This window comes from Muntiacus reevesi, chromosome 1 (assembly GCF_963930625.1).
Source record: "Muntiacus reevesi chromosome 1, mMunRee1.1, whole genome shotgun sequence".
In the NCBI taxonomy this organism is placed as follows: Eukaryota; Metazoa; Chordata; class Mammalia; order Artiodactyla; family Cervidae; genus Muntiacus; species Muntiacus reevesi.
The window spans coordinates 43,331,706-43,475,884 of record NC_089249.1 but is presented as its reverse complement, the minus strand read 5'-3'; the positions used below and the strand labels follow the sequence as shown (position 1 = coordinate 43,475,884).

The window sequence follows — 144,179 nt, the reverse complement described above, 5'->3', positions numbered from 1 at the left end:
AAAGACCCAGTGCAGTCAAAAATTAGTTAGTTAATTTTTAAAAAATAAAATTAAAAAATGGTGATAAAGACCCAATCATTGCCGTATAATGCCTATACACAATTGCCTAACAATAGCATTTATCATCTTTAAAAACAAAAACCTCTTAAACAGCAAATAAACCTTGATTCTACATCTATCACTAATAAAACAAGATGATCCTGCCATGCTTTCTGCACTGTAATTAATTCATGGGCCCCCAGGAAGAAATAATACCCTGTTGCATTGAAATCCCGGACTCAACATAAGAAGTCATCAAGCTTTTATGATAATCACTTCTTCTCCATGAAGAGGCTTCTAAGTAGTGTTTGTGCATGCCAGATTCAAGAAGAAATATTCTGATTCAGAGTAAAGCAAAAATATTCTAGGAGCAGTTACAATTTGTGATTGACTACTACCCTGAGGGAAAAAAAATGGGTTTCATTTCCAAGTAAGTGTTCAAACACAGTTTAAACACTTGGCAGGTAAGTTATAGAGAGACATTTACAAATTTAGTGGATTTTTTAATGTATAAGATCATGTTCAAACCTGTGATGTATGATTCTGTAAATATAGATGCTTACCACCCTCATTTTTCCTGTCAGCAGTTCTGGATTGTATTTTCTTCGTTTGGCCAAGAGATTTCACGTCAGTATAAACATGCTTCTCTGTCATGTCTGAAGGGTAGAGAAACATGGAGATGAGATGTGGTTGAAAGAGAACTTTCTCATACGTTCAAGGAAAAAATTATAGCAATTCACACTTCTCATATAGCATATGAGAAATCATTCTTTATAAAAATTATGTTTGAGGGGATCTTCCTCCTCTTTTATGAGAATTCCTTTGAATGCCTAAAATAAGTAAAGTGTGTGTTGGAATTTCACACCATTGGTGGTCTTTTGTAGGCTTGAGGGAGGCTGATGTGCCCATGGTGAATGGAGAATTGGGGTGGGGGGACAAAAGCATAAGGTGGTCAGACCAAAGTATATATAGACATCATTTTGAGGAGACTTTCCTACTGTGTTCAGAAACAGATTAAAGCAATAGGTCATAATACATAAAAGCAGAGCTGCCAAAAGAAAGGCTGAGAAGTTGCAGCTTTGGCTGCCTGAGATCCTTTTATTTTCAAACCACAAATCACAAGGGTTTCCTGTTTTGTTTTGTCTTGGTTTGTTTTCATCTTAAACTATCTTATTCTGTAGCACAGCACATCTTCTGTATACTGCAATGCTAGATTATAAGAACACATTTTATAGATATAGTGATAATAAATCCAGAACTATTCTGATTTCTCCATCTGGTTTTTCCTAAGTCCATCCTCACTTGTCAAACAACCTGCTTATATTTTTAATTCAGTGTGAGTTCCTTCTTCTGAGTAATGAGGAACCCATTGAAACTGACAACAACCGCGAGTAGGTGGCTCTTAGACATGTATCTGGACATATACAATAAAATATCCAGAAATCAAGACAGGTCAACAACATTATCAATGCCACTGACTCTCTAAAGCTTTTGAAGCTGCTCTTGGGCATGTTGACAACCTCATGGCTACAATAGAGTTGTCACAGCTCTAGGTAACTTATTCAGTATTACTTATTCAGTAACTTATTCAGGTAAATTATTCAGACAAAAAAGAGTAGAGGTAATGCAAGCTATTCCAGAAAGCTAGACAACTTTGTCTTAAGTTTTAGTAGCCAAAGGTGGGCTACATAGCCATTCTAGCAACAAGGGGAGCTGGGAAAGTAACTTGTGTGAAGAAAAAGAGAAAAGGTGATTCAGAAGAGCTCATGGACTGGTCAACAGTCTTTGGCCCTCTAGGCTAGTACTAACACAAGATTTAACGGACATCAATACATTTTTGAGGTCTAACTATTTATACCCTCAAATTAATGTAAAGGTAATGTCCAGGTGGTTCAGTGGTAAAGAATCCACCTGCATGCAAGAGTCACAAGTTTGATCACTGGGTCAAGAAGATTCCTGGAGAAGGAAATGGTAAACCACTCCAGTGTTCTCGCCTGGGAAATCCCATGGACAGAGGAGCCTGGCTGGCGAAAGTCCATGGGGTTGCAAAAGAGTCAAAAATGACTTAGAGACTACACAACAACAACAATGAAACCAAAAAGGCATTTTAATTTTCAGAAAAAGAGCTAAGAGCTATACACATCACAGTATAGAATGAATTTAGAAGATATTTTACTACATTACTTGTCTCTGCTAGTTTACCTACTGCAATTATCAGTATAAAAAATTAACTTGAGGGACTTCCCTGGAAACCCAGTGGTTAAGATTTTACCTTCTAAAGCAGAGGGTGCAAGTTTGACCCCTGGTCAGGAAGCTAAGATCCCATATGCCTTTCAGCCAGAAAACCAAAACAAAAAACAGAAACAATATTGTAACAAATTCAATAAAAAAGACTTCTTTAAAATATAAACTTGAAAGCAGAAAACTCTGAAAAATTTTTGCCTTTAGGAAAAACAAAAGTTTGAATTAGAGAGATTTCACCTGAAGGATATGTCTGTATTAATGATACTAAGGGATTCCATAGATTGTAACAACCTTATTTTGAAAAGAAAAGAGGGGTGAGTCCTAGAAGGGACTTGTAATGAAAAAAAGAAGAGAAAAACAGTTTGGGACTGAACAGAAATCCTAGGGTATTTTTTGATCTCTGTATAATATTCATTCTCTTATTGATTCTTTAAAAACTGCTCTTAGGGACTTCCCTGGTGGTCTAGTGGTTACAAATTTGCCTGCCAATGCAGGGGACACAGGTTCAATCCCTGTTCCGGGAAGGTTACATGTGCTGCGGGACAGCTAAGCCCTGAGCCTCAGCTATGAAGCCCATGTGCTCCAGAGCCTGTGCTCTGCAACAAGAAGCCACCGTACTGAGAAGCCTGTGCATGGTAGCTAGAGAAATACCCGCTGACAGCAGCGAAGACCCAGCACAGTTAAAAAAATAAAAGACAATCTACTCTTCGTTTGCCAGCTCTGGCTAAATCTGATGCTGATAACCCCTATTCACGGCTTCTCCAGCAATGCCCAGCATCCTATCTTCCAGCAGCACGAGGAGTCTGTGGAAATAATGTATCTGGGCTATAATCACTTCGAATGCATTGTCATGCTCCTTCTCCTCCAACTGGCAAAATACAGTCTTCCTCCAAACTTGACTGAATGCCTTTCTTTGAAAAGTCCTCCCTGTGCCTGAGCAGAGTTAACTCCATCCTTCCTGTGAGTTCTCAGATATCCTTAATTATGATCCAGTTACTTCTGTTTTCACATTGCATTTTAATTATTTATAGCTATTTCTGTCTGCTGAAGTTTGAGTTTCAAGGCGAAGGGTCTGTGACTTAAATACATTTAAATTTTCAGCATCAAGTATCATGTGTGCCTTGCACACAGTAAGTGTTAAGTAAGCATTGGTGAACAGATGGATAAAGGAACAAATGAATACTCTGAGGCAGGAGGCAATTATAAACTAGGAAAACTGAAAAGAAAGAGCAATTAATTCTTTGTAAAGGTGTTTATGACACAATAATTTGATCTCCTGGAATGACTTTATTTCTAAACTTAAATACAAAGTGTTCATCTTCAAAAATTTTTCAACTTATAAGGAAAAAATATTTCACATAATCATTTATTTGTATACTACCAGAAAACAAAATATTCCCTATCTAGATTATTAGAGTTTATAGCTAAGAGTAAAAGCTAACTAAAATGATGATACAAAACGTTCACAAAAAATTATTCTTAAAAAAAATGAAAGGTAAACATACCTTTTCTAAACCTTTTCTTAGTCTTTACAATTCACTTTATTTAGTTTCTTAACAAGGAAATTTGGAGGGTTCAGCATTATTTCATTACCAGAATAAAACTTCTTTCATTCAATGACCTCCTTTTAATTCAATATAGCTCTACTTTAAATGCTATATTCAGGGGGTTGGCTCTCCTTTCCTAAAATCTCATTACTCTGAGTTTGCTCTGTGAAAGTTGCTCAGTCGTGTTCAACTCTGCAACCCCATGGAGTGTAGCCCTCCAGGCTCCTCTGTCTATGGAATTCTCCAGGCCAGAATACTGGAGTGGGTATCCATTCCCTTCTCCAGGGGATCTTCCTGACCCAGGGATCAAACCCATGTCTCCTGCATTGCAGGTGGATTCTTAACCATCTCAGACTTTCACATATCAAGTCCCATCAGATAGACTTATGGATGCTAAAAAACTCCCCAGAAACAGTAGCTGATGACACACAGTAGCTTTGCTCTTACCTGTAAGTTCCACAGTTTGTTCAGAAACAGAGTTAGGAGGGGTTCACTTTCCCTTCTAAAGGCTGAACGGGAGGAAAAGTTCTGGTGTCCAGAACAACTGAAAATATTCTCAGCAGTAGAATAGCAAATCTTGACATTTGAGACATTCTGAAAGTTTCTGTTCTTGTCAGAATTCTTACATATGTCTACATTTTTTAAAGGACCCTTACCTCTCCGTGGTGTGATCACTCACCTAGAGCCAGACATCCTGGAATGTGTCAAGTGGGCCTTAGGAAGCATCATTATTAACAAAAATAGTGGAGGTGATAGAATTCCAGTTGAACTGTTTCAAATCCTTAAAGATGATGCTGTGAAAGTGCTGCACTCAATATGCCAGCAAATCTGGAAAGTTCAGCAGTGGCCACAGGACTAGAAAAGGTCAGTTTTCATTCCAATCCCAGAAAAAAACAATGCCAAAGAATGCTCAAACTACCGCACAATGGCACTAATCTCACATGCTAGCAAAGTAATGCTCAAAATTCTCCAAGCCAGGCTTCAACAGTATGTGAACCAAGAACTTGCAGATGTTCAAGCTGGGTTTAGAAAAGGCAGAGGAACCAGAGATCAAATTGCCAGCATCCATTGGATCATTGAAAAAGCAAGAGAGCTCCAGAAAAACATCTACTTCTGCTTTATTGACTACACCAAAGCCTTTGACTGTGTGGATCACAACAAACTGCAGAAAATTCTTCAAGAGATGGGAATACCAAACCACCTGATCTGCCTCCTGAGCGATCTGAATGTAGGTCAAGAAGCAACAGTTGGAACTGGACATGGAACAACCGACTGGTTCCAAATCAGGAAAGGAGTACAACAAGGCTGTGTATTGTCACCCTGCTTACTTAATTTAAATGCAGAGGACATCATGCAAAATGCCAGGCTGGATGAAGCACAAGCTGGAATCAAGATTGCTGGGAGAAATATCAGTTACCTCAGATATGCAGAAAACACCATCCTTATGGCAGAAAGCAAAGACGAACTAAAGAGCCTCTTGATGAAAGTGAAAGAGGAGCGTGAAAAAATTGTCTTAAAACTCAACATTCAGAAAACTAAGGTTGTAGCATCTGGTCCCATCACTTCATGGCAAATAGATGGGGAAACAGTGAGAGACTTTATTTTGGGGGGCTCCAAAATCACTGTAGATGGTGACTGCAGCCATGAAATTAAAAGATGTTCCTTGGAAGAAAAGCTATGACTAACTTAGACAGCATATTAAAAAGTAGAGACATTACTTTGCCAACAAAGGTCTGTCTAGTCAAGGCTATGGTTTTTCCAGTAGTCATGTATGGATATGAGATTTGGACTATAAAGAAAGCTGAGCACTGAAGAATTGATGCTTTTGAACTGTGGTGCTGGAGAAGACTCTTGAGAGTCCCTTGGACTGCAAGGAGATCCAAGTCCATCCTAAAGGAAATCAATCCTGAATATTCATTGAAAAGAATGATGCTAAAGCTGAAGCTCCAATACTTTGGCCAGTGTGTAAAGAACACACTCATTGGAAGATCGAAGGTGGGAGGAGAATGGGATGACAGATGGTTGGATGGCATCACCGACTCAATGGACATGAGTTTGAGTAATCTCCAGGAGTTGGTGATGGACAGGGAAGCCTGGTGTGCTACAACCCATGGGTTTACAAAAAGTTGGACACGACTGAGTGACTGAACTGAACTGAACTGGCCTCCCTCATCACCTAGACCAAGCAAGCCAAAAAATAGTACCTGTGAAGTAACGAATTTTGATTGAAAAATGTAGGGGGGGAAATCATACCATATATGAGTAGATAGTGAAATAAAGGAAGGAAGAGAAGAAAGGAGAGGGGAAAATCTTCACCATCCTAAATGCCATTAAGAATATTTGTGAAAAAAAAAAAAAAGAATATTTGTGATTCACAAGAAGAGTTCGAAGTATCAACATACGTGGGTATTTGGAAAAAGTGATCTCAGCCCTCATGAATGACTTTGAGAGGTTCAAGATTTTAGTGGAGGAAGTAATGCGGATGTGGTGGAAATAGCAAGAGAAGAGCAGGCTGACAATATGGTTGAATCGCTGCAATCTCTCATGATAAAACTTTAAAGGATGAAAAATTGCTTCTTAAAGATGAGCAAAGAAAGTGGTTTCCTGAAATGGAATCTAATCCTGGTGAAGATTCAGTGAAAATTATTGACATGACAATAGAGGCTTTATAATATTACATAAACTTAGTTGGTAAAACAGCAGCAGTATTTGAGAGGATTGACTCCAATTTTGAAAAAAGTTCTACTGTGGGTAAAATGCTTTCTGAAAATATGGTATGCTACAGAGAAATTGTTCCTGAAAGGAAGAGTCAATTGATGTGGCAAACTTCACTTCTGCTTCCCTGATGACTCAGCGGTAAAGAATCTGTCTGCCATGCAGGACATGCAGGAGATGTGAATTTGATCCCTGATTTAAGAAGATCCCCTGGAGGAGGAAATGGCAACCCACTCCAATATTCTTGCCTGAAAAATTCCATGAACAGAGGAGCCTGGCAGCTACAGTCCATGACATCCCAAAAAGTTGGACATGATTGAGTACACACATGTAACACAAGTCTTATTTTAAGAAATTGCCACAGTCACCCCCAAACTTCAGCAACCAACACCCTGATCAGAAAGTCATAATCAAATATCAAGGCAAGACCCTCCAGCAGCAAAAAGATTACAGCTCATTGAAGGCTCATATGATGGCTAGCATATTTTAGCAATGAAGCATTTTCTAAATAAGATATACACATTGATTTTATTTTTTAAACTTTTTTAATTATTTTTTTTCTGATATGCACATTGTGTGTTTTTTTTTTTAAGACATAATACTATTGCTCACTTGATAGACTACAGGATAAAGTAAATATAACTTTTATATGCACTGGGAAACAAACAAAAAAACAAATACTGTGTGACTCACTTTATGGCAACATTCACTTTATTGCAATACTGATTTGATTATAGTGGTTGGAGCAAACCTGCAACATCTCCAAGGTGTTATTATCTCACAGGATGGTTATAATAAGAAAGTAAGAAAATATATTGTACCAATTAAAGCCCGGCAAGGAAAACAAATCTCTTTGTTTCAAAATAGAGGAAATTTTTTTCAAGGTACTGGGCTTCCCTTGTAGCTCAGCTGATAAAGAATCCACCTGCAATGTGGGAGATCTGGGTTCGATCGCTGGATTGGGAAGATCCCCGGAGGAGGGAAAGGCTACCCACTCCAGTATTCTGGCCTGGAAAATTCCATGGACTGTGTAGTCCATAGTCCATGGGATCACAAAGAGTCGGACAGAACTGAGCAACTTTCACTTACTTACTTACTGATCAAAAAGGTGACAAAGATGCTAAGAAACTACCTAGAACTCAATAAGGACACTCAAGAGTTTAGCCATATCCAGAAGCTTCTACTCCGCCCTAAACTAGGGTTACACTTTCAGTGTTTATTTAGAGCCGAGTTCCCCAAGGTCGCATGACCTTGTTTGGTCCATTTGTGAAGCAGTGGCCAGCTCCATTATGTATCACTTTGTATTTATTTCCCATCCTCCTTCACCTCACTTCCTCTTTCCCTCAGTTTCATTGTGCTATAAAGCATTTTTTTTTTTTTTTGAAGGGGGTATACTTGCTTTATAGTGTTGTGTTAGTTTCTGCTGTACAGCAAAGTGAATTAGCTATATGTACACTTATGTCCCCTCCCGCTGGAGCCTCCCTCCCACGGCCCCACCCCACCCGTCTAGGTCGTCACAGGGCCCAGAGCTGAGCCCTATGCGGTACGGCAGCATTGATTGTTGTTTTTCAGTTGCTAACTCCTGTCAGACTCTTTGTGACCCCATAGACTGCAGCACACCAGACTTTCCTGTCCTTCACTATCTCCTGGAGTTTGCTCAAACTCATGTCCGTTGAGTCAGTGATGCCATCCAACCATCCCCTCTGGTCGCTCCCTTCTCCTCCTGCCCCCCATCTTTCCCAGCACTGGGGGATCTTTTCCAATGAGTCAGCTCTTTGCACTAGGTAGCCAAAGTATTGGACCTTCAGCATCAGCACTGATAGCATTTAAGTTTTGTTTCAGGGTTTGTCTGGTTAAAGACACTGGGAGATACAGCTTGGAGGTGTTCTTTCCTCACAATAAGAAGCTGAGGAGGGAAGAGCAAAGGATAGGTCTGAACACAAATAGGCCCAAAGGTGTGTATTCTAACTTTGTTGTTCATTGCCATCCTTATATTCATATTTAAATTTTATGTAACAATGTCATGCTTCCGTCTAATAAGAGGTTCCTCATTTCTGTAATAGGTCAGGAAGCACAAGATGGAGAAATTATGCAGAGCCTGAACACTTGTAATAAGGGGATGTCCTTCAGGGCAGTCGAGTCCTAGCTCCCTTCTATGCCTAGTTTGGCAGGATTCCTTCATGGGTAGTTGCTTCTGTTGTTCAGTTGCCCAGTCGTGTCCGACTCTTTGTGACCCCGTGGACTGCAGCACGTCAGGCCTCCCAGTCCCTCACCATCTCCTGGAGCTTGCCCAAGTTCATGTTCATTGCATTGCTGTCGCCGTCCAGCCATCTCATCCTCTGATGCCCTCTTCTCCGTCTGCCCTCAATCTTTCACAGCATCACGGGCTTTTCGAATGGGTTGGCTGAAGAGCATCAGGTGACCAAAATTCTGGAGCTTCAGCTTCAGCATCAGTCCTTCCAATGACTATTCAGGGTTGATCTCCCTTAAGATTGATTTGTTTGATCTTCTTGCTGTCATGGGTAGTTATATAAATACAATAGCCCAGAGATCCTGAGGTAACAGAAGACATAATAAACATAGTCTAATTAAATAAAGCCTATCTCTACAGAAGGACAGAAACAGTTGGAAGGGATCATTACACTAGATAAGGAATCCCAGCTGATAGGGACAGAATAAAGGGACAAAGTAAGTGATCAAATTGTTAATACCACTAGGGGACTATAAGTAGAAAAAATATGTGAGACCTCTGTAAGTTAATGATTACTCAAGAAAGCAGGGTTTTGTTTTATTTTAGTCACTAAGTTGTATCCAATTCTTTTGTGATCCCATGAACTGTTAGCCCTCAAGGCTCCTCTGTCCTTGGGATTTCCCAGGATATAATACTAGAGTGGGTTGCCATTTTCTTCTCCAGGGCATCTTCCTGACCCAGGGATTGAATTATTTCTCCTGCATTGGCAGGTGGATTCTTACTGCTGAGTAACCGGACTGGGAAAATCATGTTTCAGTTCAGTTCAGTTCAGTCAATCAGTTATGTCCAACTCCATGCAACCCCATGGACTGCAGCACGCCAGGCTTCCCTGTCCATCACCAACTCCTGGAGTTTACTCAAACGCATGTCCATTGAGTCGGTGATGCCATCAACCTCTGTTGTCCCCTTCTCCTCCTGCCTTCAATCTTTCCCAGCATCAGAGTCTTTTCAAATGAGTCAACTCTTCGCATCAGGTGGTCAAAGTATTGGCATTTCAGCTTCAGCATCAGTCCTTCCAGTGAATATTCAGGACTGATCTCCTTTAGGATGGACTGGTTGGAGCTCCTTGTAGTCCAAGGAACTCTCAGGAGTCTTCTCCAACACCACAGTTCAAAAGCATCAATTCTTCGGTGCTCAACTTTCTTTATAGTCCAACTCTCACATCGACACATGACCACTGGAAAAACCATAGTCTTGACTAGACGGACCTTTGTTGGCAAAAAAAAAATCTCTGCTTTTTAATAAGTTGTCTAGGTTGGTCATAACTTTTCTTCCAAGGAGCAAGCGTCTTTAATTTTCATGGCTGCAGACACCATCTGCAGTGATTTTGGAGCCCCCCAAAATAGTCTCTCATTGTTTCCACTGTTTCCCCATCTATTTGCCATGAAGTGATGGGACCAGATGTCACAATGTTAGTTTTCTGAATGTTGAGTTGTAAGCCAATTTTTTCACTCTCCTCTTTTACTTTCATCAAGAGGCTCTTTAGTTCTTCGTTTTCTGCCTTAAAGGTGGTGTCATCTGCATATCTGAGGTTATTGATATTTCTCCTGGCAATCTTGATTCCAGCTTGTGCTTCATCCATCCTGGCAGTTCGCATGATGCACTCCACATTTAAGTTAAATAAACAGGGTGACAATATACAGCCTTGTATATACAGTATACAATATACTCCTTTCCTGATTTGGAACCAGTCCACGTCCAGTTCCAACTGTTGCCTCTTGACCTGCATACAGATTGCTCAGGAGGCAGGTCAGGTGGTCTGGTATTCCCATCTCTTGAAGAATTTTCCACAGTTTGTTGTGATCCACACAGTCAAAGGCTTTGGTGTAGTCAATAAAGCAGAAGTAGATGTTTTTCTGGAGCTCTCTTGCTTTTTCAATGATCCAATGGATGTTGGCAATGTGATCTCTGGTTCCTCTGCCTTTTCTAAACCCAGCTTGAACATCTGCAAGTTCTTGGTTCACATACTGTTGAAGCCTGGCTTGGAGAATTTTGAGCATTACTTTGCTAGCATGTGAGATTAGTGCCATTGTGCGGTAGTTTGAGCATTCTTTGGCATTGCTTTTCTCTGGTATTAGAAAGAAAACTGACCTTTTCTGGTCCTGTGGCCACTGCTGGGTTTTCCAAATGTGCTAGCATATTGAGTGCAGCACTTTCACAGTGCTTTCACAAATCTTTTAGGATTTGAAATAGCTCAACTGGAATTCCATCACCTCCACTAGCTTTGTTCGTAGTGATGTTTCCTAAAGTCCACTTGACTTTGCATTCCAGGATATCTGGCTCTAGGTGATTGATCACACCATCATGGTTATCTGGATCATGAAGACCTTTTTTTGTAAGCAAAATCATATTTGTTTAACCACAAAATCAAGCAAGTTTGATTAGCAACAAAGCCATGCAAGAAAAGCATAAGACATGCCCCCAAACAATAAAACAATGGTGGTATGAGACCCACATCCTGCCCTGTGAGCTCAGAAAGTTAATGATCCCTAGGACATGTTCTGTGCACACATGAACAATAATTTGTGAACCTAGCTTGACCATGTAGGGACAAGAAAACTCCCTTGCCCAACCTGATGGAGGAGCTGATGATGGAAGCAGGAGGACTACTCAAGAAAGACAAGGACGTTGCTCTCCCCATGCCCACTTTCCTTTTATTATTAAACTGTACCCCACTAAGTTCTCTGGGACGGCATTTCTCGCCCACCCGCTTGTAAACATGACAAGAGTCCTATTCTAATAAATCAATTCTTATCTACCACTTTGCCTCTCACTGAATTCCTCTCTGTGGTGAGACATAAAAGACTGTGGTACTGAGACAGTAACAGGTGGGAAGGCCAGGGGTCTCCAAATGGAGAAAATAGGCTGCAAGTGTCAGATATTTTTTATCTCTCCCTTAAATGGCCGGAGGAAACAAATTAGTGTTACATTGTTTTCCCCTTCTCTATACACATTTAAAAAGAGGTTTCTCTTTAAAATTCTGTTTTCATAATGACACCTGGTTCCACCTGAACTTAACTTTTCTCAGAGCTTGAGCTAACCAATGGATTTTTCTTATGGAAATGTTTGTCTTAAGCTATGTTAATGTGTTATGTATTTACCCCAGACTCTGTCTTCAAGATATAAAGAAAGCTGAGAGCTGAAGAATTGATGCTTTTGAACTGTGGTGCTGGAGAAGACCCTTGAGAGTCCCTTGGACTTTAAGGAGTTCCAACCAGTCCATCCTAAAGGAGATCAGTCCTGGGTGTTCATTGGAAGGACTAATGTTGAAGCTGAAACTCCATTACTTTGACCACCTGAGGTGAAGAGCTGACTCATTGGAAAAGACCCTGATGCTGAGAAAGATTGAGGGCAGGAGGAGAACGGGACAACAGAGGATGAGATGGTTGGATGGCATCACTGACTCAATGGACATGGCTTTGAGTGGACTCCGGGAGTTGGTGATGGACAGGGAGGCCTGACGTGCTGCAGTTCATGGGATCGCAAAGAGTCAGACATGACTGAGCGACTGAACTGAACTGTCTTCAAGTCGGTTCCACCTAAAGGATCAGAACCGACTTGACAAACCAGTATGCTATATTCGTACTGTTGTAGCCAGGCATTCAGGGAAACAAACTCACTTTGAAGGACACTGAAGATAGTGGAGTGCAATTTATCACACTGGCAGGCCCAAGGCAGAGTCTCCTCTTAGCCAAGGACCCCGACCAGTTTTTGTGAAAACCTTATATACCCTAAGTATACATGCCCAAACCCACTTCCCCAAATTCCCTGAAACTAGTCTGAACAAAGGAAAAGAAAGATACACTCAAAGTTAACCTGTGACTCATATGCCTTAAGCCTAGGTAGTTAACAGTGGACAATTATCAACAGGCCTGTGGTCATACCCCAATAAGCATAATAGAATGTATGATTCTATTCAGTTGCACAGATAATTAGGGTATTCTTTTAGGTGATGGAGAGCGCTGGGGCTCTTCTTTCCAGGGGCCTGGTTTTCCTGTTGGTATATTGTTTCCATAAATACTGGGCATATAGCTCAAAGTCCACAGTGAGGCCCAAGATGGAGTCTTGTTTTCAAGATGGAGCCTGTACCATTTCCTCCTTCAATGCATTGTTCTCATAATCTATGTTAATGAAACTATATATTTGTATCAAAATCTGCCTTTCTTCAAGATTCATGTCAATTGTTTTATGGCCCAGGATGACTCACCTGGTGCCAATGTTATCTCAATAATCCATGTTGTGGGTGAGGGGCCTGGTGCCATTCTCTGAGTTTTGAGACATTTCCTTTCTTTAATTAGCAGACTGCTGGTAGCTATATAACATCAAGCTAAAGACTAGCAGGGGAGCACTCTTTCTGCCCCCTTCTGATGTCTACGTCAGAAGATTTCTCTATCTCTTTTATACTTTAATAAAACTTTATTACACAAAAGCTCTGAGTGATCAAGCCTCATCTCTGGACCCAGATTGAATTCTTCTCCCCAGGAGGCCAAGAATCCCAGCATCTTTCATGGTTCAGCAACAACCTTTCAGCACCAGAGCTCTTCTGAGCCGCCATCACAGCACCAATCAGCTGCACAATTAGTTGAGGCATCAGCTTCATGAGAAAAATGAGTGGTAGGAATAGAAAATGATAAATTTAACTACAGCTTCATAAACAGTTACAGAGACAATGGGATCGATAGCTATTTTTTACAGCTCTTTTTATAGCTATATTTTTTATAGTTATATGATAAGAAATTATGTCTTTTTTCTTCTTCCTTTTCCACTACCACTTTGTATAAGAAGTGATGGTGGAATTCATCATTGTAACACTGTGTTTCAAATTATGAAGGGCCACATCTAGAGCTGATGGGGAGGACTGTGTATCAATTGGAAGTCTGCTATTGGTTGTTCAGTTGCTCAGTCATGTCCAACTCTTTGCTACCCCATGGACTACAGTGCACCAGGCTTCCCTCATAGTACTGTACCAGTGCTAAATTTCCTGATTTTGACAATTGTTCTATGATTATAGAGGACAAAATCCTTGTTCTTGTGAAATATTTAGACAAAGGGGCATAATGTCCTAAATTTATTATCAAATGAATCAGTAAGGAAACAGGCAGAGAGAAAGAAACTATAAAATGCATATACAGTAAAATTTAAACAAATGGTAACCATGGGTAAAGGTTACATGATAGTTCCTTATACTACTGTTTCAACTATTCAGTAAGTTTGAAATTATAGCAAAACTATTCTTAATGAGAGTTAAGTATCTAGATGGGGTGGGAGGAAGGATAACCACTTTTTAGTTATTAATTATGATCTCTCAAAGCCAGAATCTATTGAAATGATTTATCCTATTGATAAGGAAAAAACTCAAGCTATTTATCAAAGTTGTCTAATTGATTCTGTGGGTGTTTCAGGAAAACAGAAAGCAATTCCTCAAGGCCATTAAAAGAGAGGGGTAACTGCTCTCCAAAGACAAAATGATTCTCTCTTCCCCAAGAAAACACAGGGCATCTGATGTCTTCGATCACAGTCCAAAAGAGCGTTTTCTCTTCCTCTTCCATCTCATCTCTGTTTCTACAGTAAACTAAGTCCTGCAGTCAAAAACATTAATTTATAATTAACCACAAATTACTATAGAAAACCAACAACAAAAAAATTTATAAAATTCCATTTCACCTTTTCTTTTTAGCATTTATTGAAGCAATCAATTCTCTTCTTGCAGATACAATTATAGGTTTTATAGCAATCAATAATGTCTATTCTTGTTGAGGTTAAAAATGCACATCCTCTTTTCACAAAACGATAATCCATTATTGTCAAATTACTGTAGGACAGAAAACATACACAGTCAACTGTTTAATTCTGCAGCTTACAACAACATAAATCATATTTTTAAGTCTATTTTCTAAATATCTGGACTATGGAAATATTAATGATAAGTTCATCACTAAAAGATTTTCGGGACTTCCATAATGGTCCAGTGACTAAGACTCCATACTCCCAATGCAAGGGGCCTGGGTTTGATCCTTGTTCAGGAAACTAGATTCCACACATCAACAAGCCACAACTAAGAGTTCACATGCAGCAGTGAAAGATCCTGTATATTGAAACTAAGAGTCGACTCAGCCAAATAATTAAATAAACTAAAAGATTTTCTATTGCTCTTAGCCCATTAAATAGAATAACATCTTCTTGATCACATCTGTAACCTCACATTTTGTTTCACACTAAGAATTTTTGATCAGAGAGCAATATTGCTAGTTGGGATCCTGACATAATAACTTGCTTTCTTGTGTTAATTATTTCAATTAAAGTGAGATATTTAAAAGGAGAGGAACTGAATTTCTATGATACAGGTAACAAGGTTGCAAGTGAATATAATTTAAGAAGAAAAAGTAGAATTGGAATATAGGCAGAGATGAAGTTGTTGAATGGATGTTTTATATCTTTTCTTTCCCTCTCTCCCAGTTAGCTATGGGGCTGTTATCCCCAGAGCTAATAGTTACTAACTAAAACAATTAAAATTTCACTGAAAAAATATCTAAAACAAGATCTGTATTTCAGCAAAGTGGGAGATTAGGGGAGAACTATCTTTCTGTTGAAAATAGTTTAAAATGCTGGAAAAAAAATTTTTAAACTGCTTGAGTAAGTTCAAGGACGGGCAAGAGGCAGATTTGTGCTCAGGCTGTGAGGGTTAAGCAAGATGGAAACCCAGAAGGGTAAGTGGAGCACTGAAACAAGTTTTTCCCTTAAAAGTAGCAGGCTAAAGAATGAATTCTGCCCAAGATGAAAATTCTATTGGGTTGGTCAAAAAAGTTCATACCATCTTACAGGAAAACCCAAACCAACTTTTTGGCCAACTCAACACATAGAAAACAAGCTACCAAAAGGGTTGAGGCAAAAGTGATATATTTCCAATATAAACCACCTTAGAACTGTCTTGAACCTTGAATTTAAGCAGAAAAGAAAAGGAATAATCCCACCGAACAATCCAAAATCACAAACCACACTTCATGCATTTTGCACTTGCTGTATTACCCAGGAATACTTGAATATGCTATAGGTAAAAAGAGAAACAATTAAGGAAGATAAATGAAACTAAATAGCATGTGAAGCACAAGCAGAAAGTACCAGATGTGTTAAGTAAGTTACTAACCTATGTGCATTGCTAGATATAGTAAGCAGAGGGCTTCGCTTGGCAGTAAAGAATCCACCCGCCAATGGAGATGTAGGTTCAATCCCTGGGTTGGGAAGATTCCCTGGAGAAGGAAATGGCAACCCACTCCAGTATTCTGACCTGGAAAATTCCATGGACAGAGGAACCTGGTGGGCTACAGTCCAAGGGTTGGACACGACTGAGCAACTGAGCACAAAGACAAAGAGTAAGTAGAACCCATGTGTGCTGAACATAGGAAAGGAAGAATCAAGCAGACAAAATATCATACATAAGATATACATGATGAACACAGACACTCTACATTCAGTCTTAAGATTGTCACCCATGGGGGACACTCATTCTGGCCCCCTGCCTGAAGAACTCCAGTAGAATCCATAGCTGTCCCTCAGGTTAATCGCAAAGCTGCAGCTCTAACCAGTATCCAGTAGAGAAAATGTATGTGCTGGCCACAAGAACTTTCTGTCTGTTGGCCCCCTTGCTCAAAATCTCAAGTCTGGCCCTTCCACCATTATCAGGGAAGTGTGATACCACATAGCCAGGTCAGATGAAGAGTGCGTAACTTAGGATCCAGGGCATTTTTTCACACACTTGCCCCTTCTCCTAACTGTGACAAGCTATCCCATCCCATCCAAATGTGACAGGCTATCCCATTTCTTTCCCCTTGCATAGTTCTATGTGTTTAACATGGATTTGATTAATTATACAATGTGAGCATCTTATTTTGGCCCTGAAAGTGTTCACCTGAAACTGTACTCACAGACTATGATTACATTAATGTTGCTTCCTGAATGACATCTCTTGTAAGTTTGCAGCCCAGAATCACACTACTTGCAGAGCCCAAATTTAGAATTAAAAACTGCTCAGATTCACAATGCCCCAAGACAGCCAATAAAGGCAAGTTTTTTCCTTGAGGAAGCCACCTTCATCTCAATCCTCAAATAATTTCCAGAGACTAAAAAAAAAAAATCACTAACCACTACAAAGAAAATGACAGAGTGAACAAAAGACGTGACAGGTTGGACACACAAAACTTCAAATATTAAAATGATCAGATACCAAATATAAATTGAGGATGATAAATATCTTTCAAGAAATCAATAAACTCAAGACAGTTTGAATACATGAGTAACTAGCAAGCAGATTTGAAGATGTAAGAGAACTCTTAGAAATAAAAAATGTAACAGTTCAGATTTTTTTAAAAAAATCTTTGAATAGCAGATTATAACTAAACGTAAACGCAAGAGTTCACAAAGTACTGCACTTAATAGAAGGACTATAGAGAGGATCTGGGTGTGTGTATGTGTATATGCATGCATGTGTGTATGTTTATATTTACATTTATGTTTATTTATAATTAACATAAACTACTAACACAAAGGCTTCCCAATGGCTCAATGGTAAACAATCTGCATGCAAAGCAGGAGATGCAGGAGACAAGGGTTCAATCCCTGGGTTGGGAAGATCCCCTGGAGAAAGGAATGGCAACCCACTCCAGTATTCTTGCTTGGGAAGTCCCATGGACAGAGGAGCTAGGTGGGCTACAGTCCATGGGGCCGCAAAAGTCAGACACGACTTAGTGACTAAACCATCGCTGCCACCACCACGAATACACAGGAGTTTCAAGTGAATTTTGAGGATACTCAAAATACTTATTTGTGGTTGTGGAAGGGATCACTATGACTAACTCAGAATGGTCCAATCATATCACAACGCCTTACTTTATGATTCTGTTTTAGTCTGCGGGCCTCATAACACATACTTCTGAACATCTGTTTAGTGTCATAATTTTATAGTAACTGTGTATGATGCTTCTCTTCCTTTTTAACTATACTTCCTGAAACACTTTTTGAATCATTCTCCTTCTTACTAATGACTTCTACCTGAAAATGAGTTGAGCTACATGAAGATTCTTTTTAGAAACAATCATTCCAACCCAACACCAATATTAGAATTTGAATGCATCCCGAAAACTTACAGTCTAGAAGGTATGCAATTGTCAATCCATTTCCACCTATTTTCCATTTGGCTAAATGATAATCCAATCCAGTAGGAATTTTGACAAGTCTGGGGTTGAAGGAGGTTCTATAAAGGAAACAAAACATATCATGGGACTAAATACCCATCTGTTAAATGAATGAAAATAAGGTCAGGTAAAAGATCCAGCTGTTTCTACTATCAGTGGTCTGCTAATTTCTACGTGATCCTTCATCCCTCTTTCCTAAAAGACCCTCTCTTCCTTCAACCCTTGTACATTTTCCAAAGTAATTTTCATCTAATAGTTTATTTCTGTTACAAATGGCTGCCAGTCTAATAGGTTATTTAAAATGTGGAAAAGTTTAAATCTAAATATCTAACAATAGAAGAGTTGTTAAATAATACATGACATTTTATGAAACCATTCAAAGTCATGCTCCAGAGAAAACTTAAGGGTTAAGAAAAATAATCATTACATATTCCAAGTGAAAGAAGAAATCTTCTAAACAAATTATTAAAATAAAAAATGTTTATGGGGATGTGTGCATTAGAGCCTTCAACTTCATTTAAAAAAAAAAGACGATGTAGTTCAGTAGTTGGAAGGGATGGAGGGAAACAGGGCCTTATTTGGAAATATTTACTACGCCCCCAAATGTAATATATCAAAATGACATAATACATAATGTCTGATTAAATGAGTGAATATATTTCTAAATATAATTTTAATTATTTTAGTGCAACAAGCATAAAAAATTATTTTATGACTTGACATCATAATTCTTTCATGTTATGATTTAAAATATCTGCTACATTTTTTCAGACTGATAGTTGCAACTGTTTCTCTGTAAAAACACATTTTGTGTGTGTGGATAGTTTTTATTTGCAATAAATTTAAAAGATAAATGCAATATTATGTCACTGTATTTTCTCTTTTTACAATTCTTTTTGAGAGATATACATATTGATATAATATATACAAATATTGATCAAGTAAATGCTACCTACATGCGTGCATGCTCAGTCACTCAGCTGTGTCCGACTTTTGAGTCCCCAGACTGTAGCCTGCCAGACTCCCCTGTCCATGGGGTCCTGGCAAGAATACTGGAGTGTGTTGCCATTACCTCCTCCAGAATGTTGCCTACAGATGCAGTGAAAATTACCATAAAGTTAATTTGTAAAACTACCACCACTTTTATGTTTCTCATTATTATCTACATTTTTTCAGGTGGGAAAACCAAGGCCCAGAGCGGTTAAGTAACTTGCCTAGGGTCACCCAGCTAGTAAGCAGCAGAACTGAATTCAGTACCAGGCAGTCTGGCTCCTGGATTCCTAACAGTAACTACTAAACTACACTACCTTTGGGTTTTCAGTTACCACCTTATAGAAAAAAAAAATAACTCTGGCTCCAGGCTGCCATTTACTGAAGGGTTAAGTACTTCATCCGGAGAAGGCAGTGGCACTCCAGGACTCTTGCCTGGAAAATCCCACGGACAGAGGAACCTGGTGGGCTGCCGTCTATGGGGTTTCGAAGAGTTGGACACGACTGAAGTGACTTAGCAGCAGCAGCAGCAGTAAGTACTTCATCAAAGGAAAGGCATGCTTTTTTTTCAGAGTCCTAAGCAAAGACCCAAATTGCATCTTCAAGGGGGTTTCCATTTTGGAAATAATTGTGCTCATCCTAATAGATAATATGTATTGAGTGCTTATAGCTTAAATAGCAAGATCATAATTCCTATTAGCAGGCAAGTTCTTCTGCTGATTAATTTTTTATCTTTTTTATGGAAAACAAGAAGGTATTTGAGAATAGCATTCACCAAGAGGGGAATATTTACTAGGGATTGTGATGAATGCCACACTTAGCCCATCAATTTCGATCTCCAAGAAGCAACTGCCACTCCTACCCTGAAGGAGGCTTTCTGTGTTACAGTCTTCATGTTTTTCAGTTCTTACTTTTAAGTAATTAGTTTAACAGAAGGAAAGACCAAAGATATTTCACTAGGAAAACCTGTTTGTTTGATTTTTTTTTTTTTTTGAGACTCTTAACTATAAAATGTCTGTTCACTTGACAGCCATGACACAAGGAATAACTGAAGGTTACTCTTTCTAACTCCCCCATTTTCTTAGTATCTTGGGCCCAAAGGTGAGAGACAGAGGCCTAGAGGATAAAAGTACATATAACAATCCGTGATACCTTTTCTTCTGCATCGTCTATCTTCAAAAGAGATGAATTGTGACTTTGGCAAATCTGGTTACATCCCATCCAGGTTTTAGTTTCAGGAGTAAAGTGGTAACAGTTTACTCCCCAACACCACCAGGAGACTTCCTTGAGTTTGCCTATAATACATAAGGTGAAGCATTAAACATCTTTTCATCTGGTATTTTGTTAAGCAGAGGAAGATATTTATCAGCCCTCCATAACTCAGAAAATCTTAACAGCTATCAATAATGATAATGTGAATTTCATCAGAAGTCAGGAATGCAGAGGGAACTCTTCATTCCCATAGTCTTTGCAGCACTATTCACAATAGTCGAGAAATGGAAACAATCCAAATGCCCATTGATGGATGAAGAAAACATGATCTATTCCAAAGGGAATATTAATTTTCCAGCACTGGACTTCTGAGGTTATGAAAACAGAGATAGAGAACAATTGAGAAGCACATTCTTGATTAACCAAAGGTAGCTATTTTTACAGAATCAACATTGTTTTTATTGCCCTGTATCAAGAAACACAACAATTAACAATGTCACATTTACTTTTTAGTCTATTGCCAAAACTAAATATAGAGTTCATAAATATAAAAAAATAAAGGGAATATTACTCAGCCTTAAGAATGAAATCTTGCCATTGGTAACTGCATGGATGAAACTTGAGGATAATTATGCTAAGTGAAATAAGCTAATGACAAAGGGCAAATATTGCATGATTCCACTTGTATGAGATGTAAAATATAGTCAAACAGAAAGTAGAAAAGGGGTAACTGGGGGAAGGGAAAGGGCTGCTGTTTCATGGGTACACAGTTTCAGTTACTCAAGGTGAATAAATTCCAGAGATCTGAAGTACAACATGGTGCCTGTAGCTAATAATGAATCGAACACTTAAAAACTTGTTAAAAGGGCAGACCTCATGCTAAGTGTTCTTACCACAGAGAAGAAAGGGACATAGGAAAACTTTTGAAGGTGATAGATATGCCTATTACTCTAATTGTGGATGGTTTCACCCATATATACATATGTCCCAGCTCAGCAAGTTGCATACATTAATTATATGCAGTTTTTTGCATATTAATAATACCTCAGAAAAGCTGTTTTTATAATAATAAAATTAACTTTATATGTTTAGAGATTCTGAAATGCCTTCTAAATAAAATTAAAATTATTCTTTGGAAATTTTTCTTGTCCTCATCTTTTAAAATATACCAAATCAAAATATTTTTAATCCCTCAAAGTAAGTTTATGATTATTTATAGAAGACAAAAATTGAAAGCAGTCTAACAGTCTAATAAAGAAAACATTTAAATTGTCACAAATACAATGCAATAACATACAACATTAACAGACATGGTTGTGAGGAGTATTTAAAACTATAGAGGAGGCTTTTTGGTGGCTCGGTGGTAAAGATTTTGCCTGACAATGCAGGAGACCCAGGTTCAATCCCTAATCTGGGAAGATCCCACATTCCATGAAGCAACTAAGCCCATGTGCCGTGACCGTCAAGCCTGCGCTCTAGAACCTGGGAGCCGCAACTACTGAGCCTCTGGGGACGAAGCCAGTGTGCCCTAAAGCACGTGTTCCACAAGAGAAGGCGCCGCAATGAGAAGTCTATGTACTGCAACTAGAGAGTAGCCCCGACTCGTCACAACTAGTGAAAAGCCCGTGCAGCAACAAAACCACAGCACAGCCAAAAGTAATTAATTAAAAAAAAAAAAAAAGACTATGGAAAAATGGCCACAGAAGAGAAAAAAACAAGATGTGAACCTTTCTACAGCATGAAATCTAAATTTTTATAGGTAGTAAAAAAAGAAACAAAAAAATAAAATATTATTAATTCTTCAGTACTAGATAAACAGTACATTTCTACTAACTACCATACCTAAATGATATCAACTATGCAAAATCTCTTTGTATGATTAACACTAAACAAAATATTTAGAAGTTGATTAATCAGGCCAATTCATTCCATCATTATGCATAACAAAGTTTATTATTGTATGAGATTTAATATTCTTATTTCCTAGATGTTTTGAATAGTATCATCACACAATGTCGCACAAACATCAACATCCTGGCACATCTTGTAAATGTATTAGAAGGAATATGCGTGTGCGTGCTCAGTCACTTCAGTCTTGTCTGACTCTTTTCGATCCTATGAACTGCAGACTGCCTGGATCCTCAGTCCATGGGATTCTCTAGGCAAGAATACTGGAGTGGGTTGTCTTGCCCTCCTCCAGGGGATTTTCCCCACCCAGGGATTGAACCCACGTCTCCTGCGTCTCCTGCATTGCAAGCAGGTTCTCTACCGCTGAGCCACGGGGGAAGCCCACTGGAGGAAGTACATATTGATCATAAATAGATTAAATATCTGAAGTCAGTGCAGAATGGAAACACAAACACAGAGTTATCTTTACAACAGCATACAAATAAAAGGACTTGCACTTATTTTAGCTTAAATGCATTTTTACTGATAGTCTCCATATTTCATGTCAGCAACAAAGTTGAAGTGTCTAATTTGCCTGCAGGTCCAAAGCAATCCAAATTTTCAGGGGCCCTGATATAATACTATTTCACCTTCTGGGAGCATAAGAAGGCAAGAACTGCAATTGGGTTTGGGAAGTATAAGACTATTCATCCAAACATGATTCCTGGGGTCTCAATCCTATATTTGAAATAAGCAAACTCAAATAACCATGCTACATCTAGCAGGCACAAATTAAAAGTTGTCTAGAAGACCTGGATCCCTAGCACATAACATAAGCCTGTATTAAGCCTCAAAACTTTTGGAGGAGGAATAATTAATGAAAAATTGTGTGATCTTCAATTCAAGATTTCCTCCATACCTGTATTTGGCAAAGACTCTGAAGACTTGTTTTCTTGATTGCATTCCTTCTTTTCTGTAAGGGGTAAGTCTGACCTTTTTATTTGCTGAAGAGTTTCATTTAGTCTATCACATTCTGAAGTCTTCTTTGTCAAGAGTTGCTTCTTTAAGTAGTTGTCACTTTGTATAACATCATACTTCTGACTGAGGTTCCTAAAATTTCCTCCTGTTGATGTTTTTCTTGAATATACTGGAAAACTAAAATTAACAGCATAGGTATAATTTTTAAAGTACTTATAAAGCTTCACTGTTATTAGGACAGGAGAAAAGAAATCTCACTTTGACAACCAATCTGTTTCATTCCTTTAATTAGTAATTTTACATTTAGAAAGTAACACCTCTACAATGTGACCATATAAATTGAAACATCAGGTTTCTCACTATGGGCCACCTAAGTGTAGAATAAATAAATCATGATTTCTAAATAAAATTATGATGGTAACATGTAAGCATTCAATTCAATTTCTTTTTAAGTTAGCAAGTCATCTACAAATAGACACCAAAGGAGAAACTGACCAATACTTAGCAACACATCTTCTGAGTATGAAAATCTATACTAAACAGCATAAAGAAATAGCACTAATATCATTGAAATAGGCAGAATATCCAAAAGAAAAAGAGAGGAAGACCCAAATACATAATTTTATCTGAGTGTAACATATTAGTACTTTTCCCTAAAGATGTCAAGGAACTCAAATGAAAGCTAAAGGCCACATTCAAGATCATCTAACATCCATGCATAGACTCACTCATTTTACTAAATCATTTCCTTATTATAGATTTTTTAAAAATTAAGAGAAAGTCGTAATTCACTTTTAGTTGTTTCTCAAAGAATTTGTATCTCAGATTCAAAGTGATGTAAATTTAGAAGGTGGAATATTACAATAGTTCCCCTTTAACCTTGGTTTTGCTTTCTGCAGTTTGAGTTACCCCGTCAACCACAACCTGAAAATATTAAATGGAAAATTCCAGAAATAAGTAATTCATAGGTTTTAAATTGCACGCAGTTCTGCATAGTGTGATGGAAACTCACGCCATCCCTCTTGTGTCCCCCGGGAGGGGGAATCATTCCTTTGTCAAGTATATCCCACTCTCATCAGTCACTTGGTAACCTTCATCAGGTGACTGTCGGGATATGCAGTGCTTGTATTCAACCCTTATTTCACTTAATAATGGTCTGAAATCACAAGAGTAGTGATGCTGGCAATTCAGATATTCGGTTACTGTGCTTAAATTATAAATTAAACTTTATCGTAAGTGTGTATGAATAGAAAAAACCCATAGTAAGTACAGGGTTCAGTGCTATCTGTGATTTCAGGCACCACTGGGAGTCTGACATGGTGTCCCCCATGGAAAAGGGGGTTTCCTGTGCTAAGTCCTATATCAGAAAAAATGTTAACATGCCTTATACCGAACGGACAGCTCATTACAGCTTCAGAGATACAGGAATAGACAAACAAAATGAAAATCACACTGTGATTATATCTGGGGAAAACATCACTAAGAAAGAACTTCCTGGAACATTCTCTGATTATAGTCATGGAACAATTGATAGAGCATGCTTGGGACCTACACAATGAGTGGTTGTTTCTATTACTCAGACTTGGATGTATTTCAGTTACTTACTCTTTATACCCAGCACGGTGATTGTCATCAAGAGAAGTAAACAGAGGATCCCAAGAGTCACTACAATGCCATGCCAGGGCACTGAAGACTCTAAATAAAGAAGGAAGAAAGTGGTCATTGGGGACAGAGGTCGGCCCACTACTCATCTTAACCTGGACACCATTTGAAACATAGAAACAATCTTCTCTAAAAATTTTCAGGAACTCCCTGGTGGTCCAGTGGTTTAGAATCTGCCTTGCAATGCAGGCGGTACCAGTTCAATCCCTGGTCCAGGAAGATTCCACGTGCTGCCGGGCAACTAAGCCCATGCACCACAACCATGGAGCCTGTGTGCTACAACTGAAGCCCTCGCGCCCTAGAACCTCTGTGTGTGTGTGTGTGTGTGTGTGCGTGCGTGCGCACACACATGCAAGTGTGCATGTGTCAGTAGTCTGAATCTTTGCAACCCCACGGGCTGTAGCCCACCAGGCTCCTCTGTCGACAGGATTTCTCAGGCAAGAGTTCTGGAGTGCGTTGCCATTTCCTGGTCCAGGGGATTTTCCCAACCCAGGGATGGAACCCCAGTCTCTTACCACTGTGCCACCTGGGAAGCCCTTGTGCTCTTCAACAAAAGAAGTTTCCACAACGAAAAGCCAGTTCACGGCAACAAAGAGTAGCCCCCGCTCACTGCAACTAGAGAAAGCCCAAAAGCAGCAACCCAAGACCCAGCACAGGCAAAAACAGATACACAAAATTTAAAAAGCGTTTTACAGAAATACATCAGACAAAGTGTTTTTAATTTGCCATCTAGTAACTATAGTTTTAAAACAAGTAAAGTTTTAAAGAAGTTTTTTACTTACATTCACCCATTGCAGAAATCCAACACCACAAGAGCATTGGAGGAGTTTTAAAATGCATCCCTTATAAATGCACACACATGTATGTGTGTGTCTGCATCCCTTAGAAAAGCACAGACAGGTGTTTGTGTGTTGGGGGCGAGGGTTGTTCAATCACGTATGACTCTTTGCAACCCTATGGACTGTAGCCTGCCAGGCTCCTCTGTCCACAAAAGTACAGATGGCAATAAACACATACTCATTTGTGAGGATCCACAGTGACAGGCATATTTGTGTGATCACAATTAATCATGAAGAAGAAGGAGAAAGCAGGCAATATTCATGAGAAATTTGTAGCCAAGAGTGAGTATTCTGAAGCTGCAAAAGTTACTGGGCTCCATCTCTTAAAGAACTTTCTAGAAATCAATTTTTCTCCATTTATCTTAAAAACTTTTTTCTTTAGCAATTCTCTATTTATTTTCCTACTTTCAAGATCCTCTCTCTATATATATATGCATACATATATATGTGTATATATATTTATATATATACCCGAAATTTGTATCTCTGATGGGCATTACATTAAATCAGTAAAAATCATTTTCAGTTTAGAGCTTGTGACACTGTTTGAAGGTACAGAGAGAGAATGGAAAAGTTTGAATGCCCTTTTGATTTGAATATTTTTGTTTATTCATTGCCATTAAACTTTGGTAAATATTTAAGACACCAAAAATACCTTTTTCTGAGTAAGAACACTGCTTCTAATGCATATTTCTCATGTCTTCACATTCTGTAAGATATTTCTTTAGGAACTGCAATGTTTTCCTGAGACTCTAGTCTGTCTTTTACTTTGGAAGCCCTCACAAGGGACTTTCCTAGCTGTCCAGTGGTTAGGACTCCGTACTTCCAATGCAGGGGGTTCAGATTCGATTAGTTGGGGAACTTAAAAAGAGTCCTTGTGAATTTATTTGTCTTGACCAAATATGAATAAAAACACTCTATTACCTTCTCAAGTTTAAATGAATACATCAACTTCTCCATTCTCACAATTTTTTTTAAAAGATCATTAAAGATCATTATGGTTTCTTATTTTCAACTGAACACCTAGAATATGGATAGAACTTTTTATTTCTAACATCAAAAGTTTGACAATCCATAAGAGGGCTTCCCCTGGTGGCTCAGCGGTAAAAAATTCCGCCGACAGTGCAGGAGCCATAGGAGATACAGGTTCAATCCCTGAGTCGGGAAGATCCCCAGGAGGAGAAAATGGCAACCCACTCTGGTATTCTTCCCTGGGAAATGCCATGGACAGAGGAGCCTGGTGGGCTACAATCCATGGGGTCACAGAGAGTTGGACACGACTGAAGTGACTTAGCAAGCACATAAGTCAGGTGAATCTAGATGTTTCAGATGTGTACCTTTTTCCTCAGTCTTGTCAGGTCTTTGAGTACCACCAGGTCTTAATCTGTTTTGTGACTCTGAAGGTGACTGAAGAAATCTCAGGGTGGAATAAGTCACTTCTTGATCACTCATCTCTAGAGTAAATAAATATACGTTTTGCATCAAAACTTTCAACTGAATGATTTCATTCCAAAGAAAAATTAAAATGTCATTTTCTAAAAATATACTAGCATTAAGAAGATTATGCATGTGTGTGCATGCATGTGGATGTGTGTTCAGTACTTCCTTCAAGGGCCTAAAGTATGTAGACTGAGCCTGATTTATATAAGAAATGAGAAACTTTCAATATTTTTGCTAAAGTCATTTATACTCCTAGTAACTATAGCCATGATTATTAGAAAATATGGGAAGAATTTTTTTTTAATTTACTGATAGATTAAATAGGCTAGGTCCTATTCCATTTAGCTCAAAATGTTCAACATGCATATACAAGTGTTAGGCACAGTGATACTATCACAAATTACTGAGAAACTTTTTAAACTATTAATTCAAAAAACAAAAATTGTATCTTTTTGAGATTTTGAAAAACAAATAATCTTGGCTTAAAATGTATATGCATATGTATATACATATACTTATATATTATGTATTCAGATCTACATTATTGATAGTAAAATGTTCTTAGAAGGATTGGAATATCAGTTTGTGATAATTATTTCTTGACCTGAGTAGATAAATATACTGTGTTGTTCTTTTCAACTATAACATGATGCTACCAAAGTATATGCTATATACCATCTGCAAAAAAAAATTATTGAGGGTTAACACTGCACATTGGTTAACATATCAGATTCCAGTGCCTCGTGGGAGATGTGCCAAATAAAAATCTCTTATGTTAGACCCCAGACACTTGAATTTTTAATCCCAAATGATTCTGTGCGTATTAAACTTAAAGAAATAATCTTCTAGTTGCCAGAGAAGCCTACATGAAAATAAAATTTGTTAACAGGCAGTCTTGAGTTAATACCCATAAAGGATTCTATCTATCAATTGATATCAATATAAAAAGAAACTTTAAACTGTAGATATTTATGATGTACCTTGTTTGTATATTAGTCAGTGTGAAAAGATGTTAATAGACAGTAAATATGGAAAATAAATAGCACATGTAACTATATTCTTTAATTCTTTTCCTTAGTATCTAAACTTTATTACTCACATTTTCCCAATTTCTTAAGGGGAAAGGGTTATTTCTACTACAGAACTCTTCAAGATTGATAAGACAATATGTAAATCATTAGACCTAAATAAAAAGTTGTTGACTTCCCAAATCCCTCTTTATTTTGATAACACAAAGCAAAAAATCATAACCAATTTTTTAAAAAGAAAATAATTTTCCATAAATGCTGAACTACAGTTTTCATCTCTTTAGAGTGAATGCAATTCTAACTGAATCAATTTAAAAAAATAAAAAGCTTTCCTACCCCTCCTATATTCATGCCAAGTCATTTATAATAAGCGATCATATTCTGAGAATCTTTTTTCTCTAGAATCTTTTTTTAAAATCAGTAGGACTAATAGATACTCAGCTACAAATATCTGAGACAATAAAAAGCGAACGTTACCTGTGTCGGTGCTGTCCAGTGATGCAGATGGAGAAAACTGACCAGAAAAATGTGAGAGAAGTTGGCCTTTACAATCCCCTATTCCTTGGGTGTGTGAGAGGCTGTAAGATGGAGGCAGACACGAATTGACTTTGAATCAGGCTCTAACTCAAAATTTTCTGCCCCTCCTCTTGACCAAAGTGATGAAAGGAAATTGTATGATAAAAGCTGATGTTGACGAGAAAGGAAAATGGTCGTGAATATATCTTCACCCATTTCAACTAACCAATCACTTAGGTCCTATGTAAAATAACATTCAAAATCTGTATTGAAGGACAGAGAAGACAAACGAACATGGCTTTGGTGGAAACAAAAAGTAACTCTTTTAACAAAAAGTTGCATCCTTAGAAACTACTAGCAAAAAAAACTGATTAAAATGTATGTGCATAAATATAGATACATGTACACAAGAAATATTATGACTAAATAAATAACTTGTCTCTTAGAAACTTTCTCTTAGAGATTGCTATTTGAAAATAAAAGATTTCAGCATTGAAACATACACACGACTACATGTAAAGTAGATAGCCAGTGGGAGTTTGATGTGTAACTCAGGGAACCCAAAGCTGGTGCTCTGTTACAACCTGGGGGGATGGGTTAGCGAGGGATTCGGGAGAGGAATTCAGGAGAGAGGGGTCACATGTAGGCCTATGTCTGATTCATGTTGATGGATGGCAGAGGCCATACATCACAGTATTGTAATTATCCTCCAATTAAAATAAATAAATAATTTTTTTAAAAAAACACAAAAATAAAAGATTTCTTTTTCCATTTATGTTTATTGTAGGTAAACGTATTTTAGAAAGTATTTTAAAACGTAATTCCACTATAAAATTTTGGTGTATATGCCTCTAGTTTTTATCCGTATGTCTTTTTTTGCTATCAGAGTTGGTGTCCGGAGAAGGCAATGGCAACCCACTCCAGTCCTCTTGCCTGGAAAATCCCATGGACAGAGGAGCCTGGTAGGCTGCAGTCCATGGGGTCACTAAGAGTCGGACATGACTGAGCGACTTCACTTTTCACTTTCATGAATTGGAGATGGTAGTGGCAATCCACTCCAGTGTTCTTGCCTGGAGAATCCCAGGGACGGGGGAGCCTGGTGGGCTGCCATCTCTGGGGTCGCACAGAGTTGGACATGACTGAAGCGACTTGGCAGCAGCAGCAGAGTTGGTGTCATTCCACACACAGTACTTTTGATCTCTTGTTTTCTACTAAGTGTTTCCTCATTTAAAACTATTCATCTAAAATGTGATCTTAAAAACAATTGTATAATTATTATCCATATAGATTATACCATAATTTATTCAGGAAATCCTGTATTGCTGGACATTTAGGCTGTGTTTTCAACTTTTTGTGAATACAAAAAATGTTTAGCCTGTACTTTTGAATATTTTCTTAGGAAAACATTTTAAACAAAATATGAGGTCAAGGGGTATGTACATTAAAGAGCTTTGATATGTATTACCAAATGCCCCCAGAAAAGTTATTCTGTTTATACAACACTAGTTGTATGAAAATGATAACATTTGATATTTTTAAAAGATACTGACGAACTATTCTTCCATTTGAGTTTCATCTATGAATCTTACCTCATGAAGGCATATGATCTTTCAGCAAAAGGAAATTAATTTCTGTAAGTCTGTTTCTATGAGTCAGATCTTCCCAGAATACCCCCAAGTCTCTCAGTGAAGTTCACTTTCATTTGATGCACATGCTGTCAGTCTTCAGGTGTACATTTCTATGAAATCAATTTATATTGCTCTCCAAATCAGGTGATAATGGTGAATATAGAGTGTGGGGAAAGAGGAGTGAGGTAGAAAACATAAGGTGAAATTGATTATGCAGAGACAAACCCAGCCCTACTTCACCAGGCTCTAACCACATTCCTTGCTTACCCTTCTCTTTCAGCCACAACCAAACCATCACCTTTCTTTAGAAGGCATCCCCATTCTTCACCTCCCAGGTCTTCCCAGACTACTTGATAAACACAGTTAACTGAATGTTCTGACCACTAACACCCCCTAGATTATACTGCATGTTGTCTGGTCCTCAGCTGGCCCTCTCCTGTTCTCCCATCCAATCCTTAATCTTGGAATCACCACTGAGTCTGCCACTTATCATTGTGGGCAAGCAGTCAACAGAATTACCTCCCAGAGACTAATTTAATCCAGTCACACAAGCAAAGTTTCATGGGTGGAGTCTGGACACTTCAGGAACTTATTGCTAGGCATTTTCTTCTCTTTACCCTCACCCTGCCCTGGCTTTGTCAATCTCAAAACAGAAAGATCCTGAGCAGTGGATCCCAATGCCAGAAACAAAAGAATGAATGAAGTGTGATGAGAGAACATAGGAAGTAGGCTGGGAGAAATAGTCATGTTATCAAAATGTGGCAGTTCAGTTCAGTTCAGTCGCTCAGTTGTATCCAACTCTTTGCGACCCCATGGACTGCAGCACACCAGGCCTCCCTGTCCATCACCAACTCCCGCAGTCTACTCAAACTCATGTCCATTTAGTCGGTGATGCCATCAAACCATCTCATCCTCTGTCGTCCTCTTCTCCTCCCACCCTTAATCTTTCCCAGCATCAGGGTTTTTTCAAATGAGTCAATTCTTTGCATCAGGTGGCCAAATTATTGGAGCTTCAGCATCAGTCCTTCCAATGAATATTCAGGACTGATTTCCTGTAGGAAATCATGGCTTAGGAAATGGACTAAATGGACATATCCTTTAGGATGGACTGGTTGGATCTCCTTGCAGTCCAAGGGACTCTCAAGAGTCTTCTCCTCCAACACCATAGCTCAAAAGCATCAATTCTTCAGTGCTCAGCTTTTTTTACAGTACAACTCTCACATCTATACATGACCACTGGAAAAACCATAGCCTTGACTAGAGGGACCTTTGTTGGCAAAGTAATGTCTCTGTTTTTTAATATGCTGTCTAGGTTGGTCATAATTTTTCTTCCAAGGAGTAAGCATCTTTTAATTTCATGGCTGCAGTCACCATCTGCAGTGATTTTGGAGCCCAAGAAAATAAAGTCCATCACTGTTCCCACTGTTTCCCCATCTATTTGCCATGCTAATTCTTGACAATGTTTAAAATCAGGTCTGACTGAATACAGAGCACAGATGGACTTTGAATTCAGAAGGGCCTGGATTTTCAACAAATCTCTTGCCGCTGGAACTGAGTAGATCTGGCTTGAAATATCACCTCCTCTCTTCCATGGGTGACTTGAGGCAAGTCACTTCACTTCTTTAAACCTCAAACTCACCAAAAGTAGAGTAGTGATATTTGCCTCCCAAGGCTGTAGGGTATATAAAGTGCTAACCAGATCTAATGGTAATGAACATTAAATATTAAATGTTATCATTTGAAGTCCAAGATTCAAATTCTTTCTAGTTGTAAAAATTTGAACATGACACTCTTCCAAGCCTGTTTCCTCACAGGTTCAATATGAATGTCACTTACTTCATAGACCCGGAAAAGTTCAGTTAGATTAGCTCTACAGGTAGGATTTTTTGGGCTTCAAAAATAAGTGAATGTTCTTTTTTTTTCTCTCTGTTCAAGGAGTCTATAAATAGTCAAAGAGCCGGGAGTGCAATCCAGAAATGCTGACGCACTGAACCAGGTTCTCTTTCTCAACATGTCAAGTTTGGAATGCAGATGCTTAGAAGAAAGTATGTGGATCGGGGTGGGGGCAAGTGCATTTTAACACAGTGGAGGAGCTGGGAAACATGGCAGCATTCCATTGCCTCTAGAAAATAAGCATTGTGACTTAAGATCTGGTTATTTTGTATCTTACCACCCCATGGAGATATTGGTGATGTTGAGCTTTTTTGTTTTCTTTTGTTTTACATGCTTATAGCCAGTAAGAGAGGGGACAACTCTCAGGGAGACTAGACGAGGGTAGAACATTATTTTACTTACATACCCATGCTTAATTTCCTCTATATTAACTCCATACCTTGAGTATCACATTGGTCCTATTTGTTATTGTAACTGTAGCACACGGAAGACGTATGATGCCTACATGTGCCATTAATGAACAAGGTGGTTAAAGAGGAACTGACTACAAAATCTGGATGTTTCATAGTTTTGTAGAGACAGAATGAGGTTAATAACTAGAAAGACAAATTGTGTAACTGTTCCCTCTAAGCTCCAGTTTATTTTTATTACTAAGCTCTGATTTCTGAGAAAGGCAAATTTCTTCCTAAATAAGAAGAGAACCAGCATCACAAAAGAACAGCAGTAACTTCATGTGGGACTCACTGAAACTCCTAGCATTGTCCTTCGATCAAAAAAGCACAAGATGGAAGCACTAAACTTCATTACACCCACTCCTTAAGAAAACAAAACGATTAAAAAAAATAAAGAACATTTTGAATGTTCTTGTACACTGTCTTCCGAATTTGCTTTTGTGCAAAACACACATAACACATACACAGCATGAATACATAAAGCATTCATTTATTTACTTCCTGGCTGCTTAAAGGTGTTATTTAGGAAACCACACGTTTTACCCATCCCTTCCTGACAATATTAATTTTGTCAGCTAGAGGCTTAGCACACAGCTGCTAGTCACACCTTCAAACCTCAATGGCTTATCTTTTCACAGCAGCAGGCTGTTCTTCCTGTCCCAGCCTGAAGTGAAGGTTTCAGGAATAACCACCAGCTCCCAGGGAAAAATGTTCTGCATCACTCTGTTGGGAGGAGTAACTTCACCTGGCCATGTTCCCTCTCCCATGGTTATTTCTCCTAATGCCTAAACTTTATTCCACTGAGTCATATGAAATTTCCTGGCTCTTACAGTAAAAACTCAAAAGAACATCTTGTTTGAAGTTTACTCTTTCCCTAACCAGTTACTTTAATTTGTCCTCCTTATCTTTACAGTAAAAGCTATTCTGAGTTAAAATCTTCTATTGTCCCAACTAGGCTCCAGCCATGAACGAAACAGAAATTTTCCTTCCTCCAACTGTTAACAAAATGAGAGGAACACCTCACGAAATTAAGTAAGCATGAAAAAATCATGCCCCCCTCCCAAAAAAAGAAAAGATTTTGGATAACTATTCAGATTCTGAGCCACTAAGGGATAGAGTCTATTCACAAGTTGAAAGGGAAAATAGTTCCGTGAAGCAGGGCCATAATAAAGAACTTTAATTCTTCAGTGTTCTTGCTACTGCATTACAGTTTGGACTGTAGGCTCACCCTCAAGTCATTCATTTAACTTTATTTTTATTAATTTTTTTTTTTTTTGGATTTTTAATCTAACTCATGGTCATATAATGCTGCATGTGTGGTAAGGCATCTCAGGCATGTCTGATTCTTTGCGATCTTATGGCTAGTAGCCTGCCGGGCTCCTCTGTTCATGGGAATTTCCGGGCAAGAATGCTGGAGTCAGTTGCCATTTCTTTCTCCAGGGGATCTTCCCAACCTAGGGGTCAAATCTGCACCTCCTGCATTGACAGGTGGATTCTTTACCACTGAGCAAGCAGGGAAGCCTGGGGGAAGTTATGAATGAGGACAGTTAACACATTAAAGACTTTCTCATCCAAGAATTCTTTCTCCCCAGTCTTGCTCAGTCCTGAGTGGATTACCTTATTGAACAGGACCCACAGAATGATTATTTTGAGGAGCAACCAAAAATTGTGGGCCCACAGGAATTTCCTCCTTTTCTCCTTGAGACTGACATCCAGTGTAACATGGTTTCATACTGCACATTCATCAGGGTCTACAGCTTGAATAGAAATGCTTGTTTTCATATATCAACCTGAAGGGAATGGCAGCATAGCGTTTCACAGAGGTGATTTGGAGGTCAGGTGACTTTCCATGGCAAACCAGAAAAGGACACGCATTTTAATGCACTCCACAGTAAACAAGCTGCCAAGCCATGCTCCAGAGATACACCATCCAAAGGGCAGCCACAAGCCTCATTTGGCTGTTATTTCATCTGTAAGTGAAAAATCCAACAAGAGGACATGACTTAGACTAATTACAGTACAGGAAAAATGTTATAGATTCTAAATTATCATATATGGGCTTTCTATGTTTGAAATTTTTCATAATAAAATGTTGGAAAATATTACTTTTAATTAAAATGACTCTAAATTCAGTTATGTTAGCCACATCTCAACTACTCAGTAGCCACGTGCAGTATCCAGTGGCTACCCTACTGGACTGTTCACAGACAGCACCTCTGTTATCGCACAGAGGTTTACCAGAGTTGCTCCAGTCTAGCTGCGCCAGAGCCCTGGCTAGCCGTCAGACCCCAGTTCTTCCAGCCTAAGGAGAGAGGACCTGACTGATCTTTGGGCAAAGTGGATGATGACTGCCAGGACTTCATACTTTCAGAGTGAAGGTGCAGATGGAAAAGTAACAGAATACCAGGGAATGAGCTACTAACAGGCAAAGGAAGCAAGTCTATCAGAAAGGCTGAGGGGAACTGGGAAATATGACTGGGACTTGTGCTCACTAGGAGTTAGGATATAAATACAGACACACACAAGCACACACAAATGGAAGTCTAAATTTTAAATAATTTTTAGAGCTGAGAACTCATTTATTTTCCACAGATATACAAAATATGTGTATTGTGAAATATGGGAATAGGCGCATAATAAAAGATGGGTCTAACTTTGGATACTGACTTTACCTTTGTAACCTTGAGGAAATCATTGCTCACACAAAAACATTTAAAGTGAATAACCCCTAAGGAGTTTGTGACAAACATAAAAAATCCAAAAGCTTCTATAAACAACTTCTATGAGCACCAAAAAATTAAATTCCGTCAGGTGTGGCAGAAACAAGGGGAGATCTACAATTGCTTTTAAACAGATGGGAATCTGGCCACATGTTTCTACATAAAAGACCCTCTGTCACAGGATACACCTTCTAGAACAATTTTCATCTTTAAAATGAATCAGAGATGTGGCCTCTTGAAAGACCAAAAGCACTCTCCATCCAGGCTTTGATGTTTTATTGGAGCAAAATTTCAACAAAAGGTGGTTTTTATTTACAGAGTTTAATGTGTGTGGTGACTGCCCAATCCACTTGGACTCAAGTGAAGATAACCATTAAGCCTGCTTAGATATTGTCTTCTTTTCAATTTGCATACAAAAGTTTGCTTCACATTCACAAAAACCCCAATATTATAAATGAACAAATCCTCCCTCACCCCCCCTTAATTAAATATAAACCCAGTTTCAAAAAACATATAGTTTAGATTGGTTTAATCTTGAAATGTAATCCAATAAGACTAAACACTAAACACTTCAGGTCCTGTACCAAATAGTAAAATACTCGAAGGCCTTCAGGATCCCTAAAATTTAAAAGATAAAAGTTAGTTTTTTATTCTAAGAATGAAACAACATAATAATATAAATTAATTCTTAAAACAAAACAGAGACCAAAAACAATTAAAGGAACTGAGGAGAAAGGATTTTCTGATAACTATTAATATAACTAATGTACAGGACAATTTCTATCTTTCCTCTGAACTTTTCTCTGAAATTCCTAGCTCTCTTTTACACTGAAACCAGTTAAGCAAACAAACAAGTTATTACAAGTTACGCTGGTAGGAAAATAACACTAGAACATTTTGAGGGGAAAGAGTAGAAAGAAATAGGAGGCAGAGAGATTTTTCAGATGATGCTAAGAAGTATCCATCATACACAGAGCTTGGGAAGCCACATATAGCTACAGCCATACTTCAGGTATACCGGGGTTTTCTCCATTTCTTTCATGTATTAAGCCCAAGGAGGCAAATGATGTCATATGGAACTAATAAGGCTGAGAAACCCAAGAAGGATTTCTTTTAAATTCTGTGGGGCTGCATCCAGACTAAGATTTTTTGGCAATCAGTAAAATACACTGTTAACTTATTTGATAACAAGTCTTTGCTAATATAAAAACGAGGATTACATACACATAATAAATTGCTACAGGATACAATTAAAGTAATCTCATCAAACTGGCTATGGTTCTAAAATAAGCCTCTCTAATAAATCATGTCAATTTAGTCAAAATGCTTTAATTTTATTAATGCTTTTAATACTCACTTTGACTGATTGACATCAATAAGAGAACCTATTTTTGATGTGGTAAAAGAAATGTGTTCATCTGCAATTACAATTTCAAGCTCCTGAAAAAAATAAAACAGAAATGTTCATTAATGTAAAAATTCACCTCTTAAAACCAAGAGGTCCCAATTTTAGCTGCAAGTTTTCTAGCCATAACAGAGGAGGGGGTAAAAATAAAAAAGAAACAATTTGTTAACTACAAACTATGTCTGTAAAGTAAAAACCTCATCAAGTTCTCAGAAGTCCCCAGTATTAGGATGAATCAAGAACTGCTTTCCAGAGATCTCATAAAGATGCTATCAAATGAATGACAGACTTCAGAGTCACACAGAAATGTTTCTTACGATGTCAATAAAAACTAATAATATGGGTTTAAGCCTATTTTTAATATAATAAATACAAATACATTTATTCTTTTTACCATGCTCTACAAATAAACTGCATAATGTTAATAATAGCACTATTTAGCACCGACTGTGTATCAGGCCTGCTGATAGGGACTTTGAAAACATATTCTCTGTAATTCTCAAAACCGGGCTAATAAAGCCTGTCTTTCTCAGGTCAGCTTTATTGCCTGATTTTACAAATGTGAAGCCCAAGACTCAAAAGCAGACGAAAAAAAAAAAAAAAAACCTGTTCGTATTTACAACCACTAATATGTGATGGTACTAATATTTAAATCTTGGATAAGACTGAAAGATTCATACTTTTCTGACTTCACAAAACAATTACAATTAAGAACTAGTAAAACAAAACAGCATAAAACAGATTTATGCTTCCAGTGTACAAAATTAAGCATAAATTTTTCTCCATATTTTGTCTGCAAATCTAAAATGAAAAATTAAGAGGCTCTGTCTGTATTGAGTTTTCAGTTTAAATTAATGGATGCCATTAAAGACACTCCCAGTTCTGTATTTGATCAGAAAAGATCTAATTATGCTCCTTTATGGCACACACACAGAATGGATAATTAACTAAGACTCTCAAGCAATGAAAATCTTTGACTTAAAGATATAACAGACAACTTCAAGGGCATAAGTAATCCTCCCCATTATCCAAAACACATGAACACATGATCAAGTGGGTAGACGAAAACACTGCTCTCTCCTTGAGTCTAAGAGATAATAAAAGGTTTGCTGCTGTTATTTCTGATTTTTAATGCCTATATATATATATGTCTAAAACGAATGGGGATTTAAATTTACTTCTTAAAAGGTTCACAGCGAATACAATAAATACTGTTAACTATTACCTTTGCTTTCCTAAATAACGTTTCTTTAAACAGAAGTGTTAAGTTACTGCTACAGAGCACCAGCATCTATTCTCCACATTTTCTTCTAGTCAAAGAAGTGGTTACACAGTATAATCCTCAGGAACACACAAAAGCGAAATTAAGTGTTTCTTCCTCCTGCAGTCATATCTCATTCTTCCAGCAGTTGAAAAGACCCAATTCAGAAATCAAACTGTCTTTCTACAGAGTGAAATCAGGCCTTCAGAGCTCTTCAGCAGCCCTTTGAGAAATATCAATTTTTCTGAAGGGAATATGACAGGCAAAGGCAATGGTCAGTTTGAACAAAGAAACCAATCAAATCTCTCTCTGGGGTATAAAGAGGCAAATAAGAATTTTCAAAGTTATATATCTGGAGAAAGTGAATTTTACATAGTGAGAATACTAATTCTCAAATTTAACAAACATTTGTGCTTTTTTCTACCTATTTTTATTATTTATTAAGAATTCATTGGGCTTCCCAGGTGGTGCCAGTGGTAAAGAATCCGCCTGCCAGTGCAGGAGATGCAGGGACACAGCTTTGGCTCTGATAGCTGGGTCGGGAAGATTCCCTGGAGGAGGAAATGGCAACCCACTCCAGTATTCTTGCCTGGAAAATCCCATGGACAGAGGAGCCTGGTGGGTTACAGTCCATGGGATCAAAAAGAGTCAGACAGGGCTGAGCACACATGCAGGCAAAAACTCATTATTCCTAATAAAAGTACTTAACCTATAATGGAAATTAATCTAACACTGTGAAAACACCCTAAGGTTAGCTGTGGCGGCTGCGGAGAAGACTGTTCAGAAAGATGTCTAAACCGACTCCTTTATTACTAGGAGGTAGCTCACAAATTGATGCAAAGTGAAATACAATTATAAGCCATTTACCAGGTGCCTACTAGATGAAAAAAATCCAAGATTCAATGAGGATCTATTCTAGATAAATGAGGAGAAACACAATTCTATTAATAATTTTTATAATTTATGCACTTAAAGAATTATTAAATACAAACCTGTCGGCCAACCCTGTCAGGAGGAGGCCACAAAGCATCGTCTTCTTTTGTAATTTCACTGTCATCAATAATTCTCTTCAGTTCTTCCATTACACTCTTGTGTACATAAGCCTGAAAACAAGTAATAAAAATGTCAGGGTCTACGTCTTGACACAACTTAGACAGAAATAATAAAACGAAGTTACAAACCCTGAGTATTCAAATAGAATATTAAAGAAAAATTTCATTCTGATTCTAAAAGGAGAGAATCATTCATCCTTCTTACTGATTTTTCTTCACTCTTACCCTTTCCTTTAAAACATACTTTTCCCTCTTCATATCATTATTCCCTCCTTAAACCCTTGTATCAAATATCTCTGAGCGGTTAACACAAAATTTATGAGGTGAACAGTGACAAGTGCAAATACATATCACAGTGCGGTGAACTCTTTCTTATACCTAACATTTGAGACTTTCATTTAAAATGCATACTGTGTTTAAAACATGATTGTCAATTAATTTTAAATAATGAGCAGAGTAAAAAGAGCAAGTTAATTATAAAATGAATTAACTGATATGCTCAAATGTGGGACTACAACTTAATACATTCAGATTGATTCTTTTGCTGTTATAGATGCTAAAGATGTTATAGATGTTAAAGAATCCTTTTTCAATCTATAAATCAGCCTCTTCTCTATAGCCTTACATGTACTTTAAATATGTAAGTAAAAACACAAACAAGAGGAAAACAGGATTAACACAAAAAATTAGACACTGAAAAGAACGTACCTCCTTTCTGATCATGACATCATTTTTATAATTGCTGTTGTTGGCATATCTAAGTTTTCCTGTAGGAAGTAGAAAAAAATTCAAAAATTCAATTTATAACAGCAAAAACTGCTAAAAAATAATAATAAAGAAAGAAATGATATCATAAGCAATTTTGAAGGTAAAAGCTACATTATACTACTACATTTACTAATATTTCCTCCCTCCTGGCATAAAATTGATGCTGGATATGCACTTGCTTTTGAGCTGGCTGAAGCTGAAGCAAATCAACGGTTTATACTCCATGCCTTCAATACAATCTCATACAATAGGAGGGTCATTTTCAAAAGCCATTTTCTTAAGCAACATCATGATTTAAACAGGGAATCTGAAAAAAGAACTAACGTTTCTTCTAAAGTTTATCTTACTTTATTGTCTCATTGTCTTATTTATGTCTTATTGGTGCTGAGTTACCCAGAACATTTAATCTAATTTGTAAAACCTAAAAATTTTCTCTCACCTATTCACAGTTAAGAAAAACAGAGAGTTAAGAAACTTGCTCAGAGTCACACAAGATTCAACTTAAATCTACTTCGTTCCAATATCCATGCGTTCCTCATGACTCCAAAATGTTCTCATTTATTTTCCTTCAATTTAATGTACTATGATGATGCTATTTTAGAACTGTAATTAAGAAGCAATACAAACTACATGCTGCTTCTGAATAAAAACTGGCTAGTTTGTTATCTGATTTACATTGAATGTTTATATATTCCTTGATGTATGCTTCTCCTCAGGGCTGGTCAGTTGCCTAGGTACAGCTGTAACATGATCCAGATCCTCTAAAATGATATATTATCTTAATAAGGTGAATCTCTTAGGAACTGCTGTCTTTGAGTCTCATTATTACTGATAGAAAGGTTGTGGAACAGAAGTGGCAGATGAGAACTACTGTTCTGAAATGAAACTTCCCTGAAAATACTCAATCGAAGATTAAGAAGCCTCTTATCCTTATCTATCAGAGGGCAGACAGAATGAAAACCACAACCACAGAAAACTAATCAAACTGATCACATGGACCACAGCCTTATCTAACTCAATGAAACTATGAACCATGCTGTGTAGGGCCACCCAAGACAGAGAGGTCATGGTGGAGAGTTCTGACAAAATGTGGTCCACTGGGGAAGGTAATGGCAAACCACTTCAGTATTCTTGTCTCGAGAACCCCATGAACAGTATGAAAAAGAAAAAAGATATGACACTGAAAGATGAACTCCCCAGGTTGGTAGGTGCCCAATATGCTACTGGAGAAGAGTGGAGAAATAACTCCAGAAAGAATGAAGAGACAGAGCCAAAGTGAAAACAATGCCCAGTTATGGATGTGACTGGTGATGGAAGTAAAGTCCAATGCTGTAAAGAACAGTAGTGCATAGGAACCTGGATTGTTAGGTCCACAAATCATGGTAAATTGAAAGTGGTCAAACAGGAGATGGCAAGAGTGAACATCGACATTTTAGAAATCAGTGAACTAAAATGGACTGGAATGGACGGATTTAATTCAGATGACCAGTGTATGTACTACTGTAGGCAAGAATCGCTCAGAAGAAATGGAGTAGCCCTCATAGTCAACAAAAGAGTCCAAAATGAAGTACTTGGGTACAATTTCAAAAATGACAGATGATTTCTGTTCGTTTCCAGGCAAACCATATGACAGCAATCCAATTCTATGCCCCAATCACTAATGCTGAAGAACCTGACGTTGAATGGTTCTATGAAGACCTACAAGACCTTCTAGAACTAACACCCAAACAAGATGTCCTTTTCATCATAGGGGACTGGAATGCAAAAGTAGGAAGTCAAGAGACACCTGGAGTAACAGGCGAATTTGGCCTTGGAGTACAGAATGAAGCAGGGCAAAGGCTAACAGAGCTCTGCCAAGAGAACACACTGGTCATAGCAAACACCCTCTTCCAACAACACAAGAGAAGACTCTACACATGGACATCACCAGTTGGTCAACACCAAAATCAGATTGATTATATTCTTTGCAGCCAAACAAGAGAAGCTCTATACAGTCAGCAAAAACAAGACTGGGAGCTGACTTCAAGTGAAGAAAGTACGGAAAACTACTAGACCATTCAGGTATTACCTAAATCAAATCCCTTACGATTATACAGTGGAAGTGAGAAATAGATTCAAGGGATTAGATCTGATAGACAGAGTGCCTGAAGAACTATGGACAGAGGTTTGTGACATTGTAAAGGAGGCAGTGATAAGATTATTTTCAACAAAAAGAAATGCAAAAAGGCAAAATGGTTGTCTGAGGAGGCCTTACAAATAGCTGAGAAAAGAAGAGAAACTAAAGGGAGAGGAGAAGAGGAAAGATATGTCCATTTGAATGCAGAGTTCCAAAGAATAGCAAGGAGAGATAAGAAAGTCTGACTCAGTGATCACTGCAAAGAAATACAGGAAAATAGAATAGGAAAGACTAGAGATCTCTTCCAAGAAAATTAGAGATACCAAGGAAACATTTCATGCAAAGATGGGCACAACAGAGGACAGATATGGTATGGACCTAACAGAAGCAGAAGATATTAAGAAGAGATGGCAAGAATACACAGAAGAACTATATAAAAAAGTTCTTCATGACCCAGATAACCACAATGGTGTGATCTGATCACTCACCTAGAGCCAGACATCCTGGAATGCAAAGTCAAGTGGCCCTTATGAAGCATCACAATGAACAAAGCTAGTGGAGGTGATGGAATTCCAGCTGAGCTACTTCAAATCCTAAAAGATGATGCTGTGAAAGTGCTGCACTCAATATGTCAGCAAATTTGGAAAACTCTGCAGTGGCCACAGGACTGGAAAAGGTCAGCTTTCATTCCAATCCCAAAGAAAAGCAATGCCAAAGAATGTTCAAACTACTGCACAATTGCACTCATCTCACACGCTAGCAAAGTGATGCTCAAAATTCTCTAAGCCAGGCTTCAGCAGTACGTGAACATCTACTTCTGCTTTATTGACCACACCAAAGCCTTTGACAGTGTGGATCACAATTGTGGAAAATTCCTCAAAACATGGGAATACCAGACCACCTTACCTGCCTTCTGAGAAATCTGTATGCAGGTCAAGGAGCAATAGTTAGAACCAGATAAGGAACAACAGACTGGTTCCAAATTGGGAAAGGAGTACGTCAAGGTTGTACATCATCACCCTGTTTATTTAACTTCTATGTAGAGTATATCATGCAAAATGCCAGGCTGGAAAGCACAAACTGCAATCAAGATTGCCGGAAGAAATATCAATAACCTTAGATACACAGATGATACCACCCTTAGGGCAGAAAAGCAAAGAACTAAAGAGTCTTTTGATGAAAGTGAAAGAGGAGAGTGAAAAAGCTGACTTAAAAATCAACATTCAAAAACTAAGATCATGGCACCTGGTCCCATCACTTTGAGAGGGTAACAGGCAGGAAGGCCAGGGGTCTCCAAATGGAGGAAATAGGCTGCAAGTGCCAGACATTTTTATCTCTCTTAAGCAGCAGAAGGAAACAAACTGGCGATATTTTTTTTCCTTCTCTATACAAATTTAAAAGGAGGTTTCTCTTAAAATGCTGTGTTGCCATGACACCTAGTTTCACCTGAAGCTAACTATTCTCAAACCTTGAGTTAACCAATACATTTTTTCTTATGGAAATACTTGTCTTAAGCTATGTTAATGTACCTCAGACTCTGCCTTCAAGTTCTGCCAAATGGCTCAGAACCTACTTGACAAACCTGTATGTTATACTCAGATATTGTTACCCTAATCTATGGAAACGAACCTATCTGTGTGGTAATCTGCCCTTCTACAAGATTCAAGTCAATCGTTTTATGGCCTGGGATGAATTATCTGGCGCCATTCTGAGTTTTAAGACATTCCTTTCTTTTCATTAACAGACTGTGAGTGACTATATAACATCCAGCTGAAGACTAGCAGGGGAGCACTCTTTCTGCCCCCTTCTGATGCCTATGTCAGAAGCTTTCTCTATCTCCTTTATACTTTAATAAAACTTTATTACACAAAAGCTCTGAGCGATCCAGCTTCATCTCTGGTCCTGGATTGAATATGTCTCCTCCGGAGGCCAAGAATCCCGGCGTCTTATCATTCAGCAACAACCTTTCAACTTCATGGCAAATAGATGGGGAAACAATGGAAACAGTGAGAGACTTTCTTTTCTTGGGCTCCAAAATCACTGCAGATGGTGACTGCAGCGATGAAATTAAAAGACGCTTGCTCCTTGGAAGAAAATTTATGACCAACCTAGACAGCACATTATAAAGCAGAGACATTACTTTGCTGACAAAGGTTCCTCTAGTCAAAGCTATGGTTTTTCCAGTGGTCATGTATGGATGTGAGAGTTGGACTATAAAGTAAGTTGAGTGTGGAAGAATTGATGCTTTTGAATTGTGGTGTTGGGAGAAGACTCTTGAGAGTCCCTTGGATTTCAAGGAGATCCAACCAGTCCATACTAAAGGAAATCACTCCTGAATATTCATTGGAAGAGACCCTGATGCTGGGAAAGATTGAAGGCAGGAGAAGGGGCCAACAGAGGATGAGATGGTTGGATGGCATCACTGTCTCGATGGACATGAGTTTGAACTTAGCTTCCAGGAGTTGGTGATGGACAGGGAAGCCTGGTCTGGTGCAGTCCATGGGGTCGCCAAGAGTTTAAGAGACTGAACTGAAGATTAAGAAAAGACTGCCTAATCCATGTGACTGGCTAAAATTGACACGGACCAGCTAAAAGCTGTTCACAAGCCAAGACCCTGAAGACAGTATCACATAAAGAAAGAAAAGATGAAGAGAATTCAAGTAAATTTGGATCCTGAGGTAAATTTAGAAAAGACCTGAGGGGAACCAGGAATATTAGGGGTGATTAAGGTTTCTAAATAATTGCAGAATGTAGTCACCCTGACTTCTACCTGACATGTTTGATATTCTTCCCTTTTCCTAGTATGTGATCCTCCCCTAATTTTTCTTTCATGCCCTCCCAGAACTTCGTCCAAAGCATGAACACAGCACATAATATGCATACCGCTTTACGCTTAGTTTTATGTTTTATGTCATCCACCAAGATATAACTCCTTGAGGTGAATGAAAAAGTCTTATGCACTACTGTACCCTCAATTTTTGTTTTTACGTGTTTCCCAGCAAATAATATGCATTCAAAAAAACAGTCTATGCAGTTGGACTACTGTTGTTACAATAACAGTTCAATATACAGTACAACTATCTAAACAGAATCAGAGCAGACAAAAGGTAGAATTTGCTGCACATTCCTTGGGCAACTGGCAGTTTCACCTCACTCCCCCGCCCCGGTAATAGGGAGCTAAGGAGTCTGACTCCTTTTTTCCCAGAGACCAAGAAAATAAGTCCTCTCATTCCAATACTCATCTCAATTGTCCCCATCTCGAAAAAGATTTCCGTCTCTTTCAAGCAGAACTAACCACGCCCCCTTTTATAGTCTTAATGCATCCTGCATTCAATAGTGAACAACTGTATTTAAGCACCCGAAAGACATCATTACACTCGTTTTTCTACATGTTGGGCTTCCCGCCTTCAGAGCAGGACTCATTTGCTTTTCTCGACTTGTTGCCTTCCATACAGGGCCTAAATGAGTAAAGCGGATGAATGGACCGTCTGAAATTTACTATTTACAGGAAGATTTTAAGCGTCCATGGGTCCACCGCGTGATGGGGATGTTCTCAAAAATGTCCCAAGTTTAGGTTGATTAACTAGAAGGCCTTTAAGGTCCCTTCCGGTGAACTGATTCTGGGATTCTGATTACTACAGCTTGAACTTTAGGATCTGGCAGCATAAGCTTTTCTGAAATAACTGACACCGATTCTCTTTTATCCCCCCAAACCAATGCACGCTTCCTACATTTATAAGCTCCTGGACCCAACCGTACACTCGCGAGCTCGGGAAGGCTCACCCACCCACCCTGCCTCCTCCGCCTCCTCTCGCCTCGCTTCCCCCTGCTCAGCATCTCTCCCAGTTGCCGCAGCCGCCGCTCCTCCGCTCACCGTCCGGCCGAAACTCAAACTCCAGAAACTCGTGTCCAAACTTGCCCTTGTGCCCTACGTAGTAACGCAGATAGAAATCGCTGGCCATAGACATCTTTGTTCCCGAAAAGCCCGCCGAAGGACCGACCGACGTGCCTCCCGGCGCCTGGCAGTGACGTCAGTCGCCCAGGATTACACGTCACAGCGGGCGCGCCGCTTCAGCCTGCGTCCGCCGGAGAGAAAAGCGGGTGGGGAGCCGGGGTGTGGTGGGGCAGGGTTGCAACGATCTGAACTTTGCTTTACTAGGGTCATGTTATTTTCAAAATTAGTTAGATCATATTATATTGGGAAAGCACAAGTGATAAAATATGAAAGCGTTTGTTATGGGCTCCGAACTGATTTCGGAGTTGCTCCACTGCTACTGCTGCTAAGTCACTTCAGTCGTGTCCGACTCTGTGCGACCCCATCCCTGGGATTCTCCAGGCAAGAACACCGGAGTGGGTTGCCATTTCCTTCTCCAATGCATAAAAGTGAAAAGTGAAAGTGAAGTCGCTCAGTCATGGCCGACTCTTCGCGACCCGATGGACTGCAGCCTACCAGGCTCCTCTGTCCATGAGATTTTCCAGGCAAGAGTACTGGAGTGGAGTTGCTCTAAGTTCTAAATTAAAAGTCGCTCTGACTTTTGGGGTCTCACGGCATCCCGTGAGGTGGGTGTGGCCTTATTCCCCAGATTAGTGGGAGGAGTCAAGATAAAAGCTCAGAATCAGAATGCAGATCTGCAGTACAGTCATTTCTCTTGCTAGATTTGCAACACGGGCCTCTCCTCTTTAGACAATGATGGCTCGTTTTCTGGCATCTAGAAGCCACACGAGACAAAGTAGAAAGAATCCACCAGTCAGGCGGTCTGAAAGTTTGAAGAGCACATTGAAGCAAAATCTCTTGACAGTCCTGATACGAAAGAAATTTCTTTCAATAATAAAACTTTTTCGGTTACTGGAGTTTCAGCAGTTTGATCACGGATGAAGTGGTTTAGCCCACATTTCTTAAGCTATAGAATTACACTGGGGAAATGAAGTAGAGCTCATCTGGGGTGGGTTTTGAAGGATGGGGAAAGACAAGCTGAGCTTTACACAAAGCCTGTTTTTTTGTTTTTTTCTTTTCGGATATATTGATTACCTTTCTTTTATCGACACACAGAATAATCCTGCTTGTTGAATACCCTTTAACCTTCAGTGGGATTTGATAAAGAGAGTGGCAGTAAGACGACTGGGATTTATGCCCATTACTTATCTCTACCTAACTTCGTTTAAGACCCTATCTTTAAGCCTTTCTATTGGTCAACCAAATGAATAGACTACTATCAACTTTGGTTCAAAGAATTGTTGAAAGGACCAGATGAGATAATGTATGTGAAATAAGATTTAAAATTTATGAAACAACATATGATGAGTTAAAATGGGCATTTCCTATGTGCCAGAAATGGCTGGGCACTGGTAGTAAAAATAGTCCTTTGTGCTTGTGGTCTAGAAAATGAACATGTAGACACATATTAGTCCATGGAAGCAAATGCTATAAAAAAGGTTTATTTGTTTGTTTGTTTGATGCTGGTAATATTGCAGAGGACTCAAGTCACTTTGTTAGGGAAGAGGGGAAGTGGAAGAAAGGGGAAATATCAGGGAAGATTTGTGACAAGATGCTATTTGACTTGGACCTTGTTGGATAAATTCAGTATATGTTCAGAGGGATGGAAAAGCAAACAGCCTGAGCAAAGGCACAGTGGTGTTAAAATGCATGACTTGGGAAAGCCAAGAAATTCAGTGTCATTAGAACACAAAGTTCATGGAAGTGGAATAACCAGAAAAACACACTGAGCAGGTTATGTGAAGTATTAGCAATTGTATAACTGTCAATAATGGAAACCCATATTAACCACTGTATAAATGTTAATATAGAAAAATTATTTGATTCCAATATAGGCTGCTGTTATAGAAAATATACAAGGAACATAGCACCATCCCTCACCTCTTGGGTGACTGACCTCTCCAGTTTTGTACAGACCAAGGAGTTTCTTGGGATGTGGGACTTTCAGTCTTAAAACATGGAACTTCCCATGCAAACTTGGATGCGTCAGTCACTGTGCTGATCACAAAAATGATCTACAGAAACTTGACCACAATATTCTATAGTGTCTCTGGAAATATAGACAGTAATCCATTTGGTTTGTTTTTTGTAGGAAGCCCCAGGCAATCTTTGGATTCCCTAATGTTTTTCCTCCCAGTTGTTGGCACACGTGGCAGAGTTCATGCTTACCTAGAGACAGCTACAGACACCAGGTCTGTGACTGTGTCAGTAGAGCTTATGGAATGCACAGTGTTAAGATTTTTATCTGTAACCCTTGACTGACTGTATCCCCTAAACAGAAATCTGAGCTCAAGACTAATCCTCTCTAACTCTGTTATTAAGATGAAATGTGAAAATATAGTTAATTAAATCATTCTTATAATTAGCTACAACCACCACTAAAAAAGTCAAATTGTGTATCTCTTGTATCATGATAAAAATTGGAATGTGATAAAGCATTTGTGTATTGTGGTCTTATACTTCAGAGCTATGAAAATGTTCTGAATGGCTACTGAGCACTTGAAATGTGGCTAATGAGACTGAGGAACTGAATTTTTTATTTTTAAATCTTATTTAAGTTGTGTGAACTTAATATTAAATAGCCAGACATGTCTAGTGGCTACCTTGGACAATATATAAGAGCCAGTTCATAGGCTTCTACACAGCCTGGAAATAGTGAAAATATTTTTGGAACACAGAAATTTCCATTTCAGTGGCTGTAGCCTTCAAACTAGAGCATACTTAGTAATAGCAAGTTTATTTATGAAAATAAATGTTTGGGCTCCTGAAATTAAGTCAAATAAGGAACTATTTCTGCCTCTGCTAATGTAATCTATCTGTAATCAGCTTCAAAAACCTATGTGAAGTAATTAAGAAATAAACATTTTATTTTCCAACTCCAGTTGAAATTAAGGCTTAATGATTTAATCAAATACACAATATATATTTCTAAAATAATGATTCCCCACTAGAGTTTTTATGTTTTTTGTTTTCAGCTTCATGGTGACAAATCAAGTCAGAGGGCTATGGTCAGAAATGATCATTTCTTATAAGTGTGAATTTAGTCTTTTAAAATGTTCCACTTTTTCCAGTGTCTAAAATTCTCTCTTCCTTTGATCTCTTAGGTCTGCTCTGTCCTCATACCTTTTTTGCCTTTTGCCCCACTATTTAAAATTATTAAATCATTCCTACTTACAATCTCCAGAGATATGTTCTGACTTTCCTTTGATAAATACTGGAAAGGGTAGTTTTTTGTCCTCATTCCTTTATCAGTAGCTTTTGAATAGTTTTGGGTTTGTATTTATAAAAATAAATAAATAAATAAAGCTTTTAAGGCTAACTCATCCCATTAAAAGAATCAAAGTAGTAAATCCAGAATATTATATGGTCTAAAACAGTATTCTAAGGTGATTGAAATGTTTTTAAATGTAAGAATGACTGGTCTATTTCAGTCTTTGTTCCATCCACCACCTTTCTCTCTTCTCTTCTGTAGTAACTTCTGTCAACCATGTATGTCTTTTAGAGCACTCAGTGGTGTTACATTTTTAAAATAAGAGAACCATCATTGTGCAGAAACACAACTTCCACATCATTGTTTTTCAAACATGTTCACATATAGTGAGCACTTGAAGTTGTTGCTTGATTATTAAGATGTGGTGATATATTCAATTCCATTATTCAAACTAATGATTTTTCTTTTTTTAAAAAACTAATGATTTTTCATGCATATAACAGTATTATATGCTTCTAACACATAGCATAACCGCTGACTCTTATTTCAAAAACAAGTAAAGCCAGTCTGCTAAATTAAGCATAATGGCTTATTTTCTCAGTCTTCTATTGTATTTGACACATATTTATTTTTTAAATGAGTCATGGTGGAGCAAAAATTTAGTAACAGCTGTTTTTCAGTTGCCCCATCATGTCTGACTCTTCGAGTCCCCATGGACTCATGCCAGGTTTCCCTGTCCCTCACCATCTTCTGGAGTTTGCCCAAGTTCATGTCCATTGCATCAGTGATGCCATTTAGCCATCTCATCCTCTGTTGCCCTCTTCTCCTTCTGCCTTGAATCTTTTCCAGCATCAGGGTCTTTTCCAATGAGTTGGCTGGTTAACGTTAAGATTTAGAAGATTCTATTTACTTTTTCCATTTACCAACCAGTCAATCCTAAAGGAAATCAGTCCTGAATATTCATTGGGAGGACTGATGTTGAAGCTGAAACTCCAATACTTTGGCCACCTGATGCGAAGAACTGACTCATTTGAAAAGATCCTGATTCTAGGAAAGATTGAAGGCAGGAGGAGAAGGGGATGACAGAGGATGAGATGGTTGGATGGAATCACTGACTCAATGGACATGAGTTGGAGTAGACTGGGAGTTGGTGATGGACAGGGAGGCCTGGCATGCTGCAGTCTACGGGGTCGAAAAGAGTCGGACACAACTGAGCAACTGAACTGAACTGAACTGATTTACTTTTTATTTAAAATGGTGAAAAATATTATTATTCATCTTTAATCTAAGTGCTCAGTCATGTCCAACTCTTTGCAACCTCTGTGGACTCCAGACTCCTCTGTCCATGGGATTCTTCAGGCACAAAATACCTAAATAAAGTGTTGTGAACGAACATGATTTGAGAACTCTGGTTCAAATTATTCTAAGTTAAGTTACATTGTCAGGTTTCAATGGGACGTGATTTCCAGGTTGGCATTTGCTCAGTTCCTAGATATGTTAGAATTGTTTTTTAACCATAAAGGATAAATTGGAAAAGAAAGACTGGGAGAGGAGGAAATCAAAACAATAAAACAAATCCTAACCCAGATTCAACTTGATTAAATGGTAAACATTATAATTCTCTTTTCAATTCATTACCTTGGAAATAAGTCAGAGATGCCAGAAATATAATTCTCCTTTTGGATAAAGCGTGGCCAATTGAGGGAAAAATCCAGTTTCCTTTGAATAAACAATTACTATATCCAGTTTTCCAGATCTATATCCAGAAAAACAAATCAAGTTGAAAATAGCAATTGTCTGTTTCTTTGCCTTCTACCAAAACAAACATTAACATACAATGTGAAATAATTAGCAAAATATTTTTAAAATAAATTTATTTTACCTTTATTTTACCCTTTTAAATTTATATTGCATTTATTTTATACTGTGTATATTTTATATCTCTATATAAATTAATATACTTTGATTAGAACAAGTGTTCAAAATATTTTTCCTAATAAAGATATGTAATAAAAAAAAATTGGAGGCACCAGTTTACTACTAAATAAGTGACTTGAGAACCTGAGTCATTCAGGTTTGTCTTTATTTTCTCCATGGAGACTAACTTTGAGCTTTATAGGTGGTATACAATGAAAAACTATTTGCAGAATTAATATTTTGTTCCTTACATATTTTAAAACTATACTTTTCCATTGAGTCTATTTTTGTACATGGTGAGTATTTTGTGAAGTATTCTCTCCTGGATCATCTAACTTATTCCCAGAATTTTGGTAGAGTTGATTTTTATTATTTCTAAATTACCCGTGATGGATGAGTATCAAGTACTATTTTGAATATTGTTGCTAAAGGCAAATTCATTATTTCCCTTGGGGAAAAAAAATACAATCTGAAAGAGCAATGCTTCCTTTCATCAGCACCACTCCCCTCCTGCCTCACTGTGCCTCCTTGCAGTTCCTCAAACTGCTTTTTTTCTTTTTTTTCTTGCCTCAGTATTTTCACATAAATAATCCTTCTCCTGGAAAGCTCTTCTCTTCACTGTCAGGTTTACTCACCCATTTCTTTCTTTCTTTTTCTTTTTTTACTCACCCATTTCTAAGGTCTCAATTTAAATGCCACTTTTTTCAACAAGGTCCCCACTTTTTACTCCCTTCTGCTCACACTGTACGTTTTCTTCACATCACTTACCACGGTCTGTAATTCACACATACACATTCTTGTTGTTCAGTCACCAAGTTGGGTCCGACTGTGACCCCATGGAATGCAGCACACTGGGCCTCCCTGTCCTTCACCATCTCCACATCACACATTAATGCATACAGACATGTATATAACATCCCTTGCTTTCTAGACTCTAATCTAACACTGTTTCTTTTATCCAGCATCTAGCACAGTGTCTGCCACAGGTGCCCTTAACACTCAATTCTTTGAAAATAATTCAATAAATATTTTGTAAATTAGACATAAGGGAACAGCTGAGAACAATGACATTCCATAGGATTTCAATGTTTTATGCTGAGCCATTCTACCTCCCTTCTCCCTATTGCTACTTACCACGTATTAAAATTCTGACTAGTCATTGTAGTATTCCTACAGGTGCAAGAATTGTTATGCAGTTGGGTGACTCCATCAGGATTATGCAAACTTTTTAAACTGCCAGTCAGCTTTCCTGTAGCAGTCTTGAATGTTTCTTCAAGAGTACCCAATGTATTCTTTAAAATCATAGACCATGTGTTCAACTGGATTGTCATCGTCATGATAGTTCCAGTATGTTGAAATAGTGGGAGGTGACTGTAGTCATCCAGACACTCACACAAAAATAATGACTTCCTCATTTCAGTCGTGGTATTTGTACTATAGGCTTCTCCGGTGGTTCAGTGATAAAGAATTTGCCTGCTAATGCAGGAGATGTGGGTTTGCCCCTGAGTTGGGAAGATCACCCGGGGAAGGAACCCATTCCAGTATTCTTACCTGGGAAATCCCATGGACAGAGGATCCTGGGCGGGGCTACAGTCCATGGAGTCACAAGAGTCAGATGCAACTGAACAACAACAACAATTTGTACCATATCATCATCTTTAAGTATGTCCTGCCTTGCAGTGTGACTGACAGACCAAGGTTCTCTTATTGGTCACCACAGATGTTAAATGAAAAATATATGAAGGAGAACCTAGGATAGTAAAGGGGTGGGTAAGGAAATTAATATTTATTGTCATATAGTATGCGCCACGTGTGGTACAAATAACACCCTTTCATTCCATTCTCACAACAACCCTGTGAAGTAGGTATTATCCCCTTTCTACACATGAGGAATCTTTTTCTGACAATGTAGATTGTCTCTTGAATTTTCCTGTTGACATTAATTCACATTTATTTACTTTCATCCTCCTTATTGTCAAGATTTTGACAACTGTATAACCCAAAATGTATACTTTGACTCAATAAATATTAATTTAATGAAATAAGTTTCACAGTACATCATTGAATGATTGAAAATCAGAACCCACCATCCTTCTATCTCAGGTTACAGCTTTTTCTAGCTCTCCTTAAAGACATCCTGAGCTAGTAAGCACCCTCGCTGGTTTCCACATTTCCCATTTATTAAACACATATGCAGTCTATTCATCATCAACCCTACTGGACTCTCTGAGCTCAGTCCCCGTAGTCTTATCTGTCATTGTGCAGTCACTTAGTCATGCCCAACTCTTTGTGATCCCGTGAACCGCAGCACGCCAGGCTTCCCTGTTCTTTACTATCTCTCAGAGTTTGGTCAAACTCATGGCCATTGAGTCAGCGATACCATCCAACCATCTCATCCTCTGTCGCCCCTTTCTCCTGACCTCAGCCTTTCCCAGCATCAGGGTCTTTTCCAATGAGTGAGCTCTTCACAACAAGTGGCCAAAGTACTGGGGCTTCAACTTCAGCATCAGTCCTTCCAATAAATATTCAGGGTTGATTTCTCTAATCTAACAGGGACCAGAAAGTGAGCCTGATGGATGATACATAACCAATGTTCTTAATCATGAAATCACCCCTCCAGCTTCTACTTAGAATAGTACCAACAGGATTTATCTATCTCAGAATTAGATAAAAGGGGACTGTATTTCTCCATATAGGGTGAGCTTATATCTTAGGGTGAGCTCAGAAATCTTCCTTAATGGTTCTCTTTCATCCCTGCACGAATGGACCAGAAATGGAAAACTATATGACCTTCCTCTCCCTTTTCTGTGAAGGATGGACCTTGGTCCTCATCTATATTCCTGAGAAAATAGAACCTTTCATTTTCTTCTCATCAATTTCTTTATCAACTTTCTCTTCCCTCATTTGATTCCAATTTTCTGGACCTTAACTATAGTCTAGATAAAAGCACGTTTCAAAGGAAACCAGCCTGTGGTAGGAGGGACCAACTTAACTTTGCCATGTGGCAACAAAGATTGCAAATTTGTAAAAACCTCCCTTCCATCGACACTGTCCAACCCATCTACCCTGTGTCTTCAGAATTGGGACAGCAGAAATGAAACTGCATTTCTCTGTCTCAAGGGTACATGGTGAGGGCAGCCTCATCCAGCATCATTTCAGGTTTCTAGGGAAATGTGTAGGAGAAGATTCAAGATCCATGTCCCATTTCTCCCTTTAACTCCCACTAAAAAGTCTTTGTTCTTGGAGGAACTGGTTTCAAGAGTATACGATCTCCCCAAAGTGGGTGTTGTCCCAGGACCTTCAGAAGATGCTGGTGCAGTAGGAGACACTCTCCACACTGACACCCGCCACAGCTGCGTACAGTTCAGGTACCACCAACTCCGGGACTTGCAACACAGCCTTGTCATTTGCACTTTGAGCAGCAGTTTCGAGACATGAGTGTAGCTTTCGAAGTGAGGGGCGGCTGTCCTCACTCCAATGCCAGCAGGACTTCATGAGACCATACCTGAAAGGGGAACAAGAGAAACTGACTTCCTTGACAAGGCAAATGTTTGAAAATCATGCTTCTTCGCTTACAAGCAACCTAGAATGGATAAGGAAGCTGTGGTACATATACACCGTGGAATATTACTCCGCCATTAAAAAGAATTCATTTGAATCAGTTCTAATGAGATGGATGAAACTGGAGCCCATTATACAGAGTGAAGTAAGCCAGAAAGCTAAAGATCGATACAGTATACTAACACATATATATGGAATTTAGAAAGATGGTAATGATAACCCTATATGCAAAATAGAAAAAGAGACACAGATGTACAGAACAGGCTTTTGGACTCTGTGGGAGAAGGCGAGGGTGGGATGTGTCGAGAGAACAGCATCGAAACATGTATATTATCAAGGGTGAAACAGATCACCAGCCCAGGTTGGATGCATGAGACAAGTGCTCGGGCCTGGTGCACTGGGAAGACTCGGAGGGATCGGGAGGAGAGGGAGGTGGGAGGGGGGTTCGGGATGGGGAAGACATGCAAATCCATGGCTGATTCATGTCAATGTATGGCATATTGTAAAGTAATTAGCCTCCAACTAATAAAAATAAATGGAAAAAAAAATCTTAACAAAAGAACCCTACAATTCTGTAATCTATTCCTCACCCTGTCCCATACTCTTCCCAGAGAATACTATTCCTTCTCACCTTCCTAAATACTAAATCTCTTAATATCTTAACCTTTTTTACAATAGGAATGAGTGATGGTTTTTTTTCTACTGTAACTTTTATTATGGAAAACATTGAACACACATAAGTGTAGAGAATAGTTATACTAGTCATATGAATAATATACTAGTTAATACTAGTCAATGGTTATACTATGGGTTTCCCTAGTGGCTCAGTCAACAAAGAATCTTTTTTTTTTTTACGTGAATGTAAATTATTTTTTTACATGAATGTGAATTCACATGAGTTCCCTTATTCAGCATAATACTAGAATCTTCTATTTCATCTATTTATCACCTTATTCTTTTTCTTTTCCTTTTTTTTTTTTTAAATTGGGATATAGTTGCTTTATGGGCTTCCCTCATGGCACAGACAGAGAAGGCAATGGCACCCCACTCCAGTATTCTTGCCTGGAAAATCCCATGGACGGAGGAGCCTGGTAGGCTGCAATCCATGGGGTCGCGAAGAGTCAGACATGACTGAAGTGACCTAGCAGCAGTAGCATGGCACAGATGGTAAAGAATCCAATACAGGAGACCTGGATTTGATCTCTGGGTCGGGAAGATCTCCTGAAGGAGGGCATGGCTACCCAGTCAGTATTCTTGCCTGAAGAATGCCATGGTGAGAGGAATCTGTCGAGCTACAATCCATGGGGTCAATGTCATGTTGGTTTCTGCTGTACCACAACCAGTACGACAAAGCAGTTTTGTTGTTTTTTTCTACTACCAAAAACTCCTTCAGAAGTTAAGTGTTTTCATCCTGCATATTATGAACTTGCATCATTCCAGACCACTGCTATAACTTGTCTACCAGTATGAGCTACATTACAACAGGGGAAAATAAGAAGATATGGAATAACATGAGTCATACTAATTTCAGATACTGTAATCAGACAGTTCTTTCCATTAATCCAGGTCATTTTCTCCCTTTATTATTTAGCTTCTCCAGGTAATGCCTTAATCTAGATAGATGTATTTACCACCTTTAATCTGTCTTTGTTGCAATCCAATTTATCAAACACTCTTTATCAAGTTTCATTCCTACCCAAGAACCTACAGCAGTTTCCTACTGTTTATCTTATAAAGTTGGCATCCTACCCCCCAGCTTCTTACCACATAGGCCTTGCTTAACAGGAGCCCTCTCCTCCTCCTAAGACAACATCTAGCTATGCTCCAGACATGGTTAGTAACACCCAGTTTTTTCTTTGCTTATGCTCTGCCCAAGGCATTAATATCCTCTCCCTGGTTATTCTTTCCTTATAGTATAAGTAGGAATTTTAAATTCCTTCCCTTATAACCTCAGCACACACTGTGTTTCCCACATTCTTTAATGTTGTACCATTAGATTTTGTATAAGATGTTATGTTACTCTACTAATACTGATAACATTTACCAAGAACATTCTTATTGTAAAAGGCATGGTGGCTTAGTCGACTATTCAGTCATGTCTGACTTTGCAATCCCACAGATTGTAGCCCATCAAACTCCTCTGTCCATGGGATTTTCTAGGCAAGAATACTAGAGTGGGTTGCCATTTCCTCCTCCAGGGGATCTTTTCGACCCAAGGACCCAACCTGAGTCTCCTGTGTCTCCTGCATTGCAGGAAGGTTCTTTACCCACTGAGCCATCAGGGAAGCCCAAAAGGCATGGAAGGGAAACTCAACATGCATTATTTCATTGCAGCCTCACAATCACTTTGAGGCAGGACTATCATCTTACCTATTTTAAGTTACGTAAACAATGTAACACATACGACTAAGACTGAACATGTGTTTTTTTTACTATGACATGAATCTGAGCTTTTAATCAGTATACTCATTGCTTCACACTTTCTGTTGATTTTCATGTTCTTTCAGGTATTCCTTATCCAAATATTACATGCTTCAAGATAAGATACTTTTTCAGTTAAATGTCTCTGCCTATCTCCAGTATCAAGTACAGCCACACACACACACACACATATAAAGCCTACAAGAAATATTTGTCGATAATTTCATTCTAGTATACCCAGCCAGTATCACTATACTATGTGTGTGTAAGTGTATAAAGTTATGATTTTTAGCATTTTTAATATGCTTGATATAATTACTGTTTGTATTTGTGGGAAACTCAGGTGCTGGAAAGTTACCTTTTCAGTACTGAAGAATTTACAAAATAACAGCAATTTAAATAGAAATGTATATCAATATATTATCTCCTGCCTTCTTAAAAATAATTGAAGCCTTTCTTATAGTCTATAATAACCTGCTTTGTACTTTGTTGTTTATGAAATTCTGTGTGCAATTTTTAATTTTCTGCTTCTATGTTAGTTCACCAACTGTCCCTTTTTGCTGGCAGTTTGATATCTTCCTTCTGCTGTCTAATTTCTTCTCACTGTCTTTCTTCTGATGGGCTTCCAACATGCTTAGAACCAGGAAAATATTTTTTACAGTTAAATATCAAATAAGAACCAGTGAGCAACTGTGGATTTTATGACAACTATATTAGAACTGAAGCTGGTAGTCTCTGAGACTTACATTTATATAGCTAAAACAGTGTTGCATCTGCATTTGATTTCGTCTGTTTTGAAAGATTCCAGAGGAACTAAGCTTTAACAATGTTAGCAAATCTAAATTTCTAATATAGCATTCAGTGGCTGCCTCCGTATGGTGTATGTGTGTGTTTGTGTGTGTGCATGTATACACACACACACACACACATACACACACAATGTAAAGACTCATATACACATATATATGAGCAGATGTATTTTCTGCATAGGTTTGGTTTAAGGTTGTACCTTAGCACAGAGAGGACAGCTGAGGATCATCTAAGCCACTTTACAAAGGGCATGACTGATAAAGAGCAAAAAAGACTTTAAAAGCCACTTACATGGTGTGTGTGCAACTACTGGGCCGCTCCATGATTTGCCCTCTTTGGAGATGCTGTAGGATATTGGTAGGAGGGACCTCAGGATATGGAGGTGCCCCTGTTGGTATGGAAAGAGTGAGACGAGTAAGACAACTTTAGGGTCTTCTAGAATATAAACTATAACTAACACTATTCTCCATCCACCTGGGCTAATCACCGACAAAAGTAGGAAACCTAATAGGTAAATATAGTTGATCCCTGGTGATCAGATAAGGGTATAACTTGGAGAATTTTGGAGTAAGGAGATGTTGGGGGAGGGAGACCTGATAATTTAGGAAAATGTCAAGTCTTTAGGAATGTAACAAAATAAAGCAGAGCTGCAAACGAGAAATACGATCTGCCCTCTACTTCTCAAACAAGAGAAAGTGCTGCAGTTTCTCAGTCAAATGGATTAATAAATCTAAAGACAGCATTTTTATATTTATGCACGATCAGCCTAGGGGCTTCCCAGGTGGTGCTAGAGGTAAAGAATCCACCTTCCATTTCAGGAAACTCAAGAGATGTGGTTTCGATCTCTGGATTGGGAAGATCCCCTGGAGAAGGAAATAGCAACCCTCTCCAGCAAGAATTTGCCTGAAAAATTCCATGGACAGAGGAATCTGGCAGGCAACAGCCCATGGGGTTGCAAAGAGTCGGACACGACTGAGCAACTGAGCACACACGAGATCATCCTTGGAATACTCGTTGGATTTTAAAATCCATGGAATTGGTAAAGTCTTGGGGGAAAGAAAGAGGAAGGAGGGAGACAGATAGGAAGGGAATCATGACTTTATAAGACTATCTCAAAAATCAAGCTTGGATTCTGAAAATGTGTCAGCTCAGTTCGATCTTCAGCAATTGTACTGAAACCCCTTCTCACAACAAATGTCATCTACCACACAAATAAACATCCTTGCATATTTCTATAGGGGTGCACACTACTTTGGGGATTCTCCTTACCTAGAGTCACCATCTCGTATAGCAGTATCCCAAAAGACCAGCTGTAAAAGAAACAAAGCTGTTTACTTCATTTTTATTTCTGCCTTTCATAAAAGATGGCTCACTTAAATACCAGAGACCTTCAATAAGAAACCCATGACAATGCAGTGAATGGGAATCAAGGGTGATTGGTACAATAAGCCATTGGTACAATAAGCCATTATTATATAATGGCATAATAGCTATGCCATTAGAAAATATTTCTGTCCAGTCCCCTTAGAATCTAATTTGCTTGAGAGCTCGATTTATGTCTCCTTTCTATACATTAATAGATATTTACTATTATTTGTTAAATATTACATATGAATAGATATTACACATTCATAGGTATTTACACATTAATAGATATTGACTCTTATTTTTTAAATGCTATGAGTGCTTATGCAAATGCAAACATATTCACTCAAATATATAAAAAACCCCCTGTGTATCTTTTTCATCTTTTCCATTCCTTCCTGCTGAAATTCCAGCTTTTATTCTTAGTTCAAGGCCAAGCAGGGTTTATCACTTATCTACTATTTCCTCAGTAGATCTAATTGCTCAAACCTAGGTAAAACATTAACAGAGCAAGTGTTATACATAAATGGGGTAGGTAGTTGCCTAAACAATGTGATTTGAGAGACATATGTTTCATTATTCTACAGCATCATTATGAAATGAGCAGTATCTGCCAAGGAAGTTTATTACTTCCAGACCTCTATTGAAAAGCAGATATCAGTGAAACAGCAATGAAATGAAAAATCAGTGTCTTAATTGATTCGCCACATTAACTGATGTTCTAAATTTCCCCTGAAACTCCTAACATTCATGGCTGGTAAGATGTTTTGTATTACACCTACCTGCTCCTCCAAGCAGATGAGTCATATGGTTACCAAAAGTCAATTGTAATTCTTTACAATCCTGTTTATGCCAATCATACATGTAACTATAACTACATAATCAATTAAATACTATGCAGGTTGATTAAATATACATGCCAAAAGCCTTAGCTCCCTGAAAACTAGGTTGAATGCTTTGAAAACATTCTCTAAAATCAAGCCACTAAAAAGAGAGTGTTGTCAAACTATGTGAGTGAGACAAATGTAGAAAACTGGGGGGAAATTAACAATAAGTGTCTGCAGTCAAACTGCATCACAATTGTTTTATAGAAGAAATACAACATGTAACTTCATTTAGCATAGCACGTGTATCCTCTTGGCCTTCCTCTGAAAGACTGATAAAATCCATTTATATGTTTTAAGTTAAAATAAATTGAGTATATAAATACATGTATACATGGGCTTCTCTGGTTGTGCAGTGATAAAGAACCTGCCTGACAATGCAGGAGATGTAAGAGATAGCATTTGATCCCTGGGTCAGGAGGACCCCTTGGAGGAGGAATAAGCTACCCAACTCCAGTATTCTTACCTGGAAAATTTCATGGACAGAGGAGCCTGTCAGGCTACAGTCCATGGGGTCACAGTCAGGTATGACTGAAGTGATTTAGCACAGCACATACATATATGTATGTGTATACATATATTTCTTTTTATTTTAATAGCTCCTAGTTTAAACTTTTGATTCAGTGGACCTGCCTTAAAACTCTACCAAATCAAATCCTCAGATACTTGTGTGAATAATCTATTCATTTTTCATTTTTTCTCTCTTAAATAAGGCTTCTAATCTAACACAGAGGGAATACTTCAGGAGGCACTAAAAAGGATTGCAGACAGCTGCCAAATATGAACTCTGCCACATAACACACATTTTTGCTTGAGAGTCTGCCTGACTTCAAAGCAGAGACTTCATGTGTAGACTTAATTGACAATAGACCCAGTCATGTTCACAGGCAGGAGGACACTGAAGTCAAGAAAGGAGGAACTCCACGGGGCAGGAACAAACCGTACATGTCTCCTTTGATGCCAGCTGGTTTTAGCAGAAGCCGTTCCGGGGCAAGCCACTTGAGAGGTACGACACGAGTGGAGGAGATGGCCCCTCGGGAGAGAACTTCATAAGCCAAGCCCAGCCCGCAGAGCTTAGCAGTGAGGTCACACTGGATTAGAATATTCCTGGCTGCCACATCGCCATGGAACAGACGCTTCTCCTGGAGAAATTCCTGTCAACGTGAAGTCAAAACGGATCAGCTCTCTGAGGTCATGGCTTGGGTCCCAGGTAGAGTGAAGCAGATCCTCAAAAAGACATTTTCTACCCTGAACAAGCTGCATCAATAATGACATATCCATTCTCCCCCAAACTCCCTCCCATCCAGGCTGCCACATAACAATGAGCAGAGTTCCCTGGGCTCTACAGTAGGTCCTTGTTGGTTATCCGTTTTAAATACAGCAATATGTATTTATACGGCTGAGTCCCTTTGTTGCTCACCTGAACCTATCACAACATCATTCATCAGTTATGCTGCAATACAAAATAAAAAGTTTAATTAAAAAAAAAAAAAAAAAAAGAATGTCACGTCGATACAGGTACTAAGTGGCAGTGACAAGAACCAACTATTCTAATTCTAAGGAGCACAATACTTATAATGAATCAGACATGTTTGCATTGTGTTTAAGATCAACAAACTGATACCAGAAATTCATTCTTTTTAAAAAAATTAAAACTTTATTATTTTTTTAATGAGCTGTTTTAGGGTGAAAACAAAGTTGAGTGGAAAACCCAGAGCACTCATGACTCTTTGTCCCTCAGTTTCCTCTATTATTAACAACTTGTACCACTGTGATACATTTGTTACAACTGATGAACCTATGTGCTCAGTTGTGATGGTGCAACCCATGGACTGTAGCCCACCAGGCTCCTCTGTCCATGGGATTTCCCAGGCAAGAATACTGGAGTGGGTTGCCATTTCATCCTCCAGGAGATCTTCCTGATACAGGGATCAAACCCAAGTCTCCTCTTGCATCTTCTGCATTGGCAGGCAGATTCTTTATGACTGTACCATTTGGGAAGCCCTATGTGCTTAGTCGCTCAGTTGGGTCCGACTCTTTTTGATCCCATGGACTGTAGCCCTCCAGGCTCCTCTGTCCATAGGATTCTCCAGGCAAGGATACTGGAGTGGGTTGCCAGGCCCTCCTCCAGGGGATCTTCCCGACTCAGGAATTGAACCAGAGTCTCCTGCATTGCAGGCAGATTGCTTACCAGCTGAGCTACCAGGGAAGCCCTATACAGGTACACTGTTTTTGACTGGAGTCCAGAGCTTACAAAAGGGTGCACTTTTTGTGTTGTACATTCTCTGGGTCTGACATTGATCCATACATTTCTGATACATTGATCTACCCTTTTCATTTTTGAAGACAAATTTATTAGTAAATATACTAACTTTGCTTTAAACAAACAAACCAAGAGTAGCAAACTGAGCAAATAAGTCAAATAATATTCATACTGGGTTTGGAAAATAAAATCTCATATTCTGACTCTGGCCCTGGCCTGATTTCACATTTTTCTGAAATGCTGGGCTGGAGGAAGCACAAGCTGGAATCAAGATTGTCAGGAGAAATATCAATTACCTCAGATATGCAGATGACACCACCCTTATGGCAGAAAGTGAAGAGGAACTAAAAAGCCTCTTGATGAAAGTGAAAGAGGAGAGTGAAAAAGTTGGCTTAAAGCTCAACATTCAGAAAACTAAGATCATGGCATCTGGTCCCATCATTTCATGGCAAATAGATGGGGAAACAGTAGAACAATGGCTGACTTTATTTTTCTGGGCTCCAAAATAACTGCAGATGGTGATTGCAGCCATGAAATTAAAAGACACTTACTCCTTGGAAGGAAAGTTATGACCAACGTAGACAGCATAATTAAAAAGCAGAGACATTACTCTGCCAACAAAGGTCCATCTAGTCAAGGCTATGGTTTTTCCAGTGTTCGTGTATGGATGTGAGAGTTGGACTATAAAGAAAGCTGAGCACCGAAGAATTGATGCTTTTGAACTGTGGTGTTGGAGAAGACTCTTTGAGAGTCCCTTGGGCTGCAGGGAGATCCAACCAGTCCATCCTAAAGGACATCAGTCCTGGGCGTTCATTGGAAGGACTGATGTTGAAGCTGAAACTGCAATACTTTGGCTACCTGATGCGAAGAGCTGACTCATTTGAAAAGACCCTGATGCTGGGAAAGATTGAAGGCAAAAGGAGAAGAGAGCAGCAGAGGATGAGATGGTTAGATAGCATCACCAACTCAATGGACATGAATCTGAGCAAACTCTGGGAGATAGTGAAGGAGGGGGAAGCCTGGCATGTTGCAGGCCATGGGGTCACAAAGAGTCAGATACAACTTAGTGACTGTACAACAATAACAATACGTGGCAAAACTGTCACAATAGTAAATTTATATACAATTTTACATCAGTTCATTTTGTCCCTATAGTAACTAGATGAGATAAGTTAGGGAAGTAGCTTTCCGATAAATCTAAATGATTACACAAGGCCACATTTGGTCATGACCAAAGCCAGGTATTCTAACTCATAGGAAGTACTTCAAATTCTACTAATACTTTTTAGTCCAGAAGTAAAAACCCACTCCAGTATTCTTGACTGAAAAATCCCATGAATAGGGGATCCTGAAGGGCGACAGTCCATGGGGCGACAGTCCATGGGGTCACAAAGTTGGACACAACTGAGCTACTGAGTATGCACGCAAATCAGAACTACCTGAAAGCTTTATAAACTCACAAGGTTTTAACTCTGGATTTACTTAACCAAAATCTAGGGAGAGGAGCCTGGTAATCCATATTTTTAAGAAGTATCAAAATTATTCCAGCACAGCCAAGAAGGTGTTTGAGAACCACCACAACTGGATGACATTGACAAGACACGTGGGATCCTAGTTCCCTGGTCAGGGATCAAACTCGTGTCCCTTGTATGTGCAGAGTCAACCACCGGACCACTAGGGAAGTCCCTACTTAGGTTAGTTTAAAATAAAGAAATGATCTCATTTTCACCCCTTTCTTATTCCTCCTCTTCTACTTGTTCTTTGTTCTTTTTCAAGTATATGCAATTCTTGTCACATTCAGCTTTACAGCCAGTCTCCTACCTAACACATTCTGAGCTAGTATTTCTTGTTCTTCAGGTATAAATTATAAACATCCTCCTGGCTCTGTAGACTTTCACCCATTTGTTTTCTCTTCCCAAATCTTCTACTAGCTTATCTTATCTTTTCCTCTTTTACATCTGGTAACAGAGAAGTATGAGAAGGGGGCAGCAAAGAATGAGGTGACTAGATAGCATCACTGACTCAATAGACATGAATTTGAGCAAACTCTGGGAGATAGTGGAAGACAGAGGAGCCTGGCCGGCTACAGTCCATACAGCTGCAAACAATCAGACACAACTGAGTGAACAACATGTGGACACATAGCTCTTGGCCCTGGTGCTTTTACCTTTAACACTGAGAAAACTTGTAAAACCTTTCTTGGGACTTCCCTGGTGGTCCAGTAGTTAAGATTCTGTGCTTCACAGGGCACGGGTTTGATCCCTGGTCAGGGAACTAAGATCCCACATGCCTCATGGTGTGGTCAAAAAAAAATTATTTTTTAATGAACAATAAAAGAAATAAAACCCTTCCTGTTTCTTCTAGAAACCCTAAATTGACCACTTTCTACCTAGAATTACCAATCCTGAATTATATTATCTAAATAATTTCATAAAGAGAGAATTGAAAACTATTTACCAATGCTTGAATTTCTGCCCCCTAACTTCCATCCAATTTCATTTATAATATATACCCCATTTGAGAACATAATATGAGAAATATGACATTAAATACCAGGCTAACAAAAAAGATCACTGCCATCTGTTGTCACTTCTCCAAGCCTTACCAAAGCCAAAAGGACCTGCTTTCCAATGTGATATATTTGTTTCTCTGTGAGGTCATAGGGAAGACCATCCATGGTCATCACATCCTAAAGAGATAAAGAAAAAGGCATTACATCAAAATGACATGAACAGATCTAAAGGAAAAAATAGGGAAAGGAATATTCTTAAATGCAGTTACTGAAGCTAGGGCAAGGACACAAAAATATAAGGACTTGGGAATTCCCTTGGCAGTCCAGTGGTTAGGAACCCACACTTTTACTGCAAAGGGCCTGGGTTCGATCCCTTGTCGGGGAAGTTAGATCCCACTAACCACGTGGCACAGCCAAAAATAAATAAATAAAAATTTAAAAACTAAAAAATGTACAAAAGCTAAAAGATTCAAGGAGAGATGGTATGAGAGATTCCCAGGTATGCAAAGTGCCATGATTTACTGGACCAGGAAAATAATAAAGAATGTAGGTGAATGGCAGAATGAAGGAAGAACAGAATTTGTCAGGCTAATTGGTATGTGCACAGCTAATCAACCAGGTCAAGCCTTCCTTCCTAACACCTCTGCCCCACCGCTCACCCGGCGACAGGTCCAGAGAAAGCTGAGCAGGTCTCCCTGGGCCACATCCTCCAATACCATGTAGAGCGGCAGCCTGTCTGTGCAGCAGCCTTCCAGATGTACCAGGTTCTTGTGCTTCCCCAAGTACTGATAGAATTGGATTCGCCCTAAGAAATCCTGCACCTCTTGGAGTCCAGTTGGTTCTGTGGGGGACAGAAGAACCATGCGGAATGAGCAGTGTCACCAATAAAGTGGGGAGTATGAGGCAGGAAGCAACCTCAGATGGTAGATTTCAAGATCCCAAAGGGGAATGAGCATAGACCAAAAGTAAACAGAAAGGGGATCAATTAGATGATCTTAGAGGTCACTGTTCTTTTATCAAAGGTAACACAGAACCACAGTTCTTCAGAACTAGTTAGACTTTCCTCTGCCTAATAGAAAACTGTTCTGTTTACATTAAAATATTATCACACATACTGTTTTCTTGTTGTTTAGTCACTAAGTTATATCTGACTCTTTTGGGACCTCATGGACTGTAGCCCACCAGGCTCCTCTGTCTATGGGATTCTGCAGGCAAGAATACTGGAGTGGGTTGCCATTTCCTTCTCCAGGGGATTTTTCTGACCTAGGGATTGAACCTGTTTCTCCTGCATTGCAGACAGATTCTTTATTGCTGAGCTACGTGGAAGCCCCTGGCTATAACATCGATATTAATATTTTGTTGAAGGAATAGAAAACTAACGGTTGATATGTATATAGGTTCAAATTTCATGATTCTCATTTGATGCCTAAAGAATGACTTTCTGCCAGAGCTCTATAGATTTGAAGAATAAGGAATCCAGGATGGTGTTCAGGTTACAAATAAGTGTGACTATTACACAGATTAAGCTGAGGTGACAATCTCCCAAACCTCAATGTTCTAAACCAAGAAAAGATCTATATTCCATTGCTTTCTTAAAGCACTTTGCTTCTGTTTTGTTTGCTTGTTTTCTTTTGTTTGCTGGAGAAACTGTTTATTGTCCCTTCTGCTTTTAATTACATTCAATAAAAATAGCAATGATAAAAAGATAGTATCACACATTAAAATATTATCACTTCTAGACCTTTTGATTATGATTCTTGCTAATCCTATCTTTGTTCTGTTTTATGTATCCATCATTACTGGTCCACATCATGAGTATCAGTCCAAAAGAAAATGAAGTATCTGGAAAAGAAATCAAATAGTCAAGAAAAATGAAGAAAAAACCTCAAAATCCTCATCCAAGAAATATCCAATAGGCAAACAGTTTTAACATCCTTGATAGGCAAAGTTGAGCTAGGGAAAGACCCAAAGAAGAACTTTTCTGTTCTTGAATTTTTACTTTCTATTCCCTTCTTATTGTGGGCCAATTGTGGTCACAACTATCTGCTGATTAACATCCCAATGTCTGAAAATCCTGTTAGCATTCCCTGTTGAGGGTTCACAGTAAAAATGTTAAAAGAGTAAAAGAAGTCCAATACCCCTCCTTTTACCTTTTAAAACCTTGAGGACCACACTCTTGGGCTTTGCAGGGTTCCCAGTGTGCATCGTGGTGCGATAGATGGCCCCATAGCTACCACTGTGGATTTGCTCCAGAACTTCAGAGAGTTGCTCCCGGGGCACCTGCAGCTTAGCCAGGGCGTGTGCAGAAGTTCGCAGAAGGCTTTCCACCGAGGTCTCCTCAAGTGGTACAAACACAGTTTCCCCAGGTCCTGCTGCTTCCTGGCTTAGATTCCCAGATAGAGGTACATGGGCAACACCTAAAGCAAAGAGGTGACACCAACCAGCTTTTTCCTGGTCCCAGGGACTCCAGGAAATCAGAACCACAAACAAACCACCAAGAAGTCCCTTCAGCAATTTTCTCTCTTGGGTCAAGTTGAGGTACCTTCAGGTGCTTCTCTATGAACCAGCATCAAGACAAACCTTGTAGAATATATGTCATAATCCCATTACTTCTAAGGCAACTCAAGATGGACCTCTGAAAATTGATAAAGACATTTCTGAGAAAGACTGTTCAGTCTTTCTCAGAATTCCAGTTCAGTATGAGTAGAGTCTAGAGACAATTCAAAAAGCTACTGAATAGGTCTTCAAGCCACGGACACCTAAAGGTGGTGGTAACTGCCAGGGGAACTATCATTTGAGTCAATAAAGTGACTTTCAAGGGTGAAACAGAGGTATGGATAAGTACTCAACTCTAAGCTAAAGTTATTCTTCTTCCCTCAAGTTGTTCCCAAAATCAAATTATTCCACATTTCCCAGAGTCTCAATCAATAAAGTCTTAGATTTCCCTGGCAATCCAGTGGTTATGGGCTTCCCTCATAGCTCAGTCAGTAAAGAATCTGCCTGCAATGCAGGAGACATGGGTTAGATTCCTGGGTGGGGAAGATCCCCTGGAGAAGGAAATGGCAACCCACCCCAGTATTCTTGCCTGGAAAAACCCATAGACAGAGGAGCCTGACAGGCTACAGTCCATGGAGTCGCAAAGAGTTGGACATGAGTTAGTGACTAAACAACAACATTGAAATCAGTGAGCCTGGAACCAAGTGAGACAATGAGGGGGATACAGGAGATAAGGCCAGAGAGGACTCTGATCATGTAAGGCCACTGAAAGAATTTAATCTAGTTTTCATTCTAAGATAAGTGGCTACTGGAAGTTTCATGCAGAGAATTAACAGGGCTCACTTAGGCCTTAAAAGAATCATTCCACTGCTCTGAGGAGAACAGACCATAAAAGGGTACAGGCAGAAGCAGGGAGACTATTACAATTTTCTCTGAGAAGTGAGGGTGACTTGAGTCTATTTTGAAGGTACAGTTAAACAGGATTTGCTAATAGATTGGGTACAGAATGTGAGAGAAAGAGGAGGCAAGGACACCTTCAGATTTCATTTAGACTTCATTTTATTGATTTTTTTTTTTTTACACTTCATTTTAGATTGAACACATAGCGAGCTTGGCTTGCCATTTATTATGACAGAGAAGACTATGAAGAGGAAATTGTGAGGGAATTTCAGGACTTTTGTTTTACATATGCTATATATTTTAACTGTGGTGCTGGAGAAGACTCTTGAGAGTCCCTTGGACTGCAAGGAGATCAAACTAATTAATCCTAAAGAAATCAATCCTGAATATTCATTGGAAGGACTGTTGCTGAAGCTGAAGCTCCAGTTCTTTGGCCACCTGATGTGAACAGCCGACTCATTGGAAAAGACTCTGATGCTGGGAAAGATTGAATGCAAAAGGAGAAGGGGTTGACAGAGGATGAAATGGTTAGATAGCATCACCAACTTAATGGACATAAATTTGAGCAGACTTGGGGAGATAGTAGAGGACAAGGAAGCCTGGCGTGCTGCAGTCCATGGGGTCACAAAAAGTTGGACATGACTTAGTGACTCAACAACAACAACAACAACAAATAAGAAAATTGGGATACAATTTAGAGAAGGAGAAGGGATCCACCACTCTAGAGATTCACATCCCTGTCAGGAAATTTTTCCCTTCTTTTTTCTCTAAGTTTTCCATTCAAGCTGACTCTCTTTCATCATATGCTCAGTGATACTCCGGAATAGCATGTTATCATCTCCTACCTAGTGCTTCAGAGACTATTATGGGACTTCCCTGGTGGTCCAGTGTTTAAGAATTTGCCTACCAATGGAGGAGATATGGGTTCAATCCCTGATCCAGGAAGATTTCATATATCACAGGGCAACTAAGCCCATATGCCACAACTTCTGAGCCTGAGTGCCCTACAGCCCATGTTCCACAACAAGAGAAGCCACAGAGTAAGTCCGTGCACCACAATGAAGAGTAATCCTTGCTGGCCAAAACTAGAGAAAGCCCAGGAGCAGCAATGAAGAACAGCACAACCATAAATAAACAAATTTTTAAAAATCATTTAAAAAGAAGAGACTATTATTAAGGCTACTCCTTTACATCAGAAATTCCATAAGCACAAAGTAGGGGTGGAATGTATTATAGATAAAATGTCATCCTTCAAAGCTCATTACAAAGCCTTTGGCTTTATCCCCAGGCTTCCTCCCCAGTCCTTAGACACTCACATGGCCAAAGATTTGATGGTACAATAGGACAACGAAGACAGAAAGAGGTTACATGAGGTCTCTCTCACCTTCTCTTCTTTCAGCTAACAAGAAATTATGAAATTTCTTATTATATGAGTATATGAAATTCATATATTGAATTTCAACTCATGACATCCCTAAGAAAGGCTCACCTGCTCCTCTCAACTCCACAGGAGGGGACCCATACCCTCTATCTCATCAGAGTCCTTGAGATTTGAGCTCAATGAAGCTTGGGTCTTCTTTCCTACCATCTCCATCTTTCCCAAATCACTGCCCAGCCTGTTTGAATCTTACCTCGAGGTCCTGGAGACTGCTGTTGGGCTCTCTGTCCTCTGATAAAAAGCCACAGGATGACGCCGAGGAGGATGAGGAAGGTACCAACCAGGAAGGTAGGGATGATGATGATTTCATACTGCTGTTCCTGGATAACTAGGTAGGAGATCAAGAAAGAAGAGATTGAAGAAGCAGTCTAACCAGACTCTCCCTCCTCATGAATCTTCAGCTCACTGTATGTGACATGATTATCTCTTTCTTCTGATCCCTCTATCACAACTGAGATCAGCTCCCTGATCTGAATCCCTATGCCCCTGTTTCTCAGCCCAGCAAGTATATCCTGAGCCTCCTCTCTCATTTTTCCTGCTGAGATGAAAAGGCAGCACATCGTTATCTCTGATTGCCACTCTCCCCCACCCTGCCCACCTCCTTCAGAGACAATGATCCTTAGCGCCAATTCCTTTCTCACCACTCTCTTCATTTTGTTAGAAATTAAATGATCTTTCTTCCAGAACCTCTTCAGATCTTGTGCATGCATGCTAAGTCACTTTAGTTGTGTCCGACTCTGTGTGACCCTATGGACTGTAGCCCGGACTCTGTGTGACCCTATGGACTGTAGCCCACCAGGCTCCTCTGTCCAAGGGATTCTCCAGGCAAGAATACTGGAGTGGGTTGTCATGCCCTTCTTGAGGGAATCTTCCCAACCCAGGGATCAAACCCATGTCTCTTATGTCTCCTGCTTTGTCAGGTGGATTGTTTACCTCAGCTGCCACCTAGGAAGCCCTGTTCTGAAGCCCTTTTTAGATCTTAATCTCCATCAAAAATCAGAGGATGGATTTCTGTATCATCTGTACTTACTACACAACTTGTCACTGAGACTGCATTCCAACAGCATCCGCATCACGCCCTTCTCACTTCCCATCACAACGCAGTGGTCCACTCCAGCACTTGATCCCTTGAGGATGCACAGAGCACCACTGAGAATGATTCCCAAGGCCTGAGTTGTTCTGAAAAAAATAAACTGGAGCACACAGAACTTTAAAACACCTCTCCAGATCACTGGTTATTAAGTATCTGGCTACCTGGAACTCTGAGCCACCAATTCATCTATCTATCTATCTGATGTTCAAACAGGAAGAAACTGTTTCTTCCTGCATTTTCCTTTTATACAGCTAATCTAGCCCTGATCTGGTCTGATCCTTTCATGCTGTTGTTTCTCAAATTATTTTAAAGGCTCCCCTCCTGCCCTAGACTCCTGCTCTGATGGTCAAGTTCACAAATAATGTAAAACTGTGGTCCATGGGAACAAATGTGGGAAAGATTTATCTCCCTAGCAGTCCTTAAGCAGGTCTAATTTTCTTTTTCTGTGTATCTCCTAATTTTTTAAACAAAACACTTAATTTCATTTTTATACAAACCTAATTCAGACCATGAACAAATAGTTGGTGGATTTCAAGAGAGATGAGTTATACATTTGCTTTCCTTCTCTAACATACCCCTACACTCCTTTCTCACTACTAATGAGCAGATAGCAGCTATCAATAAAACTAGTTTTGCAGCTTCCGAAGTTTCCTCTGTTCTTCATATAAAGAGAGACACAAACCCTCTTTCTTACCAGTGTATGGGTTGAAGAAAGTGCCAGTGCTAAGCTGTCTTCTCTTTTTTTAAACAAAAAGGAAATATATTCATATGATTCAAAAATAAAACTACAAAATGGTATACTATGAAAATCTTTTCTCCACTCCATCCTTCTCTGTCTATCCAGTTCCCAATTCTCCTTCAAGGAGACTATAGTTACAAGTTTCTTGTTAACCTGACCAGAGATTCTTTATATGTTCGTACTCTACACAATCAGCATATGTTGTGTATAGTCACACAATCATGTCCAATTCTTTGCAACTCCATGGATTGTAGCCTGCCAGGCTCCTCTGTTCATGGAGATTCTCCAGGCAAGAATACTGGAGTGGGTTGCCATGCCCTCCTCCAGATATAATTCCATATTATCAGCACACAGTTCCAAAAATCCAGTCTTTTCTTTCTGAAGAGAACTTGTTGTTACCACTCTTGCATATATGTAAAAACTTAATTTTGCCCTTGGTTAACCTGATTCTGTGGCCAGCAAAGCCAACTTATTTAGTTCTGATTGGTCTGAAACAAATATGGTGATTTCCCACTGCCTAGGTTAACTCTAAACAGATGATCTAGTTCTGTAAAGATTTAATTACAAGGTAAAATTTAGAAAATCAGAATTGTAGCTTATATGATAAATACTATATTGTACAGTATGACATTAGTCATTTTATGCTCCCTTCTGTTACATCATATGTTTTGCTTTATTATTGATACTGCTTGCATGTGTGCTAATTCACTTCAATCGTGTCTGACTCTGTGTGACCCTATGAATTGAAGCCCTCCTGGCTCTCCTCTGTCCATGGCATTCTCCAGGCAAGAATACCAGAGTGTGTTGCCCCACCCTCCTCCAGGGGATCTTCCTGACCCAGGGATCTAACTCACGTCTCTTACATCTCCTGCATTGGCAGGCGGGTTCTTTACCTCTAGCGCCACCTAGAAATCCTTATTATTGATACTAATAACCACTAATACCCTGTATCATGCATCCAACCTGGACTGGTGATTCGTTTCACATATGATAATTTACATGTTACAGTGCCATTCTCCCATATTATCCCGCCCTCACCCTCTCCCACAGAGTCCAAAAGACTGTTCTATACATCTGTGTCTCTTGCTTTCTCACATACAGGGTTATCATTACCATCTTTCTAAATTCCGTATATATATGCGTTAGTACACTATATTGGTGTTTTTCTCTCTGGCTTACTTCACTCTGTATAAAAGGCTCCAGTTTCATTCACCTGATTAGAACTGATTCAAATGTATTCTTTTTAATGGCTGAGTAATATTCCATTGTGTATATGTACCACAGCTTTCTTATCCATTCATCTGCTGATGGACATCTTGGTTGCTTCCCTTTTCTCCACATCCTCTCCAGCATTTATTGCTTGTAGGCTTTTGGATAGCAGCCATTCTGACTGGCGTGAAATGGTACCTCATTGTGGTTTTGATTTGCATTTCTCTGATAATGAGTGATGTTGAGCATCTTTTCATGTGTTTGTTAGCCATCTGTATGTCTTCTTTGGAGAAATGTCTGTTTAGCTCTTTGGCCCACTTTTTGATTGGGTTGTTTATTTTTCTGGAATTGAGTTGTAGGAGTTGCTTGTATATTTTTGAGATTAATCCTTTGTCTATTGCTTCATTTGCTATTATTTTCTCCCATTCCGAAGGCTGTCTTTTCACCGTGCTTATAGTTTCCTTCGTTGTGTCAAAGCTTTTAATTTTAATTAGGTCCCATTCATTTATTTTTGCTTTTACTTCCAATATTTTGGGAGGTGGGTCATAGAGGATCCTGCTGTGGTTTATGTCAGTGAGTGTTTTGCCTATGTTTTCTTCTAGGGGTTTTATAGTTTCTGGTCTTACATTTATATCTTTAATCCATTTGAGTTTACTTTTGTGTATGGTGTTAGAAACTGATGTAGTTTCATTCTTTTACAAATGGATAACCAGTTTCCCCAGTACCACTTGTTAAAGAGATTGTCTTTTCACCATTGTATATTCTTGCCTCCTTTGTCAAAGACAAGGTGTCCATAGGTGTGTGGATTTATCTCTGGGCTTTCTATTTTGTTCCATTGATCCATATGTCTGTCTTTGTGCCAGTACCATACTGTCTTGATGACTGTGGCTTTGTAGTAGAGACTGAAGTCAAGTAGGTTGATTCCTCTAGTTCCATTCTTCTTTCTCAAGATTGCTTTGGCTATTCAAGGTTTTTTGTATTTCCATACAAATTGTGAAATTATTTGTTCTAGTTCTCTGAAAAATACTGTTGGTAGTTTAAGGGATTGCATTGAATCTATAGATTGCTTTGGGTGGTATACTCATTTTCACTATATTGATTCTTCCAATCCATGAACATGGTATATTTCTCCATCTATTTGTGTCCTCTTTGATTTCTTTCACCGGTGTTTTATAGTTTTCTATATATAGGTCTTTTGTTTCTTTAGGTAGATTTATTCCAAAGTATTTTATTCTTTTCGTTGCAATGGTGAATGGAATTGTTTCCTTAATTTCTCTTTGTTTTCTCATTGTTAGTGTATAGGAATGCAAGGGATTGAGGCTGGTGTACTGGGATGACCCAGAGGGATGGGATGGGGAGGGAGGTGGGAGTGGGGCTCAGGATGGGGAACACATGTACATCCATGGCAGATTCATGTCAATGTATGGCAAAACCAATACAATATTGTAAAGTAAATAAATAAATAAACAAATAAAACTGGAGGGGGGGGGGACCACTAATACCTTATTGAGGCAAAGTGTCTCAGTTCTGGAAACACATATGCAAAGAAACCTCCCAGTCAGTTGAATCTTCTTTTCACTCTTTCTGGAGCTCCATGAGTTTGTCTGAGGGAATGAAAATTAAACAATTTCCTTACAACTCAGAAGACAGGCAGGTGAGTGACTGGTTGACAGAAGCCTAAGTCAACAGAGGAGTAGGCAGGAGGAACATCTTAGAGAGAAAAGGAAAGTCTTATCTGTGGGTTTGCAAATAGTGAGGGATCTATGAAGATAACGAATTGTAAGATAGCAAAGTCCCTCTGATCTAATTTGTGAGGCAAAAAGGTAAGGTGAGAGTTCCCACAATTCCACAAGATCACACAAAAGGGAAAACACTCTGCAAGAAACAGCAAGCCTTGAGAGGGTGGAGAGAACAAGTTCCTAAAAATAAAACGTTAGCTCAGCCAAGACAACCAAACACAATTTGAAAACGTCATTCTGATTCTTATTTCCCTTTCTACTTACTTCCTTTTTGGTGCATTATCAGAGGTAATTATTTTTACTCAGGGAGCAGCCAGTTAAACAAGTTTGACTCTGGGAAGTCAGTTCTGTGAGCACCTCACTTACCAGACACAGGAAGAAGAAAGGGGCAGGTGACAGCCAGCTCCAGCTAGTGAGCTCTGCCCAGAAACCAAACTACACACCCACTGACACATACTTGAGCACAAAACATAAAGTTCTGTGTGTGTGTCCCCACATGGAATTGCTCAGGGTGGAAACCCCCAATGACAACACATAGCCACGCACACCTGTGTCCAAAGACCCAAGTCCATGCTCATACCCTTTCACTTAGACGTCACACTTATACAGAGCATTCACCTTTGGATGCAACGTGACTTTCTATTTTATTTCCAGAGCAAGGTTCTCACCACCAGTTTTATTTGATCAGCCTTTACACAGTTTAAGGGCTTCCCAGGTGACATTAGTGGTAAAGAATCCATCTGCCAGTGAGGGAGACAGACGCAAGAGATGTGGGATCAGTCTCTGGGTCAGGAAGATCCCCTGCAGGAGGGCATGGCAACCCACTCCAGTATTCTTGTCTGGAGAATCCCTTGGGCAGAGGAGCCTGGCAGGCTATAGTCGATGGAGTCACAAGGAGTTATACACAACTGAGTGACTTAGTCCAGCACACACAGCACAGAGTTTAAAGACACAGCTTAATAACAGGTAGCAATCAGATGAAATTGGACACTGGAGCAAGGAGATAAACCTATATTCTGTTGTTGTTTAGTTGCTAAGTCATGTCTGACTCTTTGAGACCCCATGGACTGTAGCCCGCCAGGCTCCTCTGTCCATGGGAATTTCCCAGGCAAGAATACTGGAGTGGGTTGCCATTTCCTTCTCTAGAGGATCATCCTGACCCAGGGATTGAACCTATATCTCCTTCATTGGAAGGCAGATATTTTACCACTGAGCCATCAGGGAAGTCCAATAGGATATACAGAGAAAGATATATATATATATATATATATATATATATATATATATATATATATATATATACACATATGTATATGTATATATATTAAAGGAAATTAAAATAGGAATTGGCTCACAAGGCTATGGACGCTGAGAAGTCCTACAGTCTGCCTCCTGTAAGTTGAAAACCAGGAAATCTGAGGCTGTAATTCAACCTGAGGCTGGAGGCCAGGAAACAGGGGTTACAGGGTCTGAACTCCAGATTCTCCTTATACCAGCATCACATGGTCTTCACTGAAGCTTTGCAGTATGTTTTAAAATAATTAAGTTTCGGGGATTCCCTGGTGGTCCAGTAGTTAGGACTCAGCACTTTCATTGCCAAGGGTCTGGATTCAATCCCTAGTCGAGGAACTAAGATCCTATAAGCTGCTCAGTGTGGCCCCCTCAAAAAAATTCAAGTTATTAACTCTAGTGTTCTCTTTTTGAAGATTGTTTTGGATACTTTCAATCCCTTGTGTTCCTTTTTAAATGAAATTTAGAATCAACCTGACCATCCCTAAAAAAAAAAAAATCTGGAATTGTGGCAGAGACTACATTGACTGTATCTATCAACTTGGGAAGATTGTTGTCTTAACAATATTAAATCTTCCTACTTCCTATTGGATGTCTTTCCATTTATTCTGTTCTTGCTTCATTTCCTTCAATGATATTTTGGAATTTTCAGTGTACCAATCTCATTTGCTATTGATAGCATTTACAGTTCCATGGCCTTGAGAGGATAATTAGAATCTGTGTATGATCGGGAGATACCACTGAAAGTTCTGTCTCTGAGAAAACCAGTTTTAGAACAGGTTGGACAGTACATGCCTCCTAAGGCTGGCCAGACATGCTATATATAAGATAATGGCAGTCCACTACTGATCTTTCTCATATCTGGATAACTATGGAGACTATAGAGCACCACTTTCTGTGGCTCTCAAGGTCAGAACCCAGTTTCTTTCTTTTTTTTTTTTTACTGTCCTGAGTTGGTTTAAATTTCTTAGGTTGCAATGAATCAGTGGGACTAGAGAGGGTATCCAAAGAATCACAGCTCTAAATTCCCACCAACAGGGACTAAAGACTTCACCTTCCAATGCAGGGGGTGCAGGTTTGATCCCTGGTCAGAGAACTAGATCCCATATGCCACAACTAAGTTTCTTGCCACAACTAAAAGGTCCATGTGCCACAACTAAGACATGGTGAAGTCAAATAAGCAACAAATATTTTTTAAATGAGTAAATAAATTGCTTTCCAGATGTTTGTACAATAAGCTCTTTCCAATGATTACACTTTGGCCAGAGAAATCTATAATATACCAAATAAATGTATATGATTTTTAAGGAATGCACACCTATAATACTCATATATCCATGAAAGCCTACAGGAAACTTTACCACACAAAGCCTACCAAAGCACTCAGATCACAAAATTCTTATATTCACTTGTAACAATAGTATTTCTCTCTACATCATTTTTGTCCCTGCAATTCTCTCTGAATACAAATATATAAATTCCTTGGTGGTTCAGTGGTAAAGAATCTGCTTGTCAGTGCAAGAGATGCAGGTTCAATCCCAGGATCTGGAAGCTCCCCTGGAGAAAGAAATGGCAACACATTCCAGTATTTGCACCTGGAGAATCCAATGGACAGAGGAGCCTAATGGGCTACAGTCCATGGGGCCACAAAGAGTGGGACACAACTCAGGAACTAAACAATATTCAGTTATCACCTGACTTTGCTTGCCCATTCTATGTCAAGCTAGGAACAGTTACAGCTGGATGCCAAACCTCCTGGGATGACCCTTCCTGTGGGTCCAATTCTAATCCATCTGACTATTAGAAGAATGTTCTAAATTTGTGACCAAACTCTGTCTCCTTCAACTATATCTCACTAAGTGAAGCGAAGTCACTCAGTCATGTCGAACTCTTTGCGACCCTGTGGACTGTAGCCCACCACACTCCTCCATCCATGGGATTTTCCAGGCAAGAGTACTGGAGTGGGTTGCCATTTCCTTCTCCAGAGGATCTTCCCAACCCAGGGATCGAACCTGGGTCTCCTGCATGGTAGGCAGATGCTTTACCATCTGAGCCATCAGGGAAGTCATAAAAAGAAAAAAGTATGTTGGTTACTGCTTCATCTCTTAATTGAACTGTAAAATCCTTAGGGATATAAAACACTCCTATATGCCTTATGCTTTCATGCCATTGCCTCTCAAATTATTTTTAAAGGCTCCCTTCCCATCCACGACTCCAGCTCCAGGGCTCTAGTAAACAGCCCTGTCTGAACAACAGTGGTCAGTGGTTTATGGGGGAAAAGTCTACCTCCGCTATAGTCCTTGAAAGTGAAAGTGTTAGTCGCTGGGTCATGTCTGACTCTTGGTGACCCCATGGACTGTAGCCTGCCACCCTCCACTGTCCATGGAATTCTCCAGGCACGAACCTGGATCCCTTGCATTGGGAATGCTGAGTCTTAGCCACTAGACCACCAAGGAAATCCTAACTTCATTTTTAAACAAAGTATTTCAGAAAATGAATAAAGAGCTGGAAGATTTCAAGTTCTCTCTTCAGTGCCATGTATTGCTAAATGCAGGGCATTGGAATCAAGGGTCCAGGCAGGCTGTGAAACTGTTAATTCTGATAACTGTATTTGGTGATTGGAAAATATGTACATAGCCTGCCTACAGTTTACACATACCTATGGTGCCAAATCTCCCAGGCAGGGCTCTAATTAAAACAACATTACTGCCTCATTTGTGGTTATCCTTCCTTGTTTTTTCTCTTGTCATTTGCTTCTGACTTTCTATTCGCATATTAAAAAGTGTAGTTTGGGACTTCCCTGGGGGTCCAGTGGCTAAAAACCCATCTTCCATCATGGAGGGTGGGGGAGTGAGGGAGCTTCCCTTGTGGCTCAGTGATAAAGAACCTGCCTGCCACTGCAAGAGACACTGATTTGATCCTACAGGCCTCGGAGTAACTAAACCTGTGCACACAACCATGGAGCCAGTCCTCTACAGCCAGGGAGCTGCAACTACTGAGCCCGAACACCTAGAACCTGTGCTCTGCAACAAGAGAAGCCACCACAAAGAGAAAGAAGCCCACACACCACAACTAAGGAGTAGCCCCTACTTGCTGCCACTAGAGAAAAGCCTGCATAGCACAAAGACACAACACAGTCAAAAATAAATAAATTACTTACACTATTTTTTTTTTTTTAATCTACCTTCTAATGCAGAGGACACCTGTTCGATCCCTGGTCTGGGAACTAAGATCCCATATGCTGTGTGAAATGGCCAAAAAAAAATTTTTTTCCTCCTTGAACTGAGAATCTAAAGGGAGGAATAGAGCTATGAAGAAGGAGATACAAATAGGAGGAGAATGAGAATAAAATTGGAAGTAAAATCTACCCCAAATGTTTGCAAGACTGCAGTCTAGAGACAATAAAAGTTAATAATCACAACTGGTATTGAACTAAACTTTCATATTAGTTCTCCCAACTCATACATAGTTACAATCCAAGTACAATGCATATCTGTTTTATTACACACAAAGACAGTTTATTTGCAACAATAACACAACTCTCACTGGTGACATTTCTGTTCAGTTAGCACAGGGATGACACTGATACAATCAGCAATTCACCCATGAATGTTCAGAAGAAACTCTTCTTACCAAAATATATCTACAAATAGAACTTTAAAAATTCGACACATGCTCCTGTACTCTGTCTGCCTACATGTTGTGAGAAATTCCTTAACAGACTGTATGACACCTGGTCCCATCTCATAAGGTGTTAAATCTGTTATGCCAGCCTCGCCTTCAAGCTTACCACCCACATTTCAACGCAAGTGGATCTGCCAATCACATTCTTTCCATATAGACAAGTGACCTGTGGCCTATAGACAAGTGACCTGTGGCCTATAGACAAGTGACCGCACTGGGTTAAGGGGTTTATTAACAGCTGTGGGCTATGGGGTAGAAGATGTGTGTGCAGGCTAAGTCACTTCAGTTGTATCAGACTCTTCATGAGCCTGTAGACTATAGCCTACCCGCCTCCTATATCCATGGGATTTCCCAGGCAAGAATACTGGAGTGGGTTGCCATGCCCTCCTCCAGGCGATCTTCCCCAACCCAGGGATAGAACTAAATCTCTTTTGTCTCCTGCACTGGCAGGTGCGTTCTTTACCAATAGAGCCACCTGTGAAGGCAAGGGGAAGAAGACAAAAAGATCCAAAGTGAGGAAGATAAAATATACAGAGATGACACCCTGAGATGGGGACCTCTGCCTTCTGGTTCAGTCGCTCAACCCTTCCATCCCTTTTGCATCACCCTCACCCCGAGCTGTCTAGCCAAAAATAATTCACTTAATAAATAGAGTGACCATGTTAAGTTGAAATCACTACAGAGGAGAACTGCTCAATTCTAGAGGACTCCAGAGCTACTTTATCTGACTGCTTGCTTTAACTGAGCAGTCCTTCCTGTTTTCAGGACCAATAAGCATACTGATGAAGTACAAAGTGCATGTATCATGCTAGGAGCTTTCACACTAGGAGGAAGCTGAGGTTCAGAGAGATTAAGTTCTGATTTAGCCTGGGTTTAAAAAAAAAAGAGAGAGAGAAAGTAAGTAAACTTCCAAGAAAGGTTTCATATGTAGTTTTCTTGTTGCTGTTTCTTGTTTGTTTGTTTTTTTTCCTTTTGGCCATGCTGCTTGTGGGATCTTAGTTCCCAGACCAAGGACGGAACCTGCACCCCTTCAGCAGTCAAAGTGCAGAGTCCTAGCCACTGGAACACCAGGGAATTCCCCAGGCCCCAGCCCTTTAACTACAAACCCAGTGTTCTTTAAGCTGCTTCATTACAAGTATGTCCTTGTCACTCAAATGGACAAGACACATAGTGTCACAAAGGGGTTATGTCAGAATCCAAAGCAATCATGAAAACCACAATGCTGAAACTAAATTTCACCAACAAATACACCATAAATTGGAAAGAATGTGTGAGCAGAATCTGCCTCTGTGTTCTTCCCTGTTACCTAGGAGCATATCTGAATGTCTGTCTTCAGAATGCATTCGGAAAATAAGCATAAATCAGGATTTGCTTCCTCAGTCCAAGCAATTTCCCAGGCAAGAGTACTGGAGTGGGTTGCCATTTCCTTCTCTAGGGGATCTTCCCAACCCAGGGATCAAATCTGGATCTCTTGCATTGCAGGCAGATTCTTTGCCATCTGAGTCACCGGGGAAGCCCAAATTTGCTTACAGTACTCACCAAATGATGGAATTCGGGATCACTTGCTTTGTTTGTTCATTTTCCTGGATCTGAGCCCAAGCCTATTTCTATCTTCCATTTTAGGGGGAAGGACCTGAATTCAGACTTCCACTGTGAGCTCCGGAGGGGTTGAGGTAGGGAGTCAGGAAAGGGCCAGAACCCCCAGGGGACAGAGCACACAAATCATTCAAGATGCCCTGCCAGGTATCAGAGAGCCTCATGCTCCATCACCCTTCTGACGCACGCTCCAGAGTGGACGAATGGACAGAAGTGGCGGCTCTCTTTAAGCCCAGAGACTTGCACGGATAACCCGCCTCTCTACCCAGCGATATCTCCTGGTGGAGATGAGGCGGAGAGCAGAGGAGTTACCGGCACATGATTCACCCTCTGGTTCTTCTCAGGTAGGAAGGATTGTGGCTCTTCTGATCTCCACCCTCCTCCTAGAGACCTGGGGCTTGAAATGCCCTTTGGATCATAAAAAAAAGGGGGGGGCTCCGTCATGCTGCCTGAAAGTCCTGACCACATTCAAACAAATTATTTTGACAGTAAGACAGAACGTTATCAGCTTTTCTTGCTTCGTTTACATGTCAGGAATTTTCACCTCTTTCAGAATTCCTGAAATACATGTGATATACAGTAGAGATGAGAAAGTTCTAAACTTTATCTTGGCTCCTCCTGAAGACCTTGCTCCAATAGGGGAAGAAATGGAATCCAAGATAGGGAGCCCCGGGACACCTAGGGAAATCGAACAGCATCAGATTTTAAATATCATTACCGACATGAACACATTTTATGTCCTTTCAAGTGTTATATAAATTCAAAAGGGTTTTAATATAATTATCATTTTACTTATAACATTGCTGATTTCATAACCCTCAAACTACCACAGGCAAACCTCAAAAGTTCAAAAATAATATATCTTAAAATATATGCTGGCTATTTTCTCTTCGTGGGATTACTGTTGTTCAGATGCTAAATCATGCCCTACTCTTTGAGATCCCATGGACTGTAGCCGGCCAGGCCCCTCTGTCCATGGGATTCCCCAGGCAAGAATACTGGAGTGGGTTGCCTTCTCCAGGGGATCTTCCCGAGCCAGGGGTTGAACCAGCATTTTCTGCACTGCAGGCAGATTCTTTAATGCTGCACCCCAAGCACAGAATAAGGGTTAGTGATAAGAAAGAAAAGCCAAGAACACACAACCACCACCTGCTCTCAGCACAGAGCTGCCTCTGACCCATCCGTATTCACTTTCTCCTACCTGAGACCGAAGATGCCTGTACCTGCTGCTGGCGACTTGTTTCACATGCCTGGCTTCTGCCACTGCCATTCACACTGCATTTCCAAGGACCAGTCCCCACTTAGCCATTCACCCTGCTTGGTTTGTCCTTCTAAAAACGGGGCTTCTGAATGCCAACTACAAATTGGCACTTACCAAGAACATTGCCAACAACTGAACAGCAAAGGCATTTGCCATCTGCCTCCATGGAGATTAAACCCCATGCTGCTATAGCTGTTGACCTTCAACAACCCCTGAGGGAGTTAATGATGGAGTGAGGCACTCTGTGCTCCAGGGAATCTGGTGGGACAGGTCTTTAAATAGTTGGATGCTTTTAGGAACAGATTTTATGATCTCAATCTGCATCTCCTCATATCTAGAGAAGCGTCAAATCCCTTCATGGTGACATCAGATCCTCATGACTAACAAAAAACCTTTTGTAAAATGAGTGCTTCATGATACTGAACTCCCCCTGCACCAAAACCTTATATATTGACTTTCCCCCACTGCCGCTTTGGAACAGTCTCTCAGAGCTATCTGAGATGCTGCCTCCTGGGCTGCAATCCTCATTTTGCCCCGAATAAAACTTAACTCACAACTCTCAAGTTGTATATCTTTTTTTTAGTTGACACAGAACTTCAAATATCTTTGGCAGTTTCCCCCCATAAGCAAGGAGATCTATTTTGTTGTCCTGCCTTTCTAGACCACAGCCCTCTGCAGAGAAAAGGGCAGAAAAAAGGCAATCTGCAAAAGATCTCAGGAACATGCACACACACACACATGTACAGTTTCTTAGACCCAGGCAGGCATAATCAGGGAGTCAGCTCAGCTGTCTTGTAACCTAAGTGCTGTGTCACACAGGGTGTGTCCTCCTAAGCGCTCTAGACGTAGAAGGGAATTTCAGGGAAAAATAACAAAGGCCTGGCAAGAGAAAAAAGGCACCTGTGGGAAAACATCACCGTCTCATTCTGCAAGGAAATCCAACTAGTCCATCCTAAAGGAAATCAGTCCTGAATATTCATTGGAAGGACTGATGCTGAAGCTGAAACTCCAACACTTTGGCCACCTGATGCGAAGAACTGGCTCATTGGAAAAGACCCTGATGCTGGGAAAGATTGAAGGCAGGAGAAGGGGATGACAGAGGATGAGACGGTTGGATGGGGAGTATCAGCACTGACCTGGTGCTATGATTACAGAGACAGAGGTTTCAATTTCTAGTTCTGTGTTGGTAGGTAATTCACCTACCATATCGCCTGACCTTGTCATTCCTTCTCATCCTAATTTTGGGATCAGGACACCTGCTTCTCTCCTGGGGGCAGTAAAGAACTACAGACAGCAGGAGGAAATGAATGACACTAGAAAAGGGGCAGGCCAGCTAAGAAGTCCACACACCTAGTCTTTTCCCCTCAACTCTCTAATTCTGAAGGCTCGCTTGCTGCTGCATCTTGTGACCCACATCATGGTAGCCCCACCAGTTTTCATTCCTGTCCTTACCTCTGCCTGTAATTTCCTATGGAGTAATCAGAAGAGCTTCCCCAGTGGCTCCATGGTAAAGAATCCATCTGCCAATGCAGGAGACTTGAGTTCAATCCTTGGGTAGGGAAGATTCCCCTGGAGACAGGAATGGCAACACACTCCAGTATTCTTGCCTAAGAAATCCAATAGATTGAGGAACCTAGTGGGCCACAGTCTGAATTGCTTGCTGATGGCATTATGTTTTCTACCTGGGAGAGAGCTAAGTTGGAACTTCTGGAAACAAAGTTAATATATCATCTCCATCCAACTGTGGCAAGTAGAAGGAACACAGGGACCAAGGTCAGGAATGCAGGATAGATTTATCTCGATCTTCCAACGTCTTGGTTTTCTAATCTTTAATCTGAGATTATCATGAGCACTTACCTCAGAGGATTCTAGTGAGAATTAATGAGAATGTGAAAATGTTCTTCAAAGGAACAAACTGTGCCATTTGCAGAGACTAATATGGACCTAGAGACTGTCACACAAAGCGAAGTCAGAAACAGAAAAGTGGCATTGTTTATTAAAGCATATAGGTGGAATCTAGAAAAACAGTACAGATGAACATATCTGCAAAGCAGAAATAGAGACACGGACATAGAGACAAATGAACACCAGGTGGGGAAAGGGCTGGGATGAATCAGGAAATTGAGACTGACTTATATATACTACTATGTATAAAATACACAACTAACATTAACTCAGGGCTCTGTGGTGACCTAAATGGGAAGGAAATCCAAAAAAGAGGGGATTTGGTATACCTCTAGCTGATTCACTTCGCTGTGCAGCAGAAAATAACACATTGTAAAGCAACTATACTTCAGTGATTTTTATGGCAAAACCCACCACAATATTGTAAAGTAATTAGCCTCCGATTTAAAAAAAAAAAAACAACCTGACACTAAAAAGGTAAGAGTAATAAAGCTTCTAAAGTGAAAAAAAAGAGTAATAGTTACACCTTCTTCCAGCAAGAATTCATGTGTGTTTACTTTATATACATAATTACTTTTTGATACGTAATTACTCTTATATAATTATGTAGACATAATTACTTTTCAGACCAAAGGTTCCAACTCAGTGTTCCTAAATAGCACATTCTACCTGACAGTCTCGAACTAATTTCTACTGTCCCACCGTGATGATCTCAGGACAGTGTGGCTTTCATTCAAAGCACTGGCATAAATGTGGATATAGTCCCTTTCCTCTAACACAGGCACCATATAATGAAAGTGCTGAATGACTTCCTTAGTATTGCCCTTTCCTTCTCCAGGGGATCTTCCCAACCCAGGGATCTAACCTAGGTCTCCTGCATTGCAGGCGGATTCTTTACAGCCTGAGCCACCAAGGAACCTAATGGAGGATCAGTTCAGTTCAGTCACTCAATCGTGTCCGACTCTTTGCAACCCCATGGTCCGCAGCACACGAGGCCTCCCTGTCCATCACCAACTCCCGGAGTTTACTCAAATTCATCTCCATTGAGTCGGTGATGCCATTCAACCATCTCTTCCTCCTGCCTTCAATCTGTCCCATCATCAGTGTCTTCCAATGAGTCAGTCCTTTGCATCAGGCAGCCAAAGTATTGGAGTTTCAGCTTCAGCATCAGTCCTTCCAATGAACATTCAGGACTGATTTCCTTTAGGATTGTCTGGTTGGGTCTCTTTTCAGTCCAAGGGACTCTCAAGAGTCTTCTCCAACACCACAGTTCAAAAGCATCAATTCTTTGGCACTCAGCTTTCTTTATAGTCCAACTCTCACAACCATACATAACTACTGGAAAAACCATAGCTGTGACTAGACAGACCTTTGTTGGCAGGATAATGGAAGATAGTTGGAAAAATAAATTCAGTGAGCAAAAAATGCAGAACCACTGTGTGTGTTCACGAATGTGGGTGTGGATGAGGAAAGTATGTAGGCGTGTATTTTATTAAATAGCAGTGAACAATTCTACTGGCTTGTTATCTTAATATAGCCTCAGTGCAGCCCCACAGTGGCCCCACCTCAGCTGTGCTTCCTGCTCTGAACTTACATGCATGAGAAAGGTGCTTTGTTTTCAGATGCATCTTTGCTTGAAGTCGTTTATATCTTCCACAATAAAGACCCAAAAGGCATAACCCTAGGCTTTGGCTACCTTTCAGTATTTTCATTACAAATCTCAGAAGTATAGCCCAGTGAATTTTGAAACACAATATACCTGTATTGTTGTTGGTTATTTTCTCAGTCATGTCTGACTCTGCAACTCCATGAACTGCAGCCCACCAGGCTCCTCTGTCCGTGGGATTTCTCAGGCAAGGATACTGGAATGGGTTGCCAGTCCATACTCCAGGGGATCTTCCCAACCCAACTCCTGTCTCCTGCATTGGCAGGCGTATTCTTTACCATTAAATCAGCAGGGAAACTCCAACATACCCGTTTCTGCCATTAATTAGCTCTGTTCTCTTGAGCAAATTACTTAATCTCTCTTATCTCTCTTAATCTCATTTTTTTTCATCTGTTAAACTGAGTCTATAGTATTATCTATCTCCAAGAGTCACTGTAAGAAATAAATGATACTTAGAACAATACCTAGCACATAACAAATAATATTTATTGCTAATTATTCCTGTAATAATTATATAAATAAAATATTCCCATAATAATTGCTACTATTATTCTTCAAATTATGATATCTACAAGTGATTTCTCCTTTTGGATAAGATTTTCATCTTAGGCAGTATTAATATAATGACATAATACCACAATTAGAATACTTATATGGCTATGGATCACAGGAATAATAAAATTACTTCCTGAAATTTAAATTTAATATGGGCTTCCCTGGTTTACAGAAGGGACTTCCCTGGTGGTCCAGTGGCTAAGACTCTGCGCTTCCAATGCAGGGTTTCTGGGTTCAATCTCTAGTCAGGGAACTAGATCTGCATGCCACAACTAAGAGTTTACATGCTGTACCAGAGGCCCAACACAGCTAAATAAATAAACCAGTATTTTTAAAAATATCCTTACAGTAAATATTACCTAGGTTTCTACTACAATTTTCTCACCTTCCTTCTGAGAAGTACCTGCTTTTTATAAATGTTAAATTTTCAACTCTCCTACTCTCTTTTAAAAATTGCTACATGGTTTGAAATTTAAATATCATATACTTAGAATAAAAGTAAATAAAACAGATTTCAGATTTCCTTTTCCAGACTCTAACCACCCCCAATTTAAAACCAGTGTGGTCAAAGGAACTTTGTAAAAGTTTCAAAGCCCAAGATGATGCATCAATTAAGTCAGAATCAAGAAACAGTCTTAGGAATGGGAGCTGAGTCCTGGGATCTGTTAAAGCTCCAAAAGTTAATTCCAACATGGATCCAATTTTGGGAACTTTGCCTTAAACCCTCACCACCTTCCTTTCTTATTTAATACAGATGTAATCCATCAGGCTCTAATTTAATAATAATGTTCTAGATTGGCTGCTGGGTTTATTATCTTCTCTCTCGCTCTTGCTCTCTCTCTCTCTCTGGCCAAATTTTATCACTTCCCTGTGTTTTAATTCCTAATCTATAACACCATGGATTATGATTATCCTTGCACTATATAATTAGAGACATTCTGATAAATGAGATAAAACATGTGAAAGGACTTTTAAAGTTTTAGAATAAAAGGATTTCAGAAACCCAAGGTAGAATTATTCCCCTCCCAACACACACACACACACATATACATACACACACATACACACATATACATACTCATATATACACACATGTGCACATGAATACATAAACATATGTACATACATACACATATATACACACACAAACACAGGCCCACTGCCATCTCTTCTGAAGAATCCTGGCTTCCCACAGGTAAAGCTTTTCTATAGTAAGACCTGGGGAACTGTTAAGCCTTATCTATATATTCCAGAGAACTTCAAGACAACTCTGCTCACTGCCCCATCATTTACGAGTCATACTTTTTCTCCTTTCATACATCACTGGGGCTTCTCAGAAGGCGTGGTGGTGAAAAATTTGCCTGGGGCAATGCAGGGGCTGTAGGAGACCGTGGTTTGATCCCTGGGTCAGGAAGATCCTCTGACATAGGAGATGGCAACTCAGCCCAGTATTTTTGCCTGGAGGAGTCCATGGACAGAAGGGCCTGGCTGGCTGCAGTCCTTGTAGTTGTAGAGTGGGACACAACCAAGCAGGCACTTGTGCATCTTTCCCTCAAAATGGCTCTGTAAACCAGTCCTTCTACTAGAATCTCGGTTTGCTGTCAGTAGATTGAGATCTATAGGAAAATCAACAAATGTAAGTGTACCTGCACAAAGATGCAAAAAGCAGTTTAAAGCAAAGTGATGCAAATGTTGCCTGAAGCACCTGCTCCTGGGTTGTTGATTCATCCTGGGAATAAAAATGTGGCAGTGACATGAACCTTACTTGATCTTATTTTGCTTGATCTTACTTTTTGAAATGAAAGAACAAAAGATGGGACTTGCCTGGTGGTCCAATGGCTAAGACTCTGAGCTCTCAATGCAGGGGGCCCAAATTTGATCCCACATGCCACAACTAAAAATCCTACATGCCTCTACTATAACCTGATGCAGCCAAACACATAAACAAAAAATAAATATTTTTAAAAAGAGCACAAAAGAATTAAAACAAAGAGAAGACAAGAGAACAAAAATCATGAGGTTTGTGTCTACACTCAGGAGGAAAAGCCTCAGAATTTTTGCCTAACATTTATTTAATTGAACAACAAAAATATATTAAGTACTGTTCACCATCCCTTGCTCCGGTTTCCTCCATTTGAGCTTCCCAGGTAGCATTGTGGTAAAGAATCCGCCTGCAATGTGGGAGACCTGGGTTCGATCCCTGGGTCAGGAAGATCCCCTGGAGGAGGAAATGGCAACCCACTCCAGTATTCTTGCTCGGAAAACTCCACAGACAGAGGAACCTACCGGGCTACCATCCATAGGGTAGCAAAGAGTCAGACATGACTGAGCACACAATGTATTTTTGGAACTTTTTCCAGAACCCAGGTAAGAAGATTCAGTTTAGGCATTCCATGTTATCTCCCTCCTTTCCCGATAAACCCAGGCTCTTTCCCTGAATGAGCATGGAGCGGAGTTCAGACAATAAACCAAGTGAAGCAATCTGCTTTGGACTCCACCCTTAACTGATACAAATTAGCACAGCTTTCTTGACACTGGTTTGTGCTTCCTACTACTGCCTGGTACATTTTATGGCATATAGTTAAAACGACAAACATTTATACAATGCTCACCACCTGTCAGGCACTGTTCTAAACACTTCACATAAAGATGAAGGAACTGTGTCACAGAGAGGTTAAGTAACTTGCTGTGGATCACACAGTTAGTAAGCAGGGATTTGGAACTTCAGCCCAGGTTGTATGGTTTTAGAATCAGTGCTTTTACTTTATACTATACACTGCTCCCCTAACAGATTCTCAAAAATAATTATTTAAAAAATTAAAATTGCCTTTAATATTGCTTTTGTGGGTTTTGGGGGAAATAAAGTTTACAAAGCGTAAAATGCACCCTTTTAACGTGTACAATTTAGGGGGTTTTAGTATATTCACAAAGTTGTACAACCATCACTGCTATCTAGTTTTAGACTATTTTCATCACATCCCTTAAAAAAAACCCTGTTCTAGGGACTTCCCTGGCGGCACAGTGGTAAAGAATCTGCCTGCAATGCAGGAGACACCAGTTTGAACCCTGGTCCAGAAACATCCCAAGTTCCGAGGAAAACTAAGCCCATGTGCCACAACTATTGAGCCTGTGCTGTCGAGCCTGGGAGCCGCAAATCCCGAGCCCACGAACTGTAACTACTGAAGCTGGGCACCCGAGAGCCGGTGCTCCCCAGAGAAGTCACCGCAGTTAGAAGCCCGTGCACTGCAGTGAAGAGTAGTCCCCCGATTGCCACAACTAGAGAAAAGCCTGGGCAGCAGTGAAGACCCAGGGCAGCCAAAAGTAAACAAACAAATAAATAAAAACCTGTACCAAGAGCAGCCACTCCCCAGGGCCCACCTCCCCACCCCAAGCTCCTGAGCAGTCACTGATCCATTTCTCATCTTTACAGATTTGCCTATTTTGGATATCTCTTATAAATCGAATCATATAATCTGTGACCTTCTGTGTTTGGCTTTAGCAACTTTCCAAGTTTCATCCACTGTATTAGTGAGGGTTCTCTGGAGAAACAACCAATAGGATATATACATATGAGGAAATTTATCCTATATATAATAGGATATATATATATATATATATATATATATATATATATATATAAAAGAAACTACCAGTAGGATATATATATATATATATATATATATATATATATATATATATAATAAGAGGAAATTTGTTACAGGAATTGGCTCAAAAGGCTATGGAGGCTGAGAAGCCCCACAATTTGCCATCTGCAAGTTGGAAAGTCAGGAAATCTGGGACTATAGGGATCCCAGGATCTGAAGTCCAGATTCTCCTTATGCCTATAGTGCATGGTCTTAATCACTGCAGCTTTGTAGTACATTTTAAAACAATTAATTCTGGGGACTTCCCTGGAGGTTCAGCGGTTAGGACGCAGCGCTTTCACGGCCAAGGGCTGAGGTTCAATCCCTGGTCAGGGAACTAAGATCTTGCAAGTTTTTATATACCTTACCTACGGAAATCACTGCTCCCCAGACACCCAAAATTTCTTTAATGTTGAAATAAAAATCACAAAGGTGCAGCACCTAATATCACTATGAAACCACATAACTCAGGTATGAAGATACAGGGACTTTCAACCAGCACAGAGTCCTGTCCCAGGGTTCAGTGAACTTTGTCGCAAGGATTTATCTCACACACTATCTGAATATATATAAACCCACAACCTGTGGCCTGCTGATACTATCAAAGCTTTATTGCTCATCTGTTTGTAGATAATCTAAGCTCATACCTTTAAATTGGCTTGCCTCTATTCCCCAGTCCTTGTTACCTCAGCCAATTAAAAATAATTTTAATAGCAACCCGAAGGGGTGGGAGGGGTTCAAGAATGAGGGGATATATGTATACTTATGGCTAATTCATGTTGTTGTACGGCAGAAACCAATAAAACATTGTAAAGCAATGATCTTCCAATTTAAAAGAATTTTAAAAAAAAAAGAAAAAAAAAATAGCAGCCCAAGATGAGAAGATCTAGAAAGATTAAGGTAGTGGTGGTGAAGAGGAGGTGCTTTACAGATAATTATAAAATCACATTTCATTTATCTGCATTTTTTTCCAATCTTGAAAACTTGGCGTGCTCTTCAAAGTTATCTTCAGTTTTATGAAAGAAAGCCACTTCAGAACAACCCATGACCATTTTAACAACTTCATAGCGCATGTGGAAAATAAGGTCTAAGTGCAAAGGTGACTCATCTAGGGTCAGAAAATAAATCAGAGATCTAATCGGATGTGGGACTTTCTGATCATGAATCCATTATTACTCTTAATGAACATGGGTGAGGACAAGAAAAACAGGGTGAGATTTTGAGGTCATTTAGTGTTAAGGGAGTTATTTGGGTCTCAAGAAGGAATATATGTTTACATATGGCTGATTCATCTTGCTATGCAGTAGAAGCTAACAAAAAACTGTAAAGCAACTCTACTGCAATAAAAATTTATTAATAAAAATAAAAGAAGGGATGCAAACATGCCAAGTTCAACTCTCAGTGTCAAAAAATCATTCTCCTCCCACACTGTAATTGAAGAAACCAGCACTATCTCCTGGGTCACTTCAGTCAAACACACCTCCCTGCTAAAGAAACTCTAAAAAGAGCAACCCTGCCTTCCATTTCTTAGTCTGCTCTACAAGAACACTATGAGATGCAACATGAATCCCACAAATGAATTCTAAAAATGTACAATCGGAAGAGCCTTTTGAAATCAATCACAAAAACCTAGCCTCCGTAACTAGCTGATGAGGAAACAGGCCCAGGGTTCAGGTTTTTTCCAACAGCTAATTAGCACTTGAGCTAAGACTAGCCTTGTGTACCTTGAATGTTCATCTGGTCCTCTTTCATTATAATTTTCCACCCTTTAAAAGATTGACTGGGGAAAAAAAAAAAGGCTGACTGGGTATTGGATCTCTATTTATCCAGTTTTGTATGGATGAGGATAAGGAAGATGATCGTAGTTCTTAGAATTCATCATGTGCCTACAGTTTCATAGTTTCTTCTGCCTGTCAAGCCTTTGGGTTTTATATGTGTCTGAATTAACATTAGGAAGTCTACCGCATACATTTCTCAGGTTGAAGAGACTTTACAGTCCAATTGTATTTTCATTGCTGGCACTGCACGGCTTTAAGAATGTTCCAGTGAATATTCTGCTTATTTATTCCTCCACCAAAACTCATTTTGATTCATACTAAGAGGTCAGCCCTAAAGAACACTAAAGGGGTCAGGGATTGGGACCCATGGGAAAGACCACGGAGGTAGCAGGGCAGCTTCAAATCAGACTGGTTTGATCTGTGGTGTTTGCTTATAAATCTGATGGAAAGCAAGGCAGTCAAGACAGATTTTCAGCATTCCCTTAGCTCCCCGCCCCCTTCCTTGAACCACAAGCCAAGCCTGTCACTTCTACTCAGATAAACAAGCCCTTCCCCGCTGCTGTAGCCTTTAACTAGTCTGAGGCAGCACTGACTTTGGCCTCTGGCTGGTGGGACATCACACAACACTTAAGCAAGGGGCAGTGGACACTTGCTCTGTCTGGGCTATGCTGACCCCATCAGACTTAAAAGTGACTTTAGAGAAGCTGATCTTAAGGACACAGACTTGGGGTGGTTTGGTCTATGATGGGTCTTGAAAACTGATTACTATCACAAAAAAAAAAAAACCTGCTTAGGGTCATTTCTCTAAACTCCAAATTATCATCTTTGGCAAATATTTTTCATCATTCAGGTGACAGCATAATATGAATATAACATCTATGGTGTCTCCCAGAGTTGTTCACCACAACAGCCCATGTGTACCTAACAAGACAGTACATTTGGTTAAATCATTCAAAACTGATGTTCTGGTGAAACCTAATAATTTTGAAGTTTTCCCCAGGAAGCTAACTGACTTCAAATATGAGTATTATATATGTATTACTGACATTTTCCTATGGCCACAGTGTACGTGGTTCAGTGTAAAGAATCCACCTACCAAACAGGAGACACAGATGCGATCCCTGGGTCAGGAAGATTTTCTGGAGAAGGAAATGGCAATTCACTCCAGTATTCATACCAGATCCCATGGACAGAGGAGCCTGGTGGGCTATAGTCCATGGGGTCTCAGAGTTGGATACAAATGAGCAACTAAACAACAATGGCCCTTTGAAGCACTTTTTTTCCTTAAACTTTAGCACCCCCTACAATTTCTTAGAATTCTAACATAACCCAGAATTACATACATACAATAATTTTAATTTAGATCAATGTTCTGAAAACAGCACCATATTTCTACACATTTTGTTAACTGACAAAATACAAGTTATTTATATACACAATGGTATGCGTGTAAAAATAGGGTAGTTTACTATGACTGGAGGTGAAAGATGTTAACAGCTGTATAAGAAAAACATTAAAGCAGGATTTCTTCTCATTTATCATTCTTACCAGTAATTTAGTCCATAAAAGTATAAACCTGTAGGTATAAAAAATTCAATCACTGTCTTCAAGATGGTGTGATCACTCAGTTGTTAAGAATTGGTTTTACTGAGGGATTTCCGTAGCAACTTAGTGGCTAAGATCCCACACTTACAGTGCACACGGGGACGAGTTTGATCCCTGGTTGGAGACTAAAGATCCCACATGTTGCATGGTATAGCAAAAAAAAAAAAAAACCACACACACACACACAAACAAACCAGAAACTGGTTTTATTCAGGTGGTGAGGCCCTGAGGGTGGAGTAAAAGAACCTGAACTCACCTCCCATCACTGAACTCACCTCCGATCACTGAACTCACTGGGACACCAAAATTACAACTATTTACAGAGCAACTATAGCTAAAAATGACCTGAGGAAGAGCAGGAAAGGTTTTTGACAATTAAAGCTACAAGAAGGATGATGAATAGGAGAAGCAGAGTAGGAGAAGTCAAGACCCACGCCTGCAGCTGGGTACCCCACAAACTGGAGGATAGTAACTATTACAGAAATTCTTGCCAAGTAGTGGGGTTCCGAGTCCCAAACGAGGCTCCCAAGCTTAGGGTTCCTGAACCACTAGAAAGACAAGTACCCAGAATATATGGCTTTGAAGGTCGGTAGGACTTCCCTGGTAGCTCAGCTGGTAAAGAATCGGCCTGCAAGGCAGGAGACTGCAGTTTCATTTCTGGGTTGGGAAGATCTGCTGGAGAAGAGAAAGGCCATGCACTCCAGTATTCTTGGGCTTCCCTGGTGTCTCAGCTGGTAAAGAATCTGCCTGTAATGTGGGAGACCTGGGTTCAGTCCCTGGGTTGGGAAGATTCCCTGGAGAAGGGAAAGGCTACCTATTCCCTATTCTGGCCTGGAGAATTCTATGGACTGTATAGTCCATGGGGTCGCAAAGAGTAGGACATGACTGAGTGACTTTTACTTCACTTTCACAGCTTCACTGGTGGCTCAGATGTAAAGAATCAGCCTGCAATGCAGAAGACCCAGGTTCAGTTTGTAGGTTGCGAAGATCCCCTAGGGAAGAGAATGGCTACCCACTGCAATATTCTTGCCTGGAGAATTCCATGGACAGAGGAGCCTGGCAAGCTACAGTCCATGGGGTCACAAAGAGTTGGGCATGACTAAGCGACTAACACACAAATGCTGTGTTAGTTTATATAAATAAACACAGAGAATTAGACAAAATGAGGTTACAGAGGAATACACTCCAAATAAAGAAACAAAATAAAACACCAGAAGAACAAAACTAAATGGAGATAAGCAATATATACCCAACAGTTTAGGGTATTGATCATCAACAATAATAGGAGAACTTTAACACCCTGCTTACATCAATGGACAGATCATCTAGAGAATCAATAAGGAGGGAGTGTGAAAAAAAGGAAACCCTTCTACATGGTTGATGGGAATGCAAACTGGTACAAATACTATGGAGAATAGTATGGAGTTTCCTCAAAAAAAAAAAAAAATAGAATTACCATATGATCCAGCAATTCCCCTCCAGGGTATTTTTCTGAGGAAAAAAATACGAATTCAAAAAGATATACACACCACATATTAATTACAACATTGTTCATAATAACCAAGGTATGGAAATAGCCTAAGTGTCCATAAATAGTGTATTGAAGTGAAAGTGAAAGTCATTCAGTCATGTCTGACCCTTTGTGACCCCATAGACTATACAGTTCATGGATTTTTCCACGCCAAAATACTGGAGTGGGTAGCCTTTCGCTTCTCCAGGGGATCTTCCCAACCCAGGGATTGAACCCAGGTCTCCTGCATTACAGGTGGATTCTTTACCAGCTGAGCTATAAGGAAAGCCCAAGAATACTGGAGTGGGTAGCCTATCCCTTCTCCAGTGGATCTTCCTGATCCAGGAATTGAACTGGGGTCTCCTGCACTGCAGGTGGATTCTTTACCAACTGAGCTATCAGGGAAGGCCTAAATAGGTGGATGGATAAAGAATATATGAGATAGATACACAGATAGATACAGAGAATGGGATATTACTCTGTCAAGAAAAGAATGAAATCTTACCATTTATGATAACATTAATGGATATAGAAGGTATCATGGTAAGTGAAATAAATCATACAGAGAAAGACAAATACCATATGATTTCACTTATATGTGAAATCTAAAAAAGAAAGCAAATGACTAAACCTAGCAAAACAGAAATAGACTCACAGATACAGACAAAAACAGATAGTAGCCAGAGGGGAAGAAGATGAGGTGATGGGTGAAATAGGTGAGACTTCCTGTTATAAAATAAATGAGTCATGTGGATGAAATATATAACATGGGGAATATAGTCAATAATATTGTAATAACTTTGTATGATAACTAGACTTATTGTATTGATCATTTTGAAATGCATAGAATTATCAAATTACTATTTTGTCCACCTGGAACTAACATAGTGTTGTAGGTCAATTATACTTTAATTAAAAAGAAAACGAATTAGTTATGTTGGCAACTGGCTACCTCAATGCCAGAAAGGGTTATTATTATAAATTAGAAAACAAATTAAGTGGTATAACTGGAGTATACGTTGCCCAGTTCACCTGGAGTTGTAGGCAGGGGAAAGTTGTGGAGAAGACCCCCTGAGCTTAGAAGCGTAACAGTAACTTTAGGAAATTGAGCTGAAGTCAAGGCATGGATAGGAACCCCTTCACTTCATCCCCACTTCCTTTTCCTTATCCAGAGCTGACAGTCTCTGCAGCTAAATTCTAACCTATTCGCCCCATGATCATTCTGGTTAGGAAACTCAGAGAACTTACAAGAAATTCAAAAATAAAAGACTCAATTTTTTAATCGAAGAAGCTCCCAAGATTTGCCAGTCTATCTTAACCCTTCATTTTCTAAGACAGAAAGATAATAATCACAATAAAACAATAAAGCACACTGACATAATACCTTGTTCTTGGCTAACAAAAAGAGTGCCAGTGCTTAAAACAGATTTCAGGTCCTTGGACTCCTTCCATTCTACACAAGACTCTTTCCACGCTACACAGGTATCTGTGTAATATCTCCTTTCCCTTTGTGTACACTTATTCCCTTCTACTTTTATTTTCCATAGATGATAGGCTAATACAAAGACTGAATACCTCACCTACTTATTCAGTACTTAATCAGTTTGCCTACAGTCACCAGTTTCTTTCCAACCAGATAGTAATTCCCTTGATGGCCCACTCAGCTTCTCTATGCCCTTTTATTGCCTGCATGCATACATGCCAAGTTGCTTCAGTCCTGTATGACTCTTTTCGACCCTATGGACTGTAGCCTGCCAGGCTCTTCTGTCCATGGGGATTGTCCAGGCAAGAATACAGGAGTGGGTTGCCATGCCCTTCTCCAGGGATATTGCTGACCCAGGGATCAGACCCACATCTCCAGTGGCTCCTGCGCTGCAGGCAGATTCTTTACCACTGAGCCACCAGAGAAGCCCTTGCGCTCTTATTAGCACAGACCGGAAGCAGACACAGAGAGGTAGCCTGGTGGGGAGCTAGAAGAGAAGCATGGAAGTCTCCATAAAAATAAGAATTTGGGGACTTTGGCTATTTTCCTCCTAGCTGTACCCCTAACAATTGGAAACAGGGCTTTTTGCAGGTGAATTTCAGTGTGGGTGTGTTACACATTACAGTAGCTTAATGCCTTTATCACCACAACTACCGATAGCTGTCAGTAACTAGTGGGAAGAAAGCTTGGTTTCAAATGTGTGAATAGCTCAGAGGAGGAGAGGATTCAAACCAGGAGTCCACAATGACAGAAAGAAAAGGGTAAGAAAGGAGACAAAATGGGAATAAGGTTGAGGGACTGATGAAAAGGAATAACAAATTAAGAAAAAGAGGAACTTCCCTGGTGGTCCAGTGGTTAAGAATCCACCTTCCAATGTACTGGGTGTGTGTTCAATTCCTGGTCAGGAAACTAAGCTCCCACATGCCTTGAGGCCAAAAAGTCAAAACATAAAGCAGAAGCAATATTATAACAAACTCAATAAAGACTTAAACATATGGTCCATATCTTTAAAAATCTTAAAAAAAAACCAAAACAGCAAAAGGGAAGACAAAGATGGCATCAAGATGGTGGAGTAGGAGAAGGTGGAGAGCACTTCCCCATGAACACATCTAAGATTCATCTACATATGGAACAATTCTCACTGAAAACTAGAGACTGACAGAAACCAAGTTCCTGCACAACCAAGGCTGTAAGAAAGATGCACACGTAATCTAGTAAGAAGAGAGGAAATGTGATCAGATCAGGACTTGGGAGGAAAAGGAAGATCACACGGGTGGAGAGCCATGCTGGGGAGTGTGCAGTTCAAGCCACATATGGGCACCCCAGTCCTGGGGTCCTCTGTGGGGAAGATGAGTCCCCTTGGCATGTGGGAAGACCACCAGGACTAACAGGAGAGCAGTGGGGAACCTGGACTCACTCATGAGGCATGCACATGTGCTGGCCTGCTCCCACAGGAGGAGTGGAGGTGCAGTGGCCCCAATTTTCCTGAGAAAATGCATGCTCCAGCTGAAGCAGAGAGAATGAGCCAGCCACCATTTACCCTGGGTCATAGCGTGACACTAGATCTGGGTGGCCATGACCAGGAAGAAAGTTCAGCTGTGGGAAACTCAGAGGTGACCTGGGTGCGGCAGAGCCTGGGTGAGGCAGCAGGAGCCATTGTCAGAGCTTATTCAACAGTACCTCAGAAGCAGCCCAGATCTTTCAGTCATGTCCGACTCTTCGCGACCCCAGGGACTGAGCCCGCCAGGCTCCTCTCTCCATGGGATTCTCCAGGCAAGAATACTGGAGTGGGCTGCTATGCCCTCCTCCAGCGGATCTTCCCAACTCAGGGATGGAACCTGAGGCTCCTGCATTGCAGGCAGATTCTTTACCACTGAGCCACCAGGGAAGCCCCCGCCCCAGCTCACTCCCCAGTAAATACCTCAGGTTCCTGCGAGCCCTGCCTGCCCTGAGGTGAGGCTCCACAGGGAGGGGCAGTGTCAGCCGTGAGGGACAAAGGGACTTGAACCCAAAGCTACATCTGAGCAGAATGAGGGAAACGACTGCAGGCATCGGCACAGGCAGCACATCAGAGAGAGTTCGGATATCTGTCTGTGACTGGAATGAGCAGACAGACCCCACGGATCCCCTTGCTTCAGCACTACTCCCTGTAGGACAAGGGTCCCAGAAAAAAGAGGGGGGAAAACACACACTCACAGGAAACAGGGGCTTCCCTCGTGGCTCAGGGGTAAAGAACCCACCTGCCAATGCAGGAGACACGGGTTCAGTCCCTGGTCCAGGAAGATACCACATGTTGTGGAGCAACTAAGCCCAAGTGCCACCTCTGCGGAGCCTGTGACTAGAGCCCGGCAGCCCCAGTGACTGAGCTCACGCACCGCAACTACTGAAGCCCACGCGCCCTAGAGCCCCTGCTCTTCAATGAGAGAAGCACCGCAATGAGAAGCCCAAACACCACAGCGAAGCCTAGCCCTGCCCGCTGCAACCAGAGAAAAACCTGAGAGGCAACAGAGGGACAACACAGCCAAAATACATAAATAAATAACATTTAGAAAATAAATAAAAGGAAACAGAGCCAGCTTGGCCCAGCCCTCAGGGCTTCGGCTTCAGCAACTTGGAATCAGTCCTGATCCACAATAGAGCAGTGATGGCCACTGGGAAGAGGGGAAGTACCCCCTCATACCAGCTCGAGCTCTCACCCCTCCATGTCCAGCCTGACCTCTTATCAGGATGGCAGCTTCCAGCACACCCTGAGGAAAGATGTGATTACATCTACACTAAATTTAGCTCTCCCACCAAAGGCATAGGGCACACATAGTCTACACAGAAATGCTCCCACACAAGAACACCCCTTTAAGACTGCAGAGGTAACTGTTTCATCTGAATTTAGGTCAGAGAAAGTCAAACCAAAAAAAAAAAAAAAAAGGCAGAGGAACTGCTCTCAACTGAAACAGCAAGAAAAATACTCTGGAAAAAAAAAAAAGAACAGAAGTAAGCAATTATCAGAGAAAGAATTCAAAGCATTAGTAATAAGAATGCTAACTAAATTAGGAAAGGGAATAAATGAACACAGTGAGAATTTTAACTAGAAAATACTTTTAAAAACTCTAAAAAATGGAGAATTCAATAACAAATAAAAAGCACAGTAGAAAGAATAAACAGCAGATTAAGTGGTAAGGAAGAATGCATAAGTGATCTGTAAGATAGAATAATGGAAATCACTCCATCATAAAAGTAAAAAGAGAAGAAAATTTTAAAAAATAAAATCAACCTAAGAGGTCTCTTGGATAAGATTAAGTGCAACAATATTTGCATTAAAGGGCTTCCAGAGAGAGAGAAGAGAGAGAGAAGGGGATCAAAACTCATTTATAATCATTTCAAAAAGAATAAAACACCTAGGAATAAACCTGTCTAAGGAGACAAAAGAAATGTACTCCAAAAACTATAAGATGCTGATGAAGGAAATTGAAGATGATACAAACAGATGAAAAGCTATATCATGTTCCTGAATTGGAAGAATTTATATGGTTAAAATTACCATACTAACCAAGGCAATTTACAGATTCAATACAATCTCTGCCAAAATATCAATGGCATTTTTTACAGTTGTTGTTCACCAAGTCATGTCCCACTCTTCGTGACCCCATGGACTGCAGCACACCAGGCCTCCTTGTCCCTCACCATCTCCTGGAGCTTGCCCAGGTTCATGTCCATTGATCGGTGATGCCATCAAACCATTCTTCATGGAAGTAGAACAAATAGTTAAGAAATTGTTATAGAAACACAAAAGAGCCCAAATAACCAATCTTGAGAAAGAAGAACAGACCTGGAAGAATCACTCTTCCTGACTTTAGACTAGACAGCAAGTCTATAGTAATCAAAATAGTACGGTATCGTTGACTCAGTGGGCATGAACTTGGGCAAACTGTGGGAGACAGCGAGGGACGAGGAGGCCTGGCCTGCTGCAGCCCATGGGGGTCACAGAGAATCAGACACTGAATAGCAACAACATTAAGCAGTGACATCAGAACATTTCCTTATGCAAGAATAAATTCAGAATGGTTTAAAGACCAAAATGTAAGACCTGAAATCATAAAACTTCTAAAAGAGAACATAGGTAGAACACTCTTTGACACAAATTATAATGATATTATCTTGTATCATTCTCCTAAGACAAAAGAAATAAAAGCAAAAATAAAAATAAAAAAAGAAATCAAAGCAAAAAAACCAAATGGAACTTAATTGAACTTAGAGGCTTTTGCACAGCAAAGGAAGCACCAAAAAACAAAAAGACAACATACGGAATGGAAGAAAATGTCTAAAAATGATACAGCTAACAAAGGCTTAATATCCAAAATATACAAACAGTTCACACAACTCAATATTAAAAAGTAACCTATCAAAAAATGGTCAGAAGACCTAAGTAGACATTTTTCCAAAGACATACAGATTGCTAAGAGGCACATGAAAAGATGCCCAACAACACTAATCGGCAGGAAAATGCAAATCAAAATCACTGTAGCCACACACCTGTCAGAATGGCTGTAAATAACAAATGTTGGAAAGGATGTAGAAAAAAGGGAACTCTTGTACACCCTTGGCAGAAACAAAAATTGGTGTAGCTGCTATGGAAACAATATGGATGTTCCTCAAAAAACTAAACATAGACTGACACTCTTGCTGTTTAGTCACTGAGTCTTGTCTGACTATTTTGTGACCCCATGAACTGCAGCCCACCAGGCCCCTCTGTCCATGGGATTTCCCAAACAAGAATAGTGGAATGGATTTCCATTTCTTTCTCCAGGGGATCTTCCCAATCCAGGGATTAAACCTACCTCTCTATTTGCAGGTGGATTCTTTACCACTGAGAGACCTGGCAAGCCCTAGAACCACCATATTACCCAGCAGTTCCACTCCTGGGTGTCTATCTGGAAACACAAACACACTAATTTGAAAAGATTCATGTACCCCAATGTTCAAGGCAGCATTTGGTACAATATACAAAGTATATTGCAATAGAAGCAACCCAAGTGGCAATCAACAGATAAGTGGATAAAAAAGACATGGTATAAATAAATAAATAAATATATATATATATACACACACACACACACACACAGATATATATAGCTGAGTAATTTTACTCAGTATTGCTAAGCCATAAAAAAGAATGCAATTCTGCCATTTGCAGCCATATAGATGAACCTAGAGAATATTATGCATAGTGAAATAAGTCAGACAGAGACAAATACTGTATTCACACTTACTTGTGGAATATAAAAAATAAAACAAATGAATGTATATAGCAAAACAAAACAGACCCACAGATATGAAAACAAAACTAGTAGTTACCAGTGGGGAAAGAGAAGGGAGAAAAATCAAGACAGGAGTAGAGGATTAAGAGACACAAACTAGTCACTATAAAATAGACAAGCATACTGTACGGCACAGGGAATTATAGCCATTATTTTGTAATAACTTTTAATGAGGTAATTAAAACCTATAAATATACTATGAAAAAATCAATCACTATGCTGCACATCTGATACTAATATAGTACTTTAAATCAACTACACTTCAATACAAAGAAAAAGAGAAAACAAATTAAGAAGAAAACCGAAATCCCGGTAAACAAAGACTACCATATCACACTATACAATTTTTAAGCATAATTACAGATATTATCTCATTTAAATATCACAACAACTCCAAGAGATAATTACCATTCTTAATTATGCCTAGCAGATGAGGACCTGAGCTGAGCCCAAAGGCGGGCTGAACGACCTTACTGGCCTTTGACAAGTAGCTCCTGTACTTGACTGTTTCTATCTCCCCTCTCTGGATGGCTTCCTCTCCAGGAATACACAGAGACCCCTCATCCCTTCGCTTTCTGGCTGTCTCTCTCCTTGCCCAAATTGCTGAAAATTGCCAAAATTCTGTCTTAAAAAAAGACAGAAGCCAAAACCCTCGAGATCCCTGTTCCGAAGAAATACAGATTCATTCACCTGGTGATTGTTGCTTGTTCACATAAAATACAAACAGCCACTCACAGCCATCCCCCTTTCGGCCGCCTCCCTCTTTTTCTTCCCAAAACAGCGAAGTCCACCCCTGACTGCATCACCACCATCCTCCTCTCACCCTTCATACCCCCAAACCATTTCCACTACCTTGTCCTTCCTCCGGCTCCTCCTCCGGTCACTCTGTATTTCAGATGAAACTGGCTCAGCCAGGGAAGGGAAAAAAAAAAAAAAAACTCGTTTTGGGCAGGGCAAGTAATGCCGGCCTCAAGGAAATGCTTTTCAGTCCCTCCTTCCCACCGTGGGGCGTGGCCGCGGGCAAAGGATGGAGTTTGGGCGGGCTTCCCACAAAAGGAAAAGGCTGCGGGCACTGAGGTTTCCGGGCCTCACCACACCTGAACCAGCAGGAAACCTCTGGTGAAACTGTAAAAGCTGGATTGTTGCTGATCAACCTATTCATTTCCTTCTCGAGCGATTGCTGGACGGTCAGGTGTAGAAGACCTGCCTGTCCAGGTGAAAATGCAGTCACGATGAGGCGCAATAGCGCCACCTTCTGTGCGACTCAATAACAGCTGCCTTCTTCGGTACTCAAAGTAGCCAGGATTTGACCTTGGGCTCCGGGACAATCGCAACCCCAAACCTTTACTGAGTGCACCAGTTAATACTGACCATGAGGCAATAGACAGGGAACAACTGAACATAAAAAGCTCAGGAGTAAGTAATCAATCATTCACAAATACTTTTAAAATAATCTATGTGCTGGGTTCTCCTCTAGGGATACAGTGATGGGCAACCTACTTAGGTTACTGGCCCACAAGGAATTTACAATCATAGGAGACCCTGAAGAAATGATTCAGCTGGGAGAACTCCAAACTTGATACTATCACCGGATACACGTCCTACTCAAGAAATAGAGATCATATAGTGTATAAATGGCTTACTTGCTCAGCATTGTTAGCAAACCAAGCAGAAACTGGGAATCCTTAGAAAGAATTTGGGTACCATGTGATGTCGACCATTTGAAGACTGGGGCACTTCAGTTCTCTGGAGTCTTTGCTATTGATAGTTTTATTTCCTTCAGAGCTCTTTTAAAATAGGAAGAATTGTACTGCATGCCACTGAAGTGTACGTTTAAGAATGGTTGGTGGTTAATTTTATGTTATGTGAATTTTACCTCAATTGAAAAAAATGAAAGAATGAAGTCTCATCTGTCAAATTTTCTTCCCATCCTTTATGTCATAACTGATGAATAAAAGTCAAATGAACAAATCTGAGCTTTATGTTATGGCCTCTTCTACTCAGCTTCTTGATCTCCTCAAAGTAGAGACTGTGGCATACTCATTTTTGTAATTCCTGCAACACCTGCTTATCTTGCTGAATACCCATTCTGATACACAGAATTCTGTTTAAATATCTCCTTTTTGTAAAGGAGTCACCATAGTCACAAAAGTTATAACCTCTAAGATCTAGAAAAAATTTTAAATATATGTAGATAGAACAAAGGGGGATTCAAAAATGTATACCCTAATCTTAATGAACAATTCAATACATGGTGAATTTTTAAATTTTCTGAGATAGAGAGAATTCTGGAAATAATAATGCTCAGACATGGAAACACCAATATACATACTAAATAGAAAATCCTCATTAAACAAAAGATATAAGCAGGAGGTATACATGTGTGATTGGTTCCACACATTTACACGTGAATAAGGTGACTGGATCATTCTTATTTTGCTCTTCTCTCCAAGTGTTCATTCTCTTATAATTTCCATCATTACCTCTGTCTCACAGCTATGGCCCTCTTATTCATTTTCAGCAATCTTCAGTTCATCCATCCTTACCAGATGCTTATTTCTTCCTCACCATTAATTCAATCAGCTTAAAATACACTGATTTATTTATTTTTGGGCCTTCATTGCTGCGTGCAGACTTTCTCTAGTTGCGGTAAGTGGGGGCCACTCTTTTGTTGGGGTGGATGGGCTTCTCGTGGCAGTGGCTTCTCTTGTGGCAAAGCACAGACTCTAGGCATGCAGGCTTCAGTAGCTGTGGTCCACTGATTCTGTTGCTCCGAGGCATGTGGGATCGTCCCATACCAGAGATTGAACAGTCCCCTGCATTGGCAGGCGGATTCTTATCCACTATACCACCAGGGAAATCCCAATCTGCATTTATTGAATGACCATTTTCTGCTCTGCCAGCATTTATTGAGTGTTAAGTATTGAACAGGCTTCCCTGGTAGCTCAGCTGGTAAAGAATCTGCCTGCAATGAAGGAGACCTCAGTTCGATTCCTGGGTCAGCAAGATCTTCTGGAGAAGGGTAGGTCTACCCACTCCAGTATTCTTGGGCTTCTCTGGTGACCCAGCTGGCAAAGAACCCACCTGTAATGCGAGAGACCTGGGTTTGATTTTAAGTTAAATTCTACCTTAATTGATAAAAAGTTTTGTCATATTAAAGAAAAGAAGGACGTGCACTCATCTTCTCCTGCGAGAATTGCAAAGTTGCAACTCACTGCTGAACAAGCATCGACAGGAAAATGTTGGATCCCACCAAAAAAAGATACCCCACGTCCAAGGACAAAGGAGACGCCCACCAAGAGGGTAGAAGGGATGAAATCACATTTAGAATCAAACCCCATACCTGCCAGAGGTGCTCAGAGGGCTCAAACAAAACCTTGTGCACACCAGGACTCAGGGATCCCACAGAGACTGAGCCAGACCTTTGAGGGTTTGTCCCTGCTGAGACATGGGTCAGCGGTGGCCTGCTGGAGACAGGGGCTCTGGCTGCAGCAGACTTGGGTCACACAGTGTGTGGCATAAGCCTTCTTGGAGGAGGTCACCATTAGCCCCAACATAGAGCCACCGAGCAGACAACCTACAAACTGCAGAACAATTACACAAAATAAATTCTCACACTGTTGAAAAAGCTCCAGGACCAACAACAGATTTCCCAACCTGGGGATCTGCCAAAGGGGCTGAGAAGCCCCAGGGAATATGACTTTGGAGGCCAGTGGGATTTGATTACAGAACGTCCACAGGACTGGGGACACAGACTCTTGGAGGACACAGATGAAACCTTGTGCACACCAGGAGCCAGGAGAAAGGAACAGTGTCCACACAAGAGGCTGAGCCAGACTCGCCTGTGAGTGTCCCGGAGTCTCCAGCAGAGGTGTGAGTCGACAGTGGCCTGCTGCAGGGTCAGAGGCACTGAATACAGCAGTGCATGAAAAGTCCTTTTGAAGGTTGCCATTATCCTCATTACCCCTACCATAGTTTGGCCTCGGGCCAAACAACAGAGGGGGAACACAGTCCCTCCCATCAAGAGAAAATAACATTAAAGATTTACTGGTATGAGCCTGCCCTTCAGAACAAGACTCAGTTTCCCCCAAAGTCAGTCTTTCCCATCAGGAAACTTCTATAAGTCTCTTTTCCTTCTCCATCAGACGACAGACAGAATGAAAACCACAATCACAGAAAACTAACCAAACTGATCACATGGACCACAGCCTTGTCTAACTCAATGAGACTATGAGCTATGCCATGTAGGGCCACCCAAGATGGACGGGTCATGGTGGAGAGTTCTGACAAAACATGGTCCCCTGGAGAAAGGAGTGGAAAATCACTTTAGTGTTCTTGCCTTGAGAACTCCATGAACAGTATGAAAAGGCAAAAAGATCTGACACTGAAAGATGAACTCCCCAGGTTGGTAGGTGCCCCATATGCTACTGGAGAAGAGTGGAGAAATAACTCCAGAAAGAATGAAGAGATGAAGCTGAAGAGAAAACAACTCCCAGTTGTGGATGTGAGTGGTGATGGAAATACAGTCCGATGCTGTAAAGAACAATACTGCATAGGAACCTGGAATGTTAGGTCCACGAATCATGGTAAATTGAAAGTGGTCAAATAGGAGATGGCAAGAGTGAACATCGACATTTTAGAAACCAGTGAACTAAAATGGACTGGAATGGATTTAATTCAGATGACCATTTATGTACTACTGTAGGCAAGAATCACTTAGAAGAAATGGAGTAGCCGTCATAGTCAACAAAACAGTCTGAAATGCAGTATTTGGGTGCAATCTCAAAAATAACAGAATGATTTCTGTTCATTCCCAAGACAAACCATTCAATATCACAGTAATCCAAGTCTATGTCCCAACCACTAATGCTGAAGAAGCTGAAGTTGAACGATTCTATGAAGTACCTAGAAGACTTTCTAAAACTAACACCAAAAAATGATGTCCTTTTCAGCATAGGGGACTGGAATGCAAAAGTAGGAAATCAAGAGATACTTACAGTAACAGGTAAGTTTGGCCTTGGAGTACAAAATGAAGCGGGGCAAAGACTAACAGTTTTGCCAAGAGAATATACTGGTAATAGCAAACACCCTCTTCCAACAACACAAGAGACGACTCTACATGTGGACATCACCAGATGGTCAATACTGAAATCATATTGCTTATATTCTTTGCAGCTAAAGATGGAGAAGCTCTACACAGTCAGCAAAAACAAGACCGAGAGCTGACTGTGGCTCTGATCATGACCTCCTTATTGCTAAATTCAGACTTAAATTGAAGAAAGTAGGGAAAATCACTAGACTACTCAGTTATGACCTAAATCAAATCCCTTATGATTATACAGTGCAAGTGACAAATAGATTCAAGGGATGAGATTTGATAGACAGAGTGCCTGAAGAACTATGGACAGAGGTTTGTGAAATTTGTGACAGGAGGCAGATATCAAGACCATCCCCAAGAAAAAGAAATGCAAAAAGACAAAATGGTTGTCTGAGGAGGCCTTACAAACAACTGAGAAAAGAATACCCATCTGAATGCAGAATTCCAAAGAACAGCAAGGAGAGATAAGAAAACCTTCCTCAGTGGCCAATGCAAAGAAATAGAGAAAAATAATAGAATGGGAAAGACTAGAGAGCTCTTCAAGAAAATTATTGATACCAAGGGAACATTTCATGCAAAGATGAGCCCAATAAAGGACAGAAATGGTAGGGACCTAACAGAAGCAGAAGATATTAAGAAGAGGTGGTAAGACTATACAGAAGAACTATACAGAAAAGATCTTCATGACCCAGATAACCACGATGGTGTGATCACTCACCTAGAGCCAGACATCCTGGAATGTGAAGTCAAGTGGGCCTTAGGAAGTATCAAAGCTAGTAGAAGTAATGGAATTCCAGGTAAGCTATTTCAAATCCTAAAAGATGATGCTCTGAAAGTGCTGCATTCAATATGCCAGCAAATTTGGAAAGCTCAGCAGTGGCCACAGGGCTGGAAAAGGTCAGTTTTCATTCCAATCCCAAAGAAAGGCAATGCCAAAGAATGCGCAAACTACTGCACAATTGCACTCATCTCACACGCTAGTAAAGTAATGCTCAAAATTCTCCAAGCCAGGCTTCAACAGTATGTGAACCGAGAACTTCCAGATGTTCAAGCTGGATTTAGAAAAGGCAGAGGAACCAGAGATCACATTGCCAACATCCATTGGATCATTGAAAAAGCAAGAGTTCCAGAAAAAACATCTACTTCTGCTTTATTGACTACACCAAAGCCTTTGACTGTGTGGATCACAATAAACTGTGGAAACTTCTGAAGGAGATGGGAATACCAGACCTCCTGACCTGCCTCCTGAGCAATCTGTATGCAGGTCAGGAAGCAACAGTTACAACCAAACATGGAACAACAGACTGGTTCCAAATTGGGAAAGGAGTACGTCAAGGCTTTATATTGTCACCCTGCTTATTTAACTTATATGCAGAGTACATCATGTGAAATGCGGGGCTGGATGAAGCATAAGCTGGAATCAGGATATCCGGGAGAAACATCAATAACCTCAGATATACAGATAATACTACCCTTATGGCAGAAAGTGAAGAAGAACTAAAGAGCCTCTTGATGAAAGTGAAAGAGGAGAGTGAAAAAGCTGGCTTAAAACTTAGTATTCAAAAAAACCAAGATCATTGCATCTGATCCCATCACTTCATGGCAAATAGATGGGAAACAATGAAAACAGTGACAGACTTAATTTTGTTGGGCTCCAAAATCACTGCAGATGGTGGTTGCATTCATAAAATTAAGAGACACTTTCTCCTTCGAAGAAAAGCTGTGACCAATCTAGACAGCATATTAAAAAACAGAGACATTACTTTGCCGACAAAGGTCTGTCTAGTCAAAACCATGGTTTTTCCGATAGTCATATATGGATGTGAGAGTTGGACCATAAAGAAAGCTGAGTGCCAAAGAACTGGTACTTTTGAACTGTGGTGTTGGAGAAGACTCTTAAGAGTCCCTTCGTACATCTGTGTCTCTTTTTCTGTTTTGCATATAGGGTCATCATTACCATCTTTCTAAATTCCACATATATGCATTAGTATACTGTATTAGTCTTTATCTTTCTGGCTTACTTCACTCTGTATAATGGGCTCCAGTTTCATCCATCTCATTAGAACTGATTCAAATGAATTCTTTTTAATAGCTGAATAATATTCCGTGGTGTATATGTACCACAGCTTCCTTATCCATTCATCTGCTGATGGGCATCTAGGTTGCTTCCATATCCTGGCTATTATAAACAGTGCTGCGATGAACATTGGGGTGCACGTGTCTCTTTCAGATCTGGTTTCCTCAGTGTGTATGCCCAGAAGTGGGATTGCTGGGTCATATGGCAGTTCTATTTCCAGTTTTTTAAGAAATCTCCATACTGTTCTCCATAGCGGCTCTGTGGGTGAAGATGAGGGTGGGATATTTCAAGAGAACAGCATCGAAACATGTATATTATCTAGGGTGAAACAGATCACCAGCCCAGGCTGGATGCATGAGACAAGTGCTCAGGCCTGGTGCACTGGGAAAACCCAGAGGAATCGGGTGGAGAGGGAGGTGGGAGGTGGGATCAGGATGGGGAATACATGTAAATCCTTGGCTGATTCATGTCAAAGTATGACAAAAACCACTACAATATTGTAAAGTAATTAGCCTCCAACTAATAAAAATAAATGAAAAAAAAAAGAGTCCCTTCGACTTCAAGGAGATCCAACCAGTCAATCCTAAAGGAAATCAGCCCTGAATATTCATTGGAAGGACTGAAGCTGAAGCTGAAGCTCCAATACTTTGGCCATTTGATGCAAAGAACTGACTCACTGGAGAAGACCCTGATGCTGGGCAAGACTGAAGGCAGGAAGAGAAGGGGATGACTGAGGACGAGATGTTTGGATGGCATGATTGACTCAATCGACATGAGCTGGAGCAAGCTCCGGAAGTTGGTAATGGACAGGGAAGCCTGGCATGCTGCAGTCCATGGGGTTGCAAAGAGTCAGACACGACTGAGTGGCTGAACTGAACTGAACTGAACTGAACTAAAGTATTGAACAACGAGAAGTCACACTGCAATATACACCAGGGGCTTCTTCATTCTGCAGTTTAGTCCACACAAATCTTCACAAGATCCTCTAAATACCTATAACAGCACTCATGCACGTGTTATTTAGTGTATCCTGTCTGATTCTATGACTGAGGAATTCCAGTTTGAAGACTGGTGGGATGAACCTCCTGAAATCTATTTACATGAGACAGGGAGCAAGAGGCTTTGTCCAATGAAAATAGATCAATGTTCAGTCCTGTGTCTGTGTCCTTTGGCCAAGACCTCACAACTAATACCTTAGCCAAAGGAAAGGCAACTGTGAATATGACTGTATAGTTATTTTACAAAACAGGAAAAAAAAAAAAAAGGCAAAAATGCTACCATAGACCTTGTGTCTACCTAAGACACTGCTAGACATTGCTCCAAACATTGCTTTAGAGCTGTTTCAGGGGGAAGTTAACAGAAAAGTGAGGCAAATGGATTCTTCCAACTTTACCTGAAAACAGTCCATCTTCACCATAGGAGGGCAGCAGGGGATAGTACACAGCTTCACAGGCCCTGAGGCTTATGGAGAAGATTTGCATGGCACGTGAAAGCAGAGCAATGTTGATGGAAGCTATAAACAGAGTATGCAAGAGACTCGCTGTGGCGATGCCTCACACCTAAATGAAGTGTCTTGGGCATCGGAAGAAGGGCTTTCCTAGTAGTTTAGTCGGTAAAGCATCCACCTGCAATGCAGAAGACCTGGGTTCAATCCCTGGGTCAAGAAGATCCCCTGGAGGGGGAAATGGCGACCCACTCTGGTATCCTTGCCTGGATAATTCCATGGACAGAGAAGCCTGGCAGTCTATATAGTCCATGGGGTCGCAGAGAGTCGGACACGACTAACATACACAGGCATTGAAAGAACGATGGGTGCACGCTCAGTTGCTCAGTCATGTCCGACTCCTTGCGACCCCAGGGTCTAGCCCACCAGGCTTCTCTATCCATAGGACTTTCCAGGCAAAAACACTCGAGTGGGTTGCCATTTTATCCTCCAGGGGATCTTCCTGACCCAGGGATCAAATCTGCATCTCCTATATTGGCAGACAGATTCTTTACCACTGAGCCACCTGGGAAGCCCTGGAAGAACAGTAGATGTTGCCAACCAAAAACTGTCACTCACCATCTGGCTCTACAAGGATGAAGTCTGACCACAGCAGTCCCCTGACCTTCCACACACCTGCAAGGAGTCCAGGGTGGACACCAGGAATGAGGCTCTCCATGCTCTGGAAAAAACTAGCAAACAGGACTCACATAGTTAGATATTTTCAGATGATTTTATGAGCCCAGTTTCTTGCATCTTCTGTTATCTAGGAAAGCGCTAAAATCATTTGAGACATTTGCTGCTCATGATTAGCAGCAACCCTCTGCCAAAATTTGTGCTTGATTGCGTGGAGCCCCGGCCCTTTCATTAGTATCTTATTTTTACTGACCTTCCTTTTAATTCTTCAGAACAGTGAAGACTGTTCCATCTACTGGCTGGCTGATAGCAGGACAAGTTGAAACTAGGTATTAAGGACAGCAGACCCATAGCACAGGAAGAGATGTTATTCCTTTAAGAAGCCACTGGGAAGGGCTTCCCTTGTGGTTAAGGTGGTAAAAAAAAAAAGCCACTGGGAGGAAAATTGTCCAGGGGAGTCACCCACTGAAACTCGTCCTTAAGAAGAAAATGTGTTATAGTAAGCCACTGAAATGTAAGCTGGTGTGTTACAGCGGCCTGAATTAACTACCCTGAGGAATGCAGACATGTTAATGCCATTTTTCATCTCAGGCTTCCACATCATTACATGCTTCCACGTCATACCCTTCTTAAAGGAATACTGCCCACACTACAGGAGCCGGGCGAGAGCTCACGTCACCCACGTGGGTTTCAGCTCCCTTAGAGTTTCCTATCTCCCATCCCGAAAATCAGGATGATTCTGGATCTAGCTTATCAGCTAAAATGAAATGCTTTCACCCTGAGGAAATCACAAAGGTGAAAAAGTCTTCACCACTTCCTCTGGCAAGATTACCCCGTTTTCAGAGATTTCTATCAGCACCTGCTTCCTTTTTAGAAGTTTCCTATTAAGTAAGACATTGATTTCTATATATACATATATATTACCTATTACATAAATATATGATGCCTATATAAAATGATTTTATATATATAAAGTCATTCCTGTAGAGTTAAGAGATGTTTTCCTCTTTTCAACCACAACCTAGTACTACTCTGGGATTTAGTGTATCAGTTCTAAGATTCAGAGACTTTGCTGGTGGCTCAGATGGTAAAGAACCTGCCTGAAGTGCAGACCTGGGGTCGATCCTTGGGTCGGAAAGATCCCCTGGAGAAGGAAACGGCAACCCACTCCAGTATTCTTGCCTGGAGAATTCCGTAGACAGAAGAGCCTGGTGGGCTACAGTCCATGGGGTCACAGAGTCAGACAAGACTGAGCGACTAACACACAAAGTTAAGAGATGTTTTCCTCTTTTCAACCACAACCAAGTACTCCTCTGGGATTTAATGTGTGAAATTCTAAGATTTAGAGAATGTTATTACTTCAAAATCTCTAAATATTAGTCTTTACAAATACATCTCTTCACTCCCCTAAGGGCAAAAGTACTTTTAAAAACTGCATCTGTGCAATAAGCCCAGGAACCTCAATGATGTAGATGCAGTTCATTTGTGATGTGAAGAGACCTGGTATCACTCGGCACAGAGTGGGCACTCAATTATTCTGGGTTGGGTAGGCTACTTTCCCAGTCGGTGCTGTTTCAAACAGGCAAAACTCTGGAGCTTCAAGTTAATACCAATCATAGCTAGTTTGTTAATTGCCGTATGACAGCCTCTGATTAAATTCTAGCTGTGCTTCCACCCAGGCACCACGTATCTCTTGGCAAAGAAATTCAACTCCCTGATTTTGTGCTGTAAAAGAATGTAGGCCCATCCTTATATCACATCCAGTTTGTATTGTCTTCTGTACCTCCAACCAGTGTGTTTTAGGGTTGTAGTTATACACACTACTGAAGTTTAGACTTTTTTCTCCAATTCTTTGCACTTCTTGTTTTTTTTTTTTTTTTTTTTTTCTAGAATAGCTATAACCCTGATGGACGGTGTTTAGAAGTAGGGTGTTAGAATGATAAAGTGTTTATCACTGCAGTTTTTAGGAACTTTCAGTACCCAATAACAGAAGACTTCACTCACACACACACTCAGGGGGTCTTTTGTGGGTTTGTGCCTCTAGAACAGTGCTTGACTCAAACCCAGACTCAGGAGGGACTTGATTTAAGGAATAAATCACTTGAAAGGTACAGGCACTCTATGGCTGATTCATGTCAATGTATGACAAAACCCACTGAAATGTTGTGAACTGATTGGCCTCCAACTAATAAAATAATATTTTTTTAAAAAAAAGTCAAAAAAAATAAAAATAAAAATAAAAAAATTTAAAAAATAAATAAATTAAAAATTAAAAAAAAGGAAAAAAAAAAGAAAGGTACAGCGGATCTGAGAAGTGACTACATAGAATTGACATGTGTGCCATGGTGTTTCTCCACTTGGGGGCGCCATCTACTCCCTGGGGGAAGAAATTTGTAGGGCGGTTGCAAAGAGGCCTCCTTCCTCTTTTCGGAAAGACACAGGTAGACAACTAGGACACAGCAGTTGGTGTGGAAAGCTGTTACAGTTAGGAGTTCAAAGATGTTAGCACTACTAACCCCTCCAATAATTTAAAGGAAACTGTTGACTGAAATGTCATCAACCACCTCAACAAGGATGACTCAGGAGCTGAGAGCACCAGACAAGCCTAGTGCTGAGCTCACACGTGAACCTGTTCATTTCAAAAAGAATCCCATTTCCTCTGCTCTCAGCTCAGGCCGCTACATTTACTAAATAGCACAAATTCACCTGTACACTTGGCTTTGAGCTTACTATTCAGTGAATGAAGAAAGGAAAAAAAACAAAAACATGTGCTCAGATAGAAAAACATACTCCAGTTATATATCCTTCAAGGGTAAAAATTTTATTTTTGCGGAACTTCGTACTGCACATTTTCAAAGAGTTACATAAGAAAGCAAAATGTTACCCTCCCCTTATCCTAGAAATAAATAAGAAGGGAATAAAATTTCTTTTTTAAATCATGACACTTGGAAGTTTAGCACCAGCATCCAAAATGAACAGAAAAGGAAAAAAAAAGCATTTACTATATATTTCAGATTTCTTTGGTTGGGGGGGGGGGTCCTCCCCATACGGTATTAACAATTCTTCTTTCAATTCATATTACCAAAACAGTAAAAACCAGGAAAAAAATATAAACCTAGTGGTTGCTGAAACTGGGGAGGTCGCTCTCTTGTTATGTGCAGGCATTCCCAGGATCTCAGCTGCTGGAAAAAATGGCTGACACTTTCCTTGTGGAGTTGTCTGTTTTGTAAAGAAGTGTAGTAAACATTTTAATGTCCACATCTTGGTTATTGATCTTCCACTTTATTGCTTGGACGTTTCTTTGGTGTTCATAAGGTCGTGGTCTGCTTTTTGCTTTATTTTTTGAACGGTCATTAATTAAGTCACCTGGAAAATATTCACATCAGACTTTTATTTAAGAGTGACAAGATGACCAAGGGTTAAAGAATAAAAAGGCACAAATTACCTGCTTTTATGCAGCTCAAAAAATAATTTTCAAAAGCTCAAAACAAAATCTTACATGTGTACCTTTTAGAGATTTGTAAACTGAAAGATGAATTTAATGGAAACTTTCTAATAAAACATTTTTATAAATAAGAACACTCAGCGCATAATGGTAAAAATTCTGCAAAATTATAAAAAAGAAAATTATCATCACGAAGCCTTTTCAAATAAATGATATTATAACACTGATAATTCTTCATAACCATTTTAGTCATTATACAGTATCTCCTAACACAGATATATCTCAATATTTAACCACTCCTCCAATACTAGATTATAATAGAAATTTTCCCCCTGTATTTTGGATTATTTCCTTAGGAACAATACCTAGAAATAATGTTACCAAGTAAAAGGTTATGACCAAATGATTAACATATAATCCTGTCAATTATAGCAAGAAACTTTGAATATGGAATTTATTTCCATGATAAATTGCCCATGCTACCTAGAGATAAAACAGAATATTTTCAGCATAGCACTTGTCTACCTTGTGAAAGGCTAATTTAAATCCAAACCTCTGCATATAAAAGCAGATGGCATTTAAAATGTAGAAACTTAAAATGATCTTAAAATTTTATGAAATATTAATTTTTAAAAAAAATAACACTACCACTATATGCTTAAACCCTTTTAACTAAAAGCTACTTTCTTATTTATTTCATGAAAAGGGCAACAACCAAGAAATACTAAAAAATCAAATTCTCAAGACTTATTAGATGAAAAACCCAGATTGAAACCAACTATGGCTTATATATTCTTTTAAGACTCGCTGAGTCAGTCTTTCCAGTATATTTCTACCTATACAAATACAATTTCCAAGATTTTTAGCAAGAAGACAGAAAAAAAGCAGGAAGCAATAATGAAGAAAAACAAGCTAACTTTATGGAGAGGTTATTCTTTGCCATACCCTGCTTCGGTACTTCGTATGTGTAATATCACTACGTCTGTCTTTGCAATACCCAGACCAGTCAATATCCCTATTTTACCCGCAGCAGACAGAACTGTGGCAGAGGATAATCTAACTGCTCAAGAGCATTCAAGCAAATGAGGAGTAGATCCTGCACCTGGCGTGTAAACCCAAGGGCTCTCAAGCACTGCACATAAATAATGCCGGCTGTCAAAGGGAAGTGGGAAGGAAAAAAAAATTCCTCTTTGTTCCACAGATCACAGTCCTCTGTTATTAAAATGAAGCCTTGTCAGGCACATTGGGCTTCCCTGGTGGCTCAGTGGTAAAGAATCCACCTGTCAAGCAGGAGATGCAGGTTCGATCCTGGGGCTGGGAAGATCTCCTGGAGAACAAAATGGCAACCCAGCCCAGTTTCTTGCCTGGGAAATAGCATGGACAGAGGAGCCGGATGGGCCACAGTCTACAGGGTCGTCCAAAGAGGCTGAAGCCACAGAACAAGCACGCAGGCACTTTAAAATTATCAAACTGATATACGGAATTTAGATAGATGGTGGCGATAACCCTATATGCAAAACAGAAAAAGAGACACAGAAGTACAGAACAGACTTCTGAACTCTGGGGGAGAACGTGAGGGTGGGATGTTTTGAAAGAACAGCATGTATATTATCTATGGTGAAACGGACCAACAGCCCAGGTGGGATGCATGAGTCAGGTGCTCGGGCCTGGTGCACTGGGAGGACCCTGAGGAGTCGGGTGGAGAGGGAGGTGGGAGGGGGGATCGGGATGGGGAATACGTGTAACTATATGGCTGATTCATGTCAATGTATGACAAAACCCACTGAAATGTTGTAAAGTGATTGGCCTCCAACTAATAAAATAATATTAAAAAAAAAAAAAAAATTATCAAACTGGCCACTAGGTGTCACAAAAGTAAAACTTTCAAAAAATAAGTGGTGTTAATAGCGGACAACTGTCTATCTAGAAAAATGACTTTGACACTCATAAACTCTGTCTGCATGTTTATGTCTCCAAAACCAAGCAAAATAAGATCAGCTTCAGAGATATTTCACCACCGAAACAGCTCTTTCTCAGAATCCTGATGGAGAGAAGAGGGTGGCCCAGAAATCGGCGCTATTTAAAGAGAACATCGGTTCCACGTGAGCCGCCTACCTGCGGATGGTGAAGGTGCCTGGGGAGCCGGCTGTCACTCTGCACTGCTCTGCTGGGGAGCCGGAGCAGGGTTCTCAGATGGTGCTTCACCTGCCTTGGTCTGAAACACACAGTAAAACCACAAACCAGAAATGAACCGACTTCCACGGCAGCGGAGAGTTCAAGACTGAAAGTAGAGATCTTCCTGCCCGCAGAGGTAAATCACTGTGCAAACTCTTAACTACTCTTAAAGTTGGAGTCAAAAATTAGAACCACTGAAGAATGGCTTCCAAACGGCAACTAAACACCATCACTCTCCACAGCTGAGAGTCATAAAAAATATACAGTCACTTTCAACACTTGCTGAGTGTTGTTCCTCTCTATAAACGCCGTCCTTTGTTTGGAGAGCTCTAACCATTCTGACTAGAGTGTTAATTGGTTGCATACAAATATTTGGTTTGCGAAATGGGCAAGGCATTCTTTCTCTCTCTCACCCTCTCTGTGTATATAATACCTTTATGAAAATGTTATTATACATAAAGATACACATATGACACATATTTTTGGCCTCAGTTTTCAGACTATGAAACCACCCTTAGAAGAGAATAGTAAAGGCTGACATGGTCCAGGGTGGTCTGGCAGCATCTCCTCTGACTAGCTGGCCTCACCTCTTTGCCATCCTGTGAAGGAGCGTTAGGGGGACGGGGGCGACGCCGATAGTTATAGGGGCGCTGGTATCCACGGCGAGCAGGTGGCTGGTTTGGACCATTGGCCGCTTGTTGATTCTCCTTATCTTCAGCCTCTCCAACAGCTGGGGCAGGTCGTGGGCGAGGAGGGCCCCTGGAGCAGAGAAAAGAGAACATGTGCAATCGGAAAGGGCCTTCAAGAACAGTAGGTTTTGTCTTTAAAGGTTTAAAAAGTCAAGGGATCGAGACTTACTCCTAGAATTATGCAAGGCTAATGTGGCAAATGGAACACAAGGATGAGATTAAAAAAAAAAACAAAACTATTTTTCAATCATTTTCCTCCTTCACAGTGAACAAACATCTCCAGAACATACGATTTGGTCCTACCAGGCACTGTGGGTATAAAAATTAAGAAAAGCGCCTGGTATCTGCCCTCTGTGGACAGCCTGCCGTGAAGACGGGGAGACCCAGGGGATTCAACACAGCAAGAAAACGAACACTGGTCCCTGTGTGCCGAGGCCTGCGCTCTGTGCTTTCATTTAATTATCTCATTTAATGTCAAGGTTCATTCTGTGAGTTTAAGATTTAGAGTGAGAAAACCAAGAGGCGTAAAAGTGAGTATTTGATTGAACCACATAGGATTGCTGCTTTTATAGGTCAAAAAGGTCGAATATAACCTTCCCAAGGTCACACACAGCTAGAGACTGACAAAATTGGGATCCGCAGGATCTTTTTCCTGTTTTCCTTAAGACATTTTTATGAAGTTTCTTTTATTTCCAAAGTCCTTAGTAGTGAATCATTCGAATGACAGCATCTAAAATTACAAGGAATCTTGTGAGAAAAAACAATGTAGAATGCTGCCAATCAGGAGAGCTCGAGTAATATCCTTACTCTCCTGTCAATAATCCCATTTTGCCAAACTTCAAGGGGGTGTGGATGTCATTTGCGAATGAAGCTCTTCAAGGAGAGGGCAAAGGGCTTACAATATAAAAAGCTTACAATGAACCTTGGAGAGTCTAGCCAATTCGATTTTCACAAGGGATAAAGCAGAAATAAAACAACATTCCTTTCACTACTCTTAACATCCTTGGTAGTAGTAATAATCAATTTATTGAGGGCTTACTATATATCAGGCAACATTCTGATTATCTTAAATGCCTGAGAGTACATCTAACCTTACTGACAACGGTGAAATATTCCTTATTGTCCATTTTATAAACCTGGTGACTCTGTCTAAGAGGAGTCCTGAAACTTATGAGAAGGAGATACAGCTACAGGTGAGCTGCTAGTCATAGGGTGGGAATTTAAACACAGACAACTGGATCTGAAGTTCGTTGATTCAACCCCTGCATTAGACCACTTCATTATCAGAACATTCAGTAGGGCAAGTCCCCAACGAGTTGCAGACTTTCAAAGATGCGAATGTGCTTGCCCTCCCTCTCCTGTTGCTGACAGTCCTTCAGGTCCACCATCTCCCACCTCCTCGCCCTTCTCCAGTCAGTAACTCTTCTTGCCTGGTCACTTCTTGCTAGCCCCTGTGCGCCATCTGTTGTACTGACTGGACTATTGTACTTTTAAGGTACTGTATTATAAGATTAAAAATGGGTTTTTTTTTGTTTTTTTATTGAAGGATAATTGCTTTGCAGAATTTTGTTGTTTTCTATCAAACCTCAACATGAATCAGCCATAGGTATACACATATCCCCTCCCTTTTGAACCTCCCTCCCATCTCCCTCCCCACCCCACCCCTCTAGGTTGCTGCAGAGCAACCTGTTTGAGTTTCCTGAGCCATAGAGCAGATTCCCCTTGGCTGTCTATCTTACATATGGTAATGTAAGTTTCCATGTTACTCTTTCCATACATCTCTCCCTCTCCTCCTCTCTTCCCATGTCCAAAAGACTATTCTCTATGTCTGCTTCTCCACTGCTGCCCTGTAAATAAATAGTGTTTTATGTACACGTTATTTGCATGAAAAGTATTATAAACCTATTATAGTACAGTACTGTCTAGCCGATTGTGTTACATGGGTACCGAGGCTAACTTTTTACGACTTATGAATGAAGCATGCTGGACTTATAGGCATGCTCTTGGGACAGAACTCATTGGCATGTAGGGGACTTATTGTATCACAAATACATGCTGGCAGCCAATTCTTCCTCCATGTGTAGCGCTACCACTGAATATCTTATCAGTTAATTTCTGTTGCTCTCATCTCATTAAATATAATAAAATAAAAATTAAGTGTGAATTTACATCATGTGAAAGTTATCAGAAACAAAGAATGCTTTGGTAAAGGGATAACTAGAAATTTTAGTTGTTACGGAACAGGGGAAATGTCACATAGCCATCTAAAAACACATATATTGCAGAGCCCCACCAAACCTTGGACATATGGTCAAAGCAGTCACATCTTCTCGTTACATAATAAATCCAAAACAAACAGACCTGCAACAACCCCAGCCACCTACTGTCACTGGCAAGTTCTTCAGTTGGTCAGTAGTCAGTAGGCAACGTCACCTACCTCCGGTATCTTGCGCGGTAAGTTGGATTCCGATGGACTGGTCCCTGAAGCTGCGCTCCTTCTGGGACCCCATCCTTCATCTCACCAATCTCACCGGCCTGGAGGGAGGCGAGGAGAGCTGAAGTGAGTGTCAGAATGCAGGATATGAGACACAGCACACAGTTGCATTAAGAAAAAAATTTTAAAGGAAAAAAAGAAAGGCTTCATTACAAAGCTGGGGACTCACTTTTATCAGTGAACCGTGTACTGATTAAATGTGTGTGAATGATAGGAAAGAAAGACAGACTCAGTCCCACGAGACAGTCTTTTCCTGATTCCCGTGCACCTAAATTTATTTTACAATATTGCTGCTGCTGCTGCTGCTAAGTCGTTTCAGTCGTGTCCGACTCTGTGCGACCCCATAGACGGCAGCCCACCAGGCTCCGCCGTCCCTGGGATTCTCCAGGCAAGAACGCTGGAGTGGGTTGCCATTTCCTTCTCCAATGCATGAAAGTGAAAATATTAAACATGTTAAAATGTTCCATTCATCTCCTGAAAGAAAACCTTTATTGCCAAAGGAAATGGAATGATATACTATATTAGAGCAATGAGAATCTTCAGTGGGCCTGAGAATTTCAAACTCAAACCCATTCATTCTACAAACAGGGTACCCCTTTGATACAGTAATGGTTTCTACATTCAAAGGTCACCCCATGTCTCTTAACCACACCTTCACCTCTGATTCCTTTTTTTTTACAATTTTTTCCTTTAACCTGTTTGCATATTTATTGAAGTATAACAATAAATAATAAAAAAATACTTCCTTGAGAAATTTATTTGAAGCTGGGGGAGTTAATTACAGAATTTCCAGGGGAAGACAGAACAAAAAACTAACAACCAACCCATCCAAAATCTCTGGTTTTCTTCATAATACAGACACATCTCAATCTGCTTTTTCCCACTCAAAGGTAATATCCCTTCCTTCTCCATACTTCACTAAGAAAAGAGAATCAGTCAGAGAAGAATCTCTCTATTCTTTCACCATCAAATCTACCACCCCATACCCACATTTGCTTTTTCTTCTCTCACTCAGCTGATTAAGTGGTCCATGCCCACAGACAAAGTCAACCCTTCTCTCTGGCCTACGAGGACACGAACTCTCAATCCTCCTCTCCTCCATCAGCTCCATCCAGGCATATAAACATGCTGAAATAACATCCATCTCTTCCAACTGTGTTCTTTAAATTACCACAAAGTAACAAGGTGGTTGAAAGTATAAACTCAAAACCTCAGACTCCATTTGATTTCGTCAGTTGTCTCAATAATGTCATTTACAATAAAAAGACTCACTTAGAACCATGACCTTAATCTAGTTGTCTCTTTAACTGGAACAGTTCTCCAGTCTTTACTTGGCTTTCACGATCTTGATACTTTCAAATGTTACAAGTCAGTTATTTTGCAAAATACTCCTGAGTTGGGTTTGTTTAGGGTCTCCACATGATTAAACTTACACATCCTTGGAAGCAAGCCACAACAGTGCTCTGGATTCTTCTCACCGCATCCTGTTGGCCAGCATATGGTGTCAATTCCTACTTAATTCCTACTGTTATTGACAGTGTTCACTGAGAAGAACCCCGGGGGAAGTTCACACTTTTCCCCTTTGCAATGCATGAGGATTTTGTGAAAAAAGTACTTTCAAAAGCCTGTAAGTGTTTCATTCTTCACCAAATTAAATATATTTGTTTATATCTGTAGACTTTTACATTTGTTTATATCTTATATAGAAAACTCCTGGTTTTCTACTTTATTCAATGAGCTGTAATCTGTTACTATCATTACTGGCCAATGGGAGCCCTGTCCAGCTGGCTTGGGTCCTCTGGATGTGACTCCAGCATTCTTTGAGCACTTCCTTGTTTTCTGGCACAACAAGATGTTCTAGGCTCATATTGTACTTTCTCTGGCCTGGCTCTGAAATTGGCCGGTTCTCCAAAAGGGCTTCTATTTTTTATTGGAGAATGGTATTCATAAATGGAAAATTGGGGGCCAGGCACGCTCAGTGCTATTAAAGTGTCACTGATTTCAGGCCATTTCAGTAGGCAGAAATAATACACAGACACAAATACATACCGCACATACATACACCGTAAGTTACATGTGTGTGATGTCTGTATATGTGTGGCATATTTGATCCCCCACCAAATGACTTTAGGTTGTTGGTGAAGGGAGGGAGGCCAGGAAAGAATTCAATGTAAAAACATAATCAAATCAAACAAAAACCCTGCCCTGACCCTGCATCCTCCACCAGCCATGGCCCCGTTTCTCTGAGCTCCTCTACAACATCCATACACACAGAGGTGGAAGACCCCCTCTGCCAGCCCAGACACCTCCTCAAAGGGGACTATCACACCGCCTCTTCGCTCTTTCTTGAATTCAGAGACTTTTGGCCTCACATCCCGCTAACCTCCAAGTTACCAAACCTACTAACCTAGTCAGTCTCCCTCCCTCCCTTCCTCAATAGCACTTAACAGCACTTCCTTCCAGGACATTCTCTCCCCATCTGCTCCTTCCCATTGTCCTCTACCGGACTCCTTGTCTCCCTAATCCTCCGCTGCTGCTGAACCCCGAAACTCAGTCCTTGGCTCAGTTCTCTACCTATACTCGTCTTACCAGTCCCTCTCCCCCTGGCCCAGGCCTTTACCTACGTTTTGATGTCTCCACACGTGCAGCCACAGTCTCGTCTACCCTCCCGGCTCCCTTCAGCCTTTGCATTGTCCCCATTCCCTTCACCCTTTGTGCCTTTTCCGCTGTGTGGACTGGACGCCTTGTTCCCTTGCCTCTTTTAGGTCACTTTTGAAACATCCTCAAAGACTCTGTCTCCCACCTCATCTAAAATCACATCCTCTTAACTCAAGCCACTCTCTGCCTCTTGCCTCTTTTATTTTTCTGCCAAGTTGACTTCTCTCCCCTTGGAGGTGATATGTAATGTGTCCAGAAGATCTCCAAATGCCTTCTGTCTCTCTGCCCAAACCTGGTCTTCCTTCGCTTACTCCTAACACCACACATCCACTCCATCATCAGATGCTGCCACTTCCTAAATGTGACCACTCCTCACACCTCCCCGCTAGCACTCTTAATTCCTGCCCTGACTGCCCCTCCACAGGGCAAAGGAGGGAGCTGGTCTCCCTAATTCTGCTGCTGCCTCCTGTGGTCCAGCCTCCTTAAACTGGCGATTTCTCAAATACGTTTCCTCCCCTATTTAGATCCCTTAACTAGTTTTTCATCACATTGAGGGAGGGTAGGTCAACAATTCTTATTATGGTCTACAGTAGGCATGCCTAATCTGCCCTGATGCTACCTTAATCTAACCTCTTACCCCTCTATTCACCCGTAACATCCCAACCACATGAGCCTCCCTTAGTTCTCAGAACAAGCAAAGCTGCTGCTTCTTCAGGAACTTCGATTCACACACACACACACACACACACACACACACAGAAAGGAACACATATAAAGGATGAACATTTACTAGAATGACGGAACAGGAGACTAGACAGATCGAGTTTAAACCAAAGTCTACCATCCATGTGACCTAAGGTAAAAGCTGCTAATTTCTTAAACTACTCAAATCCCTTTGCTTGTAACAACAACAACAAAAATATGGATGCCACTGCCAATTCCATAAAGCTGTGGGGAAAACTAAGAACTGATTTCAAACATCTGTCTCTTGGTGGAGGCCAAACAATGCTGCTGCTTTTCCTCTGTCATATAATTCTCTTCTCGGAGATGACAAACAGTTGATATCAGCTCAGTAACTGCCATGACTTATTTGCCAAATATCAAGAATTATTATCTTTGAAAAAGGGAAGTCATTTGAACACGGCTATATCACGCTATAACGACATCCTCCGTACACAAGGGAAATACTACTGGCTGGTATAGTATCATTTTCTTTCTGTTGTGTCCAATAAATTTCACGGTTTTGTACAAGTGTGGGCAAAGATTTTTCTATTTGATGTCCACAATCTTTACCACTTCAGAGATCTCTCCATATTTTTAAGCCATTATATCACTGACTCAATGGACATGAGATCGGGTGAACCCCGGGAGTTGGTGATGGACAGGGAGGCCTGGCGTGCTGCGGTTCATGGGGTCGCAAAGAGTCGGACACAACTGAGCGACTGAACTGAACTGAACTGAACACAGACAACCTGGAAAGTTTTAGAAACATTCATTTGGTGCTGTTGGTTGACTTAAGTTGACTTCTGTCAATCAACATAGTATGTATTAGAAGGGTTCTCAGGAAAAGTGGCTGAGGCTCTTATTTTAGCTACTAAATAAATAAGAATTTCAACCCAGGTTAAGACAACTAAAATGCAGTTACCTGAATATGCACACATTTTCAAAGTTAGTTTTCAACCTGCTTTTCTGCATAGCACACAAGAATCCCTTTGCTCTGAACCTCCTATTCCTAAGGTGAAATATACTTTTCTTTCAACCAATATTGATTGAAATATTGGTTGAAAGAACCAATATTCTCAAAAAAAATGCTACATATGTATATGCTAAACATGAAAAAAGATTATTTCAGGAAGGCACTACCGACTCCCTAAAAATAAATGTGTGTCGTCGTCTCCCTGACTCTTCCTGTCCTCATTTCCTAGAGGCCCAGGGTGCTGCCCTAAAGAAACCTACTATGCCTCATGTACCCAATGTCTCCATATAAGTAAGGTTACTTGCTATTTTTAGCACATTTGTCAGGGACAGCTGTTAAAGAGTAGAAGGGGGAAAAAAAACAAGAAGCAATGTAGGAAGGACACAGTCATGCATGATAGGATAGGAGAAGGGCAGCAAAGAACAGACTGAACACAGTGTTCAGTAAAAACACTCAGTGGACAAATAAAAACCAAGGACACTAAGAGGAAGAAGGTGTAAGAGGACCCAAAATGAGGTCCTCTCCCAAGATTTCCAAGTTTCCTGGGAACTGCAAAGTTGGTGAAAGGCTTATTCACTACAGGTCAAGTTCACAACAGTTGTATCAGTATTTTGCAGTAAAAAAAGAAAAAAAGGGACAATCATCTCCACGTTCCTATGAGGTTTCCTTAATCATCAACATTATCTCATCTAAATTAAGGACTTTATAGACACCCTCCATCCTGAGTTGTCACACACTACAGTCTTTATCTTGGATTTTATCATCACAGCCCCAAGTTGGAGGCAACTATCCCCATTTAATGGATGGACAAGTTAATCTCACAAGCTCACAGTAAGTAGCAGAGATAAGACTCAAACCCAGGCCTGACTGACTTCAGAGTTCAGCTCTGACACCCTCACTTGTCCCTACTTTATGTCTTTCATTTTTTCCATAAACTTGAGACTGTACTTTGTCCACCAGGGTCCCTGGGTATAGGCAAGGCTCAAGGTTCATGTGGTCGTGCTTTTAGAAATGAGACTAGAAGGAACGTTCTCAGAAAGCAGACAGGTCTGTTGGGTTAAGTAGCATCAGCATCGGGAAGCCAAAAGCAAGGTTTGATTTCCGGCCGCTGGTACTGGAAGAGGAGGAGGAAGAGGAGGCAGAGCAAGGACGGAGGGGTGAGGACTGCCGGAGAGAAGTCCCAGGTGCTGGTTTACCTGCATCCTGCTGGGATGGGGGAAGACCCGGGAGCGGCGGTCAAAGGTCTGTCCCACGTGGTAAGGCGGGAAGCGCCGCCGGTACTGGGGGCGGTACTGGGGGCGGCGCGGCTGACTCCGGGCCCCAGAGAACTGCCCGGCCGCGGCGGGGGCCTCCAGTCCTTCACTGCTGCCGCTCCCTTCCTCCTCCTCCTCCCCAGCGTACTAGCGAAGCAAAGAAACAGAGGTTCAGAGGAGGTGTCGGCAGGGAAAGCAGCAAAGAATACCATTTAAGCTGAGCATATCAACGAAAGAAAAAAAATTCCCCCCGCCAACGGAACGATCCCTTCTAGTATATTGACAAAAATGCATTTACCCCTGATCATCAGGCGATGACCTGAGATAAGCTACATTAAGATTAAAGCAGATCTGCGCAGATAAAATACCAAGAAGCGGAAAAGCAAGTGCAATTAATTGCTAAAGAATTTAGTTCGCATCTAGTTAGAATTGGTCAGTATCAGTTGACTAACCACCCAAAAAACATTTACACAGTTTAGAGTATTTGACTCCACCAAATATGTCTCCCCAACACTGGCCATCCACTGGGGCAAAGTCAAGAAAAATATATTTTGTATATTCTGTGGTTGATCCTAAGTAGTTTGCTTCCTGGAGTGGTTGGGTTCTCAAAGTGTGGATGGGGATCTCTGAGATCCTTCTTAGGTGGTCATCAAGGTCAAACTGTTCTCATAAGGCTGGCAGGATGCTGTCTTTTCCCATCTCATTCTCTCCTGAGTTGGGGGCAGAAGGAGGGTTGGAACTCCCAGAAGCTACAGTGACACGTGGTCCCTCATAGCCCCAAGGCAGAAGGAGCTGTGAGAATCCAGCTCTCTTTTATTAAACCAACATCAGTGATTGGCAAAAACCTGAAGCAACACCACTCTTTTCACTCAATTAAAAAATAGCTTTCATTTAAAAAAAAAAGTTATTTGTATTTACAAGTAATAGCTTATTTTAAAATAAATCTTTTAAATTCTGCTTTACTTTCCAATACCATAAATATTAATAGATATGAACATACATAAAAACTCTGGGATCCCATAATTAAGCATATAAATGGGTCCAAAAACCAGAAGGTTTGAGAACCACTGACTTACGGCATACCTCTCTTTATTTGTTTAGGACTAAAGTATTAATTGCACTTTAATACATAGTAGCAAGTAATAAATACAGTTTCTGAATATAATAAACCTTCTTAGCACAAGGAACTATTGAATCATTTTATCTTTTTCCTATATTTAAACTACCATTTCACATACTAACATTTTATATCAAAAAATATAAGTAAAAAACTAAACATCCCTTAAAGAATTTATTTCAAATCTTACTTTAAAGGGGGATTGCAATGCCAAAGGTAGTCTTAAGGGAAGTAACTATAGTTTTTAAAAAATGAACAAATTTAGAATGAAGAAAATTAAATGACTGATGTTGGGGGTGAGACTATTTAAGATTTAGAACCCTCCAGAAAACCAAGCAAACATGAGCAATGAAATTCTCAAAGAGGAAAAGCTTCAAGTATAGCCTCAACTAGTCTAATTTCAGAAAATCCAAGTAACTCTATATTTCATAAAATCTGTATCAGATATAATCCCCAATGATTTAAAGTCATATTAGCATAGAAAATGTTCCTCCAAATAGTGTGACTGAATAGACTGTAAATTGTTTTTCTCTTTAGGTTTCTCTGTATCTGAGTTTTCTATAGCCAAATCTTTCATTAAGATTAGTTTTACAAAATAAGAACAATGGTACCACCACTGCCAAACACACTCAGAAAGCTGTCAGGACCCAAAACATCACAACAGAAAACCTTCATTTATGTTTATTTTCAGAATTTTGATAATTTTGTTTCTAAACATCACATATATGACTTCAGAATTTCGAGCTGAGGAGAAACATCTTTGAAGGAAATTTTTTCACTAAAGGCTTTTTACCACTTGTACGTCTGAGTTAACCTAGAAATCAAAACAATTACAACTAGTGTTCCATGAATCTGGTGAACCTGAAAGAGTTAACATGATATAGTAGATGCTATGGTAGCCTATTCCTACTGTCTCTGACACAGTTTGTTATTAAAATCAAACAGGATAAGCAAAACATGGGTAAGAGAAATACAGGAAGAAAAACAAGATACCATATGGAATCTGATAAAAAACAATTTGGCTGCGTGTTTAAGATGACACAATGAAGAGAGGAAGCATTTAGGTAAGCAGAAAAATACTGTTCTATCCAAGTGTAGAGATATAAACCACTCTCAATCTGCAAATACTTCATTCTGGTGAGATTTTTTTCAAAAGTTTTCCCTGGATGATGCACATAGCCACAATCCTGTGTTCGCAAAGCATGTTGAGTTTTATTCCAGAGTACCAATCAATCCCAGGTACTAATTCTAGAAACATCAAAAAATGACTCATATCTAAGAGGTTCCTCATGACCACAAGTTGGGTGCCTCAAGAATATTTTAAACTGAGCCTCCTAAGAAAGCTCCAGCCAGACTTGGCTGTAAACCCTTTCACTACGATTGGTACCAATCTACAGGACTAAAAATCCAGACAGTTAATTATTGCTTAACTTTGAAATAATGGGAAATGCTATGCTAAATAAAACAGCTACATGATTGAGGCAAATCACTTAATATTTCAGTGGCCAGCACTACCCATCACTTACTCCAGAGCTGTTCCTCATTTTTCCTTGCCAAGGAAAGGCTGACTTTCTTAGAAAGGGTCAGCGCCAAGGGATGAACAACAGATGTAAGCCAATTACAGAAGTCCCTGGCCCCTTCCCCCTACCCCACCCAGTTCGGTTCTGGCCGATAAAGGAGACAAAAGAAGAGAAAACCTTTTTGACAACTTTGGCATGGCCCACCATAATTAAGCCTTCTTGTTACAAGATAATTAAATGGCTGTTACTTGCAGCCAAATGCAAACAAACTGATAAAACTGCTGAATGGCAAAAATGTCCCACAAGACCAGTGGGGATAAATTCTGAACACGAAAAATTTCCCATCCAAAAAAATCACTGTGTTTCCAGAAGATACAGCATTTATGTGCTCCAAGTATACACACTTAATTTTATATGTGCACATTTCTCGGGTCACTGATGATGAAAGAGGCAACGTACATTGCGGGGCGGTCCACGGCGCCTGCCGTAGTAGCCGCGTCTGTAGCGACGCCGGTCAGCAGCGTATCGGCTCCCTTCCACGGGAACGCCATCCGGGCCGGTCACATTGGCTGCTTCTGCACCCTGAGAAAGGAAGAAAGCAAAGATGGCCTTCGAGTCAGAAAGAAGCCAAACAACCAAAAGCATCGCCTTAGACAGCCAGAGGGTTTAAGACTGGCAGGAGGTACTAGAAGTTCCTCCGGTGGCCTCAAAAACACACCCTCGTTTTAATAAGGTGAGCAAGATGCTTGATGTCCTGATTTAAATGTATACAGCATGACACCCGACACTGACGCAACACTGTTTATCAACTATGCTGCAATGTAAAATAAAAAGTTTAAAAACTAGTAGATGTACATACAGCTTGCTTCCTTCCACAAGCTTTACTCTCTTGATTCAAGAGCAATAAGTATATATATTTATCTTTAAGAAACATAAAACTAGTAGATATAAAGCAACTGGAGCAAAGGAATGCTAGACCAGGAAGAATATTCTTCACTGGAAATAACTGAGACAATGCTCTCTTCCTGGAAAATACTGAAACCTGTTACTCTGTGAGGTACCAAGACAATCCACTCATGGGCTCCCGTGGTCTGCCCAGCACTGAGCTAGTGAGAGGGAAATTCTTCCCAGTGTGGCAGGGGCAGGAATGAAGGGCCGTTGCCTCAGCGCCTGCTTTCATACACAGTGTCCACAAAAGTAGTCTCTCTTTAAATCTTCTTCTTATTGTTGAAACAGACAGAGCCTTCAGATTCTCTATGGACAAGTGGATAAAGTAATGCTTCAAAAATATAAAAAGTCCGGGTATAGGAGATTCAAAAGGGTGAAACTCCACTCTAAGTCCATTTGTATAACCTCACATACTGAAAATACACAGAAGTAAAATTAACCTGGCTAAACAAAATTTTAATAGTTGGATGGGACATTAGGGATCGTTACAGGTCAGCATTTGCTGGTAGATAACTTGGAACTCTGAAAGATCAGCAAGATACCCTGGGATCACATTGGTAAAGATCACTTAAATTTTTATATGAGATGAAATAAAGTGTTTCTCTTTTAAAACAGGAAACAGTTTGAGAGCTGCTAAGAATAGGAACTATGGAATGAATGGTGTGTATATCAGAAGAACTATCATCTGGGAGTGAACTAGTCAGCTTATAATTAAAAAATAAAGCATAAAAGACATTACTAATATTAGAATTAAACATATCACATCATAAAAAACCTGTCGATGCACATCAAAATGATCCTTTTAGTTTCCTGGGTTATTCTTCATCTGAGGATAGCGGTTATACAGTCTGTCAAGATGCCTCTGGCTTTTCAAAATCCAAGCCAAAGAGAAAACATAATGATTATATTTGATTTTATTCTTAAAAAAAAAAAAGGTATCTTTCACCCCAAAACAGCTTTTATCAATTTTTAATACTATAAAACTATCTTAATTTTTAAAATTTTATTTATGTATTTATTTTTGGCTGCCTTGGGTCCTCATCACTGCACATGAGCTTTCTCTAGCTGCAGCAAGCAGCAGCTAAGCTCTAGTTGTGCACAGGCTTCTCGTTGCCATGGCTTCTCTTGCTGCAGGGCATGGGCTCCAGGAGGGTGTGCGGGCTTCAGCAGTTTCAGCTCCAGGGCTCTAGAGCACAGGCTCAATAGCCGTGGTGCACAGGTTCAGTTTCTCTGCAGCACGTGGGATCTTCCCAGATCAGGGATGGAACCCATGTCTGCTGCACTGGCAGGTGGATTCTTTAGCACCAAGCCACCAGGAAAGCCCTGTTTTAATTTTAAATTTCACTTGAGAATACATTTGGTATTAGATTTGTCATTTTAAAATAAGATTTGTCATTTTAAATCTTCAGAAATTAGCTTTTCCTTCCATGATTAAATAGGGTTTCATTTATTAAAATGGAAATTAAAATATGCATTTATACTGCGTCAAACAATGCCTATGACAGTCAATAATCAGAAATACTTTTACTTAAAGAGTCGCTTCTTTCTGTCATACTAAAAATCCCAAGTACTGTTAACTCATAAAGGACTGAGAGACCATTTACTAAGCGAGAAAATAATGCCAGCACCCTGGATACCCAACCACAATCTCCTCTCACCTTCTCTCCTTCAACCACATCGAACTCTACGGTTTCTCCATCTCCTACACTGCGCAGGTATTTCCGTGGGTTATTTTTCTTGATGGCAGTCTGTCAAGATAAAAAAAAATTCTGAATGAAGCATAGGTCAAAGTTGGCCACAGAGTTCATCCCTGTCAAGATTATTGGCTCTACTGAAGAAATCGTTGATCTAACGTTGTTGTTGTTTAGTCGCTAAGTCGTGTCAGACTCTTTGTGACCTCATGAACTGCAGCGCACAACACTCCTCTGTCCACGGTGTTTCCCAGGAAAAAATACTGGATTTCTTCCTCTAGGCATCTTCCCGACCCAGGGATGGAACCTCTGTCTCCTGCATGAGCAGGCGGGTTCTTTACCACTAAGTCACCAGGGAAGCCCTGATTTGTTCTCCCAACTAACCTGCATCTTCAAAACAACAACAGCAAAACAAAAAAAAACACTATACAACTATGTTCCACATTACTTTCTTGATTTCATGTTATCCTTCAAAATTCATCTTGGTAGGTGGGTCAAATAGAAAGTGCAGTTATACTGAAGAACTAATCGTGATACTGAATAGGTGCTGGATAGATACTGGATTGATGCGTTTCCTCACACTATGAAGTATCTTGGATCAGACTCTATTTTCCATCATTGTGGGGGCTGTGGGATGGGGGATACCTCCATAAAATTTTACACATGCACATAAACACAAAAATATGGGGATAGAGACTTCAGTGGACAAGAGAAACTGCTAACCTCCAAAGAAATTTTAAAAATCCAAGGGAGGATAAATATTTCTGACAATATATGAAAATACCTCAAGAACAAAAACACTGCTGATAACCTTCCCCTCTCCCATTTTACAGATGAGGAAACCAACTGGAGGCTGATAAGTGATTTATCTGAGTTTATAAAAATACAGCCTGGGGGAAGGAGGCGGGTGGGTGGGGTAGTGTATACCCTATACTATAACTGTGTGATATTTATTCAAATTTTTCTCATCACATCATTCACATGTCAGCTCATCCCTATGCGCTCCCTGATAAATAACACTGAAAGGTTAATGACGTTATTCTGCAGTGAACATGGGTACCTACATACCTGCTTAAGAACAGGCTTCTCTCTTTCAATCAATGGAGGGAAGAAAATAATTCCTGCAATGAATTCCCATTTCGTCGGCTGGTATCTCTAAACAGTTAAAGGGGCTCTGGGTTTCTGTGGAACTAGGTCAGCCTTGTTTTATAAAGCGATTAGGCATGTGTAATCTAGCCCTTCCCTTACTCTGAGTAGGAGGGAGGGAAAAAAAAAAGACCTCACCCACAGAGGAAAAAGGCAGTTCAGGACAGGATATACGCGCAGGCCGCCTGAACGTTCAGCCAGTCCAAAAACAGCCCCTCCCTACCGGCTCGTTCCCTTTTTCCTGTTAAACTGGGCAAGCCCCAGCACACCGAGGTGACTCACTGCCCAGCCTCCGGGGGGCTGGAATCAGGTCACACACGCACAGGCCAGCGAGGCTGGCCGCTGGCACAGACTCTTCTGAGGTCCCTTTATGCCAGCAGTCACCAGAGGCAGAGTGCTTACCCCAAAAAACTCTATTACCCTCCAGGTGTTATAAGCAACACTCCCTTTTGGTCTGTTCTGACTTTAAAAGTCACTGTGTCTGAACCAAGTAACCCACTCCAGTTACCCAGGCACAACTGGAATATAACTGGTAGAAACCACAAGGGGAGAGCTTCCTCTGAGATAGCACTCTCTCCAATCACCGAACTCTACCCCATGGTGCAGAGGATCCTAAACGGCATTAAAACACAGAAAACCAGATGCTCGACAGAGCCCTGGAGGTGACCGTGCTGGCATTGGGACCTGTCTCTGTACTTCTTGGTCGTTATTCACTGAGAACCGCACATATGTGAGACAATTCACTGAAAACTAACCATACAAAAAGAAAACTAAATGCACATAATGCCTTTAACCTCTGTTGCCAAGCAAGTCCAGGATACAGAATAACATCCGAGGTCAATAATGTAGAAAAAGACTGAGCTTCCTGTACACAGAAGTCCATGTTTTCCGTATTTTGCACTCTTTCTACATCTCCTTTGAATACAGGGGACTACAGGCCTATTTGATCTGGACTTGTGCTAAGCAGGACAGAGGAGGGGACTGCCTGGGAGTCGGAGTCTCCTTATATCTTGGATCTTGCGTGTGTTCAGTTGCTAAGTCATGTCCAACTCTTCTGTACCCCACGGACCGTAGCCCACCAGGCTCCTCTGCTCATGGGATTTCCCAGGCAAGAATACTGAAGTGGGTTGCCATTTCCTTCTCCAAGGGGTCTTCCCCACCCAGGGATCGAACCCGAGTCTCCTGCATTGGCAGGTGGATTCTTTACCCCTGAGCCTCCTGGAAAGCCCCCATGTCTTGGATACACCCATTCCAGCCATCTGCTTCGCTGTGCTATTTACCCAAGTTCAAGTTGCTCTGATGAAGGGGGGTTTAACCAGCACCGACCCGGGCAAAGGTAAGGTGGGGCCCAGCCAAACACAAGGAGGAAACACAGTCGGGCGCACAGGCTGCTAACATGGAAATAGAAGTGCTTTAGCTAAAGACTCGAAGGCTTTAAAAATTAGCACGTGGTCTGATTATTACTTCATTAAGCTCAAAAAATAAAAACCGTCTGAAAACAGTTAATGTGATGGAAGAGAAGAGCTCAAGTGCTAATCTTAAAATGTGGAACTGGGCCCTCTTGCCAAAATAAAACCCCAGAAGGAGTTTCGAGCAGAATAGCAACGTGCAGGGCTTCACTTTGGGAAAGGGATAATAATAGCACATTACAGACGCCCCTCTCCTCAGAGCGCAAAGGTCACAGTTATAGTCCCTCTTACCTGATGTACAAAGACATCTTCTTTGGTGTCATTTCTGTTGGAAGACAAAAAGCTCACAGTTAAAAGGACTAGGTAAGTGGGAAAACTTAAAACAACAGTTTAGAGCCTAGGACTTCAAAACACAACATAGATGTCTGTCTGTCCTCTAAACTCAGATGCCTCAAGTCAATCCTCCTCAAAAACTTCTAAACCCCAAAGGGACCCACCTCACTCCTCCATGACAGTGGTGCCTGGCTTCATGCACACACAGTCAGCCTACCGCAACACCCGCTTCCTCTCACCTCTCTCTAAATCACATGGTGCGTAACCAGAGCCCGAGGCTTCCCTCCCAGGAAAAGCAGAGCAAGACAGTTGAAAGGACAGGGCACAGCTGTGAACTAGGCTCTCCTTACACTGAAACCTAAAACAACACCCCCCCTCCGCCACCACCCTACCCTAAACCCCCACCCCACCCCCACTGCCCACCAAAACATACAAGGAAGAATTTAGAGGAATTTTTTTTTTTTTTTTTTTTTAAGAAGGCAGAGTCCTAGCTAGGAGGGCTAGAGAAAATGATGGTATCATATAAAAACATCACAACACTCTCACCGCTGGCAGCTGTGTTCTCATTCCTATATGGTTAGAAGTTGCCATGGTTTAAAGAAAACACTGTGGTTTCTCCACAGGACTTGGACCAGACCTGGGTTACAGATCCAGCTCAATTACTCACTAGTTGTGTGACCTGAGGAAAGTTGCTTAACCAGTCTAGGATTCCACTGCTCCATCTGTGCAATTGTGGATACCCACTCAATTATCTTAAGGCCCTTCCCCTCTCTCTATTGTCCCCACCGCCACTGTTTTTTCTTTTAATGACCAGATTATATAAAATAAGTTAGTTATCTGTGTTTTAGAAATGCATTCCAATTAATGTTTAATGATCAGTAGCTTAGAAATGAGAGTATTTACACGGCTCGAAAATCTGAAAACTTACACAAATCATTAATAAAGTATGGGAAAAGACACCAACAGCAGGTGCCACAGGACGAGGACATGTTTAAATAAAACATGCAGAGATACACACACATACCGATTTATAAATCCATATCCATTTCTGACGTTGAACCATTTGACAGTGCCAAGGACTTTGGTGGCTAAAATAGGATTAAGCAGATAAATTAGTATCTGACCTACAAAGAGATAAAGCTCATACCACTAAGGTCTTGATAGCATTATTTAAAGCCTAAATATACCTGAGGAAACCATTAAAAGCTTAACTCCAGAGTTTACCGAGAGAAGAAAATGGAGGAAGTGAAGTTGTCACAGGGAACTACTCTTCAGAAGACTAAACCTTTCTTCCTTGGGAAATGTTTCAATGAAGTCCTGAGATAAGGTGTTGTCATAAGTCTATATGATTCTGCAGTGATTTAAATTGAGAAACACTGCTGAAGGGAAAAAAATGAAAACATACTCTTTAAAGTTTTACAGCAGAAAAATGTTCTAAGTGCTGAACGCAGCTCTCGATGAAAGTGACTATAGACGCATGAGCAAGGTGAGCCCCGGCGACCTGACACATCACTTTCACACTTTGAAACAGTCGGCAAACTCCACATAGTGAAAGAGTAGCTCCTTGTTAATAGCTAATCTACAGAGACCTGAAGAAACTTGTCTTGATGCCAGACGGGGGCCCATCAGAGGAGTCCAGAGTAATAATAGAAGTGAGGCGGGCTCAGGCCAGTTCTGTTCTTACCACCCCGAGACATGATGCAACAGGCCTTTTCAAACCTGTGATGAATTTGGGATTCTGTTTCATTGTTTATCCTGCTCTCTCCATTTGGTGGGAATCAAACCAAACTGATTTTGGTTTTTCCTATAAACCAAATTCTTATCAGCATTTTCTTATAACCCTCCCAATGTGATTGCTGACTCTACTTGCCCGTGTGACAGGACCATTTCTGTACAATGTAAGGTACAGAACTCAAGAGAAGAAATCTAAACCAATAGTATGATCATGGAACTTGTACTTCACAGATTTATGTTTATTTTAGGCATTTATGATTTTAGATTACTCTTCTGAATCAACTGTGAATACCAAATCCAGTACCTCTATGAAATGCCCAGGTCTAAATTCAGGAAAAGCATAAAGCAATTATCAAAATTCAGTGAGACAGGAAATGTGTCAATAGAGTATCTTTAATAAAGAAAAAAGCTTAGGAGAGAAAATAACAATTAACCAGAAGCTACAACATTTTTAATTTCCAAGGAAAAATAATAAAGATTCAGCTTTTAAATTCAAGAGGAAAACAGTAATTAGGGCTTACTTTGCTATGGGCAGGGTTAGTTCTGAGTTTTGCTACATGAATATGCTTGGGGAAATAGTTTAGCTCTCTTTGTAAAAAGAAAACACAAACGAAAAACTCTTTCTGCCTTCAAAGTCATTCGGCCCACCATCCACTGAGCAATCTCCAGTTCTTATGCCAACTAAAGAAGATCTCTCTCCAATAAAGACTAAACTATTAATGCCTTCGGTTTTAGGGCATTTTAATTAGAGCAACAGGGCAAAGAGGGAAAAAAATATATATTTTATATCTAAATGTACACAGAAGACTGGTTTTGATCAATCATATACTTTTAAATCTCACATTATTTCAAATGATATGCTATTTGTCTCATTTGCCCCAAAATTAATGAACTAGAAAAACATAAGCAAAATATAAAGGTAGGAACTCTTTTTGACTCATTTTCATATAATTAACATCTACTGGCACTGTCAAGGCATAATCGTGATTAGAAAAGCAACACTAATAAAGAGAAAGATGAAAGTGATTTTCAAGGATAACTTCAATCCAGGTGGAAGGTTATTTTTATTCCCACTTTAGTTTTTAAAACTTTCCTAATTTCACAAATATTTCCAGTGACCTCACAAGGTCAAACACAGTCATCCTCTCTTCTTGGTTTAAGCCCATAAACTCACTTCACATACACAGAGCTGGATGGGGAAAGGAGGAGACCAACAAGCTTCCATGGTTCCTTAAGAGGGAAGTTTTCCTTCAGTCATGGCAACTGCTTCCCCTGGCCTGTGACTATACACCGAAGTTTAGAACCATTTCTAAGTACCAGAATGCAAGAATCCCAAACCAGAATTCCATTTCAGTCAGCACTGCACCTGGCACATTGTAAGTACCATGTGTCTGCTTGGCTAAGGACAGGAGATGGCAGAACATACTGGACAGAGACAGTGTTGAAATGTCAGGCAGAAGGCTGTCCTTGCTGTTGAGATTTGGGAGTGACGGTGAAAAGACCCAAGACCTACAACCTCACCACCGGGGATGTGCTGGGACTGTCAGAGCAGTTGGTGGCTGAGTAAATTAATTTATCTATTTCCTTCATCTTTAAAGATATCTACTGCAGTTTAAAGTTCAGTTTAGATTCAAGAAAGATACAGGGATCCAGTGAAAAACTGAGAAATTTCCTTTATACAAAAATAAATCAAATTTAAGAACATATCCTAACACTGCTTCGGATAAACCAAGGCTGTCTCTGTTGACATTTGGCATGGGAAGTGTTCCAAGAAACACTTGTTGAAAACAATATCACAATACAACCTGGACTAGACTGGAGCAACTTTTATCCTAGAGAAATGAAGGTTATTTTATTTCTTAACCTGCACACGTTACATTTAGCACCTCGTTTGACAGTAACTGAGTAAAATCTAACCCTTAAAAAAAATGAACACAGGCCTCTCAAGACAGGAAAAATGTGATCGTATTAAACTTTCTTCATATGATTCCTCCAAGTTTCTGCCTATAAATTTTTCTTCCTAGAAAATTGGGCAGGCAAGGCTCATAGACACCAAGCATGCCCCATGCAAAATACTGAAAATTTCTCAGAAGCATCTTACACCATTTCTTAACCTTCCCTGGTTTTTTGAAAAAAAAGGCGGGGGGGGGGGGCGGGAATGAGACACATACACCACACACCCTTTAGAGACCTTATTCCCCACCCACTGCTTAGGCCTCACACAGGGCGTTAACGTTATTGAATGAGAGGACGCTGGGATACGTGACAAAACCAACAATGACTACAGACATCCTTTGTAACGTTCTGCCCCCGGGACCTGAACATCTCCTCTTCCGATTCCCCTTCCTAAGTTACAAGTCCCCAAGATACCCGAGGCTGCGAACTAACGTCATCCCCTCACTTCCGACCAAATTTTTTCAGCTGCTGCACCAAGCGCTTTCCCACAATCCGGGAAGACGAGAGGTGCTTCTTGCAGCAGCGGGCAGGCCGAGGGAGGAGGACGCGGGACCGAGACCCAAGTTTTCCCGGAGAGGGATTGCAACACCCCTCGGCCAGCATGTGGCCGACAGAAGCCTGGCCTCGTTCCCGCGCCCCCGTGAGAAGGGCGTCTGGGACGGACACCTGAGCCTTCCGAGCAAGAAGCCTTTCCACCACCACCAACTCCCCCACCCCTGCCCTGGCGACTCCGGGCGCCTTCCTCTTCCCTCCAAGGAACTGCTCTCCTCGCCCAGATCCTAAGCGAGGACTCCAAAGTTCCCGTGCCACGTGGGTGCCTGTCCCATTCCTACATCCACTTCCATCCCACCCTGGATCCTCTCTCCCGACTGCCGCTTCTTTCCCCTCCGCACCCAGGGATGCTTCGCCGCGGGACTGCGCGACAGCGCCCTCCTAGGGGACCCCCAGTTAAGACCCCCAACTTGCGAGCCCAGGGGCGCTCGGGCGGCCGGCAGCGCAGCGCCTGCGGGATGGGTGGCCGCCGGCCCCGGGGAGGGGGGGAAGCCCACGTCCCGGGGGACCCCCATATCCGCGGGGACCCCGTGCCGTCCGCGATCCCGCCCCGCTCCGTCCCGCCCAGACAGGCGGCTGGAGTTGCCCACACGTGCTCGGCGGCCCCGGCCCCAGCCCGGAGCGGCCCCCCCATCCTCCCCGCCTGACTCACCGAGAACTTTCTTCTCTGCGTCCTCGCTGCCCACGGCGGCCGAAGAGGCTGGGGCCGCGGTGCCGGGGGCCGCGTCCCCACCGGGGTTGCCCGCGACCAGGGCGGCCCGGGCAGGGGCCGGGGGCGCGCCGCCGCCCGCCGGGCTCTTAGGCGCAGGGTCCTGGGGGGCCGCCTCCGCCGGAGCCTGCGGGAGGGCGGCGGCGGTGGTGATGGGGGCGCTGCTGCTGGGAGCGGCGGCGGCGGTGCTGGTGGTGCTGGTGGCCTCGCCCGCCTCGCTCATGCCGCCTCCTCCGCTGTCCCTCGGGCACCTCGGTGGCGGTTGGTCGGCGGTTGGCGCGGCGGCCGGGGGCTCGCTCTCCCGGAGGCCGGGCTGGGTGGGGGGTCTCGCGGCGGAGGCGGCTCGCGCTCTCGGGCTGCGCGCTCGCTCCGGGGCTCCGCGCTCGGTCTTACTGCCCCAAAAATGGCCCCGCACGAGTTCTTCTAGGCGGCGCGCGGGCCCGGGGAGGGGAAAGGGTGGGGAGGGTTGGCTCCGGAGTTGGGGCATCGACTTCATTAGCATTTAAAGGCGCCCGCTGCCCTTTTTCCCACCCCCTCGCCGCTCGGGCCGGGATGGGGCGCAGGGAAGGAAAGCAAGGGTGCGCCGGGGCTTGGCTGGCTGCTCCAGAGTTTTCCGCGCCGCGCGCGCTGCCGCCCCGCTTGGTTGGAGCAGGGGCCGCTGGGCTCCCCTGCCTCGCCACGTCTTCCAGGAGGGGCACACTGGGGCATCCCAGAGACGCGGCGCTTCTCTCTCCCCAGATGTACGCTTTTAAGTCCTTTCTAGTGAAACCGTTCAACATTTCTGAAGCACCATAAACTGTTTCAGATACAGCAATGAAGAACTGGAATAATACCGTCTTCAGGCTATTTGGCTACTTCCTCCTGAAAGAAAAGTTATGGATGACTTGTCTATGAGCCTCAGGTGAGGATATTGAAGTCCAGGCCTCGGTGAATTCATGTAAACGTCAGTTTACAGCAATGTAAGGACTTACCTGGTGGCTCAGACGGTAAAGAATCCTCCTGCAGTGCGGGAGACCTGGGTTCTTTCCCTGGGTTGGGAAGATCCCCTGGAGGAGGGCATGGTAACCCACTCCAGTATTCTTGCCTGGAGAATCCCCATGGACAGAGGAGCCTGGTCGCAGAGTCGGACACGCCTGAGCGAGTAAGCACACACAGGGCAACAAACAGTGAGCTGTTAATACGCATAGAATAATACTAAACATGGAGGGAGAAGAATAAATCCACACCCCACTTTCTGCTCGAGTTGCCTCTGCCAGCTGGTGAGAACTTAAGCAGTCGAGCCTCTTAGCTTCGAGGGCTAAGAGGAGGGCCACAGAGAAGCAGATCACCCAATAAATGATATGTTCAGTTTAAGAAGTCCACCTGATTTTAAGAGAATGGTACTGGATTTTGCGAAACACAGGCTAAAGGGCCTGCACTCAAGAACCACGGGAATACAGGTCTGTTAGGTGTTCTTCGCCTCCACGGTCCAGACAGCCCTAGGTATACACTCGAGTGCTGCTCTTAATTAATGGAATCAACTTGGACTAGATATTCAATGTCCCAGAGTCAATTTCCTCCTTTATGAGGGTTTCTCCAAGGTACCCTGGAAAGTAGATGGGATTATCGTATGTAAATCCAGTGTCTGGTCCAACAAAATCTCCTTTTCGTTCTCCATTCTCCTAAACCATTTACCTTCGCCCCTCCCCTGGGAATTGTGTATCGTGTGGCTACATTAGGAGGGTGGCAACCAAGGATAATTCCTTACTGCAATTTCCACTGGTTAGCAGAGTACCTAGCGGTGAGGTAGAACACGGGAAATGTTTACTAATGAACAAAACACCACACTTTCCAAACTCAGTTACTTATCAGCACATTCATTGTCAATGATTAGAAAACTATCCTGCCTTTTTACTTTCTTACTATATCCATGAAAAAACATAAAAGTTAAACTTGACAGGGAAAAAAAGCAAAATATGGAATATTTGACTTTTCAATGTAACTCACCTATATTTTTAAAATTATAAAGATGTAAATGCTAGATTCACATTTTAGTTGGACTACAATATGGACCTTACAGTGATGTTTTCTATATGCAGGTGTGTTTTTAAAAATTGCTGGTCCAATTCTAAGTGTGATTAAATTATTTCTTAATTTTAAAGAGTGAGCCTTAATTACAATGAAATAATATGCATGATTTTATTCTGGTGAGGACTAGCCATTGACTTTCTTATCTAACAAGATGATTATCATTGCTATGCAGAACTAGAGTGCAAGGTGGGGAAATGATCTAATAGCCAAATCTAATTTGGCTAATCTAATAGCCAAATCCTTAAAATATTATATATATATATTTATATTTATGTATATATATATATCTACTCTTGGAAAATAATTCATAACTAACAGGTGTGGTCTCCAACCTCTGGAAGACCCTAAAATTACTTACAGATGCATCCTGGGATTTCCTAGAATTTTGTGCTGGAATGGTTCCCCAAACTACTCATCATTTTCATCCAAAAACAGCAGTGAGCAGCTGGGAGTTCTTAGTACTGTGCTAAATAAATCTAGAGAGAATTAATTAGAGCAAACATAATTTGTGTTGTTTTAATAATCATAACAAGAGAGCAACTTTGATGTAGACGCACACGGAGTCTTCCATTTCTTCATTAACTCATGTGCTCGCTCATTAGCACATACTTACTGAACTACACACTATGTGTCAAATTGCTACATTATGAGTATCTGATGTTGATCAATATGAAGCTTACACTGTGTTTTTTTTTTTTATGTGAAATAATTTTTTATCACTGTCATTTACACTGAAAGAAAACATCATGCCTAAAATTTGGGATTAAGTGAAACAGCAATCATTTTTAAGCTATGACTGGTTTGGTCATGAAGACAAAAGGCACTCTGTTCCAGTATGAAGGGAGTTAGCACGTCCACAACTGCTGGAAGGGCTGTGGGAGAGAAAGTCGGAGGGATCTGTGGCAGATCTCAGACTCCAGTCCCACCAATGTGGCGCTTCTCAAAAGGTTTCCTGAGATCACTGGAGTCACAGGATCTCTGGGAGGCCCCCAACTTCTCTGGGCTAGAGCCAGGTTTCATGAGACTTAAAGTTTACATGATTTAGAGAGATATCTCTGAGAATAAATAAACAAAAGTATGAACACAAAATTGCTAGCTACTTCCAAAGTCTTAGAAAGAGCCCATACAAGAAAAGAGCCCTGAAGTTTAAACTTCATTGGCTTCATGAGTCCACCTGCACCAGTTATCTCAGTCAGCAAAGGAGATGCTGGGATTCCTCAAGAAGTTTAAGCAGCTTTGAACCTCCACCTGCCCATAAGTCTTTCTGTAACTGACTGGGGAAAAAAAAAAAAAGATATCTTCTTCTGTCTTCTAAGTATTAAATTAGTGCCTCTCGTGGACAGTTTCCAGAGATTCTGGGAAATGTAGTCCTGCCTTTCAGGGGGCTTGAGGATGATACTGAATTGACAAGAGACCACCCAGCACATCACCTAAGGAAGACAGTGCAGTTTATTGACTAAAGAGATGAAGGAGAGTTTAAACCTCTTCTTGGGCTCTAAAATCACTGCAGATGGTGACTGCAGCCATGAAATCAGAAGACATTTGCTTCTTGGCAGGAAAGTTAAGACAAATCTAAACAATGTTGAAAAGTAGAGACATTATTCTGCTGACAAAGGTCCATATAGTCAAGCAATGGTCTTCCCCAGTGGTCACATGAGAGCTGGACCATAAAGAAGGCTGACTGCTGAAGAATTGATGCTTTTGAATTGTGGGGCTGGAGAAGACTCTTGAGATTCCCTTGGACAGCAGGGAGATTAAATCGGTCAATCTTAAGGGAAATCAACCCTGAATGCTCGTTGGGAGGACTGATGCCGAAGCTGAAACTCTAGTATTTGGTCATCTGATGTGAACAACTGACTCATCGGAAAAGTCCCTGATGCTGGGAAAGATTGAGGCCAAAAAGAGAAGAGGGTGTCAGAGGATGGGATGACTGGATGGCATCACCGAAATGACGGACATGAACTTGGACAAGCTTTGGGAGATGGTGAGAGACAGAGAGGGCTGACTTGCTGCAGTCTGTGGGACCGCAGAGTTAGACATGACTAAGTGATTGAACAACAACAGCAAACCCTTCAAGAGACTAAAGCTTAGATATGAAAGCATTGCTATATGAGCATATCTAAAACTGGAAAGTAGTGACTTATTAATCAATCAACACCCATTGATTAAGAAATCAATACAGAATTTGGAATAAAAATGTAAAGGACACTTTGCTGTGAAAGTGAAATTATTACATGTGAAATTATCACATAATTAACTATACTGCAATATAAAATAAAAAATTTTTTTTAATTTTTTTAAAGTAGGGAAATAAGAGAGCAAATGTTTTCATTTTCTCAAGCAATGTTCATGGGAATGGGTGCCCTGATTATAAGTCTGTCATCCACCAATAATGCATTCAATGCATGTATTGATTAGTCATATTAGGAGCCAAGGATACCATGCAAATTAAAACCAGATTGGCCCTGTAGTCAAGGAGCTTATGATCTGGACCAGTACTGTCCAACTGAAATATAATTTGAGCCCCAAATATGAGCCACATATGTAATTTGAAGATTTCTGACAGCCACAACACATAAAAATAAACAGATGAAATTAATTTTAATATATTTCACTTAACCCAATATATCCAAAATATATTATCATTCCAATATTTAATTCATATAAAAGTTATTAATGATATACTTGTACTATCTTCAAACTCTGGTGTGTATTTTAAACTTACAGCATGTCTCAATTTGTACTTGCCACATCTAAAGTGTTCAACATGTCTAGTGGCTAAATAGAGTATTGCCTCTAGAAGAGTTACACAAGTCCTCTAGACAGCTAGAAGTTTAGCCTGCTAATTCTCTAGCAGCGTATCATGGAAAACGTCCTGGCCCTACAGCATCAGTCTGTGGTAACCCATTAAGATGATGCTACCTTTAACACTCACTTGAGCTTCCTTATGATGTATCCCAAAGGACTTACATGAACCATAATTCTGTATGGTAGTCATAAGTTCTAAAGTGTCTAAGTAAAATTACAATATCCATTCCATGTCACCACTGCCTCTACAAAATACACTCTCTTTCTTTAACTTTAATGTATATGGGTATAACAAAGTAAAGATATATTGTGGGCCTTCTTCATTTTCTTTACGAGAACTAAGAGTAGATGTGAGATTGATTGTGGCTTAACTCTGTCCTATGGGAAACTGGATTTAGGATTTGCAAAGTGTTGCACTTCTAGATCTAAGATGACTGAGAGGGGAGAAGCAATTCCCGATAACTTTAAATAAAAAGCAGGTTTTAAAACATCTGATTAGTTTAGCATCTCTGGATTTTATATAAAAGTTCCAGTTTCTAAAAGTCTTCATTGTACTGGTTTTGTTTCCATTGTTTTTTCCTCCACTATTTAGCTAAGTTCCTAGTGTTTCATTGGAGGGACTGATGCTGAAGCTGAACCTCCAGTACTTTGGCCACCTCATGCGAAGAGTTGACTTATTGGAAAAGACGCTGATGCTGGGAGAGCTTGGGGGCAGGAGGAGAAGGGGACGACAGAGGATGCGATGGCTGGATGGCATCACCGACTCGATGGCATGAGTTTGAATAAACTCCGGGAGCTGGTGATGGACAG

At 40.5% G+C, this 144,179-nt stretch overlaps 4 protein-coding genes and 1 non-coding gene across 14 annotated transcripts; all 5 read right to left on the bottom strand.

Annotated features, from left to right (window-relative positions):
• Nucleotides 1–14,207: 14,207 nt before the first annotated feature.
• LOC136159812 (killer cell lectin-like receptor 2) lies at nt 14,208–28,608 on the bottom strand. Its single transcript, XM_065922468.1, is given in 9 exon segments — nt 14,208–14,375; nt 14,461–14,608; nt 17,937–18,043; nt 20,127–20,269; nt 22,993–23,190; nt 23,193–23,228; nt 24,657–24,746; nt 26,890–27,006; nt 28,498–28,608. Coding segments are annotated over 7 exon segments (828 nt in total). The 5' UTR covers nt 27,005–27,006; nt 28,498–28,608; the 3' UTR covers nt 14,208–14,375; nt 14,461–14,469.
• A 6,465-nt stretch (nt 28,609–35,073) lies between these two features.
• On the bottom strand, nt 35,074–45,890 carry MAGOHB (mago homolog B, exon junction complex subunit). 4 transcript variants are annotated; one of them, XM_065922454.1, is made up of 6 exons: nt 45,706–45,839; nt 43,700–43,802; nt 39,656–39,714; nt 38,888–38,998; nt 36,587–36,669; nt 35,074–35,847 (listed from the first exon to the last, which is right to left on the bottom strand). In XM_065922454.1, exons 3-6 carry the CDS (start codon nt 39,668–39,670, stop codon nt 35,748–35,750), a joined length of 309 nt encoding a protein of 102 aa, XP_065778526.1. In that variant the 5' UTR covers nt 39,671–39,714; nt 43,700–43,802; nt 45,706–45,839; the 3' UTR covers nt 35,074–35,747. The 4 variants fall into 4 exon arrangements, with proteins under 4 accessions (XP_065778526.1, XP_065778499.1, XP_065778517.1 ...); XM_065922427.1 differs by lacking the exon at nt 43,700–43,802 and having other exon boundaries at nt 45,706–45,890; XM_065922445.1 differs by lacking the exon at nt 43,700–43,802 and having other exon boundaries at nt 45,647–45,759.
• Nucleotides 45,891–52,391: 6,501 nt separating this feature from the next.
• On the bottom strand, nt 52,392–102,791 carry STYK1 (serine/threonine/tyrosine kinase 1). 6 transcript variants are annotated; one of them, XM_065922380.1, is made up of 12 exons: nt 102,770–102,791; nt 102,525–102,557; nt 74,147–74,248; nt 70,634–70,796; nt 69,797–69,931; nt 66,920–67,186; nt 65,429–65,610; nt 64,863–64,946; nt 60,940–61,148; nt 59,015–59,055; nt 58,037–58,133; nt 52,392–54,458 (listed from the first exon to the last, which is right to left on the bottom strand). In XM_065922380.1, exons 4-12 carry the CDS (start codon nt 70,695–70,697, stop codon nt 54,254–54,256), a joined length of 1,284 nt encoding a protein of 427 aa, XP_065778452.1. In that variant the 5' UTR covers nt 70,698–70,796; nt 74,147–74,248; nt 102,525–102,557; nt 102,770–102,791; the 3' UTR covers nt 52,392–54,253. The 6 variants fall into 6 exon arrangements, with proteins under 6 accessions (XP_065778452.1, XP_065778486.1, XP_065778442.1 ...); XM_065922414.1 differs by having other exon boundaries at nt 70,634–70,730; nt 102,770–102,776; XM_065922370.1 differs by lacking the exon at nt 102,770–102,791 and having other exon boundaries at nt 102,525–102,658.
• Nucleotides 77,665–77,736, bottom strand: TRNAG-ACC (transfer RNA glycine (anticodon ACC)). The gene has a single exon. It is a non-coding gene; the product is annotated as a tRNA-Gly (tRNA).
• A 10,970-nt stretch (nt 102,792–113,761) lies between the features above and the next one.
• YBX3 (Y-box binding protein 3) lies at nt 113,762–138,993 on the bottom strand. Of its 2 annotated transcripts, XM_065941223.1 has the most exons (10): nt 138,435–138,993; nt 134,565–134,628; nt 133,499–133,532; nt 130,620–130,709; nt 128,473–128,595; nt 125,320–125,523; nt 119,713–119,810; nt 117,174–117,345; nt 116,527–116,626; nt 113,762–114,332 (listed from the first exon to the last, which is right to left on the bottom strand). In XM_065941223.1, the coding sequence occupies exons 1-9, from the start codon at nt 138,991–138,993 to the stop codon at nt 116,561–116,563; spliced, it is 1,410 nt and encodes a 469-aa protein (XP_065797295.1). In that variant the 3' UTR covers nt 113,762–114,332; nt 116,527–116,560. The 2 variants fall into 2 exon arrangements, with proteins under 2 accessions (XP_065797295.1, XP_065797302.1); XM_065941230.1 differs by lacking the exon at nt 125,320–125,523.
• Between the last annotated feature and the right edge of the window lie 5,186 nt (nt 138,994–144,179).

Excerpts from the sequence above, each read along its gene's own strand:
- MAGOHB (XM_065922427.1), bottom strand. The coding sequence starts at position 45,799 with ATGTCTATGGCCAGCGATTTCTATCTGCGTTACTACGTAGGGCACAAG. Across the intron at positions 39,715-45,705 it reads GTTTGAGTTTCGGCCGGACG|GAAAACTTAGATATGCCAAC; the intron begins GTGAGCGGAGGA and ends TACTTCCTACAG. Across the intron at positions 38,999-39,655 it reads ATGTCATGATCAGAAAGGAG|GCTTATGTACACAAGAGTGT; the intron begins GTACGTTCTTTT and ends ACTTGTTTTCAG.
- YBX3 (XM_065941223.1), bottom strand. The coding sequence starts at position 138,993 with ATGCTAATGAAGTCGATGCCCCAACTCCGGAGCCAACCCTCCCCACCC. Across the intron at positions 134,629-138,434 it reads CGCAGAGAAGAAAGTTCTCG|CCACCAAAGTCCTTGGCACT; the intron begins GTGAGTCAGGCG and ends ATCCTATTTTAG. Across the intron at positions 133,533-134,564 it reads GGATATGGATTTATAAATCG|AAATGACACCAAAGAAGATG; the intron begins GTATGTGTGTGT and ends GTCTTCCAACAG.
- STYK1 (XM_065922380.1), bottom strand. The coding sequence starts at position 70,697 with ATGGGAAGTGAGAAGGGCGTGATGCGGATGCTGTTGGAATGCAGTCTC. Across the intron at positions 64,947-65,428 it reads TTCTCTGGACCTGTCGCCGG|GATGTGATGACCATGGATGG; the intron begins GTGAGCGGTGGG and ends TTATCTCTTTAG. Across the intron at positions 59,056-60,939 it reads GCTGGCATCAAAGGAGACAT|CTGGTCTTTTGGGATACTGC; the intron begins GTACGGTTTGTT and ends TTTCTTTTACAG.